The sequence below is a fragment of the Thalassophryne amazonica genome, chromosome 10 (genome assembly GCF_902500255.1).
Source record: "Thalassophryne amazonica chromosome 10, fThaAma1.1, whole genome shotgun sequence".
In the NCBI taxonomy this organism is placed as follows: Eukaryota; Metazoa; Chordata; class Actinopteri; order Batrachoidiformes; family Batrachoididae; genus Thalassophryne; species Thalassophryne amazonica.
The window spans coordinates 85,495,372-85,639,550 of record NC_047112.1 but is presented as its reverse complement, the minus strand read 5'-3'; the positions used below and the strand labels follow the sequence as shown (position 1 = coordinate 85,639,550).

The following is a 144,179-nucleotide window of genomic DNA, read 5'->3' as shown; positions in this document are numbered from 1 at the left end:
TTTGGACAGTTTATCACTTTGGAACATTAAATCACCTCAGTTTTTTGCAACTACCCTCTGTCTCATTGCTCCCTGCAAATTGAGTTCCTTCAGCCTTTGTCAAAACCATAATAGGTGGATTGCTGCAGAGACGGTTGTCCTTCTGGAAGGTTATCTCTCTCCACAGAGGAATGCTGGAGCTCTGACAGAGTGACCATTGGGTTCTTTGTCACCTCCCTGACTAAGGTTCTTCTCCCCTGATCTCTCAGTTTAGGCGGGCAGCCAGCTCTAGGAAGAGTCCTGGTGGATCTGAACTTCTTCTATTTACAGATGATGGAGGCCACTGTGCTCATTTGGACCTTCAAAGCAGCAGAAATGTTTCTGTACCCTTCCCCGAATTGTTGCCTCGAGACAATCCTGTCTCGGAGGTCTGCAGTCAATTCCTTTGACTTCATGCTTGGTTTTTGCTCAGACATGCACTGTCAACTGTGGGACCTTATATGCAAACAGGTGTGTGTCTTTTCAAATCACGTCAAATCAACTGAGTTTACTGCAGGTGGACTCCAATTAAGCTGTTGAAACATCTCAAGGGTGATCAGTGGATCACGTACCTGAGCTCAACGCAAATACTGTGTATATGTGATTGCTCCGGGGTTTTGTTTCGTTTTTTGGAAAAATCTCAGACTTTTTTACATTGTCATTATGGGGTATTGTGAGGAAAAAAATGAATTTCATCCATTTTGGAATAAGGCTGTAACATAAAATGTGGAAAAAAGTGAAGCACTGTGAAAACTTTCTAGATCCAGTGTGTGTGTGTATAAAAGCATTTATAACGTTATGGTGCGTTTGTTTAAAGGACGTGTCGCACCAAAATCTCAACAGTATAGATTTAGGCTGTGACCATCCGATGATCCACCGGGATTACTTTGTGCACTTCTGTGACCGGTTTCAAAGTATATGGCATTCACAACAAACAGCTACAGAGACGTCCGAAAACAAAGTACTCGTATGTTTCTAACAAGTGACATAGCTACTAGCAGCGTCCCAGTGTGCGCTTCAGTGGAATGTAGCTGCTAATGTTAAGAACTGAGGCACAGATTAATTCCAAACTTTACATAAGTGTGATGTTATGATGACTCGTTTTTAAGTGAAAACTGTTATTTTTTGATGTAGTCACTGTAAAAGCAGCAGCCCTGAGAAAGTTTATGTACACCTGCAGCCATGAGCCATAAACACAGCCACAAAAGGGATCAATTCCTGAACATGCCAGACTCATCGTGTTAGACTGTTTTCCAAACGTAAACTCCCCTTGATCAAAGGAGCACACACGTGTGCACGATCGCCATGGAGATGTCCACAGCTTCAGTAAACCAGCATCGACACAAACAGTGGTGGTATAAGTGTTCAAGAATGCATAACACAAAATGGCTGACACACATCCAAAATGTCCTTGTGTCTGATTTTAACCTAACTGCTTTTCAAAATCACTGATGCACAAAATGTCCTTGTATTTGGTAAAACTATCTGATCTTTTTACAGCTGTCTAATTGATAAAACCATCTGACCTTTTTTATAGACGTTTAATTGATAAAACCAAAGTATTCATGTCTATTTGGAAAAGAATCAGCATGATGGAACAGTTTTTATTGCATGACACTACACTATATTGCAGACATACATGGGTGATTCTTAGACTACGGGCACTTATGTCCTTTGATCATATTGTCTGAAAAACATAAAGGGTAAATTTCACACTTTTATAGTTATCTTTACAATGAAAGTGTGTTAAGAAATTTGTTCTAGTAGTCTATGACTTTTCCAGCATCATTATATGCAAATATTGCCGTTTTGTGCTTGTCCCACACCCAGACTTTTGATCTTCAATGATAAAAATGAATGGTAAAGAAACATTTTTTTCTAATGTTTTAAAATATCAGTAAAATAATCAAAACATAATTGGGGTATTCAATGTCATACAACTGTTGTGTTTTTATTTTTTAAACAAAATGTAGTTGTCCCACACTATTGCTGTAATTTCCACCACAACACTGTAATGTCCCTTTAAACAGTTTGTATGAAAGATTGTTTGGGTAGTTTCTATGGAGATAAACAGTGACATCAGAGCACATGTATATAGCGCCAAATCACAACAAACAGTTGCCCCAAGGTGCTTTATATTGTAAGGCAATGGTGTGGTGGAAATTACATTTACAAGGCCAATAATGCCCGTAGTTAAAGAATCACCCACACACAGACACTAAGATTTTTACATAACGCGAGCAGACACCTGATTTTACCCGCCTACTTCACTTTGCAGCCAATCACATAGCCGCTGATTCACAACAGGCTAAGGACCGCCCATCCACATGGGGCCAGCCTTGACTCAGGAATAAAAGTTAGTGGAGGAGAAAAATCTAGGTTCTTTGTCCCAGTTGTTTGCATGTGATCTGGTAAAAAGATCCCAGCGCTGAGATGACTCTGTATCAGTGTAAGAACTTTTTCAATACAACAGCTAAACTCTGAAGTCCGTTTCCTGTCAAATTCTTTTTAAAATCACTCACTGTAATAAAAGAACCTAACAGTGGGCACAGCTAACCAAAAAGTTAGCTTTGATAACTGCTAAGTGAAAAGTTCTTTTATAATGATGAAATTGTTGGGAAAGTGTAGGAACACGGACCCACAACAGGGGGCGCAAATGAACGGACAATGGAGTAAGTCAAATAACAACGCTTTACTGTTGTGAATGTGCACAACGAATACAACCAATCACAGAAATGGACAACAGTCAATTTACAAAAGTGTCGTGTGGGCAGGCTCGAAGATAGGAGACGCCTCTCCAAGGTAAGACCGGTACCACACGGCTTCCTCCGCCACAGGACCCCGGGTATACTGGAGCCGCCAAGTCCCGAACTCCCAGGTGGCCACTGCCTCCGCGTGTCGGACCTGGTACTGCTGGCGAGGAACAAAAACACAATTAAAGGTGGGCGCGTTTGCACCCAGTAATCCACACGGCAGGAAAGCTACCTCCACCTCTCGTTGGAAAAAAGGTCTGTTATCACTCACAAAAGTCACAAAAGGTTACTGTCAAGCAGTCAGCTGAGAATATTACCTTCCAGGTAGAACGATATCTCGGCAATGAGGTGGAGATGCCGTCCTGCTGATATACCCCACTGATGATTGCCGTCAGCTGTCTCAGGTGATGGGTGACAGCTGTCACCGAGGCTGCTCCCGTGAGGCGGCGGCGCCCTCTGGTGCCTGGAGCCCGCACTCCAGGCAGGGCGCCCTCTGGTGGTGGTGGGCCAGCAGTACCTCCTCTTCAGCGGCCCACACAACAGGACCCCCCCCTCAACGGGCGCCTCCTGGCGCCCGACCGGGCTTGTCCGGGTGGCGACGGTAGAAGTCGGCCAGGAGGGCCGGGTCCAGGATGAAGCTCCTCTTCACCCAGGAGCGTTCTTCAGGGCCGTACCCCTCCCAGTCCACCAGATATTGAAAGCCCCGGCCCATCCGTCGGACGTCCAACAACCGGCGCACTGTCCAAGCCGGCTCTCCATCGATGATCCGGGCAGGAGGTGGCGCCGGACCGGGTGTACAGAGGGGCGAGGTGTGATGGGGCTTGATTTTCGACACATGGAACACTGGATGGATCCGCAGTGAGGCTGGAAGCTGAAGCCTCACTGCGGCGGGATTGATGACCTTGAGGATTTTAAACGGTCCTATGTACCTGTCCTGTAGTTTGGGGGAGGCCACTTGTAGTGGGATGTCCTTTGTGGACAACCACACTTCCTGCCCGGGGCGATACGTAGGGGCCGGGGTCCGCCGCCGGTCTGCATGGGTCTTCGCCCTCATCCGGGCCCTCAACAAAGCAGAACGGGCGGCACGCCACACCCGACGGCACCTCCGCAGGTGGGCCTGGACCGAGGGCACACCGACCTCTCCCTCAACCACCGGGAACAACGGGGGCTGATACCCCAAACACACCTCAAAGGGGGAGAGGCCGGTGGCTGATGACACTTGACTGTTGTGGGCGTACTCGATCCAGGCCAGATGAGTACTCCAGGCCGCCGGGTGCGCGGCTGTCACACAACGCAGTGTTTGCTCCATTTCTTGATTGGCCCGCTCTGCTTGCCCGTTGGTCTGGGGGTGATACCCGGACGAGAGACTGACCGTGGCCCCCAGCTCCCGGCAAAAGCTCCTCCAGACATGCGAGGAGAACTGGGGACCGCGATCGGAGACGATGTCTGATGGTATCCCATGCAGGCGGACGACGTGGTGGACCAGGAGGTCCGCTGTCTCCTGGGCCGTTGGGAGCTTCGGGAGGGCCACGAAGTGGGCCGCCTTGGAGAATCGGTCCACTATCGTGAGGATCACGGTGTTGCCCTGGGACGGCGGGAGGCCCGTGACAAAATCCAGGCCGATGTGGGACCAGGGGCGATGAGGCACGGGCAGCGGCTGTAGCAGTCCCGGAGCCTTGCGATGGTCGGCCTTGCCCCTGGCACAGGTGGTACAGGCCTGGATGTAGTCCCGGACGTCGGCCTCCAGGGACGCCCACCAGAAGCGCTGCCGGACAACTGCCACGGTTCTTCGCACCCCTGGATGACAGGAGAGCTTGGAGCCGTGACAGAAGTCCAGGACTGCAGCCCTAGCCTCTGGTGGGACGTACAGTCTGTTCTTTGGTCCAGTCCCGGGGTCCAGGCTCCGTGCCAGGGCCTCCCGGACGGTTCTCTCTACGTCCCAGGTGAGGGTGGCCACGATAGTGGACTCCGGGATGATGGGTTCCGGTGGATCCGACAACTCCGCTTTGACCTTGTCTTCGTGTACCCGGGACAAGGCATCCGACTTCTGGTTCTTGGTCCCGGGCCGGTAGGTAATGCGGAAGTCAAAACGGCCGAAGAACAGTGACCAGCGGGCTTGCCTGGGATTCAGCCGCTTGCCGGTCCTGATATATTCCAGGTTCCGGTGGTCAGTGAAAACCGTGAACGGCACGGACGTTCCCTCCAACAGGTGTCTCCACTCTTCAAGAGCCTCTTTCACCGCAAGGAGTTCTCGGTTGCCGACGTCATAGTTCCGTTCAGCCGGGGTCAACCTGCGGGAAAAATAGGCACACGGATGAAGGACCTTATCGGTCTTCCCACTCTGGGACAGCACAGCTCCTATCCCTGAGTCCGAGGCGTCCACTTCAACCACTAACTGGCGGCTAGGATCGGGCTGCACCAGAACGGGTGCAGACGAGAAGCGCCGTTTCAACTCCTTGAACGCGGCATCGCAACGATCCGACCAGGTGAAGGGGACTTTTGGTGAGGTCAGGGCTGTCAGGGGGCTAGCAACCTGGCTGTAGCCCTTAATGAACCTCCTGTAGAAATTCGCAAAGCCGAGGAACTGTTGCAGCTTCCTACGGCTTGTGGGTTGGGGCCAGTCTCTCACCGCTGCAACCTTGGCCGGATCAGGAGCGACGGAGTCGGGGGAGATGATGAACCCCAGGAAGGACAAAGAGGTGCGGTGAAACTCACACTTCTCGCCCTTAACAAACAGCCGGTTCTCCAATAACCGCTGCAGGACCTGACGTACATGTCGGACATGGGTCTCAGGATCCGGAGAAAAGATGAGTATGTCGTCTAAATATACGAAGACGAATCGGTGCAGGAAGTCCCGCAAGACATCATTAACCAATGCTTGGAACGTCGCGGGAGCATTTGTAAGACCGAACGGCATGACCAGGTACTCAAAATGACCTAACGGGGTGTTAAATGCCGTCTTCCACTCGTCTCCCTTCCGGATCCGAACCAGGTGATACGCATTCCTAAGATCAAGCTTGGTGAATATCTTGGCTCCATGCAGGGGCGTGAACACCGAATCCAACAAGGGTAAGGGGTATCGGTTACGAACCGTGATTTCGTTCAGCCCCCTGTAATCAATGCATGGACGTAATCCGCCATCCTTTTTTCCCCACAAAAAAGAAACCCGCACCCATCGGGGAGGTGGAATTCCGGATCAACCCGGCAGCCAAAGAGTCCCGGATGTAGGTCTCCATTGATTCGCGTTCAGGTTGTGAGAGATTGTACAGCCTGCTGGACGGGAACTCAACGCCTGGAACCAAATCAATGGCACAATCATACGGGCGGTGCGGGGGAAGGGTGAGTGCCAGATCCTTGCTGAACACCTCCGCAAGGTCATGGTACTGCACCGTCCCTAGATTGGGCGGGGCTCTGACCTCCTCCCTGGCCTGGGAACCGGGAGGAACCGAGGAACCTAAACATACCCGATGGCAGGTCTCGCTCCACTGGACCACTACCCCGGACGGCCAATCGATCCGGGGATTGTGCTTCAACATCCAGGGAAAACCTAAAATCACACGGGAGGTGGCCGGAGTTACAAAAAACTCGATCTCCTCCCGGTGATTCCCCGACACCACCAGAGTTACTGGTGGTGTCTTGTGGGTGATTGGAGGGAGTAGGGAGCCATCTAGTGCCCGTACCTGCACAGGCGAGGTAAGCGCCACCAGAGGGAACCCTATCTCCCTGGCCCATTTGCTATCAAGCAAATTCCCTTCTGAGCCCGTGTCCACCAGTGCTGGGGCCTTCAGGGTTAAATCCTCATAAAGGATTGTAACTGGGAGTCGTGTGGCGATGTGGGTGTGTCCCACGTGAACGTCTCGGCCCTCCCCTAGCCCAGTGTCTAGGGGCGGGCGTTGGTGTTTAACCGTTCGGGGCAGTCTCGTACCTGATGCTCAATCGAGCCACAAACAAAACACGCTCCGCGGGCCAGCCTCCTTTGTGTGACCGGTGCCCTAAATGTTGCCCTACTCGTGTCCATAGCTTCGTCAGCAGGGGGAGCTGTGATCGCACGGAGCGCAGGGGCCGTGGAGCGTGGGGAGGGCGGAACGCGGTCGGAACCGGAAGGGAGAGGGACGACGCGTGCCTGGCCTCGCCCTTCGTCTCGTTCCCGACGGCGCTCATTTAACCGATTGTCTAATCGTATGACAAGCTCGATAAGCCCATCCAAATCCCGCGGTTCGTCCTTAGCCACCAGGTGCTCCTTGAGGACCAACGACAGTCCGTTTACGAAGGCGGCGCGGAGGGCAGTGTTATTCCAGCCGGACCTCGCAGCCGCAATGCGGAAGTCGACTGCATAGGCAGCTGCGCTCCGGCGCCCCTGTCTCATTGACAGCAGCACGGCTGAAGCGGTCTCTCCTCTATTAGGGTGATCGAACACTGTTCTGAGCTCCCTCACAAACCCATCGTATGTCTGAAGGAGCCGTGACTTTTGCTCCCAGAGCGCTGTAGCCCAAGCGCGTGCCTCACCACGAAGCAGATTTATCACATAAGCTACCTTGCTAGCGTCGGTCGCGTACATGACGGGACGCTGTGCGAAGACGAGCGAACACTGCATAAGGAAATCCGCGCACGTCTCCACACAGCCTCCGTACGGCTCTGGGGGGCTTATGTATGCTTCAGAGGATGGTGGGGGGGGTCGTTGGACAACCAGTGGAACGTCGCTATCACGCACAGGGTCTACGGGAGGGAGAGCCGCAGCGGCGCCCGGAGGGCGCGCTTCCACCTGCGCGGCGAGAGCCTCCACCCTGCGGTTCAGGAGGGCGTTCTGCTCGGCCATCGATTCTAACCGAGTCGTGAAAGCGGTGAGGATCCGCTGCAACTCACCGATTACCCCTCCTGCGGACGCCTGTGCGCCTTGTTCTTCCATTGGCCGTTCAACAGCCGGTTGACGCCCCTCGGGATCCATGACGCTGGCCGAGATATCCTGTTGGGAAAGTGTAGGAACACGGACCCACAACAGGGGGCGCAAATGAACGGACAATGGAGTAAGTCAAATAACAACGCTTTACTGTTGTGAATGTGCACAACGAATACAACCAATCACAGAAATGGACAACAGTCAATTTACAAAAGTGTCGTGTGGGCAGGCTCGAAGATAGGAGACGCCTCTCCAAGGTAAGACCGGTACCACACGGCTTCCTCCGCCACAGGACCCCGGGTATACTGGAGCCGCCAAGTCCCGAACTCCCAGGTGGCCACTGCCTCCGCGTGTCGGACCTGGTACTGCTGGCGAGGAACAAAAACACAATTAAAGATGGGCGCGTTTGCACCCAGTAATCCACACGGCAGGAAAGCTACCTCCACCTCTCGTTGGAAAAAAGGTCTGTTATCACTCACAAAAGTCACAAAAAGTTACTGTCAAGCAGTCAGCTGAGAATATTACCTTCCAGGTAGAACGATATCTCGGCAATGAGGTGGAGATGCCGTCCTGCTGATATACCCCACTGATGATTGCCGTCAGCTGTCTCAGGTGATGGGTGACAGCTGTCACCGAGGCTGCTCCCGTGAGGCGGCGGCGCCCTCTGGTGCCTGGAGCCCGCACTCCAGGCAGGGCGCCCTCTGGTGGTGGTGGGCCAGCAGTACCTCCTCTTCAGCGGCCCACACAACAGAAATTGAAAAAAGAAAATAGCAGAAGCTACTGCTAACTTGCCGGTACACTATCAGCTACTGACAAGCCAGTTTTGAGTTTAAGCACCACAGACACTTCTGAATCACAATGAGTCAGAGCTTCTGTCTTTGTTCGCCCTGCCTCCAGACATGTCAAAAGTAATAAAAGGCAAAGAAGGTTTGACACAAACAGCGTGTCGCCACACTTTAGGTTCCAAAATCCAACACTCCGAAAAATTAAGCGTTTCAGGGTGAAGCGTGTCGTCTCCTGTAATCATCTGTAAATCCAAGCCATCACTTTCGAATTAAAGCTCAGACGTTTCATTTTTGGACGGAGCAGGTTCGTTTCCCTCTTTCTGTCAGTCATCAGGATGTTTCTGCTCATTCTAAATTGCCAAAAAAATGCAGAGAATTGGCAAGTGAGATGTTTTTCAACAGAAAAAAAAAAAAAATCAGAGCCAGCCTGACCTCCATCCGGGACTTATGACCGTCCAGGACCAGGAAGCAAGCTGATAACATCTCCGCAGAGCTCTCACACCCTGGACACTCACTATTTAAACTCCTCCCCTCTGGTCAACGTTACAGAGCTCTGTACGTCAAAACAACCCGACACAGGAACAGTTTCTTTCCACAGACCATCACACTGGTGTTCAACTTAACCCGCCAAAAAAACTCACTAATTCATATGCCTCATACAATTTCAATCTGTTTGTCTGTTTCTCCTTTACACACTTTTTTCCTCCAAATTCATTTGCACATTGATAATTGTGATTTGATTGTGAATTATATACTGTTTAGTGTATATTTATACATGCTCATACAAAGAGTACAGTTCAAATCAAAGACAAATTCCCTCTATTCTTGTAGACACTTGGTGAATCAAGGCAATTCTGATCTGCTGCTCCAAGGCACACACACGAACAAGCATTGCTTGAGCCTTAAATAGTACCATAGAATACAAATAATGTTTGAGTATATTCCATTCGGTGAAAGATGGAACATTCCATCAATAATATCTATATCCAATTATAAATATTGATTATAATTGGCAATGCAGATACCAAATGCTGAAATTTTGTCCTGATCTGAATGACTGACTTATGATCCTCATTCCTGACATTTTATGCTGCTTCCTCAGTGTAGATAACTGCTGAATGTCTATCTTGATCTTATTCCAAAATGGATAAAAAAATTTTTTCCTCAATTCTACACACAATACCCCATAATGACAATGTGAAAGTTTTTTTTTTATGTTTCTGTAAATTCATTAAAAAGAGAAAAAATTAAGAAATCACATGGAGCTCAGGTGCATCTTGTTTCCACTGATCATCCTTGAGCTGTTTCTGGAAGCTGGAGCAGCCAGAGGGAACCCATGCAAAATCCACAAAATAAGGAACAGGTCAGAAGCGAATCTGGGACCTTCTCACTGTGAGGCAACAATGCTAACCACTAAACCACTGTGCTGCCTAAATGTAAAGCCATATGACAAATTTATATTTAAATGTGAGAAACATTGCTTACTCCACATTGTGCATTATGAGCGGCTTTGGCAGTGTGATTACAATCATAATTGCACTCTATATACTCTAACTGTGATCAAGGAGATTTCTAAAGTGATCTACAAAGGTAGATATGGTGTAACTATAAGGAAAGTTTTGAGTTCTCTTCATATTTTAAATGCTGCAATGTGTTCAGACAGTCTGAGGGAGGAAGCGGTCCATCAGGGTCCGGATGGCAGTTGGGTTGTGCACATAGATGTAGTAAACAACAGCTCCTCCAACCATGATGGTCAAAGTCAACTTTATGCGGCGGCCAATGATGGAAGTCTTTTCTTGTACTGATGGCTAAAAATGACAGGAAGCGCATAGAATGTATAGAATAATGCCAATGGTTAAACAGTTACATATTTAATATTTTCAAATAACAGGCAAATGGATGCGCAGTACAGTTTATTAAATCTGTATTGCAAGCCTGCAAAACACAAAGTAGAAGAGAGTTATTACACACCTGTCTTGTTTTCAGAGGCTGGTAAATTCGGCTTAACTGGGTGAGGATTGCCCTACGGGCTCCATCCCATTTTCCTGGTCCCACCAAGCGATACTGATAGGCTGTGAGTGGCCCCCACACGATTTGCTTAAACAGTGGAAAGTCTGTGAGGAAGAGCCAGAGAAGACTTGGCCGTGCTCCAATGGCTCCAGCCAAGTCATCCATGTAACCAGCAAAGTCGACTTGGAGGGGTGACAGCTTTGACACCACAAAGCTAAAGGGGATGACAGAGGAGATTGCAGGAGATAGTTAGTCCATTTTAATCAAAATGTGATTTATATAGCAGTGTCTAGGGTTTTCTAATAACAATATGTTCAAAATGATGATGATTATTACAGTGATCTGGAAGTGGTCTTATATAAATAGACACTGACATCAGCGTCCATTGCACAGCACATCTTGTTCATGTCACAGTAGATCATCTGACTCCATCTCAACCTGCTCTCTGCATCTTGTCACATCAACCCCCTGCATGTCCTCCCTCACCATGTTCATAATCCTCCACTTTGGCCTGCCTCTTCCCTTCCTGCTTGGTGGCTCCATCCTCAGCATCCTTCTCTCTATATAACCTCCTCTGGACATGTCCAAACCATCTCAATGCCAGGGATGTGGGTAACACGTTACTTAATAATGCGTTACTCTAATCTGACCGCTTTTTTTCAGTAACGAGACACCATCTACTCAATGCAAGAGGTTCTACTCCATAAAAGTTGATTTTACACTATGAGTTGATTTAGCCCAGTGGTAGAGTATATTTAGACTGGGACCAAATGTTATCCCAGTAGAGTAAAGTTTACTCAGCAAAATTTACTGTGTATATGTTTGTCATATTATGTAAAAGGTAGCGAGAAATGAGCACTTTTAAACTGAAAATGCTGTTTTTGGAACCTAGTAACACCCATGAACTTATTTACAACATTTCTTTGTTCTTCTTTCTTTGTCCTTGTCATCTTCCTCTTTCTCTGGGTGTTAACGCCTGCATGATTGCAGATTTGAGAAAATGTCTTACCTGAGCTCTATTTGTAGTGCCAACGGTCAGACTGATTGGTGGTGATTTTTCTGTGATTGTTTTCAGATGTTTGCATAAGTATTTCCAATTGCCAGGTGTGTTCTGTATTTTTATTAAGTGTTTTCCCAATGACAACAAGGTATTTTATTTTTGAATTCAGTGCCAAATGTAGGAAACTGTGTGTAATGTTCTGCAACAACTATGTTGAGGAATTGCAAGCAAAGTGCAAAGCAGAAAATGTGTTTAAGGTATTGTCACATTGTGTTTTAGTTATTGTTACAAGAAATTTTGGATTTGAAGTTTTATTCTAAGAATTCACTTTTTGGGTGTAAGCAGTTGGCAAAAACTGTAAAAAAAAAAAAAAAAAAAAGACAAATTATAAAAACACAATGCTAATAGGGCCAAGGGTTTGTGTTTTTTTTTTTTTTTTTTTTTTAAGCATTGCGTTATATTTATAACCCAACATGCCAGGTTGAATAACAGCAGCTTTACCTTTTCTCCATCCCCTTGGTGTCTCTCTCAATTTCTTTCATCATGGCCTTCTTTGAGGGTAGCTTTAAACGTCCTGAAGATGAAAAGACATCAATTACTCCTCAGTTTCAAACTAGAGAACCACTGTGACTGATGCTGCCATAACCCAACTTCACCTTTGAAGACTTGTGTCACCCAGCGGGCCTGCATCTCAGACATAACCATGATGGCACCAAGTGCATGGATGAAACCCACAACAGCCAGAGTAGGATGCTCCAGGTTGGCTGGAAAAACGTGCTTGTACAAACCAATGCGGTAGCCAGTTTTGTACAGAACATCATTTGGCAAGTAAGGAAAATCATAGTTGTATCCTGTGGCAAAGACAATAGTATCCACCTGGAACACCAATGATAGAACTGGGCTTTAATATAGTTGCAATTTTTAATATATGGGTTGATTTTGGTAGCTTTGGAAAGACAGTCTAACCTTTTCCACCACAGTGCCATCTTCAAATACCACTGTGGAACCATGAATCTCCTTCACATTTGGTTTCACAGTGACAGCCCCAGTCAACAGCTTTAAAGGCAGTTCATCGTTGACTATTGGAATCTGACTGAAGAACCTGACAGAGGGGTATAGATTAGATTGGTGGAATTAAAGACAGGGTTTAGAAGTGTTCTATAAAATGTATTCTTACATTTGGCCTTGTCCATCTAATTACACAAACAGACATTCACAATTAAATACCATAATTATACAAGAGCATGTTTTTCTGTTTTGCTACATGTAATTTTTTTTAAAGAAATATGGTCACTGAGAATTAACAATAATAAGGGCCTTTATTGCCAATGTACATATTTGTCCACTGCATCTTAGAGTTAGACACAATCCAACCACAAGGAGAAGTGGGCAGCCACAAGGAACCAACTCCAGATGTAGAGGCGTCAGGGATAGAGAAAGGAGCAGACCCTAGGTAAACATATTTTTGATTGTGGGAGGGAACCGGAGAAAACCCACGTACAACCCCAATTCCAATGAAGTTGAGATGTTGTGTAAAATGTAAATAAAAACAGAATACAATGATTTGCAAATCCTCTTCAACCTATATTCAATTGAATACACCACAAAGACAAGATATTTAATGTTCAAACTGATAAACTTTGTTGTTTTATTTTATATTATATTTATATTTGCTCATTTTGAAATGGATGCCTGCAACACATTTCAAAAAAGTTGGGATGGGGCAACAAAAGCCTGAGAAAGTTGATGGATGCTCAAAGAACACCTAATTGGAAACACGTGAGTGTCATGATTGGGTATAAAAGGAGCATCCCAAAAAAATCTGTTATTCACAAGCAAAGATGGGGTGAGGATCACCACTTTGTGAACTGCACGAAAAAAAAAAATAGTCCAACAGTTTAAGAACAATGTTTCTCAGTGTTCAATTGCAAGGAATTTAGGGATTCCATCATCTACAGTCCATAATATAATCAGACGATTCAGAGAATCTGGAGAAATTTCTACACGTAAGCGGCAAGGCCAAAAACCAACATTGAATGTCCGTGACCTTCGATCCCTCAGGCGGCACTGGATTAAAAACCAACATCATTGTGTAAAGGATCTTACCGCGTGGGCTCAAGAACACTTCAGAAAACCATTGTCAGTTAACACAGTTCATGGCTACATCTACAAGTGCAAGTTAAAACTCTACCTTGCAAAGTGAAAGCCATACATCAACAACATGCAGAAACGCCGCCACCTTCTCTGGGCCTGAGCTCATTTAAAATGGACAGACGCAAAGTGGAAAAGTGTGCTGTGGTCTGAGTCCACATTTCAAATTGTTTTTGGAAATCATGGACGCCGTGTCCTCTGGACAAGAGGGAAAAGACCATCCAGATTGTTACCAGCGCAAAGTTCAAAAGTAAGCATCTGTGATGGTATGGGGGTGTAGAATAAACAGTTTATCAATTTGAACATAGGTTGAAGAGGTTTTGCAAATCATTATATTGTTTTTATTTACATTTTTCACAACATCCCAACTTCACTGGAATTAGGGTTGTAGACATGAGAACAGGCAAACTGCACACAGAAAAGCCAAGGCGGGAAGCGATCCCACCACCTTTTTGTGAGACAATAGTGCTAACCACTATTCCACTGTGTTGTGCATTAGACCTACACTGCTAGGACCCAGTGTGAGACTACTTTTTCCAGTGTTTGGTTCACATTAATATAGCAACTCAGCCACAAGGGGTATGCAGCCAGTATATTCAGTGTGCCAGTCTCAAGCCCAGATAAATGAGAAGGGTAGAAGGACACAGGGCATTCACCAAAAATTTAGTCAGATCTCAGCCACACGGGGTGTACAGCCAGTAAATTTTGAGTGCCGATCCCAAGCCCGGATATATGACTATGGTTGTGTCAGGAAGGGCATCTGGCATAAATCTTGCCACGTAAAACAAACTGAATTTCCATACCACTTCATTTGAGGCCCAGGAAAGCGTTCTTGTTCAAAAGAGTGCCTGTGGAAATTGGGCTACTGTTTGGAAAAGATAAAGAACAGGTGGAGAGGAGGAAAGCTGAGTGGAAGTGAGAGCCGAGACTTTGAAAGTTGGCAGTATGACTGGAAAAGGGACAGAACTGGCTGATATGATGGAGAAGACAAAGGGAGGCATACTGTGTTTTCAAGACCTCACAGCAGCCTTTGACACTGTGGACTACACAGTACTTGTTTCTTGGTTAGAACATCTTGTTGGCATTCCTAGGTCAAAATATAAACTTTGGGGTGATCGTGCTTTTGCAGTAGCTGGTGTCATAGGTATGTTAGTTTTGTGATGGAACAACTGTCATGCAATCTTACAAAAGCTTTTAGTAAGTGCTATGATAAAAATAAAAGAATGAAGCCAGAGTGCTGCCATCATCCGTCCAGCATGGCGTGCATGTGGAGTGTGCGATGACCAGGAGCGGGCATCCATCAGTCAGGCCTGTATGGTAGAGTGGACAGATGGAAACCACTCCTTAGTAAAAGGCACATGGCAGCCTGATGAGAAAAAGACTGAACTGTTTGCAGTGAGTGCCAGGCCTCATGTTTGGAGCTAACCAGGCACCATCCCTACAATGGAGCATGGTGGTGGCAGGAACTGGGAGACTAGTCAGGATTGAGGGAAAGATGAATGTAGCAATGTACAGAGACATCGTGGATGAAAACCTGCTCCAGAGTGCTCTTGACTTCAGACTGGGGTGATTGTTCACCTTTCAATAGGATAATGACCCTAAACACAAGATATCAAAGGATTGGTTTCACGACAGCTCTCTGAATGTCCTTGAGTGGCCCAGCCAGAGTACAGACCTGAATCGGATCGAACATCTCTGGACACATCTGAAAATGGCTGTGCACCAACACTCCACATCCAACCTGATGGAGCTTGAGAGGTGCTGGAAAGAGGAATGGGCAAAACTGCCCAAAGATAGGTGCACCAAGCTTGTGGCATCATATTCAAGAAGTAGAATTTTGAGGAAAAATAATTAAGGCTGTAACATAACAAAATGTGGAAAAAGTGAATCGCTGTGAATACTTTGTGGATAAAAATAAAGGATTTTTTTTCAAACTTATGATTACGTAACTGTATCATGTATTTATTTACTCTCCAATCCTCATATAAATGACATAATTTACGACTGAAAGAGATTGAATTTAACTTCCACAAACTCATTCAAATGGTTTCACACTGTAATGCTTCAACACATGGTTTGTGGCTTCTATATTGTAATAGTCAAGTGGCCTATGTGTGAACATATGCATGTGTGTATGGCTTCAATCATGGAGAAACTGGGAGGAGCTGACATTTGCAATTTCGTATGCTTATGTATTTTGGGTCAAGGATGAATGCAGTGAAAATGGACAGTTAGTGATAGTAGCTTACAACAGTGAACAATGGACGTTGTGCTGCAATGCACCACGGGAGTTCAGGGTTTTCTGGCTTAAATATTGCTGTTGTGGTTCATGGTAGATTAACAGCGTTGTTAATGTTATTGATTTATTGTGTTTTGTAGTTCAATTGGTTTAGTCAGTTAAGTGCCATGTTGTTGTCACCATGAGTGACAAGTGTAGTGCGTTTGTCTTCCATTGCCATCTCTGTTTGTGGGTGTGTAAAAATAAAAGCACCTGCTTGTGGCAGAAAAGCTCTGCTCTGGCTCGGTTTTCATTCTTCTGCGCAGCTCTCTAAAGTATATTAAAAGAGAAGTGGCGTCTGTGTACATGCATGGCTGCGTGTGTATAACTTGGATCACAGACAAGCTGGGGAGAAACTACCGATGTTAGCTAACAACACTGAACAATAGACATTGATAATTACATTCTGGATTCACAGGGCATTCCAGCAGGGGGTGGTAAATCATCTATAAAAAGTGTGTGTGACTTTTATTTAGTGAGTTCAATGTAAGTACATAATACGAGGTCTGTCCATAAAGTATCGTACCCACAATGGCGCTCGGTGTGCAGCACTCTGAGCCGCGACGACAGGCACGAACCACCGGATTATTTCTAAACGGATGGCTGTGTGGAGCTGGGACCGTCGTGTGCACTTTCTCTGGTTATCACAAGAGCTGGACATCAACCATTTTCCGGCAGATTTCACTTTTAACAAGAGATTTTGTCGTGTAAAGCCGCGCGGCATCACGACCGATTCGCTGTTCGAGCGAGACAAAGAGGACGAGTTCAGGCATGCCCAGCTCCCCACAATTTCTCTTATAACTCACTTGACTGGTAAGCATTGAAAGCCGAGATAGATAGGCATGTCCCAACTTGTCCTCTGACACGCCGAAACGGAGGCGTTCTTTGTCTCGCTTGAACAGCGTATCGGTCGTGACGCACAAAGCCTCCGCGACTTTCCACGACAAAATCTCTTGTTAAAAGTGAAATCTGCCGGAAAATGGTTGATGTCCAGCTCTTGTGATAACCAGAGAACGTGCACACGACGGCCCCAGCTCCACACAGCCATCCGTTTAGAAATAATCCGGTGGTTTGTGCCTGTCGTTGCGGCGCGCCGAGCGCCATTGTGGGCCGTCCTTAAAGCTGTAGTTACAGTCCTTATTCTCTGTGAAGCCCGTAAAATTTTCACCGAAAGCCAGATAAATTTTTCGAATGGCCTCTAACAGCTTCTGAAAAAATTCTGATGGGGAAAAAAACCCCAAATCATTCTGCCATTTTCAGACAATGAAAATCCGACGACAGGGCGGGACCACTCCTTCCACAAGGTGTGCTCACAGGCGAATGACGTCACCGACAGGCGTGGAAAAACTCACGCATGCGCACGAGGTTCCAAGCTTGTGTGACGTGAAAACATATGAATCGAATCCATATAGTTTAAAAATAAAAAGGTACGATACTTTATGGACAGACCTCGTATAATTGTATAAAAATACATGGATGATACAAGAAAGTGAAAACGCTTATTTCTATTGTGGTCCATTTAAAAATTAAATGACAAAATAGAAATAATGACAATAACAATAGTGTATATATGATAACAAGAATCTAAACAATTTATAAATACATTAAAACAGTAAATTAACACAATTACACAATTAACAGGAAATAAAAGGTTGAGTTCTTCCCCTAAAAACTGTTGAGGTCTAAGGTTTTAAAAACATTCTGGACTCACATGCCTTTCCAACTCATTATAGAAACTTTGCATAATTATTACCACCCTTGAAAAATGTCAGCTGCCTATTTTATAAATACTACCCCATCTAGAGCCCGTGGATCCCCACGGGCAACACGCTAGTTCAACATTAACTGCGTATGGCAGTCATCCTGGTAAGTTGGTGACTGAGTATAGAAAGTTGAATTGTGAAGGTTGGATAACAGTAATATGTAATGTCTGTGTGGTGAGAGAATTAGAATTTAGAAGTATCTTACCTGTGTTTGGGTGTGAGGCCGTACATGTTGTGGTCAAACACACCATTGATTTGGTTCTCTGCAATGCGGTTAACCCAGTCTGCTGGCAGCAGCTGGAACAGGATGTGTATGAAGCGTGTGATGTAATGGACATCAAATGGCAGACCATAGTGAGACACCCGACTGACGACCCACCCGCCACTGCGACTGCTCACATATACCTGCAGAGCACAAACAGTGGGTATCAAGAAATGGTGAATGAATTATCTTGAACCACAGACTGAAATCAGTGTTCAAAAGGTTAATAAAAACGACTTCCTAACCTTCTCTGCAACTCTGCTGCACTCCACAGCAATGTCACCCCCTGAGTTACCGATGCCAATGACCACCACCCTCTTTCCGATCATGTTCTCAGGGCCCTTGTACTCCCAGCTGTGAAAGTACTCTCCATCAAAAGTCTCAATTCCTGCCAAATAAAAGGGTCACATTTTTACTTATTTTTTTTATTTTTTCTTTATCAGTTTTATGTTGTTGGATCATATATATGCTTTGGAACATCTACTTTACCTGGGAAATCTTTCAGCGGTATGTTGGGGTAGGTGTAGTGACCAGAGCAGCAGATAACTGCATCAAAGACATGTTTCTCCTCTTCTCCATCTTTATTCTCTGTCACCACTTCCCATTGGCCAGTGCGAGAAAAGTCTGGTCTCTGTTTGACGCTCTTAACTCTCATCTAAAATATATTCCACATAAAATGTTTAGAGGAGTTGGCAAGCTGATACACATGCTTGAAATGTTGCATTCTATTATCCGATTTCATTGATCATTTTCTTCAGGGTCTTCAAATTCACAGGAAACATTCTTGGGACACAGACCTTGTACAAGTTCAAAGATGGCTAGCCTTGACCTATTTTATGGGGTCATATAGTCACATGTTTCCTATTTTTTTGCTCATACAGCTGAGGGTATTTTAGCATTACAATTTTTTTTTTTTTTTTTTTTTTTTACAGAATGTACAAACATCACGAAATACGAGGGCTGTCAATAAAGTAAGGGTCCTTTTTATTTTTTTCAAAAACTATATGGATTTCATTCATATGTTTTTACGTCAGACATGCTTGAACCCTCGTGCGCATGCGTGAGTTTTTCCACGCCTGTCGGTGACGTCATTCGCCTGTGAGCACTCCTTGTGGGAGGAGTTGTCCAGCCCCTCGTCGGAATTCCTTTGTCTGAGAAGTTGCTGAGAGACTGGCGCGTTGTTTGATCAAAATTTTTTCTAAACCTGTGAGACACATCGAAGTGGACACGGTTCGAAAAATTAAGCTGGTTTTCAGTGAAAATTTTAACGGCTGATGAGAGATTTTGAGGTGAGACTGTCGCTTTAAGGACTTTTCACGGTGCGAGACGTCGCGCAGCGCTCTCAGGCGGCGTCATCAGCCTGTTCAAGCTGAAAACCTCCATTTCAGGCTCTATTGATCCAGGACGTCGTGAGAGAATGCTTGTGGCGTCCCACAGGGGTCAGTATTGGGTCCAAAACTGTTTCTAATTTATATAAATGATATTGTCAATGTTTCCAAAATATTAAAATTAGTATTATTTGCAGATGACACAAGCATTTTTTGTTCAGGGGGGGATTTGCAGGAGTTACTGAGGAGGATCAGTATAGAAATGGGAAAATTGAAAATATGGTTTGACAGAAACAAATTATCATTAAACTTAAGTAAAACAAAATACATGTTGTTTGGCTATTGTAATACAGACATACAGGTTCAGTTACAAGTCGAGGGGGTAGATATTGAAAGGGTACATGAAAATAAGTTTCTGGGGGTGATAATAGATGATAAGATAAACTGGAAGACATATAAAACATATACAAAGTAAACTGTCAAGAAGCATTTCAGTTCTAAACAAAGCGAAACATATTCTGGACCACAACTCACTCCGCATTCTTTACTGCTCACTGGTTTTACCATATTTACAGTACTGTGCAGAGGTATGGGGTAATACTTATAAAGGTACAACACAATCACTATCAGTAATGCAGAAAAGAGCTATAAGAATTATTCATAATACTGGCTATAGAGATCATACAAATCCACTATTTTTACAATCCAAATTCTTAAAATTCACAGACTTGGTTCATTTTCAAACAGTACAAATTGTGTATAAAGCAATAAACAATTTACTTCCAGCAAATATTAAAAATATGTTTTTTAACAGATCAGGGGATTACAGTCTGAGGGGGAAATTTAATTTAAAGCATCAGTGGGCACAAACAACATTAAAAGGTTTCTGTATTTCTGTCTGTGGGGTGAGGATGTGGAACAGATTGGGAGTGGGGCTCAAGCAATGTCCAAGCATGAACCAGTTCAAACAGCGGTACAAAAATATGGTTTTTTCTGGGTATAGGAAGGAGGAAGGGTAATGAGGGTTAGGGTGTTTTTTGCTTCGGCTTGTAAATATATAGTATTTTGTATGTAAGTAGGTATGTGTAGGTGTATATTTATGTGTGTGTGTGTGTGTATATATATATATATATATATATATATATATAAAATCGGTTTAGGTGTGTAGGAATCTGTGTATATGTGGCAAAGGGTATTACTGGTTGTGGGGAAGAAGGGGTAGGGATAAATAAGCTGATGCTTCACCCTACCCCTTTTCGGACATGTTGGGTACACAGTAGGAACTTTTTTGTTGTTGTCTTTACTGATCTATCTTGTAATTGTTGTTGTATCAAATGTTCGAAATAAACAGTTTTCATTCATTCATTCAGAGAACAGAGAAGTTTCAGAAGAAGTCGGTTTCAGCATTTTATCCGGATATTCCACTGTTAAAGGAGATTTTTTTAATGAAAGACGTGCGGACGGATCCGCGCGTCGGGACGCAGCCGCCGCGACGCTCCGCCACAGGAAAAACACCCCTGTTGAAAGCCTTAAGGACAAGTTGGAACATGTCCTGCCTGTTAAACAATTTCTCATATACTCACTCCACTGAAAGCCATCAAAAGCCGCCTGGATTTTACAAATGGTTATCAACACGGAGGTGTTTTTCCTGTGCCGCCGCACCGCGTCGGCTGCGTCCCGACGCGCGGATCCGTCCGCACGTCTTTCATTAAAAAATCTCCTTTAACAGTGGAATATCCGGATAAAATGCTGAAACCGACTTCTTCTGAAACTTCTCTGTTCTCTCACGACGTCCTGGATCAATAGAGCCTGAAATGTGGAGGTTTTAAGCTTGAAACAGGCTGATGACGCCGCCTGAGAGCGCTGAGCGATGTCTCGCACCGTGAAAAGTCCTTAAAGCGACAGAATCACCTCAAAATCTCTCATCAGCCGTTAAAATTTTCACTGAAAACCAGCTTAATTTTTCGAACCGTGTCCACTTCGATGGGTCTCACAGGTTTAGAAAAAATTTTGATCAAACAACGCGCCAGTCTCTCAGCAACTTCTCAGACAAAGGAATTCCGACGAGGGGCTGGACGACTCCTCCCACAAGGAGTGCTCACAGGCGAATGACGTCACCGACAGGCGTGGAAAAAACTCACGCATGCGCACGAGGGTTCAAGCATGTCTGACGTAAAAACATATGAATGAAATCCATATAGTTTTTTGAAAAAAATAAAAAGGACCGTTACTTTATTGACAGCCCTCGTAAATAAATACACTTGCTAAGCTATGTGGTAAGCTGCACAGGCAAGGGTATGTAGAAAATGGTTTGTGAAAAAGGAATTGGGATAGTTAGAGATGAAAATAGATATGACAAATTTGACATGAGGTGAAGAGAATTGGCAAAGGCTAAGGAAAGATCTGTACATGAAGGTGGACACTAAGGGTGAATCTCAATTCGGCCCTACCCCTTCCCCTCCGTTTTGCCCGGCCACGAGAGACAGAGGGGTGTCTCAATTCTCTTTTTGGAGCGAGGCGGAGGGGAAGGCGAAGGGCGTCAAATCCCTCAGTTTGGAGTGAATCTGGATGCACACTCCATTTAGAGGGGTAGGAGGAGCTTACCGCTGTCTCAGAAAAAACAAACATGGCGCCGAAAGAGCCGCACAAATTATGCTGTTTAGAAAGTTGTAACTTGCCAAAAAAACTTTACAGGCAGTTGTCTATGACAACAACATGTATGCTGCTGGATGCATGTTGCGTATGTTGTCGTTCTGAAGAATATCGTAACTTCGCTTGTGTGCTATGGCGCTATAATGCACATACACACGAACGCTATGATAAGACACTTTTATATCTCACAATGGAGAAAATCATGATAAAGTATAAGCATGTTAATTTGTTCATAAATCTTTGGATAATAGTGATCCCTGCTGTTGGATTCCAAGGTCTGTGACGTGTGTATTTTGTAAACAAACAGGGAGCGCTGAACACACTTGACTCCTAATAAGAAAATGAGGCAGAAAATGATTCATCAATGGGAATAAGTTCAAAAATATATACACACACATGTATATGTGTAACACATAACCTGACGTCCTAATAGACTGCTATTATTTGTCAAGGAAATAGGGCTGGATGCGAAAAAAATGTGAGAATTTGAAAAAGAACTATAAGGTTAACAGAACTAGAGGCAGCCCATAAACATACATACAGGTGCTGGTCATATAATTAGAATATCATGAAAAAGTTGATTTTATTTCTTTTATTTCTGAAACTTGTATAATGCATACATTCATTGCACACAGACTGATATATTTCAAGTGTTTATTTTAATTACTAATCAATCAATGATTAATCAAACAATATTACTATTGATTGATTTTTTATTAGTATTATTATTATAAATGACAAATTAATTAAATTAACATGACATGATTGCAATGCGTCAAAGAAATCTGTGGCTTCTTCTATTTCTTTGCATTCACGCAGAAAAGCGAGAAAATAAAAAAGAGCAAACAGGCTACTGCAACAAGTTGCGTTTTGGTTGCCATGTTAACAAACAGTGAAGACGGCAGTTTGACACGGGCAGGTTTTTTTCTCCTAAGGCAGAGGGGTGTCTCAATTCATAGGGCTAGAGGTATACCCCTTCCCCATACCCCTTGTTTTAAAGGGGTAGGGCCAAGGGGAAGGGGTACAAAAGGTAATTGAGATTGGGGGTAAAAGTATCTCAATGGGCTGCGACTGTTGATGTGCAGTTGGAGACACAAATTTGTGACAAAACACAGATTAGCGATAGTTTTCACTCCGAATAACACTGAAATGATGGCACGTTTGTGAACAAACTGCTCTGATGGCTGTGGGCTCCTATTATATTGTAAATGGGCTGCATTTACATACAGCGCATCTGACAAATATTCACAGCGTTCCACATTTTGTTGTTACAGATTTATTCCAAAATGGAGTAAATTATTTTATTCCCTTTAAAATTTTACTCAACACCCCATAATGACACCATGATTTTTTTTTTAATTTTGCAAATTTATAAAAAAAAAAACCCCTCAGAAATCACATGTACATAAATACTGTATTCACACCCTTTGCTCAATACTTTGATGCACCTTTGGCAGCAATTACAGCCTCAAGTCTTCTTATATATGATGCCACAAGCTTAGTGGACCTATCTTTGGGCAGTTTTTCCTCTTTGCAGCACCTCAAGCTCCATCAGGTTGGATGGGGAGTGTCAGTGCACGGCCATTTTCAGATCTCTCCAGGGATGTTCAATCAGATTCAGGTCTGGGCTCTGGCTGGGTCACTCAAGGACATTCAGAGTTGTCCTGAAGCCACTCCTTTGATATCTTGGCTGTGTGCTTAGGGTCACTGTCCTGCTGAAAGACGAAACGTTGGTCCAGTCTGAGATCAAGAGTGCTTTAGGGCAGGTTTTCATCCAGGATGTCTCTGTACATTGCTGCATTCATCTTTTCCTCAATCCTGACTAGTGGCCCAGTTCCTGCTGCTGATAAACATGCCCACAGCATGATGCTGCCACCACCATGCTTCATTGTAGTGATGATGCCTGATTTCCTTCAAACATCATGCCTGGCATTTGTCTCATCAGTCCAGAGAATTTAGTTACTCATGGTTTGAAAGTCCTTCAGGTGGTAGATTTCTTTGGCAATAACATAAATGTACATAAAATAAACAATACCATATATAGTAAAACTGCTGAGGATAACACAACATAACCTTAAACTTATTTCCATTGTGATCGCCAGTTCAAAGAGAAATGAATAAACCTGGCCTCATCATCCTCCTCTGCATAGGATTTTTCAAGCCACCTGCCCGCGCCTGCATGCCGGGTTGTAGTCAGGACAGCAGCAGAGTCACTTGGCTGGAGGCTACTGGACTTGCTGGGCCATGACTGCACTGCTTTCAGAAGCACTGTTACTCTCTGATAATATAAAAGGAAAAGTGTGTCACCAACCCTTCACAAGTTGTCTCATACGTTGCACACTTTCTGACTCATGGAAACTAAATTGAGACGCCCACAATGACTCTGAATATTTTGAGAGAAAATGTGTTGTGCAAATATTTTGGTCATGATCAAAATTCAAGAGACATGAACGTGCCACCCTGCAACTCTTGTGGGGAGATTATGAACCCCTGCAAAATTTCAGGAACTCCCTCACAAATGCTGTTTGTCTCACTCTTGTGAGATACAACCCTTAGTTTGGACGAAGTGCACATTTAGTGTGCATGATGCAGGAATTGTGTGCAAACCGTGTAATGTCATCTCTGCCTCCAACACCTCGTACACCTGTTGCTACAACTATCTGCACACACAAACGCCTGAAAGACAGTGTGTGCTGTGCGAACCCAGCACACCGTTTCACGCAGGTGCCAGCCAAATTCCAGATGACATGCACGAACACCTAACACCACTCGCATGGCACTTAGGAAATGTGTGGCCAGTCGCACTCTTGGTACGACAACAGACTGCAGACAATCACTGTCATACTGCTGTTAAATTTATCTAAGTTCCCCATGAGTGTGACTTTGCAAACACACACACTAACACGTGGGTGTGTGCACTCCACTCACGGGAAGTGTGGCTTCCGACAGTAGCAACTGTGGTGATCTATCATTCTGGACATTCCAGCTACACAACACGCACTGTTTGGACAGTCATCAACAAACAACTGTCCACTGTGAAGCGCGTGTGTCTGACTGCTGTATTTACGTGGACATAAAAACATATCACTGTGGTGGCGACAAGCTGCAGCAAGCGAGCACGTGTACGGAGCGGACACTGACAGCCCCCCCAGGTGAAACGGACTGTCAGATCAGAACACACAGCAGGCAATCTGACGTCACATCACCCACGTGAGCTCTGTTCCACATGACGCAGTGTCTGTGCTGCGGCGCGCCATCCACAAGACGTGTGTCAGGCAGAACATGCGCACGGCCGACTGGACACACCTGTCCAGTAGATGTGGACATCAGAGCACACTGCTTCTCATTCATGTCATTTCATGACTGTATGTCTGTGACCATGGGTCATCACCAGAGGAACAGACGGATCATATTTGTATTGTTCGTTTGATAAATGCGGTGTTTTTCTATGGTGTGTGATTTTAATTGTTTTTTTTTATTCTGTTTTTTTTCTCTCTGTTTAAGATGCAGCTCCATCCAGAGATGGGAGGTGTATTTGTCTTGGCAACCCTCCTGTCCTGTGCACCAATAGCATTTCTTGTATATTCGTCTGTGAATTGTTCTGTAATTTATGTTTGTAGCATGGCCCAAGCAGAGGGTCACCCCTTTGAGTCTGGTCTGCTTGAGGTTTCTTCCTCAGAGGGTGTTTTTCCTTACCTTACCTGTGTGAAGTGCCTTGAGGCAACTCTGTTGTGATTTGGCGCTATATAAATGAAAATAAATTGAAAATTTGTAATACTTCCATGTCCTTCCTTAAATGAAGCAGCTTCCCACAGCTTTCAAAGAACAGCTCAATAGCTCAGTGTTAAAGTCTCTGACTGGTAACCCAGAGCTCTTGAAAGGCATGAGTTCGCGTCCAGTGGGCGGTGTGTTTTTCTCCTTTAAAAAAACAAAACAAGAAAAAAACATTCCACATAAGCGGTGCGATGTGGTTCCACAGGCACTAGCTAGTTTTTATTTTTTTATTTATACCACATAAGTGGCGCCATGTTCTGCACCTGGCACTGTTCCTTCTCTAAAGACACCAGAGCGTGCACAAACTCTCGCACCAGGTTCGTGCATGCCTGCCCGTCGGCGTTGTTTTGTGTGCTAATCTCAAACTGTTTTGTCCAAACGCTGTCAAAACTTCACATTATGTGTGAAGGGGCCATTAGGAAGGAGAAAAGGACTTGTACCGATTGGTCAGACAAAGGAATTAAGCTGAAATAGATGTGCAGCAGGTTGGGGTGATAAAGGATACATATGATAATGTGCTAACAATGAAAGTGTGTTGAGAAGGTAGAGGGAGTATTTTGAGGAGCTACTGAATGAAGAAAATGACAGAGTGAAGGATGGATGATGTGGGATGAGTAAATCAGGAAGTGCAACAGATTAGTAAAGATGAAGTGAGGGCAGCTATGAAGAGGATGAAGAGTGGAAAGGCAGTTGGTCTAGATCACATTCCAATGGAGGCATGGAAATGTTCAGGAGAGATGGCAGTCACGTATTCAACCAGAATGTTTAATAAAAATCTTGGAAAGCGAGAGAATGCCTAAGGAGTGGAGTAGAAGTGTACTGGACATTTTTTAGTACAAGAGTTATGTGCAGAGGGACAGGAACCACAGAGGCATAAATTTATGATCAAGAGTAGTGAAAGCTAGGTTTAGAAAAGTGAAGATCTGCAAGCAGAAATATGGTTTATGCTGAGAAAGCACTACAGATGCCATGTTTGCTCTGACAGTATTGCCAGAGAAGTATAGAGAAGGCCAGAAAGACTGGTATTGTGTTTTTGTGGACTTAGATAAAGCTTATGAAGGGGTGTCAAGAGAAGAGTTGTGGTATTGTATCAGGAAATCTGCGTTGACAGAGAAGTATGTGATGGTGGTGCAGGATATGTACATGCCCAGTGTGATAGCGGTGAGACACGCAGTCGGAATGATAGATGCATTCAAGATGAGATTACATCGAGGATAGACTCTGAGCCTTTTGTTGTTTGCAACTGTGATGGACAGGTTGACGGACAAGTTCAGAGACGACTCTCCATGGGCTATGACATTTGCAAATGACATTGTGATCTTCAGGGAGAATGTAGCACAGACTGAGACTACCATGGAGAAGTGGAAACAAGCTCTAGTGGGAAGGGGAATGAAAGTCAGTTGGAGCAAGAGGAACGAGGTGTGTGTGTGAGGGGGATGATGGAATAGTGAGGTAGCAAGTTGAGGTAATGAAGCTTGGTGAGTTTAAATATTTGGGGTCAACTATCTAAAGTAATGGAGAGAAGTGGTGGTTGTTGGTACTTTTTAAGAGGGTGCACCTTCACTTCTTCATCAAGGGGGATTTGCTGCACAGCTACATTACTTTTCACTGGGTGTTTGTAAAAAACGCAACTGAATGCTTATTTGTATCTAATGCTTTGAGATCCCAACCCAACAGTCTGCAGCCACACCATCCCAGCTTCCAGCCCCATATCACTGACTGTGGAAGCATGCTTTTCATTAACTACAGCCCTTAAATAGCATCATCCTCGACATCTTGTTCAGCAAACTTGTCGGACCCGGGACTCCCACACTTATCTGCTCCTGGATTAAGGATTTTCTCAAACTGGCCCCAGACAGTGAAACTCTGACCCCATCTCTCCTCTACCCGAACAGTCAGCATGGGCTTCCCACAGGGGTGCGTGCTGAGCCCTCTACTATACACTTGCTGCCCTGACAATACTAGCAACACCATAGTGATGTTTACTGACGACACGTTGGTGGGGCTGATCTCAGGTGTAGACCAGTTAGCTTACAGGGATGATATCCTGAAATTGTCTGCGTGGTGCTCAGCAAGCAATCTGGCTCTGAACACCACAAAGACAAAGGAGATCATGCTGGACTTCAGGAAGCACAGGGCAGCTCCCCCCGTGCTAACTGCATGGAGAGGGTTCACACCTTCATTTTCCTGGGCACCATGATATCTGCCAACCTCTTGTGGTCTGCAAACACTATGGCTGCCATCAAGAAGGCACAGCAATGTCTGCATTTCTTGAGTGCTCAAGAAGAACAACATCAGTGAATCACTTCACTGAGAGCATCTTGACGTATTGTATCTCGGTGTGGTTCTCCCAATGCAGTGAGATAGACTGGAGGAGGCTCCAGAGAGCAGTCAAGACAGCACAGAAGATCATTGGATGCCCCCTCCCTTCCTTGAAAGACATTTATACATCCCCCTCAGCAGAACTGAGAAAATCACCACTGACAAACAATAGTTAATGTATTTAAGAACATGGTGTAGAACCACTATAAACTAATCAGCTGGCCAGAGTGTGTTATTAGGTCATACAGAAGGATCTCTCATATAGTTAAACCATGGAAATGCTTTAAAACTCACTATTTGATGAAGCTGTTGAAGACTGGTGAAGCTGTTTGGCAGCACACTACTAAACACCAGCCTCTTGTTTTAATTTTAGCCCATGAGACTAGCTTTGAATGCTCCAGTGTTTTGACTGAAATCTTTGCTTCAAATTATGTGATATCCTACCCTGATATCTCATGTAACCAATCAATAACATATCTGTATTGTTGCTTAGTAAGTCCACAGTTGGCCTCTTGTTTTGAATTCAGCCTGGGAAACATTTTGAGTCAAAGCTTTGAAGTGCTCTTTAAGGTTCCAAAGACTGCCTTGTGGTGATCTTTGCTTTGAATGATGCTGTGTGACGATCACAAAAGCACACAAGTAAAAGACAAACGTACTTGGAAGTTGGACTTGGAGCACAAAGGCCGTGGCAATCATCGGCGTACCAATGATTTGGCGGGTGAGTGAAACTCCTATGCTGGACGTGATTTGTCCATTATCCAATAACATTAGATCAATAAACATGAAAAACAATACCAGTTGGTCTGTGATACACAGAGCTGTGTCCCTAAGGGAAAGTTATGTTCAAATTTGAATTCAGCCTCAGGTCACATGATTGCAAATAATTTACAACCTACCATAGACTTTCATTTGATCGGGGACCCAACCAGGAAGTGGGCTTAACTCTCACTAACTGAAATTATATTAAGAGAAAAGAAAATGATGTGCTGAAACACATTTAAATGCATACTGACACTGACAGGCACTTGCATACTCTGGCTATAAGCAAACCATACTTATTTCTTAATTATTAATTATGTTGTAGTATATTACCTTTTTATCAATATTTTTAGGGGATGGCACCTGAGTGCCCTCTAGTGACCAGCTACCCCTGATGGAGAGTGTGGTAGAGAGGATAAGAAAGTGCAGGCAAGGGTGGAGTGGGTAGAGAAAAGTGGCAGAAGTGATTTGTGTAACACTTTACTTGAAGGTATCATCATAATAGTGACATGACACTGTCATAGCTGTTACATGACAGTCATGAATGTGTCACAAACATTATGCCAATGTCATAAATGTTTATGACTGCTGTCATTAAGTATCATTTGGTTTTTGTAATGACAAGCTGACAAGTTGGCATACAAGTGAAGACCAAAAAGGCCAAAGATAACTTCTGGTTATGTCGCTTTGATTAATATCAAGTTGTTATAATCAAGACAACCCAAAAAATATCAACTTGTCATTACAAAACTCAAATGACACTTAATGACAGCAGTCATAAACATTTATGACATTGACATGTTTATGACACGTTCATGACTGTCATGTATTACTTATGACAGTGTTATGCCACTATGATGATGATACCTTCAAGTAAAGCGTAAACATGATTTGCGATAGAAGTGCCTCAGTCACTCTCATTTTTCTCTTATGGATTTACCTACACCACCAAAATTGGATCAAGGTTCCAATTTTATGCATGTTTGTCTGTCTTCCAGTTATCAGTTGGAAACCAAATGACAAAAACAATGACAGATTGTGGACAGCAGAGATGACCAATGTTCTGTGAAAATCATCTGAAAAAGAATTCAGAAACTGAAAAGTTGGGGGAAAAAACCTGACAACACAAAAGTGCATGAAACAAATACATACTCCTGACATTTGATCACATCTAATTTAGCTTAAGAAAATCCACTTCTAAGAAGACTTTGACCTTAAATTCTTTCCGATGTAAAATTTTGTGGAATTTGAAACTAGTGTTGGCAGAGGTTTGCGCTCTACGAGCGCGGTGCTCTAGTTTTGATATGATTTCCCACTGTGGATGTGGGTGATGCTCCAAGAAATGTAATGAAATTCTGAAACAAGAATTAAATATTAAGTTTATTTTAATATACCACGGGTGAGATGGAGATGATGTGCTGTGACGACCCCTAAGGATGGCTTAAATGCAGAGGACAGATTTTGTCATATCTATGTATATACGTATGTACAATGACAATAGACTCTATTCTATTAAGCGCAGCAGCAGAAAGAAGCTGAGTGAAGTGGTAATGGGTGTTCCGCAGAGTATATGATGATGATAAGTAAGCTTAAGTAACACCGTAGACTGTTCTTTTTGTGTTTTATTACCTGGAAGCGAATGTGTGGCATCAGGTTGAAGTGTTCAGCATACATTTTGTAGTAACTGAGGATTTTTGAGTGATGCATATAGTTGGGAAAATCAACAGGAGCCGGGAAATCGCTGTAGGACATCATCTCCTTGGAAACATTTATGGACAGGGACCGGTAGATACTGGCTCTGCTGGGCTCTGGCATTTCCTGCAGGAGAGCATTTCAAAGAACAGATGTTGTTAATAGAGCAGGGTTAAAAACACAAAGATCCTGGGGAGATGAAGAATCCCATTATTAAATTCTCGGATGAAGTTGGAGGTCAATCCCTGATTTGGACAAAAAAGTGAAATGGCTCAAGTTTGTCTCTTTCTGCTGTTATTTGGAATGAAGCAAAAGAAATTACACTGACAAGAAGTCAAAGTCAACTGCTTGTTCGATTGGGGCAGCCATCAACATGAATACAGTAATTTTTTGGGGGGGGATTTCTCAAATCCACACAGGGTCAAAATTATACATACAGGCTCAGATATATACATACACCCCCATGAATATTTTGATTTGTGGGGGCCATTTCAAACTGTGCCTCAATCAGCCATTTGTGGAAGCCATCAGCAAGCTTCTGGCATAAATCCGGCTGGATAGTATTTGAACACTCTTATTGGCAGAGTTAATTTAAATGGGATGGTTTCCTGGCATGGACCTATTTTTAGTAGGGGTGGTTGCCAAGTGATTAGTGCACTTTGTTTCAGTGCAGAAGGTTCCCGTGTCGCCGACCGAACGGTCCCCCTAAACATCGGTCCCCCCGATGTCGTGGTTCACGGATTAACATCTCATTCCTGCTTCAAACTGCACTCTAGTCATCATCTATCTCAGCGACAGATACCTGAAGTTTTTGTACAACAATCATTTCCACATAAATTCAGCATTATTGCATCATAAAAGGCGATGTAAACGATTAGAGCGCCGTGGCTAAACAAGCTGCTAGCTGATGCGTTCACTGCACATCGGCCATTTCTAAGTGTCTCGGAATTTCGCCAAGCTTCTGCTTAAAATGGCCTCATTTCTGTTTAAAACTGACTTTAGAATGATTTAAGAGATTTTACCTTTATCATCTGATGGTTAATAATCGCATTAATCCATTTGATTGCTTTGGGTGAAGAGACTCTGGCTCAGACGTGCTGCTGTGGTCTGAAATGATGCATGCACAGATGCAAAAGGCAGACTGATTTTTAGGGGCGGACCGTTCAGTCTGTGACACCAGTTCAAACCCCACCCCTGCCACATTTCTCCATGTAATGTTGAGTTGTGTCAGGAAGGGCATCCAGTATAAAAGTTCTGCCAAATCAGCATGGAGGCCCACCTTGGACCTGCTGTGGTGACCCTGAGTGGAAAACAAGGTTGCACTCTTGTTATAGCTCTGTTTTTTCTGTAATTACACTTTTTTGTTGGTCCTTTTTCTGATATGTTTAAATAAATTCTCATTATTAACCATATCCACTGAGTGACTGTGTACACAAACTTGCAAATCTATGCCAGTACCAACATTAACAGAGCAGTTTGACATTGTTTTATTGCGTAATGCCTTGCCTTGAACTTCCATACGCCACCAAGGTCATCAATAGCTTCAAAGCAGGTTGGCAACATTCCTTCATCCAGGCAGATCTTTGTGGCAGCCAGACCAGCAGAGCCAGCGCCAATCACTGCTACTTTGTGCACCATGATGGAACTGTATTAAGAAGGGGAAAGCAGTAGCAGGAACATTTTAGATGAATAACTTATAGATTAATGACAATATTGACGGCCCAATCTCCCACTTCATGCAAAGGAACGTAAAATGCAAGTATCATTTGTAGTTTTTACCCAGTGCAGTTTTGCTTTTCACACCCACTGCCACATCCTTTAAATTACAAATAGATTTGCAGTCATTGGTGTACCCATATTTATATTTGCATAAAAATAAGGTGTCCATCCATTTTCTTCCGCTTTATCCGGGGGCAGCAGCTCAAGCAAAGCCGCCCAGACCTCCCGATCCATACACACCTCCTCCAGGGGAACCCCAAGGCCTTCCCAAGCCAGCCGAGAGATGTAGTCTCTCCACCGTGTCCTGGGTCTTCCCCGGGGCCTCCTCCCAGTGGGACGTGCCCGGAACACCTCTCCAGCGAGGCATCCGGAAAAGATGCCCAAGCCACCTCAACTGACTCCTTTTGACATGGAGGAGCAGCGGCTCGACTCCGAGTTCCTCCCGAGTGACTGAGCTCCTCACCCTATCTCTAAGAGAGCGCCCAGCCACCCTGCGGAGGAAACTCATCTCGGCCGCTTGTACTCGCGATCTCATTCTTTCGGTCATGAGCCAAATCTCGTGACCATAGGTGAGGATCGGAACGTAGATCGATCGGTAAATCGAGAGCTTTGCCCCCCACTCAGCTCTCTCTTCACCACGACGGTCTGATACAGCGACCGCATCACTGCAGATGCTGCACCGATCTGTCTATCGATCTCACGCTCCATCCGTCCCTCACTCGTGAACAAGACCCTGAGATACTTAAACTCCTCCACTTGAGGCAAGGACACTACACCGACCTGAAGAGGGCAAAGCACCTTTTTCCGGTCGAGAACCATGGCCTCGGATTTGGAGGTGCTGATTTTCATCCCGGATGCTTCACACTCGGCTGCAAACCGCCCCAGTGCACGCTGAAGGTCCTGATTTGACGAAGCCAACAGAACCACATCGTCCGCAAACAGCAGACGAGATTCATGTCGTTCCCAAACCAGACCCCCTCTACACCCTGGCTGCGCCTAGAATTTCTGTCCATAAAAATAATGAACAGAACTGGTGACAAAGGACAGCCCTGGCGGAGGCCAACGTGCACTGAAAACAGGTTTGACTTACTACCGGCAATGCGAACCAAGCTCCTGCTGCAGTCGTACAGGGACCGGATAGCCCTTAGCAAAGGACCCTGGACCCCGTACTCCCAGAGCACTCCGCACAGGGTGAGCTGAGGGACACGGTCAAATGCCTTCTCCAGATCCACAAAACACATGTGGACTGGTTGGCAAACTCCCATGAACCCTCGAGCACCCGATGGAGCGTGTAGAGCTGTTCCAGTGTGCCGCGACCAGGACTAAAACCACACTGCTCCTCCTGAATCCGAGGTTCGACCATCGGTCGAATTCTCCTCTCCAGTACTCTAGAATAGACCTTACCGGGGAGGCTGAGGAGTGTGATCCCCCTATAGTTGGAACACACCCTCCGGTCCCCCTTCTTAAACAGAGGGACCACCACCCCGGTCTGCCAATCCAGAGGCACTGTCCCCGATCGCCACACGATGTTGCAGAGGCGTGTCAGCCAAGACAGCCCCACAACATCCAGAGACTTAAGGTACTCAGGACGGATTTCATCCAACCCAGGAGCCTTGCCACCTAGGAGCTTTCTAACCACCTCGGTGACTTCGGCCTGGGTAATGGATGAGTCTGCCTCCGAGTCCCCACTCTCTGCTTCCTCTTCGGAAGACGTGATGATGGGATTGAGGATGATTGAGGGATCAATCCCTCAAAAATAAGGTGTTCTTATGTACTAAGAAAGTGTTTGAACCATCAATCGGCAAAAAAAAGCTGATCTAAAGTAGAGTGCACAGTACAAGCTGCATTGAAAAAGTATCCAACCTTTGGCCACAAAAAATACAATTACTCACCTCCGTTCTGAAATCCTAATACCCTTCGAAGTAGTGTCCATGGGAGTGCACACACTTCTCCCTGTGGTTCTGCCATTGTTGGATGCATTTCTGAAAGGCCTCTTTTGGAAAGGTGTCCAGTTGGGATATCGTGTTCCACATGATGTCTTATAGCAGAGGTCTCAAACTCATTCCAGAAAGGGCTGAGAGGGTGCAGGCTTTCTTTACAACCACTCACTCCACCAGGTGATTTCACTGATTAACTGATTCCATCTGCTCAAAGTGATGTTATGACTGAAATTTGGTTTCTGGGTCGTACCTTTAAACCCATGTCTCATCATCAGTGATAACAGTGTTCAGGAAGTCGGGTCAGTGTTTGCACATTCCAGCATGTCCTGTGAGACTTCCAGATGCAGTTCCTGCTGCTCAGACATTAGTAGTTTTGGCACAAACTTCATTGACAAGTTCCACATGCACAAATCCTCCATCAAAATGGAATGCACAGAACCTGTGCTTATCCCCACCTCGTCGGCAAGTTGTTGGATGGTTACACGACAGTCATCCATGACCAAAGTCTATATTCTGTGAATCACTCATTTCAGGCCTACCAGAATGTTTCACTTTCCAGTAATGTGTGCCCATTTCGAAGCAGTTATACCACGCTTATTTGCATTATGGGTGTCAAAATCCAATACTTTGCCCGTGTTGTGACACCTGGGTAATGGATGAAGTAGGGAATTTGCCTGTTGGAGTGACATATGGTGGAAACCTTGTGTGCCATGTGGATGCTACGGTAATCATAAAGGCCCAACAGGACAAGGCAACTAACAGGGCTCTGGAGAAACAAGAGGTCCTCAGGCGGTTCAGGCAGAGGAGGTGATCGGTTATAACCAAATGGCTGTGAAGGTGGATGAAGGCTGCAGCAGCTCCTCAGACCCCAATTTTCTGTGATTTTTTTTTTCTTTTTCTAGCCATCAAATCAGGCTAAGGCTCTGTCAAGGACCCAATGCAAACAAACCCATGCAAAGGTGTCTCTGGATCAACCCTGGATGTAGATATCTCATCTGGGAATCAATCAAGAGTTAATCTTCTTCACCACCAAGGGATTGCCACGATGGAGTCATGGCATCATCACCAAAAGCTTGCTGAATTTTGTAAATGGTTTCAGCTTGGTTATCAACACAAGCTTTAAAACATTCTTATAAACATAAAACATTCTTAACGCTACTGTTACTGTATAAAAACATTCAGCTGGTCGAGGCTTTAGTTATTGATTCGTTCAATACATCGGACTTGTGAGGTTGAACGGAGTGCAAACAAAGTCGAACGAAATGCTAATGTTACAAAAACTAAGCAAACGATAAGAAACCGCCAAGAACAGCAAAACGAAATCCGGACAAATTGAAGTTTTCGCTGGCATTCGTTCAAATTTTTCGACAAAGCACCAGCTGCAGGAACGAAGCTGAGTGAAGGTTAAATGATGCCAGTGAAAGTCCAGATTTCTTGTTTCGTTTGGGCTTTGTTGCCCTTCATTAGTGCTGTGTGACTGGGGCTTAAACCAATAGAAAAGTGTATTGTGTTCAGATAAATCAGTATTGCAGATCTTTGGAAGAAATGAATGCTGCACACTCTCTGGACCACAGACAAAATAGACCCACCAGATTGTAATCAGCAACTAGTCCAAAAGCCAGGGTCTGTCATGGTATGGAGTCGTGTCTGTGCCCTTGGCAAAGGTATTTTACACTTCTGTGATGGCAGCATTAGTGCAGAAAAGGGAATTGAGATTTTAGACCAACATTTTTTCCAATGACGTCCATGTATTTTTTAGCATGACACTACAAAACCACCTTCTGTACACATTACAAAGGCATGGCTACAGAAGAAGCGAATTCAGACACTGGACTAGCCGCCTGCAGTCCTGATCTGTCCCCAATTGACGATGTGTGGAGAATTTTGAAGTGAAAATTACAACAGTAAAATGCTTCATCACTTGTGTCTGATCAAGGGTCACGCTGGGGCTCGAGCCTAACCCAGTAGTCATACGACGTGTGGCGGGGTACACCCTGGACAGGACGCCAGTCTGTCACAGGGCTGGATGTATATTAACAAATGAAATGAAGGTAACCAAACAAAACATGAACCCTATGTTAATACTGTATGCAGTGAAACAGAAGTCAGCATTGGAATCACTATTTTGTTTATTTTTAATTCACATTTTCCATACCGTCCCAACCTTTTCTGATTTGGACTTGGAAACAAAGCTCACTGATTCTTATCGTTCAGTGGAGCAGTAAAATGTTTTTTTTTTTTTTTTTAAACACTCTGGCAGGACAAAAAGGCTCTGAACATTCTGTGTCAGTGACCAGGGGTGAAAGTAGTTTTAATTTCCAGTAATGCCAGACACTTTAATACAGTTCAAAACAATACATAGACTTCATTATTCAAAAGTAAAGATTCATAATATTTTTTTTTTTTTTAATGCCTCACCAACGTGTGATTTGATGCAAAGCTCTTCCATGCCTTTTTTTTACCTGCCTTAAAGTTGCCACCTATTGGTCGGACGTGTTCAACACATTGTCAAGAATTTTTAATACTACGCTGTCACCTCAAACTTTATTAATCATTCTGGGCACATCTCAGATATCTAAAAAATTTACTCCAGCATAAACACAAACACATCCTTGGACAGGTCTAGCCCACGATCTTCCTTAATTTCAATGAAAATGTCCCAGATGTTTTCTACATTCATGAGTCAATATAGACTTGTAGATCCCTAGCGTCTTTCGTATCCCTGTGCAAAACAATATTCCTTCTTCATGCGCACCGGTCATTCTCTAGAATAGATTATTTTTATAACATAAAAAACTAAGTCCAACAATTCCATCGGTACTTACCCATAACAGTGTCAGACCATGGTACAGTAATTTTAGACCTTCACTTTAGTATGAAGCCAAAGAAATTTAGACACTGGAGGCTTCATCCTCTTTTGCTGGCTGATGTCATCTTCTGTAAAAACATTACTGATTCAATTTTTTTCTATGAGACTAACAGAAAGGAGGAGACCTCCCTGTCTTTATGATGGGACACCCTCAAAGCTTATATTAGGGGTAAAATAATTTCTTTCACTTCTTTTGCAAATAAAACATGGAGTTAGACAGAGGGAACTGGAGGACACCATTACAAATCTAGATAACACTCTCTCATCCACATATACACCAGATTTATATAAAGAAAGGACTGGACCTTCTTTTAACACCTGAGGGTGAACAGCTTCTTCTACACGCTCGGGGTCTGGTGTACAAGCATGGAGATAAATCTGGACCCCTCTTAGCTCATCAGCTGAAGGCAAAGGCAGCATCAAACCAAATTACTCAGATAACAGACGAATCAGGCTCAATTTCTCAGGACCCAGAAAAGATAAATAACAAATTTAGGTCCTTTTTCTCCCACACTCTTTTAGTCAGTTATCTGGATATAAATTAAACATTGCAAAAAGCAAATACTTCCCAATTATCCAATTAGCCATTGACCTGCAGTCATCTGCTATAGCTTTGAATATAACTAAAAATGGATTTAAATACTGTGGCATCAATATTTCTCGATCCCTAAGAACAATATGTACAAAATATCACTTCACTAACAGCAGTGGTCATGTCTGACTTACAAAGATGGAATTACTTGCCATTATCCCTAGCGGGTAGGATACAAATGATAAAAATGAATGTGTTACCAAGATACTTGTATGTTTTTCAATGCCTTCCTGTCTTCCTTCCCAAATCTTTTTTTTCTACTTTAAATGACATTATGTCCTCTTTCATCTGTGTTGGCAAAAGGCCCAGGGCTAACCATGCTCTTCTATGCAGGGACAAATCAGCTGGGGGACTTGGACTTCCCAACCTATCCAGATACTACTGGGCTGCCAGTGTGCACAAAATAATATCCTGGTTTCTTTCCCCCACGTCCAGCTGGTGCTGTTGTGAGTCAGCCTCCTACTCTTCTTCACTACTGGCTTTGACCTATAGCACTCCACCCTTTTCCCCACTGAGCTTTACTACTAACACTGAAAATTTGGGCACAAATAAGATGGCACTTTGGATGGCTCACTCTCCCCTTAGCCTCTTCCATTTGCAATAACCACTTATTTATCCCAGGAAAAATAGACCCACAGTATTCAACACTAAACTGCAAGGGACTTCATAATTTAGGAGACCTGTATATTGATGGTGTATTTGCGAGCTTCAACCAATTAATCTCCATATTTAATTAATTTAAGCCTGACTGTTTTCATTACTTTCAACTTTGAGACTTTGCAAAAAAGCACACCATGTCATTCCCTTATGTACCAACACCCAGTGGACTAGACCTGGCTCTCCAGGCTAAAACTTTAAAGAAGGGCCACATTACTTACCTCTACAATTTGCTCACACCAAATGAGGACACAATTTAGGCAAAATTAAGGCGAATTCGGAATGAGAACTCCAACTTGTTTTCTCTGAGGCCTATTGGGAGAGAGCTATGGGGGCAGTTAACTCTTCATCCAGTTGTGCCAGACTTTCACTAATTCAGTTCGAAGTAATGCACTGACTACATTACAGTAAAGAAAAACTCTCTAAACTCTTCCCAGACAAAGTAGATGATAAGTGTAATAGATGTCAAAAGACTCCATGCAACCTCACACACGTTTTGGGCGTGCCCCAAGCTATCTAATTTTTGGCGGGAGTTTTTTAAAAATCATTTCAGGGTTATTACACATGAACCTAATCCCAACACCACCTACTGTAATTTTTGGTAAACCTCCAGACAACCTTCGTACTACGACCTTTCAAAATAATGTTATAGCATTTGTCTCTCTCAATGCACGTAAGAATATCATGGACCTTTTAAAACTGGAGAAGACTGAATTCTCGCTTAGAGACTCATCAAAAAAAGTTTTATACACACTGGAGACCTTTGCTGTTTACTTTAATGGGCTACCAGCTCAGGAAGTCTCTCTGTGAACAGATATAAGATTGTCTTGGTGGGTGCATTTGAACTTCTTCACCTGAGCCCATTTGCCGGCGGCAAATAACCCCCCCCAACAATATAGTGAATTTAGTGGTCTTAAACACTACAACATGCTGCTTTACTACACCAGCGAGCAGCTACAGTAATAATAGTTATGCAAGTGGAGACTTTACTTTCAGCACTTTAAATAAATGGGGCTTGTATTTAATTTTAATTTTTTGTATTTTAGTTTAGTTAGATTTGTAATTTCTGGCATGCCGAGAAGTTTGTGTGTTATGGTTTTGACTTCTGGCTGTCACTTGTTTTAGATTCTATTTTGATTTATTCATACAGATTAGAAGATCCTGGGTGGGGGAGGAGGGAGGGAGTCAAGGGTAATTATGGGGTTTTGTTTTTGTTATGGGGGGGTACTAAATTTTATTTTGTACCTTACAACTGTGACTTGCATATGATATATAAATGTCCACGTGATGACAGCAAACAGACACACATGCGTCACTGTGGGCAGTTGTTAGTCCATGTCTGTCCAAACACAGTACATGTTGTCCAGCTGGGATGTCCAGAATGACAGATCACCACAGCCGCTTCAGTGGGCTGACACACCTCATGTCAGTTCAGCGCAAACACCAAAGCCACACTCATGGGGAACTTAGACAAATTTCACTGCTAGCACGACAGTGATTGTCTGCAAACTGTTGTCGTGCCAAGAGTGCGACTGGCCACACATTTTCTAAGTGCCATTTTTTTTTTTTTTTTTTTTTTTAAACAAAATGTAGTTGTCCCACACTATTGCCGTAATTTCCACCACAACACTGTAATGTCCCTTTAAACAGTTTGTATGAAAGATTGTTTGGGTAGTTTCTATGGAGATAAACAGTGACATCAAAGCACATGTATATAGCGCCAAATCACAACAAACAGTTGCCCCAAGGCGCTTTATATTGTAAGGCAATGGTGTGGTGGAAATTACATTTACAAGGCCAATAGTGCCCGTAGTTAAAGAATCGCCCTTAAGGGCATGACACATACCACTGACTCACTGCAGCTTTTTGGACAGACAGTGCAGCTTTTGCAGGGTTGCATGACAATTGTTCCAAAACAGAACAATCATACCTATGACACATCAGCACAGCTGTCAGGCCTAAAGTTGAGAATGTAAAAACCTTTCACAGACTGCTACAATGCATTTTTAAGTTGACTCAACTTTTTTATTTTTTTACAGTTTGAAATTTTCTCCCTTCACTTTTTTTTCCCGATTGACATCTAAAAATAGTCAGTTAGGCTGTCTAATATAACACATGACAGCATGTAAACCAACTACAAAAATGTTTAGAGTTTTGTAGGAATCTTATTTGCCCCCGGCACAAACACCACTAAAAGCCCACGGCCTGCCATTTGATGGCGAGAAAATCGAGTGCACACTTTTCAGATCACCCTTGATTTTCACAGAGGCGCATTCAGCAGTGCACATTTAAGGGCCCCTTCACACATAACACGAGAGATGCAGAAACCGGAAGAAAATCCGCAAACCAACCATGAAATGGGGAACCAAGAACCATCATGCGCGTGCATGAACACAGTGTGAGCAGCTGTAACATGTTACACCACGCCGCTGATGTGGAAAAAAGTAAAATAAAACCAGCTGTATAATTAGTGAATACCACTGGGTTGATATAAATAATAAATAAAAGGGGACACAAGACAGAACCCTGCGGTTAAATAACCCTGGTTAAAAAAAAATAATAATAAATGCCACTCATGGGATTCAAACCTGCAATTTACAAAAGCCCCAATTACCAAATGGGAACTTTACCACTGCGTTACAATCACTGCTTAATAACAGGAGTGTAAAATGGCTAAAATCAACAAGGAGATAACTTAAAAAAAGGAGACAAAACAGCACCGTAATAATTGACAAAATGGCGTTTGTTATGGCATATGATTGGTGATACATGACTGAAAGTGGCGTATTTGTGGCACTGTTGGCTTGTCAGAATGTTACAGTTCTGCAGCACAAATATTCTGCCAGACACGTGTGGCGGGCCGGACATGCGTGACATACAGATCGCCTGCTGCATGATCTGACGGTTCGTTTCACATGGAGCAGCCTGCCAATGTGCGCTGTGTGTGGCTGCTGCAGCGCTCTGAGCACTGTGTGCGCTCAGACGTGGCTGTCTGGCCCCCATGTGACCATGTCTGTAAATACATATAATCAGCATGTCATGCAAGTGTGCTCTCCCCCTGCACACCACGTACGTGTGTGTGTGTGTGGGGGGGGGGGTGACACATGCGCGATACACATTCATGGCACGTGTGTTGCTTTCACGCCACACACATGCGCGATACACATTCATGGCACATGTGTGTTGCTTTCACACCACACTCGTGGGGGCACTTAGACAAATTTCACATCTGGCTCAAAAGTGATCGTCTGCCGACTGTTTTTATGCTAACAGCGTGAATGGCCAGTGTCAGCGAATGGTGTTGGATCTTCGTGTGTGTCACCTGAATTTGGCTGACACCTGCCACGAGAGGGATCAAATGGGCTCTCATAGGGCACACTCTGTCTTCCAGCCGCTGATGTGCACAAATAATTGTAGTGACAGGTGTACAAGATGTTGGAAGCAGCTCCAATTTTTTACAAATGGCATGCAATTCCTCCTTTGTGCACTACTCGGCTTCAATCGTGTTATGTGTGAAGGAGCCCTAAGTCACGTCAATCATCTCCCGGCAGAAAATGTCTGTTCTGTGATGCTGAAATAAAAATACACAATACCGTAGGGTGACCAAATGTCCTGTTTTCACATCCTGTCCTGGCCATCCTGGGTTTTGTTTAGACAGTGATAAAAATGTCCTGGTTTTCATTGTTCATCTTTAGCCATCTTTGAGTCTTGATCTCATTGCCGGGACAAGTGTCCTGCTTTTTGGTAATCAAAATGTGGCCACCATACAATACTGGGTGAAAGAGCCACGCATTTTATCTGGGAGATTTTTTGACACCAAATGTTCTCCTGCCAAACTCTGACAGTGAGCGTGAATAACAGTCAGGTGTTAACATCTGGGCGACACAGTGGCTTAGTGGTTAGCATTGTTGCCTCACAGCGAGAAGGTCATGGGATCGATTCCCACCTGTGGCCTTTCTGTGTAGCATTTGTATGTTCTCCCTGTGTTTGCATGGGTTCTCTCCGGGTGCTCCGGCTCCGTCCCACATCCTAAGACATGCAGGTTAGGTGGAGTGGAAACTTTAAATTGTGCGTGCGGGTGTGAATGCATTTGTTTGTCTATATGTGGCCCTTTGACAGAGAGACAAGTGTCCTGTCCAGGGTGTACTCCGCCTCACGCCCTATGACTGCTGGGATAGGCTCCAGCCCCCCGTCACCCGACCTTCGATAAGTGGTTGAATAAGAGTGTGTGTGTTCTGACATGTAGAGATAACCACTGCATGGACACTTCAAAGGGATTTCAGGACAACTTACATGCATTCGGTGAAGAGAATAACAAGTGTTTCAGATAGTTGTAGATATGTTTATGCTGAAACTGCCATCCTGATAGGTTTTGAATGTGCATTTTTGGCAGACAGCAGCCATCTGGTCTTACCACAACGATGCACTGGCTCTCAATGTTTAACAGCACTTTCACCTCCGTCAGTGACCTTGCAGATATTGAACACATTCTTTGAAAAGAATAAGATACCTTCCCAATGCTATCACATTTTGAAAGAATTTGTTTGCTGTATATGTTCTACTGACACTTTCTGCTTTTGAAGCATAATAGTTTAGGAAGCCAGAGCACTTTAAAAAAAAAAGCAAATTAAAAGAAAGCGAGAGAGAAACATTTTGGTATGTAATGAGTGCAGAATTAATCAAATTTTCATTTTCTGAAATAACAGATGAAAAATATTGACGTTTTGAACAATATTCAAAGTTGCTGAGCTTCACCTGTGCATACATACTCATAGTATTATGCATTAAATGTGTTGTATCCAACGACCTCCACAACTGCACAAAAATGCATTTACTGTGACTCAACTATATCCGAAACTACTAAACAACTGCTTATCTTTCTTACCTTGATCTTCTGTTTGTTTTGTGTGAACCAGGGAAGAACTCAACTTACCCTGGGATTTTATAGTGACCTATGACTGGCAAAGCACATTTTTTTTTTTAAAATCCCACCCACAAAATCCAACTCAGATGTTTGGTATCTTATTACAGTTCAAATCACTGCAGTAAAATTCTGGCTTGGTTTTATGATGTGTGGTTCATTCTCTCTCCATTGCTATATACTGCATGAGGCAGTACCATATTTGTCTTCCATTATTATTAAAAATAAAATTTATATGACTACTTTGTATACATAAGTGCAGTTGCTGGCTGCAAAGTAATATGAGGTGATGGTCTCGGGGTGATGGTATAGTGGTTAAGGCGTTGGGCTTGTGACCAGAAGATCCTGGTCCACGTGCCAGTTTGTCAGTAGTGTAGTAGTAATACTCTTGTGCTCAGCGCGTGGCAGAAAGTTTTTTTCATCCTGCAGAAAACTGAGCAATACGGTAGACACAGGCCCTAATGGCCCAATTTCATAGCCTTAAGAGTGTGCATATCATGAATGCTTGGTCTTGTTGGATTTGTGAGAATCTACTGAATCTACTGGTACCTTGTTTCCCATGTAACAATAAGAAATATACTCAAAACCTGGATTAATCTTTTTAGTCACATAGCACTACTATTATTCTGAACACTAATGTAAGACTAGTCTGGCTTTTGTTCCATTTTTGACTGTTATATTATAAGGTGTGGTGTTTTTTTATTTGAATTTTCTTTTAAGACGTTATACACTACCATCCTTATATTCTATATCCTTTAAGCCTGGGTCCCACCGAATAATGAAGGATGAAGAAGAAGCCACGCATGGGTGTGTCACAATTATTCGAAGAAGGACCCACCTTTTCATCTATCACGTATCCACTATGAAGGTGCCTCTATGTTCCTCTCTGTACCCCGCATGTGCCGCGTAGCAGCCTCTAGTGAGCCACGGCCGACCTGTCATTACATCCTCGAATGGCTCGCATCAGCCACACTAAGCCACGTAGTGCCATGATAGCGCCAAGATAACGCCATGTTGGCGCATGTTTAGGCATGAGTTTGGTCCAAACCTCCAGCCCTCCCACTCCTGGTCACTTTAAAGTGTGGGTTTTCAATTTAGTTTCACAGCAGCATTTAAAGATGTCCCTTTTTTTTAATTTTTTAAACGCAGTCCAAAAATAGACACTCCAGCACAGTTCCACAGTTGTGCGCTGTGTGCCAGGCTGCTGTCCACCTGTAATGCACCAGACCAGCTACACCCGAACCACAGGTTCCTGGAGAGCCGCCTCTGTGCTCCTCGCTGGCTCTCTGGCTTTTCTTCTGCTGCTTTAAACACACAAAACTTTGTTTGTCCATTTATGCCTCTACTGGTGGTTGGCTCTCACTGCGGTATTGTATCACTTCCTGTTCCGGAGCACAGCGGTGTTTTTCTGTATCTGTTAGCTGTTTAATCTGCGCAGTTAGATTGATCTAGTTATCTAGATTACGATTTGTTTCCCATTGTAATCTTTACGTGCCTTAACTAAAGCACTCATTCTGCTGAATCACCTCTAAATTATTTACACATTATTCACTTTGCGTGTTTTTAGGAATCCGCTAGCTTAGCGTAGCTACTAGCTCTTAGCCGATTTAGCATGGCGGCTTCTCCTGTCTCTCCCGCACTTTTCTGCTCTGGGTGTGAAATGTTTAGTTATTCCTCGGCCTCCTTTAGCAGTAATGGTACTTGTAATAAGTGTAGCTTATTCGTAGCTTTGGAGGCCAGGCTGGGCGAATTGGAGACTCGGCTCCGCACCGTGGAAAATTCTACAGCTAGCCAGGCCCCTGTAGTCGGTGCGGACCAAGGTAGCTTAGCCGCCGTTAGTTCCCCTCTGGCAGATCCCGAGCAGCCGGGAAAGCAGGCTGACTGGGTGACTGTGAGGAGGAAGCGTAGCCCTAAACAGAAGCCCCGTGTACACCGCCAACCCGTTCACATTTCTAACCGTTTTTCCCCACTCGACGACACACCCGCCGAGGATCAAACTCTGGTTATTGGCGACTCTGTTTTGAGAAATGTGAAGTTAGCGACACCAGCAACCATAGTCAATTGTCTTCCGGGGGCCAGAGCAGGCGACATTGAAGGAAATTTGAAACTGCTGGTTAAGGCTAAGCGTAAATTTGGTAAGATTGTAATTCACGTCGGCAGTAATGACACCCGGTTACGCCAATCGGAGGTCACTAAAATTAACATTAAATCGGTGTGTAACTTTGCAAAAACAATGTCGGACTCTGTAGTTTTCTCTGGGCCCCTCCCCAATCAGACCGGGAGTGACATGTTTAGCCGCATGTTCTCCTTGAATTGCTGGCTGTCTGAGTGGTGTCCAAAAAATGAGGTGGGCTTCATAGATAATTGGCAAAGCTTCTGGGGAAAACCTGGTCTTGTTAGGAGAGACGGCATCCATCCCACTTTGGATGGAGCAGCTCTCATTTCTAGAAATCTGGCTAATTTTCTTAAATCCTCCAAACCGTGACTATCCAGGGTTGGGACCAGGAAGCAGAGTTGTAGTCTTACACACCTCTCTGCAGCTTCTCTCCCCCTGCCATCCCCTCATTACCCCATCCCCGTAGAGACGGTGCCTGCTCCCAGACTACCAATAACCAGCAAAAATCTATTTAAGCATAAAAATTCAAAAGAAAAAATAATATAGCACCTTCTACTGCACCACAGACTAAAACAGTTAAATGTGGTCTATTAAACATTAGGTCTCTCTCTTCTAAGTCCCTGTTGGTAAATGATATAATAATTGATCAACATATTGATTTATTCTGCCTAACAGAAACCTGGTTACAGCAGGATGAATATGTTAGTTTAAATGAGTCAACACCCCCGAGTCACACTAACTGTCAGAATGCTCGTAGCACGGGCCGGGGCGGTGGATTAGCAGCAATCTTCCATTCCAGCTTATTAATTAATCAAAAACCCAGACAGAGCTTTAATTCATTTGAAAGCTTGTCTCTTAGTCTTGTCCATCCAAATTGGAAGTCCCAAAAACCAGTTTTATTTGTTATTATCTATCGTCCACCTGGTCGTTACTGTGAGTTTCTCTGTGAATTTTCAGACCTTTTGTCTGACTTAGTGCTTAGCTCAGATAAGATAATTATAGTGGGCGATTTTAACATCCACACAGATGCTGAGAATGACAGCCTCAACACTGCATTTAATCTATTATTAGACTCTATTGGCTTTGCTCAAAAAGTAAATGAGTCCACCCACCACTTTAATCATATCTTAGATCTTGTTCTGACTTATGGTATGGAAATAGAAGACTTAACAGTATTCCCTGAAAACTCCCTTCTGTCTGATCATTTTTTAATAACATTTACATTTACTCTGATGGACTACCCAGCAGTAGGGAATAAGTTTCATTACACTAGAAGTCTTTCAGAAAGCGCTGTAACTAGGTTTAAGGATATGATTCCTTCTTTATGTTCTCTAATGCCATATAACAACACAGTGCAGAGTAGCTACCTAAACTCTGTAAGGGAGATAGAGTATCTCGTCAATAGTTTTACATCCTCATTGAAGACAACTTTGGATGCTGTAGCTCCTCTGAAAAAGAGAGCTTTAAATCAGAAGTGTCTGACTCCATGGTATAACTCTCAAACTCGTAGCTTAAAGCAGATAACCCGTAAGTTGGAGAGGAAATGGCGTCTCACTAATTTAGAAGATCTTCACTTAGCCTGGAAAAAGTCTGTTGCTCTATAAAAAAGCCCTCCGTAAAGCTAGGACATCTTTCTACTCATCACTAATTGAAGAAAATAAGAACAACCCCAGGTTTCTTTTCAGCACTGTAGCCAGGCTGACAAAGAGTCAGAGCTCTATTGAGCTGAGTATTCCATTATCTTTAACTAGTAATGAGTTCATGACTTTCTTTGCTAACAAAATTTTAACTATTAGAGAAAAAATTACTCATAACCATCCCAAAGACGTATCGTTATCTTTGGCTGCTTTCAGTGATGCCGGTATTTGGTTAGACTCTTTCTCTCCGATTGTTCTGTCTGAGTTATTTTCATTAGTTACTTCATCCAAACCATCAACATGTTTATTAGACCCCATTCCTACCAGGCTGCTCAAGGAAGCCCTACCATTATTTAATGCTTTGATCTTAAATATGATCAATCTATCTTTGTTAGTTGGCTATGTACCACAGGCTTTTAAGGTGGCAGTAATTAAACCATTACTTAAAAAGCCATCACTTGACCCAGCTATCTTAGCTAATTATAGGCCAATCTCCAACCTTCCTTTTCTCTCAAAAATTCTTGAAAGGGTAGTTGTAAAACAGCTAACTGATCATCTGCAGAGGAATGGTCTATTTGAAGAGTTTCAGTCAGGTTTTAGAATTCATCATAGTACAGAAACAGCATTAGTGAAGGTTACAAATGATCTTCTTATGGCCTCGGACAGTGGACTCATCTCTGTGCTTGTTCTGTTAGACCTCAGTGCTGCTTTTGATACTGTTGACCATAAAATTTTATTAGAGATTAGAGCATGCCATAGGTATTAAAGGCACTGCGCTGCGGTGGTTTGAATCATATTTGTCTAATAGATTGCAATTTGTTCATGTAAATGGGGAATCTTCTTCACAGACTAAAGTTAATTATGGAGTTCCACAAGGTTCTGTGCTAGGACCAATTTTATTCACTTTATATATGCTTCCCTTAGGCAGTATTATTAGACGGTATTGCTTAAATTTTCATTGTTACGCAGATGATACCCAGCTTTATCTATCCATGAAGCCAGAGGACACACACCAATTAGCTAAACTGCAGGATTGTCTTACAGACATAAAGACATGGATGACCTCTAATTTCCTGCTTTTAAACTCAGATAAAACTGAAGTTATTGTTCTTGGCCCCACAAATCTTAGAAACATGGTGTCTAACCAGATCCTTACTCTGGATGGCATTACCCTGACCTCTAGTAATACTGTGAGAAATCTTGGAGTCATTTTTGATCAGGATATGTCATTCAAAGCGCATATTAAACAAATATGTAGGACTGCTTTTTTGCATTTACGCAATATCTCTAAAATCAGAAAGGTCTTGTCTCAGAGTGATGCTGAAAAACTAATTCATGCATTTATTTCCTCTAGGCTGGACTATTGTAATTCATTATTATCAGGTTGTCCTAAAAGTTCCCTAAAAAGCCTTCAGTTAATTCAAAATGCTGCAGCTAGAGTGCTGACGGGGACTAGAAGGAGAGAGCATATCTCACCCATATTGGCCTCTCTTCATTGGCTTCCTGTTAATTCTAGAATAGAATTTAAAATTCTTCTTCTTACTTATAAGGTTTTGAATAATCAGGTCCCATCTTATCTTAGGGACCTCATAGTACCATATCACCCCAATAGAGCGCTTCGCTCTCAGACTGCAGGCTTACTTGTAGTTCCTAGGGTTTGTAAGAGTAGAATGGGAGGCAGAGCCTTCAGCTTTCAGGCTCCTCTCCTGTGGAACCAGCTCCCAATTCAGATCAGGGAGACAGACACCCTCTCTACTTTTAAGATTAGGCTTAAAACTTTCCTTTTTGCTAAAGCTTATAGTTAGGGCTGGATCAGGTGACCCTGAACCATCCCTTAGTTATGCTGCTATAGACGTAGACTGCTGGGGGGTTCCCATGATGCACTGTTTCTTTCTCTTTTTGCTCTGTATGCACCACTCTGCATTTAATCATTAGTGATCGATCTCTGCTCCCCTCCACAGCATGTCTTTTTCCTGGTTCTCTCCCTCAGCCCCAACCAGTCCCAGCAGAAGACTGCCCCTCCCTGAGCCTGGTTCTGCTGGAGGTTTCTTCCTGTTAAAAGGGAGTTTTTCCTTCCCACTGTAGCCAAGTGCTTGCTCACAGGGGGTCGTTTTGACCGTTGGGGTTTTACATCATTATTGTATGGCCTTGCCTTACAATATAAAGCGCCTTGGGGCAACTGTTTGTTGTGATTTGGCGCTATATAAAAAAAAAATAGATTGATTGATTGATTTATTTCTGCAAAACCGCTCTTTTGCGTGCGCGCTGCTGTTCTCCTTTCATGGAGAGCCGCCTCTGTGCTCTTTCCATCCGTGGCTGGCTTTAAACAGTCATTTTTATATAATTTATATATACGAGGTCTGTTAGAAAACTATCTGACCTTTTAATTTTTTTGCAAAAACCATATGGATTTGAATCACGTGTGATTGCATCAGCCAAGCTTGAACCTTCGTGCGCATGCCTGAGTTTTGTCACACCTGTCGGTTGCGTCATTCGCCTGAGCAGGCTTTGAGTGAGCACTGGTCCACTGGTCGGATTTTTATTGCGAGTAAAATGTCTGATTTGGAGCTTTGCTGCATCAATTTTTCCAGAAACTATGAGAGACAGCCAGGTGGACACCATTCGGAAAATTTAGATGGCTTTCAGGGACGATTTTATGGGGATCACACAGATTAAGGAGTGTTACAGCCGGTTTAAAGACCGCCCACAGCGGCTGAGAGCGCGCCGCACTCAAGCACTTCAAGCGGCGATCGACAGGCTGAAACGACCAGATCATTTCCAAAGTGAAGGCTGTGTTGATCCAGGATATCGTGTGACTGCCACAGAAATGGCAGAAGACGTGGACATCAGCACTTTTTTTTGGCACATTCCACTGTTAAGAGTTTTTGTCATGGAAAGAGGAGTGGAGGAATGTGCCACAGATCCGCGAATGGCGCGGGACAAAAGCACCTCCGTGTTGGTCTCGCAGGATGGCTTTCAGATGGCTTTCAATTTTCCGAATGGTGGCCACTTGGCTGTTTCTCACAGTTTCTGGAAAAATTTGATGCAGCAAAGCTCCAAATCGTTCAGACATTTTACTCGCAATAAAAATCCGACGGGGGGCTGGCCCAGTGCTCACACAAAGCCTGCTCACAGGCGAATGACACAACCGACAGCTTGAAACTCACGCATGCGCAGGAAGGTTCAAGCTTGGCTGATGCAATCACACGTGATTCAAATCCATATGGTTTTTGCAAAAAATAAAAAGGTTGGATAGTTTTCTAACAGACCTCGTGTGTGTGTGTGTGTATTTTATTTTTTATTTATTTCTTCTGCAGCTTACAAGTCAGCATGATACAACTTTTAACTTTGTGTTATGTCTTCAGAATTGGTCTTTTGCACGCTCTCCTTCTGTATTGCCGCACACTTCTGCTCTTAGCTGCTCCACTGGAGTTATCTTCCATGGCTTTAAACACACATCCACTTTCATGCAGTCACCCAAATTTTAACTGAAAAAAAAATTTTGACTGAAAAATCACTCTTTTGTGAGCTGGCGTTGTGCCTAAATGCTCCTTTGAAACGTGATTATGAGTCACTGCCTAAGTGCGTCATTGTGCACACACAGCGGAGCTCATGTGATCCATTAATTCCAGAAGTGATTAGAGGTGTTTTCAGCATCCAAGGTTTGACAGAAAATGATTAATCTGCCACAAAACAATTATTTTATATAGAGTCCAGCCCACAAAGCAGGTGGAATTGTGTGTGCAAGAGGAGAGCCGCTCCAAAAATAGCCTCTCAGGTCCTGCGAAGGTGCCAGGCGCACAGATAATGGGCTTTTAGCAGACTCGTAAGCACCACGCAAATGCCTCTAAGTCGTCGCAGTAACTCATATACAAACTGCGCCACGCTGTTGTTGCTAAATTTTGAACTTCTTGAAATTAGCGCCATGCTCAGAGGAGCCTCGTTAACTGAAAATAATGCCTCTAAGAGCCACTCAGAGCCATGAAACCCTCTCGTAGTAAAGAAAACATGCTGCGTGGCTCATTATTCATCCTTCATTATTCGGTGGGACCCAGGCTTTACACTACACACTTTTTATTTATTTTTGAAAAATAGTGTGTGGAAACCTAAATCCTGGAACCATATAAGGACATAACAAAAGATGATCACTTCATTTAAGATGCATGTGGTGTGTGCAAGTCAACATTTGGTACAAAAGTAAATACACATCTACAACCCCAAATCCAATGACGTTGGGATGTTGTGTGAAATGTAAATAAAAACAGAATACAATGATTTGCAAATCCTCTTCAACCTATATTCAATTGAATACACCACAAAGACAAGATATTTAATGTTCAAACTGATAAACTTTATTGTTTTTGTGCAAATATTTGTTCATTTTGAAATGGATGCCTGCAACACGTTTCAAAAAAGCTGGGACAGTGGTATGTTTACCACTGTGTTACATCACCTTTCCTTCTAACACTCAAACGTTTGGGAACTGAGGACAATAATTGTGAGTGTTATGACTGGGTATAAAAGGAGCATCCCCAAAAGGCTCAGCCATTCACAAGCAAAGATGGGGCGAGGAACACCACTTTGTGAACAACTGCATGAAAAAAAAAATAGTACAACAGTATAAGAACAATGTTTCTCAACATTCAATTGCAAGGAATTTAGGGATTCCATCATCTACAGTCCATAATGTAATAAGAAGATTCAGAGAATCTGGAGAACTTTCTACACGTAAGGCGGCAAGGCCGAAAACCAACACTGAATGCCCGTGACCTTCGATCCCTCAGGCGGCACTGCATTAAATACTGACATCATTGTGTAAAGGATCTCACCGCGTGGGCTCAGGAACACTTCAGAAAACCTTTGTCAGTTAACACAGTTCGTCACTACATCTACAAGTGCAAATTAAAACTCAACCATGCAAAGCAAAAGCCATACATCAACAACATCCAGAAACGCCGCCGCCTTCTCTGGGCTCGAGCTCATTTGAAAGGACAGGCAAAATGGAAAAGTATCCTGCGGTCTGAGTCCACATTTCAAAATGTTTTTGGAAATCATGGACGTCGTGTCGTCCACCCAATGAGGAAAAAGACCATCCAGATTGTTACCAGCGCAAAGTTCAAAAGCCAGCATCTGTGATGGTATGGGGGTGTGTTAGTGCCCATGGCATGTGCAACTTACACATCTGTGATGGCACCATCAATGCTGAAAGGTACATTGAGGTTTTGGAGCAACACATGCTGCCATCCAAGCAACGTCTTTTTCAGGGACGTCCCTGCTTATTTCAGCAAGACAATGCCAAGCCACATTCTGCACGTGTTACAACAGTGTGGCTTCGTAGTAAAAGAGTGCAGGTACTAGACTGGCCTGCCTGCAGTCCAGACCTGTTGCCCATTGAAAGTGTGTGTGTGGTGCATTATGAAGGGAAGAATACGACAACGGAGACCTCGGACTGTTGAACAGCTGAAGTCGTACATCAAGCAAGAATGGGAAAGAATTCCACGTACAAAGCTTCAACGATTAGTGTCCTCAGTTCCCAAACACTTATTGAGTGTTGTTAGAAGGAAAGGTGATGTAACACAGAGGTAAACATACCACTGTCCCAGTTTTTTTGAAACATGTTGCAGGCATCCATTTCAAAATGAGCAAATATTTGCAAAAAACAATGTTTATCAGTTTGAACGTTAAATATCTTGTCTTTGTGGTGTATTCAATTGAATATAGGTTCAAGAGGATTTGTAAATCATTGTATTCTGTTTTGATTTCCATTTTACACATTGTCCCTACTACATTCGAATTGGGGTTGTATATTGCAACATCCCGATTCCTAGTTAAGATTAATGTTTTACCTGACCTATTCATTTAAACCACAGACTTGTGTGCACACAACCAGAACAGTCATTGGGTCAAAGTATACATGTGGATTAATTATCAAACATAGCTGAGTGAAATGTCAAGTACCTCAGCACAGTATGGTGTTCAAATCTTTGCAAACATGATAGCCAGTTAGTCAGCAGGAATACTAAAGACACACCTCCAGATGTACGTTATGTTAGAGGCTGATTCATCGGCCAAATCTGTGCCAAAACGTTACAATTCAAGTCTGGTAATATTGTCTCAAAAAATTTGGTAATGTTGCAGTAATGTGATGAGTAGTCACCCGTTTGCAACTTGCAGTGTTAATATGATAGCAGGTTTATTCATCACATTAAATTGATAGAAACAATATGGTGTCTGTGGTCAGATGGTGTGGTAAGATACCCAATTGACCTGGAAGGCCTAAACGTGTTGTGAGGGTTTTCTTGGAACATTTGGTGAAAGAGTCTATCCAGATGTTCTTCAACTCTCACCTCTCTGATTAAACCTCTCCTATATCCCAAGAAAAGTCAGGGAAATGTGTCTGGTTGGCACAGAGGTCTCCAGAATCAGTGCATAGTTACTGGCAGGCCAAAGAGACTGCAGCTTCAGTGGGTGCTGAGTAAAAACTTGGATACAGGAGGAGTTTAGAGACACCATCAAGAATGAGTTTGGCTTAGCGTCAAAGCAGTTCTGGCAAACTGTCAGGAGACTCTTGAAAGGGAGGAAGAACTGAGTTCAGGCTGTGCAGAGCAAGTATGGAGGTTTGTGAAACTGGACAGAGAATATTGTCAGGTGGTGGAAGGAACACTTTGAGGGACTCTTCAACTCTACTGATTCAACCCTACTGACATGCCTTCCTTTGAGGATGCAGGGATGGAAAACTGAGGGAGATCTGTTACCCTAGCAGATACAAAGATAGTAAAAAAAAAAAACCACCTCGGTGGCAAATCACTGGGAGTGAACAAGTCTCATTCTGAGATGCTGAAGTTAGATGTTGTTGGGATGTCATGGCTGACATGCCGGTACAATGTTGCATGGAAGTTAGGCACAGTACCTCTAGATTGGAAAACTGGGTGCTGTTCCCCATCTTAAAAAAGGGGGACCTGAGAGTATGTTCCAATTATAGAGAAAAGACTTCTCAACTTCCCTGGGAAAGCTTAGGCCAGGGTATTAGAGAGGAGATTTAGACTTAGTCGAACCTCAGATACAGGAGGAGCCATGTGGATTCCACTCTGGGGTTATGGAATGGTGGACCAGCTATTTATCCTCACAAGGATATTAGAAGGGGCTTGAGAGTATTACCGACCAGTCTATATGTGTTTTGTGGATTTGGATAAGGCACATAACCAGGTTCTTTGAAGTGTCCTATGTGGGGCCCCAGAACCGCTGCAATGAGCAATCCAGTCTTTATGTGACAAAGTAGGCGCTATGTCCGCTTTCTATTAACATTAGACCAATTGGGTGTTGGACTCTGCCATGGCTGGCACCACTCCTGTTCATGATGTTCAAGGGCAGGCTTTCCAAGGACACAGTGACTCGAGGCTGTCCAGTTTCATGACCTCAGACTTACAGCTCTCCTTTTTGCAGATGATGTTCTTCTGTTGTCTTCATCATGCAGTGACCTCTGCTGTGCACTGGGCAGGTTTGAGGCCAAATGTGAAGTGACTGAGATGACGATCAGCACATTCAAATCTGAGAACATGGTCCTTGTTATGCTTGGTAGTGCACTGAATTTAGACTCTGAGATGTTCTTCGTGGGTTTCTCTGGACGTTTACTCACGCTATTTTCTGTTGTCCTGCTCCCACCCCATAGCAGGGGTGGTGTGCTGCTGGTGGTGAAATGTAGTTAACGCACAACAAGACCATCATGTCTTCTCCCTTTAAGGAAAACTACATCTCTGTTTTTACAACTCATAATAATTTTTCTTTATGTACAACATATCAGTCTTTGAGGAGGTCAAACATGTCTCTTTGGTCTGCCAGGCGTCTTCACAGGTGTTTTTGCTGGACTGTTATGGCCTGGCATAACAGAATCTGACGGATGGCTTTGTTGTGGTTCTTCAGCCAGGTCATCTGTGGTGTCCACGCTTTCAAGCCCACTGCCGCGCTGTTGCACAGAACACTGGCTTGACACTTGTGGCATGACATCAACATGGTTTCTTCTCAGCAATGTTCCATTGTCTGTCTGGTTCTGATAGGAACGTGGTGCTGTTTCTCTATCCACTGATCCTTGAATGTTCCAGATGCCAGTCACATGATCTTGAATTCTGACAGGTTCTCCTGCCTTTAAGTTGTGCAGTTGTTTAGCTCTCCTGTTATGTTACTGTTTTTGTTTCTGTTTTTCCCAGATTTGACTTTGTGTACTCCTTTTGGTGTCAACAAGTGCTCCCGTCTTGGCAAGTTTGTGCGCATGCATTGTCCCATCAGTATCTGGGCTGGTGATAGGTCATTCTGCAGTGGTGCACTTCGATAGATCAAACTCTGATGAAAGTCTGCCTTTCTGTCATGTGCTTTCTTCATGAGACCTTTAACAACCTTCACTGAGCTCTCTGTGAGGCCATTTGATCTGGGATAATGTGGGCTGAATGTTGTATGATGGAACCCCCATTCACCGGCAAAGTCAAACTCTCTATTTGCAAACTGTGGACCATTGTCCGATACCAGCTTACTTGGCACACCATGTCTTGCAAAGACCATTTGCAGTTATGAAATGGCCACTTTGCTAGATGTTGCCTGGAGTGTTGCAACTTCAGGATAATCTTGCGTGATTTTTGCATTTTTCTTCTTCCAAGTGCCCTTCGTGTATTTTTTTTTTAAGCATGTCTTTGCGCATTGAGGTTGGAATAAGAAATCTGTTGTCTTTAAACACAAGGTCATCATCAACAACTGACAGCTCTGTTTTGCATGTCCAATAGTCTTGCACTTGTAGCGGACATTCACGTTTGTGTTCAGACCATCCTTTTTGAGCTCTCTGTGAGAGAACGTGCTAACCACCAAGTCACTGTGCTGCTTGGATCACATCTTCATCAACATTACTTGACCTTAAACACCCAGTCCACATAAGCTTTGAACAATTAGGAGCCATAATGCATTCTTGACAAACGCTACAATACTCTGATAAAGTCAGACTACAGTCTTTTCCAGACCTCTGGAACGCACAGATCAGAATCCTGGGAGCACCGTGTACGAGCAAACACGTCTGGTAAGTACAGTAGGGCTAAACTATTAACAGTTTTGTAAGTAAGAAGGAGCACTTTAAAATCTGCTCTAACCCGAACTGGGAGCCAATGAAGAGAGGCCAGCAATGGAGTGATGTGTTCAAATTTGCCAGCTCTGGTCAGGATACAAACTGCTGCATTTAGAACAATTTGGAGACCTTTTTGGCAGACCAGATAAAAGGGCGTTACAATAATCCAATCGTGAAGTCACAAAAGAATGCATTAAAATCCTTAAGACGAGGCAGGTCTAACCATAGCAATGTTTCTCAAATGAAAAAGTGATTCTAGTGACCTCCTTAAGATGAGAACCAGAGGAAAGTGTGTTGTCAAAAAACACACCAAGATTTAAAACTAATTTTAAATGATATAGACATAAAACTGATTTTCAAAGTAACCTTAAACAAAGTAAAACTCACCCTTCCTGTGACCCAGTTACTCAGTAGTACTTTGAATCATACTCATCTTTTCATCTGAATGTAACCAGAAGAGTTTTGGTGCCACGACTTCTACTGCTACCACAGCTCAAAATACTGGGAAAATTCTTTACATTGCATATCAAAGAAAAAGAAAATTGCAAACAAGGAAGCACACACAAATACTGGAGGCGTTGACTGAGAGAAAAAAAAAAGTAAATAAGACCAAAGTACCTGTACAAAACACACACAGCTTCGATGTTAAAAAAAAAAAAGTATTTAATGCATAATCCCCACCACTGGCTTGACTCAAGGTCTTCCTCAGGGCATTGAAACATTGTTTATGCATTACACACATTTTTTTGTAGCAAAGCTTAATACTATATATATATGCACCATTGTAGAATACAGAATATAGTTCATTCTGTCTTTTCATCTACACTCAACAAAAAACACAAAATGAGCCTTTCATATATATATAATTATTATTTTTTTTTTTTTCTGAAGTGACAATATACACTCAACAAAAATATAAACGCAACACTTCAGAGTGGCCTTTTATTGTGGACAGTCTAAGGCACACCTGTGCACTAATTATGGTGTCTAATCAGCATCTTGATATGGCACACCTGTGACGTGGGATGGATTATCTCAGCAAAGGAGAAGTGCTCACTATCACAGATTTAGACTGGTTTGTGAACAATATTTGAGGGAAATGGTGATATTGTGTATGTGGAAAAAGTTTTAGATCTTTGAGTTCATCTCATACAAAATGGGAGCAAAACCAAAAGTGTTGTTTATATTTTTGTTGAGTATATATGTATTACAGGAGGCAGAGTCATATTTGGTTTCTATTTTTTAATTTAAAAAATTATCACATTGACAGGAAGGAAATCTGTTAACAGTGAACAGAAATGCATGCTGGTACTTTTAACATTACACTGTAATAACAATTATACAGCCATAGGGTTACAAATGTTAATATAATTACTATGTACATCAACACAATACAACATATACTTTACAGCAGATGAAACAAGTGCAATGACCTGGTTTTAAGTTTGACAATAAATACAGTATCACAGAATTAAAACCTGTTAACATTCTGACAGTGGAGTTGTTCATGGTGCAGGCTTTGTGAAGTTATGAACACAAATCAATTGTACAAATCCTTTGGTTACAATGTTTTACTTACCAGCATATTTAGATAGGATTAGACAAGAGTTCTAAAATAAAAATACTGACAGTACTCACTTATACTAAGATCATTAGTCAATTATTGCAACCAAGTTGACTGCAGCATGGGTGAGGTTCAGTAAAATCAAATGGCACCAGTGTGGAAGAGAACAGTCTGTGGAATGGTCATGTGATGTGGCTCGCAGCGAGATATTTTCATAGGTTTCAAAATAGTAATATTTGGAAAAACTGCACAGACAAGTTTTTTTTCTCTGCTTCTTCTTAAAAATTCTCCTTTTGAGTGATCTGCTGCTGGCCATGGAAAGTGAAAGTATTTTTAGAATAACACTACATGGTGCAAATTAATCCATCTGGAGCATGCCCGGGTGTACATTGTAATCTTGATGGCACATATTTTGAGTGCAAACCTGAGGGCTGGGTGCAAAAACGGCATTATCCAAGTGCGTGGTATGGGCATTTTGAAGGCTTATCAACTAAAGTGTCACCTGTAATCTACTTAGTGTGTGAACAATGCACAGCATTGGAGAACACTGAAGAGGCAAGGGAATGCTGTGTAAAGGGTTTCTTGTGAGGAAACATCTGTGCCAGCAAGCAAGTGTGCAGAATCAGATGGCCAAAAAAAAAAGTGCTAGATGTTGGTGTAACAGTTTGATAAACACCTATGGGAACATTGTGTCTTAACACCTGTTGCACTACTGTATGAAGAGCATTCACTGACTGACCATAAGGAATGTACTTAATCTGTGAGTGTTTCAGCTGGACTTTGAGACGTACCTTACCCATGCAAATGGACCTGATGTGTATACAGTAAAACTCGCCTAAACTGTCATTGTATAAACCGGATATTTGCATTCACTGGAAAAAAGCAAAATTCCCAATGCTTTTGTATGGTTTTACATGTAAAAAACACTGTATATACCGGATTTTGTATCACGGATTTTCACTCTCATCGGACAAAACGTCCCAGCCCATCGTAATGCATTCCATTAAAAACCCCTCGCAAGTACAGGACAGAGCATTCTGGACTTTCCCAGCAACAGAAGTATGAAAGGAAGTTCAGCACTGGCACTCGCCAACACAGCCCGGCCATTAATTTTTTCAAACCATGCTCAGACACGGGACTTGAATGAGGCAAGGTGTAATTCAAGGCTAGCAATTATTCACAAAATGCTGCTTGTTGCCTGCACTGTCATATGGCGTTATGTTTCACACATATCCCTGGGTGTGATGAACCAAACCGATTTTGATCAGAGCCCTCTGCGTGGCTGCAAACCCTTTTTGGAGCCTGATGCGCACCTGCTAAACGATGGATGCTGCAAAGTACTCTGATTTCTCACTTTTTCAGTTTCACTCCTTCCTCTCCCGTCATATTTTAGAAGATTTTGCAGTGTGCACGCCAATTACATTTCAATTATTGATCAAATATGTTTGACAGAAAACTCCGCAAATATGACCAACTCCACAAGGAGTCAAAAGAGGCTTAAATGACCTGCAATTCATGGAGGGCCATTGCAGGTACTGATACCGTTGGTTTGGAGGCTGATGATTGTATAAACAAGTGGAGCTCATTGAGGGATAAATTAATCCAGAAAAAGCCACTTTTCCTACGGAAAATTACATAAAGACACGACAGAGAACTCTAAAAGGGTCAAGAGTACGTCAGTCATTGCATGGCCACAGAGTTACAGAGTTGTAGAAGCATAAATCAGGCTTTAGGATTTTAAGGTACCACTCCGCAGTAGACTTAGAAAAAGAGTGACTCAACCAAATGTAATCTTTTTAATGCACATAATGTCTGGCGTTGATTTAAGGCAGGCCTTTATTTGATTCAGACAAAGTTTTGACTTGGACATTAAATGAGGCAGGTCCCTATTCAAGATCAGGCATCTAATCATGGAACTATGTAAGCTTAATTGGAGCTGGTGATTCCCCAGAGATTGCTCGGCACCTCCTGGCTGTAACTAATCTGTTACATACATACAACAGATTTCGATTATAATGGACAAAATTAGCTGGTCCACCTGAATCTATTATATGTGAGTTTTACTGTATTACTTTTAAAGGTACACAAGAGCACTTTGATCTCTATTACACAAAAGTTGATTTTCTTTGATCTCTTGGCCATTATTTCAGTGAGGAGGAATGGAACCAATTAAAAACAAAACAAAAAAAACCCTGACTTTGCATTGGGAGCACTGCACATTCTATTACAAATTAAAAAAATTAAGAAAAATTTATCAGCTTTGTTATTACTTTACAGAAAATGAAGAAAAGGGTATTAGACTGTTCAAAAAAAAAAAAAAAAATGCATTTCTGCATTTTTCCTTTTGAACACAGCTGTACATGAGCATGTTCTAGAACATGATTTACCAACAACTGATACTGGTGGATGGATGGACTAACAGCGTCCAGTTTTTTTTTAGTGTACCTATACACATACTAAATTTTGTTCAGAAGACAGCAATTACAACCTTTTCCACATACACACTCTGATAAGTGAGGGCTCTGAATCGTGCGTGGCCACGTCAGGTGTCACCTAGTTATTGAAAACGATTAGTTTTCTGTCCAGTCTGAAGCATGACCCGTAATTCTTTGAACATTCCTACACAGTACACAATGACACTACGAGATGTTGTATCAATGTAAGCATGCCCCATCCACGTAATGCAGCAGGAGCGCATTACAGAACATAACATACACGTACGGTGTATGTCTCCATCCGTGCAGTGGAGGAGGAACTGGAGCTGTGCCTGCATTGCAATGATTGTCCCATCTGTGGGCGACACAGAGCTTGTAAGAGAGAAATAAATGTTACGGGGCTGCGCTTTAATGAGCGCTCAAAATACTGCTGTGTGCACAAAAGCTGTAATTACTTGCCACATTTGGTTGGTTAGTGTGGACATGATAAGCATCTGCACTGCACCAGTTTAACAAGAACAGAACTAATATAGAAAGTAACACGCTGGGTGAGAGACATTATTGGGTGTTTATGTGCCTAATCAATACACATACATTTACTGAGCAAAAACAGATTTTGTTTGGTCAGAGAGAGACAGAAATGTAAATGTCAGCCAATACTTCCATTCTCTTGGCTGCATGTGCTGCCAAAATTCTTTAAGTAAATTTATGACCAGAGCATGGGTTACTGTTGTCAAATATTGGGAACCATTTGTTCATCAGATGCAGCAGGAACATTTCTTAGCCGTCTAAAGTCGAGGGCTTCACGTGTGCACGTGGCACACTACGTGAACTGACAGATGATATACATACAGCACACCAATGCATTCAAAGCACAGTTTCAACAGCAGAATCATCTCCACCTCACACAAAATTATTTTCAATTGCACTCCAGTGGAGTGAGTATCATTCACAGAGACGTATCGGAGTACTAGAGACCGCAGTCGCAATGCTGCCTACTTAACGCAAATGTTCCTTCATGGAAAATGAGCCACCATTTTCAAACCGGGCCAAATAGTGACTAACTGCCCAGATGTGAAATGTTTTCATGTGCATTTTCTATGCGTAAGTAAATACACGGGTGAACACACACGGAAAAAAGCTTGCAAAATAAATGGTAAAATGGACTGCATTTATATAGCGCTTTTCCATCTGCATCAGACGCTCAAAGCGCGTTACAATAATGCCTCACATTCACTCTGACACGGTGCTGCCATACAAGGCGCTCACTACACACAGGGAGCAACTAGGGGATTAAGGACCTTGCCCAAGGGCCCTTATTGATTTTCTAGTCAGACTGAGATTTGAACAGAGGGTTCTCTGGTCTCAAGACCAACGCTTAACCACTAGACCATCACCTCCCCAAGATACGTGTTAAAATACCGTTCTTACCTGGATATGGAAAGTTTTTACAGATCCAATCTGTTCCAGCTTCAATCAATTCCTTTGCAGATGATCATTCATGAGTCACATTGTATTCCAGGCACTGCCAAGCAATATCAAGGTACAGAAGTTGAACATGCCATAATCTGAAGAAGTTAGTGCTGAAAGTTTACACAGATCCGATATGTTCCAGCTTTCAAATTCTGCAGACGGAACAAGGCACAATATCATGATACACACAATCCCGACTGGACACACAGGCAGCATTAATTAATTCCACATGGTAAATCCATTTTTGTGTCATACTGAATTAATTCAGCTTAGCAGCAGTAAAATTCCATTCCAGGTTGTTTCTAAATCTGTCGTACAGTAGTGTTCAGAGTAATAGTACTATGTGACTAAAAAGATTAATCCAGGTTTTGAGTATATTTCTTATTGTTACAACCCCTGGCAATAATTATGGAATCACCGGCCTCGGAGGATGTTCAGTTTAATTTTGTAGAATAACAGCAGATCACAGACATGACACAAAACTAGTCATTTCAAATGGCAATTTTCTGGCTTTAAGAAACACTATAAAATCAAGAAATAAAAAAACTGTGGCAGTCAGTAATGGTTACTTTTAGACTAAGCAGAGGGAAAAAAATATGGACTCACTCAATTCTGAGGAATAAATTATGGCATCACCTGTAAATTTTCATCCCCAAAACTAACACCTGCATCAAATCAGATCTGCTCGTTAGTCTGCATCTGAAAAGGAGTGATCACACCTTGGAGAACTGTTGCACCAAGTGGACTGACATGAATCATGGCTCCAACACGAAAGATGTCAATTGAAACAAAGGAGAGGATTATCAAACTCTTAAGAGGGTAAATCATCACGCAATGTTGCAAAAGATGTTGGATGTTCACAGTCAGCTGTGTCTAAACTCTGGACCAAATACAAACACGGGAAGGTTGTTAAAGGCAAACATACTGGTAGACCAAGGAAGACATCAAAGTGTCAAGACAGAAAACTTAATATGTCTCAAAAATCGAAAATGCACAACAAAACAAATGAGGAATGAATGGGAGGAAACTGGAGTCAACGTCTGTGACCGAACTGTAAGAAACCACCTAAAGGAAATGGGATTTACATACAGAAAAGCTAAACGAAAGCTATCATTAACACCTAAACAGAAAAAAAACAAGGTTAAAATGGGCTAAGGAAAAGCAATCGTGGACTGTGGATGACTGGATGAAAGTCATATTCAGTGATGAATCTCGAATCTGCATTGGGCAAGGTGCTGATGCTGGAACTTTTGTTTGGTGCCGTTCCAATGAGATTCATAAAGAAGAAGAGAACATGTTCTCTTCTGCCTGAAGAGAACATGTAAATTTCCACAGTCATTGATGATATGGGGCTGCATGTCAGGTAAAGGCACTGGGGAGATGGCTGTCATTACATCATCAATAAATGCACAAGTTTACGTTGATATTTTGGACACTTTTCTTATCCCATCAATTAAAAGGATGTTTGGGGATGATGAAATCATTTTTCAAGATGATAATGCATCTTGCCATGAAGCAAAAACTGTGAAAACATTCCTTGCAAAAAGACACATAGGGTCAATGTCATGGCCTGCAAATAGTCCGGATCTTAATCCAATTGAAAATCTTTGGAAGTTGAAGAAAATGGTCCATGACAAGGCTCCAACCTGCAAAGCTGATCTGGCAACAGCAATCAGAGAAAGTTGGAGCCAGATTGATGAAGAGTACTGTTTGTCACTCATTAAGTCCATGCCTCAGAGACTGCAAGCTGTTATAAAAGCCAGAGGTGGTGCAACAAAATACTAGTGATGTGTTGGAGCGTTCTTTTGTTTTTCATGATTCCATAATTTTTTCCCTCTGCTAGGTCTGCTTGGACTGCCACAATTTTTTTTTCCTGATTTCTTAAAGCCAGAAAGTTGCCATTTGAAATGACTTTAGTTTTGTGTCATGTCTGTGATCTGCTTTTTTTTTTTCTACAAAATTAAACAACTGAATGAACATCCTCCGAGGCCGGTGATTCCAGAATTTTTGCCAGGGGTTGTACATGGGGAAACAAGGTACCAGTAGATTCAGTAGATTCTCACAAATCCAACAAGACCAAGCATTCATGATATGCACATTCTTAAGGCTATGAAATTGGGCTATTAGTAAAAAAAAAAAAAAAAAAAAAAGTAGAAAAGGGGGCGTTCACAATAGTAGCATCTGCTGTTGACGCTACAAACTCAAAACTATTATGTTGAAACTGCTTTTTTAGCAATCCTGTGCATCACTAAACTAGTATTTAGTTGCATAACCACAGTTTTTCATGATTTCTTCACATCTGCGAGGCATTAATTTTGTTGGTTTGGAACCAAGATTTTGCTCGTTTACTAGTGTGCTTGGTGTCATTGTCTTGTAGATGAACAGCCGATAATTTTTTGCACCTGCGTATAAGTCTTCCCCTCTCCAATCAACTTTTTAATCAAACTACGCTGTTCTTCTGAACAATGTCTTGAACGTCCCATTTTCCTCAGGCTTTCAAAGAGAAAAGCATGTTCAACAGGTGCTGGCTTCATCCTTAAATAGGGGACAACTGATTCACACCTGTTTGTTCCAGAAAACTGACGAACTCACTGACTGAATGCCACACTACTATTATTGTGAACACCCCCTTTTCTACTTTTTTTCCTAATAGCCCAATTTCATAGCCTTAAGAGTGTGCATATCATGAATGCTTGATCGTGTTGGATTTGTGAGAATCTACTGAATCTACTGGTGTAGATCAACAATAAGAAATATACCTGGATTAATCTTTTTAGTCACATAGCACTACTATTATTCTGAACACTGCTGTATATACATGGTATACAACTTCATATTCATGCATTGCACAGGCATGACACTCTGCAAGATACACCAGTTTATCACCCAAAAGCCATGGAAAATGTAACAAGAATAACCAAGACTACTTAGTTAGGGAAGGAAATGTTGTCTCCCTTCTTCCTCTAGTTCTGTTATTTTCCAGCTGTTTCTTTACAAGAACTGAGTTGTCCGGTTTGAAAATGGTGATCACACCTCCTTGCTGGCATGCATCTCTGTGCAAGTGCGGTTTCTCGTACTGATATATGGCTCTCTGGTGTCATTACATCTCTCAGCATGCGCGGCTGTTATGTCCCTCTCTGCTTGTTATAACATCTATATAACCCCACATAATCCATGTTATGATGGAATACAGCTAGGGATGAGACTGATCTGATCCCGGATCAGTATCGGGTTCTAATACCGATATAATTCACGTATCAGAAAATACCGATCCAACTCGCAACATTTTGTTTACTGCCGAGCAGGAGGAGAGGGGGAAGGTTGCTGAAGCCGAGCTGTTTGAGAGAGCTTTCTTCCGCAGTGTTCTCGCTGCAGTTAGCTGCAAATTTCTGCCCGGCTCTCAGGTTGAAATTGTCTGTTCGTTGAACACAGATTTTCCAAAAAACTAACTGAATTGTTGCTGAAAATGTATGCTAAAACGTTAGCTGCTTCACTGTCCTGAGGCTGTGAAATGCCAGCTCAGCGTGCAGCCGAGGAGGACAACGAACAGAGATTCTGTCCACTGAAAGGGAAAGTCTACATTTATTTTACAGTTGAAAGAAGTTTGCGCAGCACGAAAACAGCAAGAAAGAAAAAGAGAGATGGAGGGAGAGAGAAAAGGCGAGAGACAGAGAGAGGGAGAGAAACAGACAGAGTGTGCTGTCTTTTCTCGTCGATTCTATAAAAATAAGGCTATAAAAAAATAAAAGTACTGAATTCTTTCTCCAAAACATCAAATCTATGCTTTCATCTGAGATACACCTTCTGACAAATTGTAGCTCAACTTTCAGATCTCCTTTTTAAGAAAATCCGCATACAATAATGATAATAATAATGATATTAAAGCAAACAGAGCTCTGGTATCGGATCGGAAAAGTATCGGTATATATCCAAATTCAGGTATTGGGATCGGATCGGAAGTGAAAAACTGTGGATCGATGCATCCTTAAATACAGCACCAGCATCGTTACACAAGCTTTAAACATGCTTGAACTGCCGTGATCTCACCAACATGCACATTTGTAATAAAAATGTTGTGCTTTTCTCTGTGAGCCTAGTGTGAAGCACATTCATATCATTATCATGCAGTGTGGCCGGATTAACTTTCATTTCAAAGTGCAATCCAGTCTTAAACCTAAGAGGCGCTCATGCTCCAGAATGGTGTATCCTGCATGTAATGTGCATGCCATTTGTATGTGTGTAAAACCGGGAATTTACGTAAAAACAACATGAACAAGATCACCTGACATCAACTCCACAGCATGTCTATGGCAGGAATTCTTAATAGCGCATATAGGAAAATTTGATCCAGAATGTACAGAGTCATCAGCATCCATTTTTGAAAACAAACAAAAAAAGCAGATCAATGCACTTATGGTAGCAGTGATGATTTTCGGTTAACAGTACCTGGCTAATGTGTTGTATTTTGTAGTTATTTTAGTCTTTGTTTACTATTACTTTCACATGCATTATCTCCAGGTATGTCGTCATGGAGAACTGCGAAAATTTCAGGAATATGACTGTCTTGCCGCTTAAAAAAAAAAAAAAAAAAGAAAAATTCTTGCTGTAAGGGTAGCATATAGCCTGCAGTACAAAACTACATCGGGAATCGACAAGTTTATCCGATTTTGGAGAAGTGTGACCACGAAGAGTCTGAGAGAAAGTAACCCGGGGATGGGGGTGGGGATTAACGACTGCAGATGGCTATGTTCGCGATGTCAAAGAGAAAGCCGTGACATGGACACAGGATTTGAAACTGCGACCAGTCATTCATGTTAGTGATGTTATCTGCTTACCGACTGTGGATGGACAAATGAAAATATAACGCAATGCTAAAATACCCTCGGCCGTATGTGCATAAAAATAGTAAACACACTGTGACCTTTGGACCTCTTAAAATAGGTCAAGGTTAACCATCTTTGAGCTTGTTCAAGGTCTGTGTCCCAAGAATGTTCCCTGTGAACTTGAAGACCCTGGTAGTAATAGGACTGGACGTATGCTGAGCACAGACAGACGGACGGATGGACACAAGGCCTGCACAATACCTAATGGCCATATTTTGGCCCCCTGGGGGAAGGGAGGGGAATCAAGCAACACAAACGTTACAACTGCTATTGGATGTTTACGGATGTTTCATGTGGAACTCACAACATGGAAATAACAACTTTGCTTACATAGGAAGACGTCTGAAAACAGAACACCGCCAGACAGCAGAATGATATTCTACATGGCTGCTGTGTGCGAAGAACAAAGGATACAGCTGTTTCAAAGTATGTATTGATTACTACTTGGTGGCTTTGCATTTGATTTTTTTTTTTTTTTTTTTTTTTTTCCTGAATATACTGGAGGATAGAAAGAAGCTTGAAATATGTTGGGTTAGCCAACTTCAGAAAAATCTGACAAAAACAAATAGTGCATACTTTAAGTACCAATATGCAGTTTGGAGAATTGTGCACCAGAAGCCAAATACACTACATAATGTCAATAACACACTGTGGTGCAACACCTCAAGCCTTTTACATTTGTCTATGTCTTGCCACCTACAAGTTTACATTTGTGCCGATTGCTGAATGTGTTCACACTGATCGTGACTGATTACAGATGTGATAAAACTGTTCCTAAATTACTGTGTTTATACGAGGTTGGAAATTTCCATCGCAATAAATAAAAAGCTTTTCAGGTATTTTGTTTTCATTGCCAAGCAGCACATTTTTTGGATCTAGGACTGGACTGATAGCAGCAGCTGCTGCTGCTTAACCTTGTAAAAGGGGAAGAGGATGATCATTTCAAATAAAGTGCATCCTGATGGCTTGTGTACTAGTCAACAACTTCTGATTAAAAGCAAACAAATATTTACCAGAAAGCATCTTACCCTTGGCAACAATTCAAGTTTTAACCTTGTTTGACCTGAGCTTTTCATTTCAACCACACAGTTGTGTACGTACCGCTGGCACAGTCAGCAGGTCAATGCGCATGTATGGATCTAACAAATTGAAACGCACCACAGCCTTCAGATCTTTGCAGACATGACAGTCAATAGGTCAGAGTGGAAAAGGACTCATCTACACACATACTACATTCGAGGCATGACAGAGGCTGCTTCACAGGCTGCATCTGTTACTCAAGAATGAAACAAGATGAGGTCAAAGTGTTACCATTAAAAAAAAAAAAAACTTATTTTATAATATTACAACAAAGGCCTCATAATGATTTTCAGTAAATCAAAACTTGGCTCATTATCATTGTCAAGACTGTTGTCACAGTGACGTTTCAACCCAATATTAAAGATTCACTATGGAAATCTCAACAATCTCACCTCTAGTTCTGCTTCAGAGCATTATTTTAGATACAGTACCTTGTGCAATATCACCAAAGAGCAATGAATACATGAAGCAATCTAAAAATATACCAAACGTGCAATGTCAACTGTTAAATGTTTTTCATGACACATTGTGCCAGTTACAAAACCTTCCACATCTTATTATAATGGCTATTTATATAGAACTTTCCCAGGAATCAAGGCACTAAACAAAATAAACTCCAATAATAAAAGAATAAATGAGTGACAAAAAAAATACACCACAATAATGCACAAAAATCCCAAATTAAAGAGCTCATGACAAAGAAAAAAGGTTAGACTTGCACTCCGATGTGACTTGTTTTTTCTCCTCTTCAAGAGGCATTTTTTTGACACGTGCGACTTATACTCTGGAAAATACGGTAATTCTGTGCCAGGATATTTTGGAATGGCTGCACAGCGGTTTTTAATCAATCTGCTATATTAAAATAAATGTACTTATAGAGTGTCCTCACAGTGTTAATTTAAGATCCACATTTTTTTTCCTGCAAAACTGTTTAATTATAATATCACATCTAACTCCTGTACCCTGTAATTGTCAACATGTTACTAACTGCTGAAGAGCAATTGTCAATTTTAACCCCCCCCCAAACAAGCAAACAAACAAAAACTCATAATTCTGGGTTATGGAAGTGAAAGTGTGAACACTTGGGGGTCCCAGTGTTAAGCCGACTGTCCCAGCAGCTCTTGCAGGGTTTGAGGCGAGAGCCAGAGCATCTCCACCAGGTTATATTGGCAATATCCCATCCAGAATCCAAACACCACATCAGTCACATTGTGTCTGCCCAGCAGCACCCGGCTTAGCCCCACCATGCCGGTCCACAGCAGGACGAGGACTCGCAGAGGGGCAGCCAGAACTAGATGTGCCAGCAGGAACCGCCCACACATGGCAGCACGAGTGGCATGGCCCGAAGGGAAGGAATAGCGATCCACGGAAAAGGTTGCAAACATGTCCATACGGTTGTACACTGGTCGACGCCGCCGTACCACTGCCTTAACAATGGCAACAAGAACAAGATCCAACAGCAGGCCTGGAAGAGGTGAAGGACAAAGAGGGAGGTGTGTCATGCTGTGAGCAACAGGAATTTAGTCACCTCGATTAAAACACACACACACACACACACACACACACACACACACACACACACTGCAGCTTCAACGTCACAGCAGTAAAACAGAAATATATTGTTCCCCGGTTTAGAAAAGTGGTATTATTAGCTAACCGCTAATAATCAAAGCTAATGTTTTCATTAGCGGATTAGGTTTTCAAAGTTATCTGAAAAGGGCAATTTGAAAACTGAAAATTCTGTTTAAGTGATTCATCATCACTTCAAATGGCCCTTTTTTTAACAAATGAAAAACATATTTACAAATACCGACCAAGCAACCACTAGTCAGGAAACTAATGTTCCCATAATGCACTGCGGCATGTGTATCTAAATGCCAAAACCTTCCAAATTAGTGCCTTACTTTAAAACTAAAAACATATAGCTGATATTTTCACTTTGTAAGATGACAGACGTGACGTTAATTCCAACAACTTGTCTGGAATTTGTTTGTTTAAAATTTAAACCAAAGGCAAAACTGCCTGCCTGTGCATGACTCCAGTAATACACTGGCAGGTCTGTATGGTGTGGAAAATAAATAATTTTTTTCCTCCCGTTTCCTTTCCCTCTGGTCACCAGGTCTTTTTTACTGAGAGAAGGCTGATCTGAGATAGAAGCGCTGACTCGTTGTTGTGTTAGTAGCTGCTAGTGTACTGAAGTCAATACTGAAAGTTACCGGTTTAGCTTTTATCTGTAACAAGCAAAAATTGTTTTAGGGGTTTATCGTTTTAGCTTTATAAAAGTTAACTTTTCCGTTAGTGGATTAACTTTTATCGAAGCTAACTTTTTGGATAGCTGTGCCCTCTACAGCATATACGTGGTGTCCATAAAGTAATGGTCCTTTTTATTTTTTCAAAAACTATATGGATTTCATTCATATGTTTTTACGTCAGACATGCTTGAACCCTTGTGCGCATGCGTGAGTTTTTCCATGCCTGTCGGTGACGTCATTCGCCTGTGAGCACGCCTTGTGGAAGGAGTGGTCCCGCCCCCTCGTCGGATTTTCATTTTCTGGAAATGGCGGAATGAAAAGGACTTTTTTTTTTCAATCAGAATTTTTTCAGAAGCTGTTAGAGACTGGCACCTGGAAACCATTCAAAAAATTTATCTGGCTTTCTGTGAAAAATTTTACGGGCTTCACAGAGAATAAGGACTTTAACTACAGCTTTAAGGACCCCTTTAAGGACGGTCGGTGCGCCGCACTCTGAGCTGCGACGTCGCGGCACAAACCACTGGATCATTTCTAAGCTGATGGCTCTGTGGATACGAGACCGTCGTGTGCTCTTTCTCTGGTTATCACAAGAGCTGGACATCAGCCATTTTCCGGCAGATTTCACTTTTAACAAGAGATTTTGTCATGGAAAGCCACGTGGAGGCTTTGCGCGTCACGACCGATTCGCTGATGAAGCGAGACAAAGGAACACCTCCATTTGAGTATTAGAGGACAAGTTGGGACATGTCCAGCTCTCCACAAGTTCTCTTATACTCACTCGACTGGTAAGCACTGAAAGCCGAGACAGGCATGTCTAAATGGAAACTATTTTTTCAGGACGCATTTTGGAATTGGATTACAGCTCTTATCATTCATGTTAGATGAATTTACTACGCAGCGTGTTAGTACTTTTTTGGTGTGTGTGTGTTGCGCTAGACTGCCTTGTTTGTTTGATTTGCGCAAATGACAAAAACTTATAAAAACTTCACTCTGTACAGATATTTAAACATCATATGCAGTGTAGTTATTTGTCTGCCATCCCATCCACGAAATCTTACATCAATTCATGTAAAATGTCAACTTCTGAAATAGGTTTGCCTAAACTTGCATGCAACATGGGCTGATTTCATATGGAGAAAGTCAATGAACACAAATGTGGAATTACACACACACACTCAACAAAAATATAAATGCAACACTTTTGGTTTTGCTCCCATTTTGTATGAGATGAACTCAAAGATCTAAAACTTTTTTCACATACACAATATCACCATTTCCCTCAAATATTGTTCACAAACCAGTCTAAATCTGTGATAGTGAGCACTTCTCCTTTGCTGAGATAATCCATCCCACCTCACAGGTGTGCCATACCAAGATGCTGATTAGACACCATGATTAGTGCACAGGTGTGCCTTAGACTGTCCACAATAAAAGGCCACTCTGAAAGGTGCAGTTTTGTTTTATTGGGGGGGATACCAGTCAGTATCTGGTGTGACCACCATTTGCCTCATGCAGTGCAACACGTCTCCTTCGCATAGAGTTGATCAGGTTGTCAATTGTGGCCTAACATGCTCAATGGGTGACATGTCCGGTGAGTATGCCGGCCATGCAAGAACTGGGACATTTTCAGCTTCCAAGAACTGTGTACAGATCCTTGCAACATGGGGCCATGCATTATCCTGCTGCAACATGAGGTGATGTTCTTGGATGTAAGGCACAACAATGGGCCTCAGGATCTCGTCACGGTATCTCTGTGCATTCAAAATGCCATCAATAAAATGCACCTGTGTTCTTCGACCATAACAGACACCTGCCCATACCATAACCCCACTGCCACCATGGGCCACTCGATCCACAACATTGACATCAGAAAACCGCTCACCCACACGACGCCACACACGCCGTCTGCCATCTGCCCTGGACAGTGTGAACCGGGATTCATCTGTGAAGAGAACACCTCTCCAATGTGCCAAACGCCAGCGAACGTGAGCATTTGCCCACTCAAGTCGGTTACGACAACGAACTGGAGTCAGGTCAAGACTCCGATGAGGACGACGAGCATGCAGATGAGCTTCCCTGAGAAGGTTTCTGACAGTTTGTGCAGAAATTCTTTGGTTATGCAAACAGATTGTTTCAGCAGCTGTCCGAGTGGCTGGTCTCAGACGATCTTGGAGGTGAACATGCTGGATGTGGAGGTCCTGAGCTGGTGTGGTTACACGTGGTCTGCGGTTGTGAGGCTGGTTGGATGTACTGCAAAATTCTCTGAAACGCCTTTGGAGACGGCTTATGGTAGAGAAATGAACATTCAATACACGAGCAACAGCTCTGGTTGACATTCCTGCTGTCAGCATGCCAATTGCACGCTCCCTCAAATCTTGCGACATTTGTGGCATTGTGCTGTGATATTGTGTATGTGGAAAAAGTTTTAGATCTTTGAGTTCATCATACAAAATGGGAGCAAAACCAAAAGTGTTGCGTTTATATTTTTGTTGTATATATATATATATATATATATATATATATATATATATATATATATATATATATATATATATATATATATATATACACACACACACACACACACGAGGTCTGTCAAAGAATAGGTCCTTTTTATTTTTTTCAAAAACTATATGGATTTCATTCATGTTATTACGTCAGACATGCTTGAACCCTCGTGTGCATGCGTGAGTCTTTCCACGCCTGTCGGTGACGTCATTCGCCTGTGAGCACTCCTTGTGGGAGGAGTCGTCCAGCCCCTCGTCGGAATTCCTTTGTCTGAGAAGCTGCTGAGAGACTGGCGCTTTGTTTGATCAAAATTTTTTCAAAACCTGTGAGGCACATTGAAGTGGACACGGTTCGAAAAATTCAGCTGGTTTTTGGTAAAAATTTTAACGGCTGAGAGATTTTGAGGTGATACTGTCGCTTTAAGGACATCCCACGGAGCGGGACGTCGCACAGCGCTCCCAGGCGCCGTCGTCAGCCTGTTTCAAGCTGAAAACCTCTATTGATCCAGGACGTCGTGAGAGAACAGAGAAGTTTCAGAAGAAGTCGGTTTCAGCATTTTATCCGGATATTCCACTGTTAAAGGAGATTTTTTTAATGAAAGACGTGTGGATGGATTGCAGCGTCAGCTCGCAGCCGCCGCGACGCTCCGCCACAGGAAAAACACCTCCGTGTTAACCATTTGTAAAATCCAGGCGGCTTTTGATGGCTTTCAGTGGAGTGAGCATCTGAGAAATTGTTTAACAGCTGGGCATGTTCCAACTTGTCCTTAAGACTTCCAACAGAGGTGTTTTTCCAGTGGCGGAGCGTCGCGGCGGCTGCAAGCCGATGCTGCAATCCGTCCGCACGTCTTTCATTAACAAAAAATCTCTAACAGTGGAATATCCGGATAAAATGCTGAAACCGACTAATTCTGAAACTTCTCTGTTCTCTCACGACGTCCTGGATCAATAGAGCCTGAAATGTGGAGGTTTTCAGCTTGAAACAGGCTGACGACGGCGCCTGGGAGCCCTGCGCGACGTCCCGCTCTGTGGGAAGTCCTTAAAGCGACAGAATCACCTCAAAATCTTACATCAACCGTTAAAATTTTCACCGAAAACCAGCTGAATTTTTCGAACCGTGTCCACTTCGATGTGCCTCACAGGTTTTGAAAAACTTTGATCAAACAAAGCGCCAGTCTCTCAGCAACTTCTCAGACAAAGGAATTCCGACGAGGGGGCTGGACCACACCTCCCACAAGGCGTGCTCACAGGCGAATGACGTCACCGACAGGCGTGGAAAAACTCACGCATGCGCACGAGGGTTCAAGCATGTCTGACGTAAAAACATATGAATGAAATCCATATAGTTTTTGAAAAAAATAAAAAGGACCTATACTTTATTGACATACCTCGTGTGTGTGTGTGTGTGTGTATATATATATATATATATATATATATATATATATGGCGTCTCACTAATTTAGAAGATCTTCACTTAGCCTGGAAAAAGAGTCTTTTGCTCTATAAAAAAGCCCTCCGTAAAGCTAGGACATCTTTCTACTCATCACTAATTGAAGAAAATAAGAACAACCCCAGGTTTCTTTTCAGCACTGTAGCCAGGCTGACAAAGAGTCAGAGCTCTATTGAGCTGAGTATTCCATTAACTTTAACTAGTAATGACTTCATGACTTTCTTTGCTAACAAAATTTTAACTATTAGAGAAAAAATTACTCATAACCATTCCAAAGACGTATCGTTATCTTTGGCTGCTTTCAGTGATGCCGGTATTTGGTTAGACTCTTTCTCTCCAATTGTTCTGTCTGAGTTATTTTCATTAGTTACTTCATCCAAACCATCAACATGTTTATTAGACCCCATTCCTACCAGGCTGCTCAAGGAAGCCCTACCATTATTTAATGCTTCGATCTTAAATATGATCAATCTATCTTTGTTAGTTGGCTATGTACCACAGGCTTTTAAGGTGACAGTAATTAAACCATTACTTAAAAAGCCATCACTTGACCCAGCTATCTTAGCTAATTATAGGCCAATCTCCAACCTTCCTTTTCTCTCAAAAATTCTTGAAAGGGTAGTTGTAAAACAGCTAACTGATCATCTGCAGAGGAATGATCTATTTGAAGAGTTTCAGTCAGGTTTTAGAATTCATCATAGTACAGAAACAGCATTAGTGAAGGTTACAAATGATCTTCTTATGGCCTCAGACAGTGGACTCATCTCTGTGCTTGTTCTGTTAGACCTCAGTGCTGCTTTTGATACTGTTGACCATAAAATTTTATTACAGAGATTAGAGCATGCCATAGGTATTAAAGGCACTGCGCTGCGGTGGTTTGAATCATATTTGTCTAATAGATTACAATTTGTTCATGTAAATGGGGAATCTTCTTCACAGACTAAATTTAATTATGGAGTTCCACAAGGTTCTGTGCTAGGACCAATTTTATTCACTTTATACATGCTTCCCTTAGGTAGTATTATTAGACGGTATTGCTTAAATTTTCATTGTTATGCAGATGATACCCAGCTTTATCTATCCATGAAGCCAGAGGACACACACCAATTAGCTAAACTGCAGGATTGTCTTACAGACATAAAGACATGGATGACCTCTAATTTCCTGATTTTAAACTCAGATAAAACTGAAGTTATTGTACTTGGCCCCACAAATCTTAGAAACATGGTGTCTAACCAGATCCTTACTCTGGATGGCATTACCCTGACCTCTAGTAATACTGTGAGAAATCTTGGAGTCATTTTTGATCAGGATATGTCATTCAAAGCGCATATTAAACAAATATGTAGGACTGCTTTTTTGCATTTACGCAATATCTCTAAAATCAGAAAGGTCTTGTCTCAGAGTGATGCTGAAAAACTAATTCATGCATTTATTTCCTCTAGGCTGGACTACTGTAATTCATTATTATCAGGTTGTCCTAAAAGTTCCCTAAAAAGCCTTCAGTTAATTCAAAATGCTGCAGCTAGAGTACTGACGGGGACTAGAAGGAGAGAGCATATCTCACCCATATTGGCCTCTCTTCATTGGCTTCCTGTTAATTCTAGAATAGAATTTAAAATTCTTCTTCTTACTTATAAGGTTTTGAATAATCAGGTCCCATCTTATCTTAGGGACCTCGTAGTACCATATCACCCCAATAGAGCGCTTCGCTCTCAGACTGCAGGCTTACTTGTATTTCCTAGGGTTTGTAAGAGTAGAATGGGAGGCAGAGCCTTCAGCTTTCAGGCTCCTCTCCTCTGGAACCAGCTCCCAATTCAGATCAGGGAGACAGACACCCTCTCTACTTTTAAGATTAGGCTTAAAACTTTCCTTTTTGCTAAAGCTTATAGTTAGGGCTGGATCAGGTGACCCTGAACCATCCCTTAGTTATGCTGCTATAGACGTAGACTGCTGGGGGGTTCCCATGATGCACTGTTTCTTTCTCTTTTTGCTCTGTATGCACCACTCTGCATTTAATCATTAGTGATCGATCTCTGCTCCCCTCCACAGCATGTCTTTTTCCTGGTTCTCTCCCTCAGCCCCAACCAGTCCCAGCAGAAGACTGCCCCTCCCTGAGCCTGGTTCTGCTGGAGGTTTCTTCCTGTTAAAAGGGAGTTTTTCCTTCCCACTGTAGCCAAGTGCTTGCTCACAGGGGGTTGTTTTGACCGTTGGGGTTTTACATAATTATTGTATGGCCTTGCCTTACAATATAAAGCACCTTGGGGCAACTGTTTGTTGTGATTTGGCGCTATATAAAAAAAATTGATTGATTGATATATATATATATATATATATATATATATATATATATATATATATATATATATATATATATATGTGTGTGTATGTGTGTATACACATATATGTGTATGTGTGTATGTGTATACACATATATGTGTATATGTGTATACACATATATGTGTATGTGTATATATGTATACACACAGTAGCTGGGGTACCCGGTGCTGCCCGGGTTAACATGTTTTAGACATAAGTCAAATGCCAATCATTTTAATCAAAACAATTGCCCAACATTTGTTTTTGTAATGCTGATGTCTTAGAAATATAATAGTTAATGGGCTAAAGTCTGTCCAGCAGAACTATAAGAGGTGGACTCCCCAAACTAAGTCATGCAGACTTTGTTTTGCAATCAAATTTATAACAAAAATTACACACAAAAGGTAGGAAGAGTAAATGTAAATATCAATTCATCAAAATTGAGGTAGTGGTGTATTTCACTGTTTTTACATTGCAATTTTACAAACATAAAATGAATGTATTCAGGCAGGAAGGCAAACTGGGTTGTACAGGACAGTCAGGTGCTTAACAGTTGAGAACATACGTAAAACAGCTGAAGGAAGGGATTAAATAAACAGAGATGGCCAACACATATACAGGGCTGGAAATTTGAATCTGCCTGGACCTACCCACAGCCGGCTATTTTGGGGGTAATTTACAATTCAACTTTAAAAACAAAATGGTACCAGTTTGTTCCCCATGTCATGAGGATTCAGAATATACAACCCCTGGCAAAAATTATGGAATCATCGGCCTCAGAGGATGTTCATTCAGTTGTTTAATTTTGTAGAAAAAAGCAGATCACAGACATGACACAAAACTAAAGTAATTTCAAATGGCAACTTTCTGGCTTTAAGAAACACTACAAGAAATCAGGAAAAAAAATTGTGGCAGTCAGTAACGGTTACTTTTTTAGACCAAGCAGAGGGAAAAAAATATGGACTCACTCAATTCTGAGGAATAAATTATGGAATCACCCTGTACATTTTCATCCCCAAAACTAACACCTGCATCAAATCAGATCTGCTCATTAGTCTGCATCTAAAAAGGAGTGATCACACCTTGGAGAGCTGTTGCACCAAGTGGACTGACATGAATCATGGCTCCAACACGATTGAAACAAAGGATGTTGTGTGGGCCGCTGAAGAGGAGGTACTGCTGGCCCACCACCACCAGATGGCGCCCTGCTTGGAGTGCGGGCTTCAAGCACAAGAGGGCGCCAGAGCCACTGGGAGTGACAGCTGTCACTCATCCTCAACACCAGCTGTCACTCATTCATCTCATCACCATCACCATAAAGGCCGGACGGCAACTCCGCCTCCTCGCCGAGAAATCTTCTACGACTAGAGGTAACCTTCTCTGCTGTGATTACTGTTAATCTAATATTGTTCTGTGTGCAGTCGCATGCCCGTGAAGACCCAGGAGAGGGACAAACGGGAGCTGCACGAGTAAAGACGTTCCTGGAGGTGGAGGTTATCCCTCCCGGAGGAATTACTTATAAAGGTTGCTGGGTGTGAGGACTCACACTCACCACCTTCTGTTTCTGTCTGCCAGCAGTACCAGGGCCGACAACGGAGGACAGAGACCACCTGGGGACTCAGGGCTTGGCAGCTTCGGTGTTCTTCAGGCCGTTGGTGGTAGAAGCGGTGTGGGCCCCGGCTCTTCGTTCATCCGAGGTCTCCTATCTTCAAGCCTGCCCGCAGTCCTCCTGTGTATGATTGGCATCATTATTCTTGTTTATATTCCGTTGTGTTCTTTCGCAACATTAAATTGTTACTCCTTTTCTTATCCATTGTCCGTTCATTTGCGCCCCCTGTTGTGGGTCCGTGTTACGACACCTTCCCAACAAAGGAGAGGATTATCAAACTCTTAAGAGGGTAAATCATCACGCAATGTTGCAAAAGATGTTGGTTGTTCACAGTCAGGTGTGTCTAAACTCTGGACCAAATACAAACAACATGGGAAGGTTATTAAAGGCAAACATACTGGTAGACCAAGGAAGACATCAAAGCGTCAAGACAGAAAACTTAATGCAATATGTCTCAAAAATCGAAAATCCACAACAAAACAAATGAGGAACGAATGGGAGGAAACTGGAGTCAACGTCTGTGACCGAACTGTAAGAAAAGCTAAACGAAAGCCATCATTAACACCTAAACAGAAAAAAACAAGGTTACAATGGGCTAAGGAAAAGCAATCGTGGACTGTGGATGACTGGATGAAAGTTATATTCAGTGATGAATCTCGAATCTGCGTTGGGCATGGTGATGATGCTGGAACTTTTGTTTTGTGCCGTTCCAATGAGATTTATAAAGATGACTGCCTGAAGAGAACATGTAAATTTCCACAGTCATTGATGATATGGGGCTGCATGTCAGGTAAAGGCACTGGGGAGATGGCTGTCATTACATCATCAATAAATGCACAAGTTTACGTTGATATATTGGACATTTTTCTTATCCCATCAATTGAAAGGATGTTTGGGGATGATGAAATCATTTCTCAAGATGATAATGCATCTTGCCATTCAACATTCCTTGCAAAAAGACACACAGGGTCAATGTCATGGCCTGCAAATAGTCCGGATCTTAATCCAATTGAAAATCTTTGGAAGTTGAAGAAAATGGTCCATGACAAGACTCCAACCTGCAAAGCTGACCTGGCAACAGCAATCAGAGAAAGTTGGAGCCAGATTAATGAAGAGTACTGTTTGTCACTCATTAAGTCCATGCCTCAGAGACTGCAAGCTGTTATAAAAGCCAGAGGTGGTGCAACAAAATACTAGTGATGTGTTGGAGCGTTCTTTTGTTTTTCATGATTCCATAATTTTTTCCTCAGAATTGAGTGATTCCATATTTTTTTCCTTCTGCTTGGTCTAAAAAAGTAACCGTTACTTATTGAGAAATAATTGCCAGGGTTTGTAGTTTGGGAGTTTATCCCGGACAGACAGACGTAGCCCTTTATATATAAATAACATATACGAGGTCTGTGAGAAAACTATCTGACCTTTTTTTTTTTTTTTCAAAAACTATATGGATTTGAATTGTGCGCTTGCATCAGACAAGCTTGAACCTTCTTGCGCATGCGTGAGTTTTTTCACGCCTGTCGGTTGCGTCATTCACCTGTGGGCAGGCTTTGAGTGAGCACTGGTCCACCCCCCTCGTCGGATTTTTATTGTCTGGGAAATGGCTGAGAGGCTGCCGCTTTGCTCCATGAAATTTTTTTCCGAAACTGTTAGAGACAGCCAGTTGGAAACCATTCGAAAGATTCAGATGGATTTCGGTGAAGATTCTGTCGGCGTCACACTTTTTATATATATAAAAAGGTAAGAAGTCAACCATTTCTATTTATTCTTATACACTTTCTGGATGGAATAACACAATCACTTCAGTTTAACTGGCTGGCTCGCTATTGCATGAGCGCCTTGCACACACTACGGCTAACCCAGCCTCCTGCAGAGATCACGAGATGAGGGACATAAGCAGTGTGACTTGCTGAAATTTTGGTGATTTTACGGAAACAAACATGCATGGAAAGAGCGATATATCGAGGCCAAAAAAATGACAGTGTTCATCTTTATGTATCAAACGATAAGTCGGCACAGTAATTATCGAGCCAGGCCTTACATGCAGCCAGAGATATGAATGGAAGGCATCAGATGTCACATTCAAACATCTCCTTGACAAATTTAGGCTTCTCTTGATGTAACAAAAGTCAGAGATTACCTTCCACCTCTTCCCTATTGGAATATACCCCACTCTCTCATCAGAGGGCCCAGGGTTCTCCACGCGAAATTATGCCTGAAGAGGGGGTGCTCTGATGCACAAGCATGGCCAACATCATGTACATTAGAATGCCAATTTCAATAAAATGTCTAATTTGATCACAAATTACTCACCTGGTTGTGTCCATTTTTTTCCCTCTCATTCATTACATGCATATTATGCATTTTAATTTAATTTCAGGTGGGCATTTAGGTGACTTTCTTCCAAAAGAGGGGGTGAGCTGATGCTTGGCCTTGGGCCCTCCAACAGGCAAATATGGGTATGTTCGCTGCAGATGTCTTTTTCATGAAAGACTCCCTCATATGTTTTCCTGATAAGTTGCCTTTAATACTCCTCAGTGATGCCTGATTCACACCAGATGGTTGCATTTCTGAAGGCAAAGTGCCATTAAAAAAAGGGTAAAAAAATTTTGTGATCCTTTAATGGGGTTCAAGTGATGGTCTTGTCATGACAGACAGATAAACAGCATGTGAAGTCAGATGCTGTGCAGGGCGTAAATCAGGGCTGCCAGTTTGCAGCCGTTTGGCCCGACCTCCTTTTGTTTGGACCAAGCTGCCTGGAGTAAAATTTTGAATAAATAAAGTGGGTGCACATGCACTCTAAGATCTGCCAGTGATGACTGGGTGAATTCTGACAATAAATATGCAGATTGAAGTTTGTTTATATGCAAATATATTGTTTGCACCCATGCAGCTGGCAGCGGTGGTTAGTAATGCTAAAATCATTTTAGTCACTGGGTAGTATTTAATATGCCCATGGGATTTTTTTCATTGTAATATACCCACTGTATTTCTGTGATACATTTCACAGAAATACATGTATTTTTTGGTGAAAGGTGTCATTCACTGTGAGAAGGTTCTTTGATCACTACCCACCTGGGGCATCATGTCCAAAGACTTGCATGGCATGGATTTCCTACTGAAATATGACGTACGCCAAAACCCAGAAACTGGCGTAAGAAAAAAAAAAAAAAAAAAAAAAAAAGCAAAACAGATGTATCAGAGTGTGTGTATGCATGGATCCAAGCACGTTCCTTTTGTACATCCCAATCAACGTGGAATTGAGCGCACATGCAGAAGTACCAAACACCTCCCTGTCCATGCCTCTATCTGAACATGAAATTTATTTAAACAGTTTGGTTGTGTTATTTGTGGTTACCATAAATGTGGAGTGGCATGTGTTTGACTTGTGTGTCTGTGTTGTTATGTGTAAAACTTAAAGCACTTGTAGAGACAGCGTGCACAAACAATGAAAGCTATGGCTCGGTTGCCGAATGCTAAATACGCCAATGCTCAAATACACTCAATCGTATGAGCATTGTCTTCGTTATAATTTGCAGTTGTTTAATTGGTATCCCAGTGCAAAGTAAAAAATCAAAATAAATTTTATACATACACATATTGCCAATTAAAAACATGTTAAAAGTCCATTAGAATGCCAACTTTATTCCCATAAGTGCTTTTGTGCAAGACTAAGAAATTGATTTCATTGTTTATTCATTACATAATTTCTTTCTGTGAATTCAAAGTTTATACACTATGTATATTGGTAAAGTTGAATTGGTTAGTGCAGCCTCCCACAAGCCTCAAGATTTTCGTGGAATGTTTTGGCTCAGTCTTCTTAAAAGAACTGCTGTGTAAATCTGTCAAGATTGGACGACTCCTTACAAAGACATGTTTATCAGTTCAGTCCACAAATCTTTTATGGTATGCAGGTCAGGTTTTTGGATGGCCCCTCTAACACAAAACAGTGTTTGTACCAACTTTATTAGTCATTAATAACACATTTGTGATTAGATTCACAGATGTGAAACTGCACACCCTGAGCTTACTTTTAATGTAAGGAAATGTAAACTCAACAACATGTTTGCTACACCTCATCTTGAGATATGTAAGAATATGTGGTAAAAATATGAAATTTACCCTCATTGCTATCTGGAGTCCAGAAAATGGGCATATTTTGAAGTTCGTTCAAAATTAGCGTATTTCTAACTATAGATTTTGCTCCAAAGAACTGGATTTATAATTTGACTGTATAGATATTCTCTAACACATCATACATCATGGTGCAAAGAATTAGAGTGCTATAGCCAGTGTATTTCTTTGATTTTTGAGCCATCAGAGATATGAACAGTATCTCTAATTTTGGACTTGCTACCATTTTCAGGCCTTCATGAAAAGCAGATCACACTAGAGTGACCAAAACTGACTCAGTTTTCCCACTCTACATCAAATGTTAGCTCTAATTAGGCAGTTTCACATCTGAAAATTTGCCTGCACTGTAATATGGCGTTACGTTTCACACATATCCCGGGGTAAGGTGAACCAAAGACAATCACTTTACATCTGTCATGTAACATCTAGCTAGACGTTCTCAATTCCTTATAGGAAGATGGTAAGAAATCAGTGCATTGCTAAATCAAAACCCTACCAGTGGGCCACCTGACATTGTTTCTCTACAATTGACACCCTGACATGCTGTATCATCATCAAAATTTTAAGGTAACACTCCGCAGCGGTCTTAGAAAAAATTAATTGTAAACTGTACCTACCTTGTTGTTGTTTTTTGGCAAATGCAATAGCTTGCAGCTTTGTCTCAATGGTGGTGGAATTGTACTTCCTTTTCCTAACATCACTAAGAGAAGGACTTGCTCCCTCAGGAGTCAAATTACCAGTATAGTGTACATCAGCATATACACTGGAGCAGGAGGCCACCATTTGGACACGTCACATATCCATGTATTGACCCGCAACTGCGCACATGGAGAATCAGCCAGGCAGAGACATCTGGTGGCTAACTTGAAGGACCCGGCCTTTAAACAACACATCATAAATTATGGTGCAAACAATTAGACTGACATAGCTAGTGTAGTTCTTTGATTTTTCAGCAATCGGTAAGATGAACAACATATCAAATTGTGGTCTTGCTACCATTTTCAGGTCTTTGTAGAAACCAGATCATAAAATACAGACCAGAATGTACGCAATCTTCCCACTCTACACCAAATGTTAGCCCAGGGTGAGGGGTTGCTGTAACTTCAAAACCTTTCAAGATACAGACATAATATTTGGCATTTCATCCAAACTTTGGAATGTGAGTGACAAATCAAATTGACAGAACAAGGCTGAGGAGTGATCTGGGAAATATTTTTAAAAAGTGGGTGATTTGAAATGGAACCAACCCATATCAGAATCCAAATGACAGTTAATCCTAGAAGTCCTGCACTTCACCATTACACAACAATGATTTATTGTAAAGGGTCTCATGTATGGCGTCTGAAGTACACATGGGCAGCAAATGTTTCACTCAACGTTCAAGCATCTGTGAAACATGTCTTAACCCTATCTAGACCGGGGGGGAGCCAGAGCCAACTTTCACGTTGTATCAAAAGCTTAAGCCCAAAGCGGTTGAAGATGAGTGAGTGAGTCCATCATCTTTGCTGTTTCCATGGCAATGGTTTTCTGACAGGTAATGTCTTACCCAAAATCACCGATCTAAGGTTCATTAATGTACTTTCCATATTTTCTACTTAACATATACTTATTCCACTATATTAACATAACTTTGTATAAGGTTATCCTATAATGACCGCTTTAGTCAATAAAATAGAATGTGATGTCATTATGATGTCATAATTAGTAATAATAACACCAATATATTTGTAGTGACTACGTGTTTATATATCATGCCCTGAAAATTTGGTAGTAATATATCATGTCGTTAAGGACTTACCGTTTACTGTCATGTTCTGAGAAATTGAAGCCACTTTAACATATCTATGATGTCATTTCGATATTTTTGTAGTTGCCATTTGCAGCAGAAATCATTGTGAACATTTAAGTGTTCTAAGGCACATGATCAGTAAAACTGAGATGCATAACCTACATTTGTAGAAATATGTAAATTTGTAAAATATGACATTTTGGGCAATACAATCAGATTATGATGTCATAATGACATCATATTACATTATAATGATACCAAAATGATGCTAATGATTAAGTTTCACGTGTAGATCAGAGCCGAAAGAGCCTCCCCCACCCCACCCCAGGAATCCCCCCCAAAAAAGGTTGTGTAGATAGGGTTAGAGCTAGACGGAAGGTTGCATGATTAACTGCTGCATGTTGAGAGTGAGCATGTTGCACACACCTAGGCAATTTTACGGCCCGTGGGCCGCATCTGGCCCTTTGGCTGACTTGGACCGGCGCGCAAATACCTGAAAATTAAAGAAAAAAATATTTACTATTCTGTCAAGTTAGTGTTACGGGTGACCTTCATCCACCTCCCAAGCTGTTTGTGGCTGCGTGTGTGTGTCCTCCAAAGTATAGCAGAGCCTGACATGGAGAGATCGCCCCACGCCACACAGCCTGGTACTGCACCACTGTGTAATGCATGCCACACAGACGCACAGCCTGGCATGGTGCCATTGCATAATGGCAAAGCCTGGCACAGAGCAATCACCACGTGCCACACAGCCTGGCACGGCTCCATCACATCCGCCACACAGCCGCACAGTGCCATCACATTGCCACACAGCCTGGCATGGCGCCATCGTGTAATGGCAAAACCTGGCAAGGAGCAATCAACCCGCCTCACACAGCCTGGCGCGGCAGCATCACACCCGTCACACAGCATTAACGTGATCCATGTGGGGACAGCAACGGAGATAAAGTATGGAGCCATGGAACAGCGGCTGGAGACCGTTTGGTTTTATCCCCACTTCTGGTCCTGTGATTGACTGTTTTGTTTTCACACTCACGCATTTTTGGTGCGCAAGCTTTTCGGTGATGGGAAAGATGGCGATCATTCGTCCACCCTTTCCCGACTTTTTGACTTTTTCTCCTTCGTTCAGCTGTCCTCCTGTCATCGTGTGACCGGGGGCCTTTATGCCTGAACTAAAACCGCATTGCTTTTATTTTGAAGCCTGTTTTTTTTTTTCTCAGAAATGATTAATCCAATCAATGCACACCACTCCTCAAAAATATCCGCTCATGCCAAAAAGAGAGAGGTGGATTTGATGAACTTTAATAAATCCAGGTACAGGTCCTCTCTCACTGACAATCATCTGTCAGCTGTGCTTCACATTTGATACACTTGTTAAAGATCAACAGAGACTAGATTTCTCTCACTGAATAAGAAAAAATAACTGAAAAACACAAAAATGTAAAAAGCGGTGGAAAATACAAATGTAGTTATGCACTGACATGATAAGAACTAGTGCACTGGGACACGTTTCTCTTTTTTCTGCAGAGTTCAGTGACAATGATATTGTGACTTGTCTTTAATATCTGGTTTACAATGACAGTTGATGTGGCGTCTTTAGAAAACAAACCTTGTTCCAACAGTAAGTTTCAGTTTCAAAAGTATATTAAACTCAAAATGCGTTTTGGAGTCAATGTGACTGAAAATGGTCACAAATGTAAATGAGTCAGAAATGTTTCACATTTTGTTCACTATTGTCTTGGAAAATTTGAATAAATTACATTTTTGTAAGGTAACCTCTTTTTTTCATTGTCTAATCAGAACATCTAGTTTGTCAAAACAATGCTATTTACTGATTTTTATACAGGAATGAAATTATTATTGTGCAGACTTGAGACTGTTTGTCATTTGGCCTGTTGCAAAAAATAACTGTCCACCCCTGGCGTTGCAGAATTACTTCCACGTTTGACTTGCTATTGGCCCATTGTTTCCAGCCCAACAACTGGCAACGATGTACACCCACTACCTGCAAGCATTTCAAAAATTGAACATCAATGACATTCATTGGATTTGCAGGACAACACAAGTTCCCACCAGCAAATTACATAAAGGATTTAAATTATAGTTTACCATATATACAACTACAAAGATAAGAAAACAATTAACTAAGTGTCATTAACTATCATCAAATGCTGGCTTTCAGTCACCGTTCTATGTGCTTCATCAAGTTAAACTCCACATCAAAAAAACCTCTGGTTTTATTAATGAGCTCCTCTCCTAAACTTATGACTTGCCCACACGGAAATGAAATTTTTCCCTATTCAGTCTTTTGCTTTCTCGTTTTCAAAAAGTGTTCCATAAACACGGCAAAGCTTCAAGGAAAAGCTGCATACACATGAAACCACTGAAAATGCGAGTGTGCGCGCACACACACACTCACACACAGCATCTGGAAAGTATTCACAGCGCTTCACTTCTGCTTTTTTGATGTTACAGCTTTATTCCAAAGTGGATGAAATTCTTTTTTCCCTGCAAAATTCCACACATAATACCCCATAATGACAATGTGAAAAGTTTTTTTTTTTTTTTTTTTAGATTTTTGCCAATTTATTAAAACAACAACAACAAAACAAGAAATCACATGTTCACAGCCTTTGCCATAAAGCTCAAAATTGAGCTCAGGTGCATCCTGTTTCCACAGATTATCCTTGAGATGTTTCTACAGCTTATTTGGAGTCCCCCTGGGGTAAATTCAGTTGACTGGACATGATTTGGAAAGACACACACCTGTCTACATATAAGGTCCCACAGTTGACAGTTCATGTCAGAGCACAAACCAAGCATGAAGTCAAAGGAATTGTCTGTAGACGTCTGAAACAGAATTGTCTCAAGGCACAAATCTGGGGAAGGGTACAGAAACATTTCTGCTGCTTTGAAAGTACCAAATGAGCACAGTGGCCTCCATCATCTATAAATAGAATAAGTTTGGATCCACCAGGACGCTTCTTTGAGCTGGCCACCAGTCTAAACTGAACAATCGTGGGAGAACAGCCTTAGTCAGGGAGGTGACCAAGAACTCAATGGTTACTCTGTCAGAGCTCCAGCATTCCTCTGTGGAGAGGAGAACCTTCCAGGAGGACAACCATCTCTGCAGCAATCCAGGCCCGGTGCCAGAAAAAAAAATATTAAGGGGGCGATGAGTTTATCACAGGGGGCGGGGTTGCCCCCCCAAAAAAAAGTGCGCCCCGGAGGGTACCTGCCTCTGAGCGTGCGTAATGAATTGGGTGCGCTCCTAGAAAGCTCGTGTATTTAGGCTACACCGTTGTAAGAGACTGACTATGAGTAAAGAGTGATGACAGTATTTTTGAATTATTATTTGAACGTATAGACCCTCGGTCAAGTGATCTCCTGCATACCACAGAACCAAACCAACAACTGATCTGAGAAACGACAAGACAGTAGATTAACCCCACATACAGTAAGTAAGTAAGTAAGCTTTATTTATAAAGCGCCTTTCACAGACCAGGGTCACAAAGCGCTGCACATGGCATACAAAAATAATCTAAAAATAACATACGAAAACAATAAAATACAATATTAGGCTAAAAAGCTAACTTAAAGAAATGCGTCTTTAGTTGCCTTCTAAAAGTATCTATACGATCCAGGGAACGAAGGGCACAGGGAAGCTCATTCCAGAGGCTAGGCGCCACCGCTTTAAAAGATGTGTCCCCGCGAGTTTTAAAACGGGTCCGAGGAACCATCAACAGGTTCTGATTGGACGACCTGAGGCTCCTGGAGGAAGCATAAGGCTGGATCAGGTCCCTGATGTACTCCGGTGCCTGTCCATGCAGAGCTCTAAAAGTCAATACCAGGATTTTGTAATGAATCCTGTAGGAGACAGGCAGCCAATGCAAAGTATTAAGAATAGGAGTAATATGGTCCCTCCTGCGGGTGCGGGTAAGCAGGCGCGCAGCAGAATTTTGCACAACCTGCAGGCGGGCCAACTCCTTCTTATTCAGAGAGGTGAAGAGACTGTTACAATAATCCAAACGCGATGAGACGAACGCATGAACAATCATCTCAAGCTCTTTTAAAGTCACCATCTTATGGAGCTTAGAGATGTTCCGAATTTGGAAAAAACAGTTCTTAACCAGGTAATTTGTGTGCTGCTCCAAAGACATTCCTCCATCCAAAATGACACCCAGGTTACGCAGGCTGCTTTTGACCGTACAGCTTAGGCTACCGAGATGCTGCTTAATTCCAGGTACAGCACTATCTGGTGCTACAATGAGAGTCTCAGTCTTATTGGAATTTAACTGCAGACTGTTCTCAGTGAGCCATTCCTTAATTTTGGCCAAACAATTTGTGAGAGAGCAGAGTTTCTGTGGCTCAGTTGTCTTAAAAGAGCAGTACAGCTGCAGATCATCAGCATACAAATGATAGGACACATCACTGAACTGCTGGATCAGCTTGCTGAGAGGAAGGAGATACAACGAGAACAAAACAGGTCCCAAGACCGATCCCTGTGGCACACCCCACAGAAGATCTGCAGATTCCGACACTGCATTGCCCACCATCACACTAAAAGTTCTACCAGTCAGGTAAGAGGTAAACCACTCTAAAACACAACCTGACATTCCAACCAAATCCCGCAATCTGTTTATCAGATTGCCATGGTCAACGGTATCAAACGCCTTAGACAGATCAAACAGAACCAGCACAGAACATTTGCCAGTGTCAGCTGCCATCATCATGTCATTAGACACCTTCAACAGGGCTGTTTCAGTAGAATGAAACTCAAGGTACCCAGATTGAAAAGTGTCATGGATGTTGTTAGCCTGCAAAAACGATCTCAATTGAGCACAGACTACCTTTTCCAAGACTTTGGCCAAGAAAGGGGTTTTAGATATTGGCCTAAAGTTCTTGAGCTCTGTAGAATCTAATCCAGCTTTCTTTAACTGTGGTTCCACAATGGCATGTTTAAAATAACAGGGAAACACACCACTCGACAAAGATATATTAAACATTTTAGCAATGTAGGGCCCGATGGAGTCAAATACATTCACAAACAGTTTAAACGGAAGAACATCCAAAATACCAGAGGATGGCTTCACTTTATTCATGATGGTTGAGATGTCCTCTACAGTAACAGGCTCAAATGAGGCCCAGCACTGAGTGAGAGGTTCCCAGTGCTGGGGACCATGGCATGGAGGCAGGTTGTACTTTATACCTCTAACCTTATCAAAGAAATCCAGGAACTCCTCACAACTAGTTTTAGAGATAACAGGAGTGACGGCAGCAGGTGACACAAGAGAGCTGATTGTGTCAAAAAGCACTTTAGGATTTCTTTTATTGGAGGCAATCAGGCGATTAAAATAACTCGTCCTGGCCTCCTCTATCGTCTTATTTAAGGAAGATATTAAGTCTCTTAAATGTAGCCTGTGAACCTCCAGTTTTGTTGACTTCCATAGGCGTTCAATCTGGCGACATGTTCTCCTTAGAGTTATAATCCCATCATTTATCCAAGGACAGAAACTTTCACGAGGAGCTTTATTAGCCTTAAGTGGTGCCACTTGATCCAAGATAGTGGCACAGTGGCTATTAAAGCTATTCATAAAACAATCAGTTTCAGTGAGATTACTAAAAAGTAAAGGGTTGAATTTATCACAGAAAAGCGTAGCTGTTGTCTCTGTGATAATTCTCCTTTCTGCCTTAGTAGAAACAGGTCGAGGCTCAGAAGGCACCATCAAATCAAAGAAAACACAACAATGATCACTCAGAAGAACATCCTCCACACATACATTGGTAATTTCCAGGCCCAGTGCAAAAACCAGATCCAACGTGTGACCCTTGTGAGTGGGACCTGACACATACTGTTTAAAATTAAAAGCCTCTGTCATAGTTATAAGCTCTCTTGCTGAAGTAGAAGAATCAACATCAATCTGGAAATTAAAATCACCCAAAATTAAGACCTTTTCCAATCTAATTATAGACGATAAAAAGTCAGTAAAAGCCTTAAGAAAAGTCCCAGCAGGGCCAGGAGGTCGATAGATCAAAATACTATAAAATTTATGTGAGGAACCAACTTCCATCATGAGCACCTCAAAAGAGGGGCATGGCTCGTATCCTACAGTCTGCATGTGTACCGGTCCCGGTACACAGCAGCCAGTCCTCCCCCCGCACGACAGGGGCGGGGCTTACCCACCGCTAAGCAACCCGCAGGACAGAGCTCATTTAAATGGATGCATTCATTTTCCCTCTGCCATGTTTCTGTGAGGAAAAAGTCCAAGTTTTTCCTGACAAAAAGCTCATTAATTGAGAACGCTTTATTTGAAATAGAGCGCGCATTCAATAATCCAATCCGACTCAACAATGAGGCGGTAGTCGAGTCCGCTGAACACAGCAGGATAGGCTGCAGACATCTCCCACGGTCACGTGAGGCACCACTGTACCGGCGAAACCCACGCTGCTCCCGAGATGTAAACACGGAAAACAGGAACGGACCCGGGACCCAAGCGACTCGTCCATCGGAGACCCAGTGATGTCCAGGCTGAGTCCTGCAACACAGAGGAGTGGCGGGATGCATGAACAGAGCCGCACCGCCAGCCGTATGGCCCTGCAAGAGTGGAACTGGACGAAGCCACCTGTAGCTTCGGTATCCACGAGCCGCACGCCACACTCCTCCTCTGATCCGAACCTGGACACCCGCTCTGCAGCCTCTTCTCCTCTTTTTCGGACTACCTGGACGTCGCCACAACATCAGGTATTCCCGGGAGGAGGGGGAACACACAAACGGAGGTGGGAAAGTTTGCTTGTAGCTATCCCAGTCATGAAAGAGGCATTCCACTGTCTCTTTAATTTTAAAAAGAGTCGCGATCATAAATTTGTATTGCACTCACGCAATCGCTATCCGTCAAAGCTGATATGACAGCACACACAATCAGGAAAATAACAGAAATACGATATGGTAACAGGCAAGCAGCAGCCGGAACACACACACGCGCCATCTTGTCTTCGCACTAAACTAAACTAAACTAAAGCACTCCCTCTGCTGAATCACCGCTGAATACAGCCCTCCATCACAAGCGCAAACACAGCACAATTGGGTCAAAGATAAAACGGGTCAAAGATAAACCTTTCATGTAGATGTATAGTGGTCCCTCGTTTATCGCGGGAGTTACATTCTAAAAACAGTCCGCAGTAGGCGAAATCCGTGAAGTAGTCAGCGTTATTTTTTACAATTATTATAGACGTTTTAAGGCTGTAAAACCCCTCACTACACGCTATACACTTTTCTCAAACAGGCATTAACATTTTCTCACTTTTCTCTCGTGTGTAAACACTCTCAAAGTTCAAAACCTTAGTAGAAAAATAAGACCAACCTGTTTTCAGGCCCAAACATTTGTTTGAGAAATAAAAATAGAACGTTTTCCTATAAATAATTAAGATGGCTTTTAGAACTAACAAATTTAATTTTAACGATCAACCTACGAGGTTGGACACATAAGAAATTATTAATATTGACTGACCAGTATTTCACTGTTCCTCTGATCGCGCCTCTTCGTCCTGGCGCCTTTTTCCACTCACACCTCGCTGCAGGTGTCTTTTTCCAAGTGAAGAACGCAGTTATGGGTAGTTGTTGGCGCTCTTTTTTCTTCTGGGCGAGAAGATTCTTATAAACAGACACGCAGAACACAATGCACGTACTCTCCCTTCGTGGTGCCGCAACAGGTGTCCCGTCATCTCGACAGAACACCGGCCTGCTTGATGAGGACGCAGAGCACAATGCGCTGTTAAAAAAAAAAAAAAAAAAAAAAAAAAAAAAAAAAGCATGCAAAATTGGATTAAAAAAATCTGCGAAACTGCGAGGTGCTATATTTTCCAGTATTTCTTTTCTTTCTTTTTTATTTTTGATAACTCTCACATCCGAGGGGGCGAGGTTGATGACGTGAGGGGGCGTCGCCCCCAAACACCCCCTCGTGGCGCCGGGTCCGCAGCAATCCATCAATCAATGGCCACTCTACCATAGTCCAACCACTCTTTAGTAAAAGGCACACAGCAGCCTGTCTGGAGTTTGCCAAAAGGCACCTGAAAGACTCTCAGACCATGAGAAACAAAATTCTCTGGTCTGATGAGACAAAGATTGAACTCTTTGGCGTGAATGCCAGGTGTCATATTTGGAGGAATCAGGCACCATCCCTACAAGTGAAACATGGTGGGGGCAGCATTATGCTGTGGGGATGTTTTTCAGTGGCAGGAACTGGGAGACTGGTCAGGATTGAGGGAAAGATGAATGTACCAATTTACAGAGACATCCTGGATGAAAACCTGCTCCAAAGGGCTTTTGACCTCAGAATTGGGGTGACCGTTTATCTTTCAGCAGGACAATGACCCTAAGCACACAGCCAAGATATGAAAGGAGTGGCTTCAGGACAACTCTGTGAATGTCCTTGAGTGATCCAGCCAGAGCCCAGACCTGAATCTGATTGAACATCTCTGGAGAAATCTGAAAATAGCTGTGCACCGAAGCTCCTCATACAATGCATGAGGAGTGCAATAATTGAAGTATACACAACATGGGAGCTGGGCATGAAAACCACAGCTGCAGAAGTTGTACATTAACAACTACAATTACGTTGGCTGTGTAATCCTTTGTGCCATGTGGAAGACAGGGCGCAATATTTTCAATTACTCTACTTAAACATCACTTGCCTTAGGAAGGTTAATAGCCAAAGAAGCAGTCTTGTGACACCCAACCAGGTGGAACAAATTGTTTGGTGGGGAAGGTGAAAGAACAGCATTGGCTTCACCCTCATTAACACCATTCTGGTGCCACTGAGCAAACTCCAAGCTGCTTCTGGAATGAAGCTGAGGGCTTTGCACAGCAGCTCCTCACAGCCTGCGAGTGGCACAGCCATGAACAAGGCTGTACTACAAAAGCATTCACAAACCACAAACTAATCCCCATCCCAGTAATCCTGTATTACTCTTTCCACAACAGATTGCTTAAAAACATTAAAATCTCTCTCAGCCCCTTGTCAGCATGTGCATTTATGGCCTATTAGAAAGTATCATACAGTCAGACTCAGATTATTAACAGCAAGCATCAACAACCAAGACTGACTAGACATCGCCCTCTGCTGGCAGAGAAAAGCATCGACACAAGAATCAGGATCCAGGGTGAAAGATCAAGCATATTCCAATGTCAACTTTCAATTGCACAATGAATGAGATGTAACAGCCAGACTACACAACAGCAAACACAAACCAGGCCTACATCTGGTAAATGTCAATGTATTTGGTGAACTGAAAGGTTTTTGACTTGTTGGTACTAAACAGAGCAGGAACCCTGAGCCTAGAGTCCTGTTATTTCCTGAGTCCTAATACGATTGGCAGTGGAGGCTCCAGACTATTTTGTAGAACACCACAGGTGATATTCATACATGATGATTTATAGTCACCAATCTGTACAAATTGCTGCCTGTTTGTTAAATAGTTGTTCAACCTGGTTAGTACAATTCCTCTGATGTCATACCTTTCCATTTTTTCGATTAACATACTGTGGTTAATGGTGTCAAATGCTTTTTTTCAAATCTATGAAGATTCCCACGGAGTACATTTTCTTTTCTATGCTGTTGGTGAATTCCTCAATGAGTTCAATCAGTGCAAGTGACATTGAGCTGTTGGTTCTGAGTCCATATTGATTATCTGTGGATAAATCATTATTTTTATTGGTCTTATGAAATATTCTAACACTTTGAGATCCTTGTTAATTTGTATTTTTTGGAGGTACAGGCTATAAATATTAAAATTAAAATTTAGGGGAAGACTGATATGGATTTTTAACAGGCTACATGATCACTGATGATTTGGAGGCTGATACTAACATTTGAGGAGGCTATTTGCCTGCAGTAAAAAGTGTCAAAAAGTTGTCAAAATTTAGTATAACACTCTTAACACAAAACTTTCTTTAAATGTTTTGCAGCATATGTTTAATTTACAGAAACTTTCAATATGACCTTCACACAAAAAGTGCATGTTTTGAAAAACCATTCTCACGCTGTGCTGGGCTGCACTTGTGGTGTTTGTACGAGATGCACTATAAAAACAAAAATGGATTTGGGCAATTTATGGGCGTTGAATCCTACTCTGTTAGTTTTTGTCGATCACATCGTGTTTTTGAGATACGAAAAACATTTCTTGTATCAAACACTGAAGCAAAAACTACAATCGTACACCTCTTCGGCGCCATAAATGACATTAAGGGTCTTGTTCACATTTTGCGAAGCTGGTTTAAAACCTATGTTTTTTAAGATGTTTTTGTGCAGGATTACTGGTGTCACACTTGTGAGTGAATGAGCAACTTTTGCATAATCCATCAATATAGGACATGCAGGTTGCAAAAAACGTGATGTGATAGAGGAGCTCAGATTCAGCACTCTAACCTAAATTAGTTCTCAAAGTCCATGCAAGAAAAAAAAAAGTTAAATCTTTGGAAAAACTGTCCATCTAATAAGCAACACTAGCCATGTAACTACATGCTTGCCAAACACAGATTTTAACCATTTTTGACTGATTCACCGTCAAAGTCAACAAAAAAACACTGATTTCACAATTGGGGGGGGGGGGGGGGGGTTTACATCCCCATTCATTTTAGAAGCAGAACCTGAGATGATGTCACCAAAACTCATATTCCTCCTCACAGCATGAGGTTTCTGAGCGTTTATCAGAGGCAGGTGAAATCATGCTGATTTCCCAATGTCTATGACTTAATTTCTCTCAGCAATTGGCACCAAGACAAAATGAAATACACTGATCAATAATTTCATAATTCTCTTTATTTAGAATAGTCAGCTCATTTCACATTTATTTATTAGCGATACGCACTTTAAAGAACTTGGCGTGAGCTCTCTGACACACATCACCATCTGCAGTTGGGGGGGGTTGCTGTCCTGTAGCTGATTAGCTGACAGCGCACCAAGGTCAAAGTTCAATGAAACTGAACTTTGACCTGTGTGATCTGGTGTGAATGGCCAATAAAAAGAACAGCAGACAAAGATCAAAAAAGGAGGAAAACTGATTTGACTTTATGACTTCAACATCTGTTTTTTTCTACAAGAGATTTGGCACATGTTGATTTGGCACTGGTTTTACACCAAACACACATCCTGACATAACTCCACATTACACTGAGAATAGGGAGGGGTGGCCTTGAACTGGGGACCTTCCGCACTGGAAACAAGCACACTTAATCTCTTGGCCACCACCCTTACCCTGTCAAATGGGAAGGTAACACTAATAATTTGATTTATAATCCTTTCTGGATAAATACTCTCATCCTACCCACAAGCAGACAGTCAAACAGTCGCGAATACTCATTTTTCCAGAGATGTGGACTTTCAGCCAACTTGGCTGTGCACACGCTGCTTCAAGCGCAACACTCAGTTCAGTGAGCTCACGGCTGCACAGGGAAGAGACGACAACTCTTAATGAGAATGGAGATTTCCGTGTTGATAACTATTTGTAAAATCCAGGCGGCTTTTGGTGGCTTTCAGTTGAGTGAGTATCTGAGAAATTGTTTAACAGCAGGGCATGTTCCAACTTGTCCTTAAGGCTTCCAACGGAGGTGTTTTTCCTGTGGTGGGCGCGCCGCGCCCGACGCGCCAATCCGTCCGCACGTCTTTCATTAAAAAAAATCTCCTTTAACAGTGGAATGTCCGGATAAACTGCTGATTCAGACCTCTTCTGAAAGTTCTCTGTTCTCTCACGACGTCCTGGGTCAACAGAGGCTTAAAATTGGAGGTTTTCAGCTTGAAACAGGATGACGACGTCACCTCGAAGCGCTGCGCGACGTCCCGCTCCGTGGGAAGTCCTTACAGCGATAGAAACAATCCAAAATCTCTCATGAGCCGTTAAAATTTTCACCGAAAACCAGCTGAATTTCTCGAATGGTGTCCACTCGGATGTGCCTCACAGTTTTTGAAAAAATTTTGATCAAGCACAGCACCAGTCTCTCAGCAACTTTTCAGACAAAGGAATTCCGACGAGGGGGCTGGACCACTCCTTCCACAAGGCGTGCTCACAGGCGAATGACGTCACCGACAGGCGTGAAAAAACTCTCGCATGCCCACGAGGGTTCAAGCTTGGCTGATGTAATCACATGTGATTCAAATCCATATGGTTTTTAAAAAAATAATAAGGTCAGATACTTTTCTCACAGACCTCGTATTTTAACTAGACATTGGTCTAGCAGTGGAAAATATCAACTAGACATAAGTGAAGAGTTAATGGTCCGTGTCATCGGGCGACACAGGTACGACAGGAGACATACAGCTGTCATCCAAATATCACGGACAAAGCGACAAAAAGAACCAAAACCACTTACTTACGGAAGGAAATATTGTCTCCGTTGTTCCTCCGCTTGTGGCTTTGCCAACATGCGCAGCTTTCCGGCATATTCCACCTGTTTCTTGAACTTCTATGCACGTAAATCACTAACTTGCCCGGAATTAAAATGGCGACCACGCCTCCTTACTGACAGTATTTACTTAATGGTTTTCATTATGCTGCTGTTCTTATTTTGAAAGTTCAATAAGTGGACCGATATGTTAAACATGGTGCAAATTTACTGAACAAGTAGCAGACTTTTTTTTTGTTTTGTATATTGTTCTGCAAGCCACTTAATTACAGATTCATCCGCACACGCCTGAGTTTTATTATCCTTCATTTGTTTGGCATTTTTTGTTGAAAATTTAGCAGGTGAACACTGGGTGTGTTTAAAACAATATTGAGGGTGCTCTTAATTCATAATGTGAAGTAAAACAGAGCATGCCATGTAAAAGAAACAGTTTTATTTTTGCTTAATAAACCGTACTATGTAGTCAAGACTATTTCTATTTAGTTTCTTTTGTCTGTATTAGCATATTTGATATTGAAGTAATCCAGAAGTAATTTAAAGTAATGAAATTACATTACTTTAATATTATGGTACTTGGATTACGTTACCGATTACATTTTTCAACAGGTAACTAGTAACTGTATCGGAATACATTTACATTTCATACAACCCTGTTGTGTGTATATATATATATATATATATATATATATATATATATATATATATATATATATATATATATATATATATATATATATATATATATAGGGCCTGGGGGCCGCTATAGGCCCCCAGGAGCCAATGGTTTCTAAATAAGCTCAGAAGCATTCTGAGCATCCAGAACAGTAATTTTAATGTTTTGAGAAGACCATAAAGTGGACACCATTTGACTGATGCAATCTGAAACTGTGGATATAAGTACTTTATTCTGAGAATAGCCAGCATTGATTTTATTAACATCCTGGTGTAAATAAGGTATCACCATATGTGTAGAACTCAAAAAGAATGATAGGTTGAGTTTTCATTAAAAAAAACAACTGTAATGTGGTAAAATCTATTCGTAAATATGAAAGAACAGGCTCTTAATAATTAACTATTGCATACTGTATTTTTTTCTCAAGATTTGTTTTTGCATAAGTTTGAAAAAACAACAGATCGTAAGTTTAGGATAAATTACTTATCATGAATTTAATTTTCGAAGTGGCACCAATGACAACACTCATACTGAACATAATTTCGCTTGTATAGACTGATTTTTTTTTAGATCAAGCAATAACTACAGATGCAGGGGTGGTGGCCAAGTGGTTAATGTGCTTGGTTTCAGTGCAGAAGGTTCCGGGTTCAAATCCCACCCCTGCCACGTTTCTCCATGTAATGTGGAGTTGCATCAGGAAGGGCATCCGGCGTAAAACCTGTGACAATTCAACATGCAGATCCACCTTGGATTTGCTGTGGCGACCCCAAGTGCAAACTAGAGAGCAGCCGAAGGGACTTACTTTAAGCAATAATTGCAGATGGGCTTTCTGAGGTCCCAGATAGCTTTTCTGATTTCCTTTTCTAACTTTCAGAATTTAGTAAATTAGCATATGGTCCATTGATACTTATGTGTAGACACTAGTCCCTAGAGGCAACTATTTTTGGTTTCAAATCTAAGCAAATGCAGTCCCAGAAAATTCCGAATGTGACAAACAAGAAACAGGTGTTGTAAACAAGTCAATGCTGCTAAAAATACAAACTTGCAGAAACAAAGATACTATTCTGACATGGTTTTGCAGATAAGACTGACATGGTTTGCACATAAGACTGGCATAGCATGTTTTAAAGTACACACATATATGTCAGAAGGTGGGGGGGACATACCATATTCTGTCCCCCCAGGCCCCCAGGTTGAAAAGGTGGGGGGAACATGTCCCCCCATCCCCCACCAAATTGCGCCCATGACTGGTTGTATGACTGCTGGGATAGGCTCCAGCCCCCCATGACCCGTTCTTGGATAAGCGGTTGAAGATGAGTGAGTGAGTGAGTGAGTGAGAGGTACCAGACTAATTTTCTGGCTATGCTTGTGCCTGAGAACACCTGGGAAACAGCCTGAATGTGTTTTACAAAGGCTTTCTGTATGACATAAACAGCAGAAAGTATTTTTACTTGAGCCCAACTGATATCAGTTAATATCAGCCAAAATGAGCCTTTCATATATATATATATATATATATATATATATATATATAAATTTTTTTTTCTGAAGTGACAATATACACTCAACAAAAATATAAACGCAACACTTTTGGTTTTGCTCCCATTTTGTATGAGATGAACTCAAAGATCTAAAACTTTTTTCACATACACAATATCACCATTTCCCTCAAATATTGTTCACAAACCAGTCTAAATCTGTGATAGTGAGCACTTCTCCTTTGCTGAGATAATCCATCCCACCTCACAGGTGTGCCATATCAAGATGCTGATTAGACACCATGATTAGTGCACAGGTGTGCCTTAGACTGTCCACAATAAAAGGCCACTCTGAAAGGTGCAGTTTTGTTTTATTGGGGGGGATACCAGTCAGTATCTGGTGTGACCACCATTTGCCTCATGCAGTGCAACACATCTCCTTCGCATAGAGTTGATCAGGTTGTCAACTGTGGCCTGTGGAATGTTGGTCCACTCCTCTTCAATGGCTGTGTGAAGTTGCTGGATATTGGCAGGAACTGGTACACGCTGTTGTATACGCCGGTCCAGAGCATCCCAAACATGCTCAATGGGTGACATGTCCGGCGAGTATGCCGGCCATGCAAGAACTGGGACATTTTCAGCTTCCAAGAATTGTGTACAGATCCTTGCAACATGGGGCCGTGCATTATCCTGCTGCAACATGAGGTGATGTTCTTGGATGTATGGCACAACAGTGGGCCTCAGGATCTCGTCACGGTATCTCTGTGCATTCAAAATGCCATCAATAAAATGCACCTGTGTTCTTCGTCCATAACAGATGCCTGCCCATACCATAACCCCACCGCCACCATGGGCCACTCGATCCACAACATTGACATCAGAAAACCGCTCACCCACACGACGCCACACACGCTGTCTGCCATCTGCCCTGAACAGTGTGAACCGGGATTCATACGTGAAGAGAACACCTCTCCAACGTGCCAAATGGCAGCGAATGTGAGCATTTGCCCACTCAAGTCGGTTACGACGATGAACTGGAGTCAGGTCGAGACCCCAATGAGGATGATGAGCATGCAGATGAGCTTCCCTGAGACAGCTTCTGACAGTTTGTGCAGAAATTCATTGGTTATGCAAACCGATTGTTTCAGCAGCTGTCCGAGTGGCTGGTCTCAGACGATCTTGGAGGTGAACATGCTGGATGTGGAGGTCCTGGGCTGGTGTGGTTACACGTGGTCTGTGGTTGTGAGGCTGGTTGGATGTACTGCCAAATTTTCTGAAATGCCTTTGTAGATGGCTTATGGTAGAGAAATGAACATTCAATACACGAGCAACAGCTCTGGTTGACATTCCTGCTGTCAGCATGCCAATTGCACGCTCCCTCAAATCTTGCGACATCTGTGGCATTGTGCTGTGTGATAAAACTGCACCTTTCAGAGTGGCCTTTTATTGTGGGCAGTCTAAGGCACACCTGTGCACTAATCATGGTGTGTAATCAGCATCTTGATATGGCACACCTGTGAGGTGGGATGGATTATCTCAGCAAATGAGAAGTGCTCACTATCACAGATTTAGACTGGTTTGTGAACAATATTTGAGGGAAATGGTGATATTGTGTACGTGGAAAAAGTTTTAGATCTTTGAGTTCATCTCATACAAAATGGGAGCAAAACCAAAAGTGTTGCGTTTATATTTTTGTTGAGTGTATTTTACCAAATAAACAATACAGAAAAACACTTTGGGAATTGTCACTGTGTAGATTGCACACAGGTGGCCCGACAGCACTCTCCACAATGCCTTCAATCACGGCTAAGACCACATTCAAGAGACAGGCAAACTGACCCGCTCATTTCTGATCACGGTACAGTCACAATAGCAGAAAGCGAGAGCGGCAATGCGGCAACTTTCTATTAATTTTCAATCAGAGTGGGCATTTTGCAGCAGCAAGAGACGACAGACGCTCTGCTGTCAGTTGGTTTGGTTGCTTGATGGGCGTTCCTGGGGTACACACACTTCATCTTCATAAGATGTCTTGTAAATAACTTCAGAGGTGTTATCTGGTTACAATAATGTAGTTTTTAGATTTAGAAGTGCTTATTTCTATCTAACTTTTGCAAAATATATGAAAAACTGATTTATACAGAAATGCAGCTGTTTTGGAGTGTTTTCTGCCACCTTGGATAAATTCATTCGAGCTAACATCACTCTGCCTAGTCACTCGGATTGGCAGTCACCGTGTCACTCAGTATTTGCATTAAATAGACTTCAAGTCTATTTTACCCCTGCCTAGCTAGCGGCAGAGCAACCGCTGTCTCTTACTGCTGCAAAACGCCCACTCTCACTGAAAATGAATGGCAAGTTGCTGCTTTTCCTCTGTGGCTTGAAGCTAATGTGAGCACACCAGGAGACAAGTGGTCGCAATTGCAATGCCACCAACTAGGTGGGGCCAAAATAAACAATAAGTCTACTTTGGGCAGCACGGTGAATTAGTGGTTAGCACTGTTGCCTCACAGCAAGAAGGTCATGGGATCGATTCCCACCTGTGGCCTTCGGAGTTTGCATGTTCTCCCCATGTTTGGGTTCTCCCCGGGTGCTCCGTCTTCTTCCCACATCTAAAGACATGCAGGTTAGGTGGAGTGGAAACTTCGTAATTGTCCAGGTCTCCCTTGTAAAAGAGATCTTGATCTCAATTGCACTAAAGATTAAATTAATGCAAACACTAAACGAAGCAACACAAAGACTGCAGATCCAAGTAAAGGCAGTGTGATATACATTGCTTGGTTGTTTGTTATATTTACCGTTTTTTATAACGAAGTTCATTTTTAGCATGCAAAACATCAAGCTTCAAATACATTTTTTTTGTCATAAGGTTTTGATAACAAAATGTTATAAATCACGGTCATTGTGTGGGAACGCGTCTGAATCTGTGGCTTATTGTGTTTTTACCCATCAGCAGATTGAGCATGACTTCCTGTCCGGTGGCGCTGTCACTCTTGCACAGGCAGTAGACGGTCCCAGCCAGCCACGGGATGCCGTGTCCCGACACCTCGATCAGTTTCATTAAGGGTCGAACGCTGCCCCACGACGAGTCCTCGCAGGCGCACACTCCCAGCCGCTTGGACAACCACAGGTCCACGGCCAGCAGCGAGCTCAGCGCCACAGCGAAAAAGGACGGGTTCAGCCGGATCCCGTCCTCTTCCTGTCCCACCTGGCCCGTCGAGCCCGTGGAGGAGCTGGAGCCGCGGCGCGGGGTCGGGCTGTCTGAGGCGCGGAGCCGGGCGGCGGTGGGGTCGGAGCCCTGGCGCTGCCGGAGGTGCGGAGAAGGAGACCTGTTCAGCGGTTTGGTCAATGACTTGAACTCGTAGCGGTCGTTGGAGCTCCCGAGCACCGGGCTGCCTCCACTGCGAGCGGCAGATTTGGACTTTGGCGAAGGCATTCTGTCGCGAACCGTTGGTGTTATAAGAGTTATCTTGCAGTACCTTTTAGCGTTTGTTTTGAGAATTCATAACACGTTCGCAAGCACTCGCCACAAACGCCATCTTTGCCGCAAAGCTACCTGGGAAATGAAGTCTTACAATTATATATATATATATATATATATATATATATATATATATATATATATATATATATATATATATATATATATATATATATATATATATATATATATATAATTTTAAATACACAAAACCAGACTGCGCCTGTTTCAAATTCGGAGTGGGGGCGGGGGGGGGGGGGGAACGACTGTAATATAATTCAATTAAATTTCAATTTATTTCATTTGCCACGCTTGTACAGTGCAACCATCCTCCAAGTTTCCAATTCCACAAATTTTTACCTTGGAAAAAATTTTCAAGGTCAAAGTCCTGTTAGATATTATGGAAGCCCGTTTGCGCCACTTGAAAAAAAGTTTTTTTTGATTAACTGCGAGATAGTATCTCACAATTCTGACTTATTATCTCGCAATTCTGAGTTACTATTACATGGAATGATAACCATTGTTTTGTGTACATTTTTATAATCATAATAATAATAATAATTCTGATGATGATTAGGATACTCTGAATAAATTAATATATATACAGACATAATACATATACAGACAATAGGAATGGACGCTAATTTCAACAGGGTCCTCAAACGTTCCACAGTGATTCAAGCTGCATATTCATTTATAAGGTCAATGAATTAAATTAAAATCATTTAAACAAATAAACACTAAAACAAACACCATCGTGTGATGAAACGTCATAAAATAAACATGATAATATCGGACCCTTCGTTCCTACTGAACAAAACCAGCCAATTAGTGCTCGTAAATATGAACATATTCTGTTCACTCCCACATATCTGGAGACAACGTGAGAAAGAATAAGGATCATATTGATTTGTGTACGTTTTTGTTGCGCAAACTGTGTATCTGTGCTGTTAAATGTGAGTTTAAAGGCGACGAGGTTCAAATGCGCGTTCCCGTGAAGGGGGTGCTTTTCACGGCAGGGGTGCTGAATCCGGCACAACACGTCTCAAGCGATGCCTTGCTCGTAAATCTACGCCACCACCATCCATGAGTCTTAACAACAGACGGACAGTTTCGCTCCTCATGTAATAGCGTCCGAATCTCACTGTTTGTGAAACCACACCGAAAATAGCTTTCAATGATCGAATGGAATGACCATAGGGGGCAATGCATTTCGTAACATAAAGTATCTCAGAATTGCGAGATAGTAACTCAGAATTGTGAGATAAGTCAAAATTGTGAGATACTATCTCGCAATTAATCAAAAAAACTTTTTTCAAGTGGCGCAAACGGGCTTCCATAAGATGTGGCTTTTCAAAAGCTAAAATATAATACAAAATACAGATCAAAAGGCTTTTCAATGTTAAAATCAAATATCTGCTAATTCCGCAATACAGATCAGATGAGGATCAAACTTAGTCTATTCATTAAGAGTGCCAATTTGCACCTCATTGTCACAATTGAGAGTGATTGAGGCACTTTTGATTGAGATATAATGCAAGATGTACACCAAATACACTCAACAAAAATATAAACGCAACACTTTTGGTTTTGCTCCCATTTTGTATGAGATGAACTCAAAGATCTAAAACTTTTTCCACATATACAATATTACCATTTCTCTCAAATATTGTTCACAAACCAGTCTAAATCTGTGATAGTGAGCACTTCTCCTTTGTTGAGATAATCCATCCCACCTCACAGGTGTGCCATACCAAAATGCTGATTAGACACCATGATTAGTGCACAGGTGTGCCTTAGACTGCCCACAATAAAAGGCCACTCTGAAAGGTGCAGTTTTGTTTTATTGGGGGGGGGGGGGGGATACCAGTCAGTATCTGGTGTAACCACCATTTGCCTCATGCAGTGCAACACATCTCCTTCGCATCATCCGTGAAGAGAACACCTCTCCAATGTGGCAAGATATGTGGCACACCTGTGAGGTGGGATGGATTATCTCAGCAAAGGAGAAGTGCTCACTATCACAGATTTAGACTGGTTTGTGAACAATATTTGAGGGAAATGGTAATATTGTGTATGTGGAAAAAGTTTTAGATCGTTGAGTTAATCTCATACAAAATGGGAGCAAAACCAAAAGTGTTGCGTTTATATTTTTGTTGAGTATAAGATGTTCAGTATTAAATTCATATGTCCACAAAATCCACAATCAAGATCAGAACCAGATCAAACTTTGTGAGGTGATAGTGAGTGCCAGTCTGCACCCTACCTTTCAAATATGGGAGTAATTGGGGCACATTTGATTAAGATATAATGTAAAATATATATTAAATGGGGTTTTCAATGCCAAATTTAAATCGCCACAAAATCTCTAATCTGGATCAAACTTTGTCAGTCGATAAAAGATAGTCCTATATAATGCTATCACATATGAAAGAAATTTGATAGAAATTTTAGAATCTTCATTCATTGTTAAAGGATAGGGATTTTCCAATATTTTTCCTGACTTGAAAATTGAATTAGTTCTTGACTTCATGATATGAACCCTCTGTAAAAATGTAATAACAATATATGAAAAATTGTAGGTTCTAGGCTGTTCACAAATAAACAAACAGGAGTGAAAACATTGGCAGAGGTAAAAAGTCAAGCTGGAAATAAAGAATTGATATAATATTGCTGGGGCTGATAACAAGATTGTCATCTGTGCTGGAAATTAGTGGTTGGTGGCTCTAAATACTCTATATCAATTTTCTGAATCCTTTGCAACACCCATGTTTCAAAAAATTGTTACAAAACTCACATGCTGAACTGCTGAATGGCTCAAAACTATGCATCCATATCAAATTATGAATTTCATATTTAGAGGCTACAAAAAGTGTAGGGTCTGTATATGCCCTAGCACATATGGTGTTTGTGAAATTATGCACATTTGAAGTAATTGTTTAGTCAGTATACTATACCACAACTTTAGCATGAAATTTCAAATGCCTTAGACAACACAAAATGAAATAGCATATTTTGAAAAAGCAAACCTCACTGGCATATTTATTAATTCAGGGTTTTCAGAAATGGAGATTTAAATTTTAACAGTAACACTAATATATGATAAATTGATCATACAAATGTTATACATGCGCGCGAGTGTGTGTGTGTGTGTGTGTGTGTGGGGGGGGGGGGGCATTTAGGATATATTTGTTCAGGTTTCTTTGATCTATGAACATTTAAATAATTGTCTATTTACACATGTAAATACTTGTTCGTATAACCTCATTTTGACAGAAATGCACTTCTGTAAGTAGCTTTTAAACACATTTTACACATTTAATATGCAAGTACACAAATGATGTGAGATCAGATAAAATCCAAAAATACTCAAAATACTCCAAATTACGAGTACGCAACATATAATACTACTGACTTGGAGATTACAGAACATACCAGTTTATGCTTCTGTGATATTCATGAGTTTGAAGCATTTGGGTGAATTTAAACAAATAAAAAAGCAAAATACTTATTAATCCTACCTGTTGCTCCCCACAATAATTTGGCACCTCAAGCAATGAAGCCACCCCTTAATTCTTCACAAATGAATCAGTTTTAGGATGGTCATTGAAGAGGCAAGTGGTGAATGCACTTGGTTTCAGTGCGGAAAGTTCCCGGTTCGAATTCCACCCCTACCACATTTCTCCATGTAATGTGGAGTTGCGTCAGGAACGGCATCCGGCGTAAAATTTGTGCCAATTCAACATGCAGATCCACCTTGGATTTACTGTGGCGACCCTGAGTACAAAACAAGGGAGCAGCGAAGGGACTTACTATTGCAGATGGCTGCCCCACTGTGCCTGGTCTGCTTGAGGTTTATTCCTATGAAATTTGAAAAAGGAGTATTTTCCTTATCTTACTCATGTATAGCACTTTGAGATGGCTTATGTTTGATTAGGTTCTACATATTTATAACAAAACTAAATTGAACTGGCGAGGTGGTGCCTCGGATGACGAGTTAATTCTCCACATTCTTCTAAGTTTTTTTTCTCAGATGTCGACAGACTGTTGTTCTAGAATTATTGAAAGTGTTTGAAAAAACAGTTCGACAAACTGATCTTCAGAATAGTTTGAGAAACAGCTGAATATATCCGGGAAAGCAGGCGCATTTGTACCTTTTCAATATGGCAGCAACGTTGACGCATTCGTCACCGATGAACTAAATGGGGCGCTACGTGAATGCTTTTCTGTAATTGGTCGATGATGCAGTTCGCCACGCCCCTTTTCCGGTTTATCCGCGTTTTATCACACTTCGGTTGTTTCCTTCGACGTGGTTTTTTTTTTCCGTAGCCGAGAAGACGCCATGCCTGGACTTCTGCTGGGAGACGAGTTTCCAAACTTCGAGGTCAATACAACCAACGGCCGGATTAAATTTCATGATTTCCTGGGTGCCTCGTAAGTGCGCCACTTTTACGTGCAGCAATTTTTGTACTAACTCGTTTTGAGTTTTGGAATATATGGTTATTTTCTTGTTTTTGATGGCACCTATTTATCCGGCCCGAGATTAATGAGTATGAAAGCTGAACTGCCTTTAAAAAAAAAAATATATATATATATATATATATATATATATATATATAACCACTGAGTCCAGATTGTTTGCTGTAGCGACACCTGATGGCTGGTGTAGTTATAGCAACATATGTCAGGCGCGTTCATTTTTTTTTTTCGCTACTCGATCAATTAAAAACGTGCGTAATGTAGCTAACTCTAGTCTAAAATCCACGACTGACTTATGTAGGAACGTTGAGGGTCGTTTTCTCTGAGCAGTTTGTGCACTGACACGCACAGAGGTTTTACACCTGTGCGTGATTGACCTTCAACCCGTTTTATTGACTATCTTGTGTGTGTATAGGCTGTTGTACTGAAAACCGTGCAGAGGTGGAAAACCCCGGCTTCAGTGAGTGAAAGTCCTACCACATATCTGTTCCACCCTCCTACTAAACCAGATGACTCTAATTAGTTCAACTATTCAGGCACGTAGCTGTGTTAATCAAAGGAATCACCAGTATACAAATAATGAATATTTGAGTGAACAATGGAAGAATATTTCATAATTTTAAATGGAAGTCCAGTCCAAAATTGTTCTCAGTCAACTTGCAAAAACAGTCAGTTCAAAAACAGTCCTAATGATGTAGCCCGTACCTGATGCCGTGCATCGTGTACAGACTGCCGTCTGCTTTTCTAAGTCCAGTGAAAAATCATGACAGAAATGTGTCGAGCTCTTCATTCAGCTATTCCACTTCACCTCAAGATGTCCCAGCAAATACTGCAAATGCCTCTAGATGGCTTATGATGTACTAGGTTTGTTTTTGTGCGTGTGTGTGCGCGCGCGCGGGTGTGTTATAAGAATGAGCAGTTCCCACCCTGTTTGTTTTTAAGCTAAGCGCCGTTGCTGCTCGTGTGAGCGTGCGTGATGGTCATGGCGTGCAATAGCACCAATCATATAGTACCAAAATTGCACAGTAAAGAGCACTATTGCACGGTAAGTAGAACACAGTGGCAAATGGTATGAATAATCCATGTCACGTGACCTACAAACTACCAATGAAATGACAAGGATCTATTCAGGCGTTATATTAGCTAAAACAATTATGGACCAACTCCTAAACCCAAAATGATTACAAAATCAGAATTTTTACTTAAATTTCACTTATGAATAAGAGTTGTGGGTGTGGGGTGTCTTTTTGAATCACTTATTAAAAGTGTCATACTTGACATTTTAAGTTGATGAGTAGTCTTAGGGCAGTGCCCTAGACATTTGGATGAACTTTATTATAATGACTTATTTGTTTTTCAGCTGATATAGCTGTTGGGCATAGGTGTGTGTGAGAGACACGGCATCTGTCAAAACTGTCAAAAGGAAGTGTTTGGAGGTAGGGGGAGTCTGTGTGTTGGTTAAAGACAGGTGTGCCAAGCTTGTGGCATCATATTCAAGAAGACCTGAGGCTGTAATTGCTGCCAAAGGTGCATCAACAAGTTATTAGCAACGGGTGTGAATACTTAAATATGTGAGTTCTTTTAGTTTTTTTTGGTTTGTTTGTTTGTTTTTAAATTGCATAAATTTCAGAAACTTTTCTGAGTAGAATTTTGAGGGGAAAAATTAGTTTACTTTATTTTGGAATAAAAATGTAACATAATGTGGAGAAAGTCATGCGTCATGAATACTTTCTGAATACACGGTATGTAGTGAGAAGTTCTGTCTTTGGATTCTACTTGTGGGTGATTCTTAGACTACGGGCACTTATGTCCTTTGATCATATTGTATGAAAAACAGAAAAAGGGGAAATTTCACACTTTTATAGTTATCTTTACAATGAAAGTATGTTAAGAAATTTGTTCTAGTAGTCAATGATGACTTTTTCACCTTTTTTCAGCATCATTATATGCAAATATTGCCGTTTTGTGCTTGTCCCACACCCAGACTTTTGATCTTCAATGATAAAAGGGTGATTATTTAACTACGGGCACTATTGGCCTTGTAAATGTAATTTCCACCACACCACTGTCTTACAATATAAAGCGCCTTGGGGCAACTGTTTGTTGTAATTTGGCGCTATATACATGTGCTCTGATGTCACTGTTTATCTCCATAGAAACTACCCAAACAATCTTTCATACAAACTGTTTAGGGACATTACAGTGTTGTGGTGGAAATTACGGCAATAGTGTGGGACAACTACATTTTGTTTAAAAAAAAAATCATAACAGTTGTATGACATTGAATACCCCAATTATGTTTTGATTATTTTACTGATATTTTAAAACATTAGAAAAAACGTTTCTTTACCATTCATTTTTGGGTGATTCTTAGACTACGGGCACTTTTGATCTTCAATGATAAAATTGAATGGTAAAGAAATGTTTTTTCTAATGTTTTAAAATATCTCTGAATAAAATATCAGTAAAATAATCAAAACATAATTGGGGTATTCAATGTCATACAACTGTTTGATTTTTTTTTTTTAAACAAAATGTAGTTGTCCCACACTATTGCCGTAGTTTCCACCACAACACTGTAATGTCCCTTTAAACAGTTTGTATGAAAGATTGTCTGGGTAGTTTCTATGGAGATAAACAGTGACATCGAAGCACATGTATATAGCGCCAAATCACAAACAGTTGCCCCAAGGAACTTTATATTGTAAGGCAATGGTGTGGTGGAAATTACATTTACAAGGCCAATAGTGTCTGTAGTTAAAGAATCACCCATGTATGAAATCTGCATCCTCTTTATTTATTTATTTATTTAAATGATTGCAGTGTTGCTGTTCCCTAAATGTAGGATACTGCTACTTAAATTGCAAAGGCAGATTTGAATGTCTCCGAAAAATATATTAACACTTTAAAATACACAACAGCTTTTCATACTGCTGAGACTCTTTTGTTGAGTCTGCATCATGTGATGCTAAACTGTAACACAGTGGAGTCACACAAATCATGTGGTGCAGGAATTCAGAGATGGTCTGAACTTTCCCACTGGTGTCTTACTGAGAAAGGGAAAATAAACACCCATCAGTCTCTACAGCTGAGATTGAAGTTCTAGAGCTATGATTCTGTAACTGGTTTTGATTTCATTTAATTACTTTTTTCAGTTGGGTGGGGGGGTTTAACAAGGCACTCTTGTTACCACAACAGATATGAGAACACTTAATGGTCTTTAAAGCAATGGCAGGAAATTTGGCCATGAAATGGCTTAACTTTCTCTTCTGTTAGAGTTTTAGTCAGTCTTTCACCATGATGCATGGCTTGTCTACTATGACCTGATCATTGATAGCAGACTGTGACCCATTTACAACTTGCAAAGTAAAAAGTAAGTCCCTTCGGCTTCTCCCTTGTTTGCACTCGGGGTCGCCACAGCAAATCCAAGGTGGATCTGCATGTTGAATTGGCACAAGTTTTACGCCGGATGCCCTTCCTGACGCAACTCCACATTACATGGAGAAATGTGGCAGGGGTGGGATTTGAACCCAGAACCTTCTGAACTGAAACCAAGCGCATTAACCACTTGGCCACCACCCCCTTTACAACTTGCAAAGTACACTTCTCTAAATTAAAGACTCTGGCATTACAGTTCAGTGATCAGATATGTCGGTTCTTTAACGCAAACATCACTGCCTTGTTTCTGCTGTAGATGGGGTATACTTTTCTCCCACCCAAAAGACTTCACTCCAGTCTGCACTACTGAGCTGGCCTGTGCTGCTAATATCAGCAATGAGTTCAAGAAACGAGATGTGAAGATGATCGCCTTGTCCATTGACAGTGTTGAGGACCATCTGAGTTGGAGCAAGGTATGGCCCTCTTTCAGGTTCCTCTTGTGTTTATCTAAAGACACAAACTAGTTACATGGCTGTGGGTGGGGCAGTGCTTTATTGATGGGTTTCTGCTCCTGCGCATTTCCCACGACCCTTTGTGCTAGCCGTCATGTTGTGTGTCAACCAAATTTTACAGGTCACTGATTCAGTCTGTTAACAAGAGACTCCGGCACATATTGTCCCAAGCGACACTATACTAACAGTCAAGGCACATATTGTCGCTGGTCATCAGAGCAAGAAGTAAAACTTGATGTTTAACTGGGAATTTTTTTTGTTTTGTCCACCCCCCCCCCCCCCCCCCCCCCCCCCCCACACACACACACACACACACTTGCTCTCATTACATCCACCAAGAACGTAATAAAATCGACATTTATTTAATATGCTGCTTAAATTCAGCGGGTCTCGTGATCTGAGGTCATAGCCCAAAGGTGTTTTTTGCGACCATCGCGCATTCGCCTTTTAACCTACGACATGGGCAGGCGGCACACGGAGGTCAAAAAAGTAGGCTTCCCGTGGATGCACACCAGTTCTGTTCTGGTGTTTTATCGCTGAGAATGCATGAAAATTGTCACATTTATTTTTTTGCAAGCCTTCTCGACAGCGCCAGGACTTTTTGCAACCAGTGTGCACAAAACAGAGGAAGACGGTTTGATCCATCCTGTACTAACTGGCGAGCTAGAGGCGGGAAGGTAATGACTGGGTGCGCTTCCTTGTCCAAGCACTGTTCTTTTTTTTCTCGATCGTGTATGGGTTCTTATTGTAAATTTCAGCAATTTTCTGTAAATACTTCGCTTTGCAATTTGGATTCAGTGTCACAATATATTGGTTTTTCCGTCTTGCTATTTTTATCTGGCTTATTGTGGCGATGTCACTGATTATCTGTGTAATAGATCAGTGACAAAGAAAGTTGACTCGGAACATGGCGGACTATGGGATTGTGGGAAATCCGTGATGTCATCAGATATCTATCTATTGATGAGGATGGCAGTTAGCACTTCAACACTTCTGCTGCACAACTAGAATTTCAAGCTTGCAAGTAGCTTATAAAGTTGAACATTTGGTAGTCTGACTTTGAGATGCTGTGTGTGGTAACCTCATTAGACTGCACCCATCTTTTGCCTTACTGACATTTATAAAGCAGTTAAGGAGCAGCTTTGATTGAAGGACGGTGCCCGCCCCCATCCAATGCATGGCAGAGCTCTAAAATTGTCACAACTGTACATTGGATTGGGTGTAATGTTCTCTAAGTACATCTAGGAAGATACTGAGTAGTAACTGACGGATTGGGACATCCCTATTAGCAATCAGACATCTCAGTGCTGTTACCAGCTTTAAATGTTGGTGTGTGTGGGTTTTTTTTTTGTTGTTTTTTTTTTAATCTGTTTTAGAAAGGAATTGGGGCATCTGGTCCTAATTGATCTCAGAAGCTAAGTCAGTCCTGATTAGTACTTGGGTGGAAGACTGGGACTGTCAGTTTCTTCATATATAAAACTGAAGTTGTCATGAAGGGCATCCTGTGTAAAATGTGTGCAGCTCTGTGCTGGATCCGCTGTGATGATCCTGAATAAATGGGAGCAGCTGAAAGTCACTTTCTTGCTTATATTAACCTTTTTAAACAGTTTTCAAAGTTGGATCTGGTAAACTTAACCACAGATGTGTCTCACAGTAAATGATTCATATAGAAGCTTAATGTGTCGGGTAATAAATGTTGTAAAGAGAAAGAAAAAAACGTGTGCCTGGCCCAGTAGAATTTTGGTAGGGCCAGTAACTTCTCAAAGCTACTGGCCCTATAGGCCAGTTGCATTAAGTGGTCAATGTCTAGCCCTGCGTCAGACAATTGGGCAGCGCAGTTTCGTTTGACGGTGGGCGCTAAACAGTTAAAAATGATGCAATAATTGTACATGTGGGGACAGCCCTCATATGTCCCCATCAGAAACATGGCGCTTTCTGAGTTTTTAGGCAAATTATATGGCAAACAGAGTGAAAATGCAAAGAAAAACTGAAGCTGTGGTGGAAAGTGGACATGTGTTGCGGTTTTGTTTATGACCCAGAGCTCAAACATGTCAAGTCGGTTGTGCAGGTGAGAGAACACAGCTACTCTGGCTAGGCGTGTAAGCTAAATCTTACCGACACGACTGCTCCCATTTGCCTTGTCTTCCCTTCTCCACTGGGAACCGAAAAGAAAAAAAACCTGCACTTTTTGCGACAAAACGGTACACCATTTTCTGTGTGAGGTTATGCTGTGTTTATGTTGCGCAATGGCAGGCTGTCCCCGGAAGTAGTAAAATCTGGCAATATCACGCAGGTGTTCAAACGAGACTGTGCTGCCCGATTGACATTAACTGATCAAATACTGTCATCAAATACTTGCGTCTTTAACTGTTGTTAGACACAAATATTTGAAATTCATTTAAGATACATTGCCTCAAGTTGTGGCTCTTGCAGTAGATTACAAAACATAAGTCTTACTTTAAATTTGTTCTGCTTCACATAGACCAGTTAAAGTCTGAGAAATACCCATCATATGGTGTAAATTGCCCCTTACGTCTGTCACTGGGGAACTGTTAACACCTCATTTCTGCTTAAAACTGCACTTCAGTCATCATCTATCTCAGCGACAGATATCTGAAGCTTTTGTACAACAATCATTTCCACATAAATTCAGCATTTTTTCATCATAAAAGATGGATGAAGTGATCAGAGCGCAACGGCTACATGAGCTGCTAGCCGATGCGTTCACTGCACCTCAGTCATTTCAAAGTGTCAGAGTTTTGCAGAGTTTTCTGCTTAAAATGGCCTTGTTTTTGCATAAAACCTACTTTAGAATTATTTAAGAGGTTTTACCTTGTCATCTGATGGTTAATAATTCCATTAATCCATTTGATTGCTTTGGGTGAAGAGACTCCATCTCAGATGAGCTGCTGTGGTCCAAAATGATGCATGCAAGCTGAAGGCAAGTGGACTGATTTTTAGGCGGGGATCTTTCGGTCTGCGACACCGGCATAGAAGAAGGTAGCAGTGTGCAGGCTGGAGCTGTCGGTTGTATTTATTTGATCAACTTCATAGTGATGTTTATAACTCATTGCAGTTTTTGTGTGAAGGTCATGTTGAAATGGTCTATCAATTAAACGTATGTTAGAATAATTTTGTGTTAAGAGTGTGTTATACTAAACTTAAGAGGTTTTTACTGCAAACAAATATTGGCATCTGCCTCCAAAGCTTGTCGATAAACTGTCAGTCAGCTCCTAATTTTAAAGTTCAGAAAAAGTTGGTGTGAGTTCACATAGCGCTCTGCTGCTGGTGCCTTTTTTTTTTTTTTTTTTTTAAATAAATACACATGCTTATCTTTTCCAACTATTTTATTAGAGCGTTCCATTTATTAGAAGACACGGTGAGCCGTCAAGCCTCTGTCTTAAAGCTAGGGTAGGTAACTCTGTTCAGAAACACTTTTTGTTATATTGGGTGAAATGGTCCGTGTATCTTAACAGTAGTCAATACATTATGTATTCAGAAAAAGGAATGAAAAAAATTAGATGTCTGTAGCAGCTGTAGGATCGATAAAACTTCGACTAGTATAAGCCCCGCAGTCCGTTCTCAAAACCAGTCAGATGCCTTCATGTCTTCTTCCTGCTCACGTCACCAGGCTCAACGGCCCCCTCTGTCCCTCCCTCCTCCGCGTGTGCACACTCATTTCACTGAAGAAGTTTGGTACAGTGGCAGAGGGAATACAGCCGAAACTACCACTTTCACCAGATTGTACCATGTTGGATTAATCATTTTCTCTGCAAACTGGCCGTTGAAAACAGTTGTAATCACTTCCTGAATCACACAGGACCACTCCAGCTCAGCCATAACAAGCTGCTGAAAGCATTTTGAGCCATCTAAAAAGGTAATTATTTGTCAGGTTTACATTGTCATGGCTTGATAAAACAGTTGTGTTCTTTCCATGTGTGCAGCTGTTAAAGTATGTTTATAACAGATTTAACTTCTTGTTATAATCATTCAGACAAGCTGTGCTCTGATGCGATCTGCTGACATCACCACTCGCTCTGTTCACTTCTTTACTCCACTTGAGAAGCTGAAATGTTCAAAAAAAATTTTTCTCACACATGTCGTGCTACATGGTGCGATCTAATCACCAACATGATGTGCAGCCCCTTTCACACCGGGCCTGCTTCGAGTTGCTTCATGTGGCGTCATGACAACGCAGGAATATCTGTCAGGTGCACGGAGGAGGGGGGCAGAGAGGAGGTGAGGATGCAGAGGAGGAGCTGCTGCAGCTGATTTCTCCTAGTTTATATTTGTTCTTGTGCTGAGCTGCAGGTCTGCTCTCCGATTTGTGTTATAGTTTATCTTTCTTTCTTTGACTTCGAGCTGCGTTCGCTCATGTGAACGAACCGTCTGAGAGTAAATGTGGAATTTGTGGAATAATCACTATCCTTGATACAGAATTGGATCTATTGTCTGGGTTTTTGTTGAGTTGCTTCATCCTCGAAAAGGCCCTTCAGTCTTCCAAGGAGGAATAGAGTTGAACTTACTGGGCTGGTTCTCTTTAGACAAAAATGTCCCCTCTTTAAAAGGTAGGTGTGTGTGTGTGTGTGTGTACACACGCCACACTCAACTGTCACTACGTTATGGCTTTGGAGGGTCGGGAGATGATCACGTCTTGCAACAGTGACTCTTAAAGGTGAACAAAATCTTTAACATCCTGACTTCCTTGCTTCTGTATAGGATGTGATGGCATTTGGTGGACAGCCTGGTGATCTGCCCTTCCCCATAATCGCTGACGATAAGAGTGCGTGAGTAAATGTGGAGATGTCTGGAGTTATACTTGATATGGCCATGTCCTGTCTCTAGCAGTCAGTCTGTGAGCAGGACTTATGTCCTTTTTTTCTTTATTTAGCATAGTTATGAGAGAGTTTGAGGGGAGAGTGACAAACTGCCTGCAGCCAGACCGTTTTTTTCTGCTTTTAATTGTTCACATGTGCGCGTGCGAACAAACCCTCCGTGAGTAGATGTGGAGATGTCCGGAGTTATACTTGATGTGGACATGTCCTGTCTGTGAGCAGGACCTATGTCCTTTATTTAACAGTTACTAGAGTGTTTGAGGGGAGAGCGAGGAACTGCCTGCAGCCAGACATTTTTTTTTTTTTCTTTTTAATTGTTCACATGTGCGCCTGTGAACGAATCGTCAGTGAGTGGACTGGAGATGTCCGGACTTTTTACTGGATGTGGCCATGTCCTGTCTCTGGCAATCAGTCTGTGAGCAGGACTTTTATGGACTTTATTTAAACACAGCTGTGAGAGAATTTAAGGGAGGAGCTGCAGCAGCAGCCAGGATGAGCGTTTTTTTTCTGTGCTCTTTGAGTGCATTGTGTACACGGTATAAAAACCAATCCTGCGTGACTTATATTTCGGGAACAATGGAACACAGCAGGAATCATAAATTGGTATGGGGTAACGTATTATGAGGGTGTGGCCTCAAGTCATGTTGAGTACTGTTGCTTTGCTTTGACTTGCATTGAAACCACTTCCTTTCTGCATCCTGTGCTCGACGCAGGAAAAAATTAAACGTTTAATTTTTGACGTCCGATTTGCTTTGTCCTTTGCGTCCGTCATGGTGTTGTGGCGTCGAGCTATATCCGCTCAGCACTAGCTTATATCCTCGTCGTGTCGTCATGATGCAACTGAAAGTGGGCCCAGTGTGAAAGGGGCTTGATGAGTCCCACATTCAGATACATGTTCAAGTTTGTGGGGGTGGCTTTGGATGGTGCACTGACGAGGAGGAATCTAGAGGAGGTACTACTTTCAAATCTTCCTAGCTCTCTTGCTAGCTCTCCAGAACTACCAACTCTAGATTTAAGTGTTTTAATAGCCTTGTAGGAAAGTGAAATGTATATTCAGGTGACTCTCTTTTTAGTTTGCAGAACAGCAAACTAAAAGAGAGCTCCAGGGTTAAAGGGCACATCTCCCTCCATGCAACACTATCTTTTTTTAAAAATGATATGCTAGGGTATTAGTCATAACTTCCAATTCTTTAACCTCTGTAGGCCCTGATGTAGCGGACTTAAGAAAAACTGAAGACTGAATTATCATACTGTGAAAATGGTCTCTCGGATCTCACTCCTGCTGTGATCATACAGAGCCATGTAGAATTTTTGTTCCACTGGGTGGCGCTGTCTTTATCCCACAAAAGAACAGCCAACTCTGTCAAAGATCCAATTTCTTTCATATGCTGAACAAAAACACTTGTTTTTGCTCCCATTTTTCATGAGCTGACCTCAGATCTAAGACATTTTCTTTATACACAAAGACCCATTTCTCTCAAATATTGTTCACAAATCTGTGTTAGTGAGCACTTCTCCTTTGTCGAGATAATCCATCCCACCTCACAGGTGTGGCATTAAGATGCTGATTAGACAACATGAATATTGCACAGGTGTACCTTAGGCTGGCCACAATAAAAGGCCACTCTGAAATGTGTAGTTTTATCAAACAGTATAAATCAGACTTTAGGCTTTTTAAGGTACGGATTTAGAAAAGAGTGACTCTGCCAAATGTAATCTACGCTTGTATAAGGCAGGTGTGTGTGTTTGGGTTTTTTCTCCCCCTGTTTAAGGCCAGGTGTCTGTTTGAGGAAATATGGTAGCCAGCTCATTTGACATTTTTATTTGCTCATGTACTTTAAACGTTGGGGGGCTTTTATCCATTACAGTTGGTAAATCATAAGGTTTCCCTTGCCAGGTTTTTGAAAGGTGGGTCTGACATCTTGACATGCATGCTCTCTTGAAATGCAAAAGAAATGGCATCAGTATTTCTAATAAAATTTCAAATCAGAATCGCAACTTTGGGAATTGCCATCTCATGTTTGTCAATGCGGGTTTTCACATAAGTACTCAATGTGGAAGTAATTGAAAGTGTACCTTTACTGCATGAAGTGAGGCAAGTTGACCTCTGATTTCAACCTGTCACTACATTGTAAAACATGCTTAAATACTTTCTCTGCTCCTTACCGGACCGATACAACATGGAGGGTGGTGCAGTCCACCTTTTTTTTGGGGGGGGTTTTTTTTTTTTTAATATATTGTAGAATCTATGAATTGATCCTAATTCCTCTGGTCAAAATAAAAGTATTTACTCATTTATATGTGCTTGAATTTGTGGAATAATCAGTATCCTTGATACAGAATTGGATCTATTGTCTGGGTTTTTGTTGAGTTGCTTCATCCTCAAAAAGGCCCCTCAGTCGTCCAAGGAGGAGTAGAGTTGAACTTACTGGGCTGGTTCTCTTTAGACAAAAATGTCCCCTCTTTAACAGGTGGGTGGGTGTGTGTGTGTGTGTACACACACGCCACACTCAACTGTCACTACGTTATGGCTTTGGAGGGTCGGGAGATGATCACGTCTTACAACAGTGGCTCTTAAAGCTTAACAAAATCTTTAACATCCTGACTTCCTTGCTTCTGTATAGGATGTGATGGCATTTGGTGGACAGCCTGGTGATCTGCCCTTCCCCATAATCGCCGACGATAAGAGAGAGCTGGCCACACAGCTGGGCATGCTGGACCCGGATGAGAGGGACAAGGATGGAATCCCCCTCACTGCTCGCTGTGTAAGTCCACCCATTCAGATTCAAATTATTTTGGTGGCACAAACACTTTAACTTGTTACTACTTTTGATCCCTGGGTGTATTGTGGAATTTGAGCTACTATATTACTTCATCTCAACATTGGTAGGGGGGATGAGTTTCCAGATGTCTTCAATCCTCCTCACTCGGATTCACTCAGCGTGCTGACCTCATTTTCTGCACTGTGATTAAATATTCCCCAGACTTTGAGAAGTCCTGGCCCTGAGAAGTTATCTTATTTTAATAAGTGATGGCCAATTTTAATGGCAAAATAAATAAACCAAGAATCAAGTTTTTGTGGTTCTAAATATTTTTTTAAGGTGGTTTTACTCACTTTTTTGCCTCTCCCACAATGTTTTTGTTTTCAGAACTTTATTTAAAAAGATATATTAACAAACATTAAGCAAACAGTTAAGGCCACAGTAACATTCACAGTATTATTAGGAATCGAAAGAGATAGAAAATAAAATAAATTATATAAAAGGGATTCTTTAATATTAATTCTCTTAAATTCCTTATAGAGTGTGACAGTTTTGGACAAGTTCATTTTTCTGGCAAGAAATATGAAGGTTGAATAAAATTGAACAGGGCTTCATGCTGGAACCATTGTGCTGCGTTTTACTTGTGGAAAGGTTTTAAAAGCTGTTTACTAGGAATTTTTTTTAAATAATATTTCATACATTTGTTGTTAATTTGAGAACATTTTATTTAACTTATTACCAGGCAGCACTTTGCAATTATTTTATTTTCCTGTTTGTATAATGTTACAATAAATTGTTTGTTTAAACAACAAGCAAATGTAGGTTTTACATTTTGTTCCCAAACTGTACCGAAAATTAACCGAACTGTGACCTCAAAACCGAGGTACGTATGGAACCGTGATTTTTGTGTATCATTACACCCCTAACTTATAATAAAAACAAAATATCAAATGTGTTGCATATTAAAATAAAATAATTTATTGTTGTATTAAATTACAGTATGAAAAACATCAATTTAATAAGTGGCCATTTCAAAATCATGAAAAGTAATTAAAGAAGCAGATCCAAACACCGTCTTAAAGGTATAGTGCCACTGGGGTGTGTGTGTATTTTTATTTATTTATTTTTTAAAGATTTAAGTCATAAAAATAACTTTCTTTGGCACCACTAATTTTATTCCTTAGCATTTAGATAAGGGATTCATAATGATTTAGTCAATATGATCAAAATTCATGCTGTGTGGAAACAATTTAGAATTTCAACCCCTGAGGGGAGGAAATTCAAGCAGTCAGATGCTGACCAACATTTGGAAGTGATTTACAAGTAATCTTACAGATAACGCAAGATGGGTTACAAGTAATGTCAAAACATCATGCACGTGCTTCATCGTGTAGTTTGTCTGCATGATGGCGATGAAGGGAAAGGCAATATTCACAGTGGAATTCTCTCCCCCAGATGAATGTCCCCTTCATTAAAATGAGCTGTAATTTTTCAGCATGTTACAAAATAAATCCACATTATTATTATGATTGGATTTTGGCAGAAACTAAATTTTTCTTTTTTTAATTTGAATGGTACTGTAGCTTTTAGTTAAACGTTTATAATCCTTGTGGGTTAAATGCATTCATCATACCCACTGATGCATTCATCAGTGGGTACGATAGGCTGCTCCATGCTTGTGAAACACTTGCAGGCGAGTCTTGTTGCAGCTTAACTCGGAATGAATGATTGTGTTCTCGCACTTGTAAAGGATTTTAGTTGGGTCCATCGTGCATACTGCTTGTTTATGACTGCTGGTGCTTTTCAGATATACCCACCAAATGTGAGAAATCATATTTTTACACGTGTGTGCCTGTTGTACACACACTTTCAAATAAATGTGTTCAGCCCATAAACTATAACGAACTCTGCTCTGCAAAACACTTTGAGAGTGAACGTGCCCCCGGCCTCTCTCATTCACACCCCCTCCATAACCCAGGTTTTGATGTATAAAAACTATAATATTAGCAACATTCTTCTGGCAGATATTTGGCAACAAAATTGTGTTCATGGTCTTTAACATGATACTCATTTGGGGTTTGAAATGTCATTAAATAGTAACAGTCTTTTCATATGAAAAATGTGCAAGAATCCTGTTTGTAATCAAACATAACAGCATCATGATAAACAAGTGGCGCTGGATTAACAATACTGACCAGAAACAAGAGGTGTGGGAGATGTATATATTATAGCCCTGACAAGTCTTGAAAGGTGTAACTTTTGAAAAAGTAAACTCTGGTGTTTCCTTGATTGGCTGAGTTTAGATGTACATTAACATTACAGTAAATGGCTTATGTGGACTTTTCCCGTCGGTCCTGTCTTCAGGTTTTTGTGATTGGACCAGACAAGAAGATGAAGTTGTCCATCCTCTACCCTGCAACGACTGGAAGGAACTTTGATGAGCTGATTAGAGTAATCGACTCTCTGCAGCTCACTGCTAAGAAGAAGGTTGCGACTCCTGTCAACTGGAAGGTACAGGGTTGAACATTTTCATAAACCTGTGATGTTTATCAGTTAGAGTTTATATATATATATATATATATATATATATATATATATATATATATATATATATATATATATATAATTAGATGGATAATCGAGCATATAGACTTAGATTTGCAAACAAAGCAATTTTAGCTCCCATTAAGAACAGGGTGAGATTGGCAATTCAGCTAGGCTGCTTATTTGCTGGCATAGGAGGCACAGATGTGAGGGTTTTTTGTTGTTGTTAAATATGTGGGGTTTGCTGTTTGTTTAATCATTTCATGTAGACCAGCAAATTTTGTCAGTTATCTAAATTTGCTATATGTATAAAACGGACAAAATTCGTTATATGCATGTAACAGATTAGTTATCGCTTACATACATATATTTCCTTGATGAAACACCTGACCTTGAATAGGGACCTGCTTTGTCTGAAAAATATACACAGCTACCTTAAATAAGCTCTGAGCATTGTGTGCATTAAAAGGATTATGTGCATTAAATCTGTAGCTGCGGCAGTTTAGAAAAACCAGCTGTACTTGAAGTAACACTCCGGAGGAAAAAGAGCGTGGCCATTTTCAGGCTGTTCGTCCCAGATAGAGATTTTGGCACGTATCGCAAGTTGCTCATTGGGGTCATATTAGTCTAGAACAGTTGAGTTATTCTCTCCTAAATGATGTGCATACATGTTTCAGCTAGGTCCTCTACTAATGCACCTTTGGCAGCAATTACAGCCTCAGGTCTTCTTGAATATGATGCCACAAGCTTGGTGCACCTATCTTTGGACACTTTTGTCCATTCCTCTTTGCAGCACCTCTCAAGCTCCATCAGGCTGGATGGGGAGCATCGGTGCACAAACATTTTCAGATCTCTCCGGAGATGTTCAATCAGATTCAGGTCTGGGCTCTGGCTGGGCCACTCAAGGACATTCATAGAGTTGTCCTGAAGCCACTCCTTTGACATCTTGGCTGTGTGCTTAAAGTCATTGTCCTGCTGAAAGATGAACCATTACTCCAGGGGAGGTGATGGTCGAGTGGTTAAGCATTGGGCTTGAGACCAGAGGATTCTCTGTTCGAATCCCAGCCTGACTGGAAAAAATCACTGAGGGCACTTTGGGCAAGGTCTTTAATCCGCTAGTTGCTCCTGGTGTGTAGTGGGTGCCTTGAATGGCAGCAGTCTAACTTTGGGGTGAATAGGAGGCATTGATTTGGAAAGCGCTTAGTGTCTGCAGATAGAAAAGTACTATATAAATGGAGTTCATTTACCCCAGTCTGAGGTCAAGAGTGCTTTGGAGCAGGTTTTTGTCCAGGATGTCTCTGTACATTGCTGCCTTCATCTTTCCTTCAATCCTCATTAATGTCCCAGTTCCTGCCACTGAAAAACATCCCCACAGCATGATGCCACCACCACCATGTTTCACTGTAGGGATGGTGCCTGGTTTCCTCCAAACATGACACCTGGCATTCACACCAAAGAGTTCAATGTTTGTCTCTTCAGTCCAGAGAGTTTTGTTTCTCATGGACTGAGTCCTTCAGGTGCTTTTTGGCAAACTCCAGGTGGGCTGCCATGTGCCTTTTACTAAGGAGTAGCTTCCGTCTGGCCACTGTACCACACAGGCCTGATTGGTGGATTGCTGCAGAGATGCTTGTCCTTCTGGAAGGTTCTTTTTTCTCCACAGAGGAATGCTGGAGCTCTAACAGAGTGACCATCAGGTTCTTGGTCACCTCCCTGACTAAGGCTATTCTCCCCCGATTGCTCAGTTTAGATGGACGGCCAGCTCTAAGAAGAGTTCTGGTGGATCCGAATGGTTTCATTTATGGATGATGGCAGCCACTGCGCTCATTGAGACCTCCAAAGCAGCAGAAATGCCCTTCACCAGATTTGTGCCTCTAGACAATCCTGTCTGAGGTCTACAGACAATTCCTTTGGCTTCATGCTTGGTTTGTGCTCTGACATACACTGTCAACTGTAGGACCTTATATGTAGACAGGTGTGCGCTTTTCCAAATCATGTCCAGTCAACTACATTTACCCCAGGTGGACTCCAGTTAAGCTGTAGAAACATCTCAAAGATGATCAGTGGAAACAGGAGGCACCTGAGCTCAGTTTTGAGCTTCATGGCAAAGGCTGTGAATACTTATGTACATGAAATTTCTTTGTTTTTTTATTTTTAATCAAAGTGCAAAATTCTCCCCCTCCAAAAAAATCAGTCATTATGGGGTTTGTGTGTAGAATTTTGAGGAACAAAGTGAATTTCATCCATTTTGGAATAATGCTGTAACATAAAATGTGGAAAAGTGAAGTGGTGTGAATACTTTCCAGATAATACGTATTAGTGTTATGCACACCCTTACTAGGGATCTGTCATAGGTTACTCTTTTATGGAAGCAATGGTATGTTTGTTATAGCCCATATTTTCACCATATCTGTGCCAGATGTGGTGTGCAGTTAGTCTGCTGTTCTGTCCAGTAGCTCTGAGTAATTCAAGTTGAAATACTTCGTCACATAAGCGCAGGCAGGGGCGGTCCTGGAGGCGGGCCAACCGGGCAGGCGCCCGGGGCAGCATCGCGGGGGGGAAATAAAAGGTCCAAAAAAAAAAAATGGGATGGGGGGGGTTGTCCTGACGGGGGGGGTTTGTGGTTACAACGCGCTCAACTTTTGTTCAGAATCAGCTTCTTATCACTGGTAACGACGCGGCTTTCCCCTCACTCATTCCCACAGCTTCACAGTGCTTTAAACGGTCCACAGAGTTCAATAGCGACACAAAGCATGCAGCGAAACGAGACGAGTCATTGGATAAATGCTGGGCTTTGTCCCGCCCATCGGACGCTCAGCGTGTCTGGGGGTCTATGGGGCAGTGGGCTGGCCTCGGCTGACCCAGACGCTCAGCTTCTGCATTATGATTAGATGATCTGTCTGAGGCTGAATCCCTTTTTGATTGACAGCGAAATGAGCAAATCAGCGATCTTTTGGTGTAAACATCCGTGGGAGCATTTTCATTCTGTTCTGAGTTGAACCGGAGACTTTCCGAATCTTCTTAGCGGCATTTTCTTTGTTAAAAATGACTAGCGACAAATCAAGCTTCTATTTCTGGTGTTTTTTTGTTTGTTTTTTTTTGTAGCTGCTTGTGTTTGGAGACTGACTTCTATCACTCTTTCTGACTTCTATCGCAGTTTCTGTCCCTACTGAGCAGCGGGTGCTGCTGAGCTCCTCCACCGTCACAAAGCACTCACAGGCGGACAAACTTCACACTAGCCTCGCGCCAGTCCCAGCTAGCGGGCTAGCTAGGTAGCAAGCTGCACATAATGGCAGACAATTTGAATGTTGTGGACCGGATTTTGGCGAAGCCATTTGATAGTCTTCCTTACGAAGAAGCCATGGCTGCTGTCATGGCTTCAGCTCTCAATGGTTTGCAGGCCAAAGTTAAAGCAATAGCCCCCAGTGCAATGTTTGTGCATTGCTATGCACACAGACTGAATCTGGTTCTGTCTCAGGGGGCTAAATGGTTATGAGTGCAGAATATTTTTTGCATCACTCTCTGGGTTTGCCACATTTTTCTCAAAATCCACAAAGAGGATGTCTTTTCTTGAGTCTGCAGGCTGCTCAAGGTTGCCCAGAAATGCTCCTACTCGATGGAATTTCACATCACGGATAGTGAGCACTGTGGCAAACAGTTATGATGCCCTCCTGCAAACGTTTGAGATGATCATTGCAGATAAGTCCATGGATGATGACACATTAGACTGTGCCAATTTCTTTGTGTTTGTTATTGTAGTAGTCATTCAAACCGGAAATTTGTTCTTGAAAATAGCCGAGTTAATTTGTAGGATTGTGGGTGTTCTGGACAAAGTTAGTGTTTTCATGGGTGGTGGGGCGGAGGTGGTGGCCATGTTAGTGTGCGCGCGGGGGGGGTGGTGCATGCAGGGGGTTTCGCCCGGGGAGTAAATCACTCTAGGACCGCCACTGAGCGCAGGAGCAATGCAAGGGCAGTGCACCGGTGGTGACTTTTGGAAACTTGTTTATGCTTGCATTTCTTTCAAATGCACATATCTGTGCACCCCATCTGGCTGTTAACGGGGCGCTGACGCAGTAGCATAACACAACCGCAACACACCTGATCCCTTTCTGAGGTGACGAAGTGTAATGAAAACCTGCATCATCTCAGCTCTTCACACTCATACCTATGATTCAGTAGATTCTCACAACTCCAACAAGACCAAGCATTCATGATATACACACTCTTAAGGCTATAAAATTGGGCTATTAGTAAAAAAAAAGTAGAAAAGGGGGTGTTCACAATAATAGTAGTGTGGCATTCAGTCAGTGAGTTCGTCAGTTTTGTGGAACAAACAGGTGTGAATCAGGTGTCCCCTATTTAAGGATGAAGCCAGCACCTGTTGAACATGCTTTTCTCTTTGAAAGCCTGAGGAAAATGGGACGTTCAAGACATTGTTCAGAAGAACAGCGTAGATTGATTAAAACATTGATTGGAGAGGAGAAAACCTGTACGCAGGTGCAAAAAATTATAGGCTGTTCATCTACAATGATCTCCAGTGATTTAAAATGGACAAAAAAACCAGAGACGTGTGGAAGAAAACAAACCATCAAAATTGATAGAATAACAACCAGAATGGCAAAGGCTCACCCATTGATCAGCTCCAGGATGATCAAAGACAGTCTGGAGTTACCTGTAAGTGCTGTGACAGACACCTGTGTGAAGCTAATTTATTTGCAAGAATCCCCCGCAAAGTCCCTCTGTTAAATAAAAGACGTGCAGAAGAGGTTACAATTTGCCAAAGAACACATCAGCTGGCTTAAAGAGAAATGGAGGAATATTTTGTGGACTGATGAGTAAAATTGTTCTTTTTGGGTCCAAGGGCCGCAGACAGTTTGTGAGACGACCCCCAAACTCTGAATTCAAGCCACAGTTCAGTGAAGCATGGTGGTGCAAGCATCATGATATGGGCATATGTCACATACCAGGTATCATTGATCAGTTTGGATATTTCAAAATACTTGAAGAGGTCATGTTGCCTTATGCTGAAGAGGACATGCCCTTGAAATGGGTGTTTCAACAAGACAATGACTCCAAGCACACTAGTAAATGAGCAAAATCATTGTTCCAAACCAACAAAATGAATGTGAAGAAATCATGAAACGGTGGTTATACAACTAAATACTAGTTTAGTGATTCACAGGATTGCTAAAAAAGCAGTTTGAACATAACAGTTTTGAGTTTGTAGCGTCAACAGCAGATGCTGCTATTATTGTGAACACCCCCTTTTCTACTTTTTTTTTTTTTTTTTTTTTTTTTTTTAAACTAATAACCCGATTTCATACCCTTAAGAGTGTGCATATTATGAATGCTTGATCTTGTTGGATTTGTGAGAATCTACTGAATCTACTGGTACCTTGTTTCTCATGTAACAATAAGAAATATACTCAAAACCTGGATTAATCTTTTTAGTCACATAGCACTACTATTATTCTGAACACTACTGTATGTGTGAGGGTGGTTTTGTGTGTTTTTTTTTTTCTTCTTCTTCTTTTAAATGTACTCATTTGTCTTCTAGGCTGGTGAAGAGGTCATGGTCATTCCCTCGTTGTCGGAGGCTGAAGCCGCTGTCCTCTTTCCTGCAGGTGTGACAACTAAAGAAATGCCATCTGGAAAAAAATATTTGCGCTACACTCAGCCCTGAGGGGACTGACGCTGTCCTGAAGGGGTCACCAGGGACCACATCCTGCTTTAGATATGGCAAACTACAACCATTTATGTGTAAGTGTCCAAAAGCATGGTTGTGCTCCTCTGATGGCTGTCTTCCATTCCTGAATATTGTAGTTGTCGTGGACAGCAGAAGTATTCTTGACGTCTGTGCAGAGTGCCTTGTTTAGGTCCCGTCAAACCCAAGTGAAAACAGCTGGGACATGTTTGTTATTCCTCAATAAAACTGACATCTGAATTGTTCAGTCCTCATTTGTCATTTCTTCCTGGCAGAACCTGTTAACTCTCGTCTCAGCCAGTTAGATTATCAGGCAGTTGGAACTATGGTGAAATCTGTACTTTGCGGTTTTTATGATGGTTCATTGAGTTTAAACTGTAATAGGGAGGGCTGTGTGTGCGTGTGTGTAATAGGGGTACAAAAGACATGCTTTGAGTCAGATGTTACATTTAGGTGAAAAATGTAAACATTTTTTTATTTATTTATTTTTTTTTGCGATTTAAGTCTGAATTGATTCTTATGCAAAATTTTCTCAAGATCTTGAAACTTAAGTCAAATGCAAAATGTTTTACAGTTTAAAGCTACAGTACTTTTTGAGTTTACAAGTAAGATCAAACTCTGTCTTGACACAAATGATAGTGTCTTGTCAAGATTCAGTTGGAAAAGCAAACATTATATTTAATCCCTAAGTCAGCAAGTGCAAGTTTTTATGCAAGATGGATTTTTTTTTTTTTTTTTTTTTTTTTTGCTGCTCTGGGAGCATCGGTTTTGTTCGCAGCCAGGACATCAATATTAACATTTTATTCTGCTGAACCTGGCCTCAGTATACCACATAACTACAACTGAATCATGAACAGGTTCTTCTGAAGTTTGCACATCACAACTACTAGAAACCGTCTTGGCAGTCTACCATATTTGGCCCATACCACATCATTCCTCAACAAGAAAGAAAACTTTGCAGTTACCTCTGTTATTTCACTGCAAACATTCACCATTTCAGATGCCTTTGTAAAACACTCATCAAGTTTGGCAATCCCCCTTTTGGAATGCACATTTCACAATGGCGCCAGTTACTGTCCGAAATATTTTTGCCATTTAAGGGAGGTCGTCTCCTCAGGCTGTTCTGTGGAAGGTGTTTGTGCAACAGAAGCTCCAAACTTGAGGTCTTCAGACTTTTTTGCCTTGCCTCTGGAAACCTATATATATAAATGTGTATGTATGTTAAGTATTTGCATTTTGAAAACCCAGTTGAAACCTATTCCTGTCACTTCAGCTGACTGGAACAAATGTAAATACACGCATTGCCTTACAGTCATGTTAAAATGAAAAATGCAAAGTTTTTTTTTTTGTTCAAAAACCTCCATCTTTTTTGTGATCAAATATTATGTTTAAACAATATAAACTTGTCCTCGAGTTTGATTATATCATGAAAATTTTAGAATTATTTTTTTGCACATCTGAGATTTGAGGGATTGGTGTGAGCAAATTAATTTCTAAGGTAATTGCTCTTTTCTGGATGTCATTCCAATCTGCATTCTGTTACTCTTAAGATCACTACCACAGCAAAAAAGGACAAAGTAAACTTCTTACAGTAAGATTTTTTTTATTATTATTCAAACAATTGTCACAAGAAGCTGGAACGTTGTCTCAGTCACAGAAATTTGAGATGAAACTGTTAATATAAATAGAACACAATACAAACAAAGGTGATTTGAAAGACTGCACATTTTTCAAGTTACAGCTGATTACATGTGAAAGAAATTTGTCACAAAAAAGTGTTTTTGCATGTTTTGGAGCACAAAACTCTGTAAAGGACTAATTTCAGACTATTTTAGAGGCTTTCATTTTAAAGTAAACTATTTTTGCCATAGGAAAAGTACAATCCGTCACAAGATTTGTGCATATGGAAGCTACAGGATTTTATTTTTCACACAAATGTCACATTTTCTGACCCAGACCTCAAAGTTTGAGTTTATTTCTTTCCTCAAACAGTTTCCTGTATCATATTTAGATGAGTTTTTATGCATAAGTAACTGAAGTGAACTCACTTTTGAGCTAACTAGAAAACTTCACCCATGAACTCGTGTTTGCACTCTTGTTCGAAACCTGTTTGAATCTGGCTGAGGTACAGAACTCTTCTTTCAGTAAATTCTCAGCATTTGTAAGGCTTCAGTGGTGATTAAATTGTTTTGCTGAGTCATCATGCTTTTTACTTTTTTATTTTTGGAAATTGACCCAAATGCAACAGAGCAGAAAAGTTTAAAAGTTATGGGTGAACTTTTTGATCAAATGCAGCAATGGGTTCAATGGCAAAGTTGTAATGAGATCGACTTGCCGCTAGATGTCCCTATCGGTTTACTCTGCTGTGGCTGCAGTACCATTGTCTTTCAGTAGGGGTCACTGCAGGCGCACTCAGTTATATCTTGTAGCAGGTTGTGGTGAGTTACATTTTCATAAAACTAGTCGGTTATTAAAGCTGTGAGTTGGGCTTTTTCAAAGTGCAGTTTAGTCATATTGACTTGGTGTTATTGATTAACGTTCAAGCTGATTGTAAATGTAATGTAAAATATGTTTATACACACGCACAAATACAAGTAACAGTTTGGAGCCCAAGATGAAAGCACTGGGTTCGTCCGCTCTGAAGGTACACAGGTGCATGCAAGTTTGGCACTTTCAGATTATAGTATAATTATATTTTTTAATACATATGGTCTTACCGTATGTCTTACCAGACGATAATATAACAGCCACTGTGGGGAAGGGCAAATGAGAAAACTAGGGATGCATAGTTATATTAGTACTTAAAAGGGTATATTTTGTTATTCATCGTGACCAAATTTAGACATCGAGGTAGAATTACTTCAGTGTTGCTTTCAGCCTCCATGTGAGTTTATTTGTAAGGGGAAGTGTGTCGCTTAGGTGCTTATACCCGGATATCACAGCATGAAGTAGATGGGTTTTGTATGACTCCCTTGGACAGGGGACCAAGGCTGGTGTCGCCGACCGAAGTGGTTCACCCATTTATGGAATGCTTTATTAAATGGTTGTACACACAGATTTGTGCTGAAACTGTGCGGAAGAATAATTCTATGCAAATTATGGAATTTAGCAACTTATACTTTGTAATGTGTGTAAATATACGCACACCTCTGAGAGGGGAAACTGCAACTAGAACGCATTGCTGCCATCATACCATGCAACCTCAACAAACATTTACTCAAATTAATACACAAACACTAATTATGACAGCTTAGAAACAGACATGTAGCCTCACTGTGTCAAAACTTATGCAAGACACCTGTGTGGACTACATTTGCTGTTTGGTATGCTTATGTATTTTGGGTCAAGGATGAATGCTGCGAAAGTTGATGGGACAAATATTTTTGGAGAAATTAGCAATTTTAGCTAACCAATAAACAATGGATGCTGTGATGCAATGCACCATGGGAAGTTGGGCTTTTCAGGTTTTAAATGTGGTGTTTTATGTTTTGTAGCACAATTAGTTTAGTCAGTTTAGGTAAGTCTCATGTTGCTATTACCATGAGTGACTTATGTTTCATGTTGGTACCATGAGTGAAATCTTTAGTGGTTTTAATGTCTACAGCCACTGTGTCAAATTAATACCACCTGCTTACAGCAGCTGTGCATGTGTGCGTGCTGCTAACTACAGTTGTATGCAAAAGTTTGGGCACCCGTGATAATTTTCATGATTTTCGTTTATAAATCATTGGTTGTCTGGATCAGGAATTTCTGTTAAATATATCGCACAGCTGATGAACACACTGATATTTGAGAAGTAAAATGAAGTTTCTAGTATTTACATAAAGTGCAATAATTATTTAAACAAAATTAGGTGGGCGCATAAATTTGGGCACCCTTATCATTTTATTGATTTGAATACATTTAGCTCTAATTATTTGAACACAAAATTGGTTTGGTAAACTAATTGACCCTTGACCTCCTTACACAGGTGAATCCAATCATGAGAAAGGGTATTTAAAGTGGCCATTTGCAAATGTTTCCCCTCTTCGCATCTCTTCTAATGAGTGGCAACATGGGAGCCTAAACAACTCTCAAATCACCTGAAAACAAAGATTGTTCAACATCATGGTTTAGGGGAAGGATACAAAAAGCTAGCTCAGAGATTTCAGCTGTCAGTTGCCACTGTGAGGAACATGAGGAACTGGAAGACCGCAGGCACAGTACTAGTTAAGGCCTGAAGTGACAGGCCAAGAAAAATCTCAGATAAGCTGATGCGAAGGATGGTGAGAACAGTCATAGTCAACCCACAGACCTGCTCCAAAGACCTACGACATGATCTTGCTGCAGATAGTGTTTCTGTGCATCGTTCAACTATACAGCGCACTTTGCACAAAGAGATGCTGGATGATGCTGTAATGCAGAGGAAGCCTTTTCTGCGTACACACCAGTCACTTGAGGTATGCTAAAGCACATTTGGACAAGCCAGCTTCATTTTGGAATAAGGTGCTGTGTGGACTGATGAAACTAAAATTCAGTTATTTGGACATAACAAGGGGCGGTATGCATGGCTGAAAAAGAACACAGCCTTCCAAGAAAAACGCTTGCTACCTACAGTAAAATTTGGATGTGGTTCCATCATGCTGTGTGGCCAATGCAGGTATTGGGAATCTTGTTAAAGTTGAGGGTCACATGGATTCCAGTAAATATCAGCAGATTCTTGAGAATAATGTTCAAGAATCAGTGACAAAGCTGACGTTGCACCAGGGCTGGATCTTTCAACAAGACAACGACCCTAAACACTGCTCACAATCGACTAAGGCATTCATGCAGAGGAACAAGTACAACGTTCTGGAATGGCCATCTCAGTCCCCAGACCTGAATATTATTGAAAATCTGTGGTGTGATTTTAAGTGGTCTGTCCATCCTCGGAAACCAACAAACCTGAGATGTTTTGTAAAGAAGAATGGTCCAAAATACCTTCAATCAGAATCCAGACTCTCATTGGAAGCTACAGGACGCATTAAGAGGCTGTTATTTCTGCATAAGGAGGATCTACTAAATATTGATGTATTTTTTTCTGTTGGGGTGCCCAAATTTATGCACCTATCTAATTTTGTTTAAAGAATTATTGCACACTTTCTGTAAATCCTATAAACTTAATTTCACTTCTCAAATATCACTGTGTTTGTCTGCTATGTTACGTTTAACTGAAATTGCTGATCCAAACAACCAATGATTTATTTATAAAGGAAAATCATGGAAATCATCAGGTGTGCCCAAACCTTTACATGCAACTGTACTTTCTGGACTCACGCCATTCCAGCAGGGGGCAGTAAGTCATCTTTATATTAAAAGTGTGGTGAGTGATTTTAAGTTCAATGTAAGTACATAATATAATTGTAAATGCGTTAAAAATACATGGATGACACAAGAGAGTGAGAACACCTATTTCCATTGTGGTCCATTTAAAAATCAAATGACAAAATAGAAGTAGAAATACAATAATAGCGTAAATGATAACAAGAACCTAAATAATACATTATAAATACATTAAGACAGTAAATTATTTGAGTATATGCCCATACAGAGTCCACGGTGATACTTGTATTTCCCCTCAATATTGCACTTGCACAGAACACAGTACAAGCACATTACAATCAAACCATTGTGCATGCTTGACAAGTTAACAGCTCTGCTATGCATTCAGAAAAAATCAAGTTCAACAAAAGCTCTTCATTTCTGTTTTTTTTGTTTGTTTTTTAAGTAATCAGATTTTTTTGGCATCGCACCTCAGTCCCACTAGACAGAGCTGTAGGATTAAAACTATGATGGAGTAATATTGATTGAATGTTTTAGTTGTTAAAAATGTTCATCATCATTATTATTATTATTATTATTATTATTTCTTATCGTAGTAGTAGTGGGCAGTTTGTTGGAAAAGTGGTTGCTTCCAAAGCAGAAGGTTACCATTTCAATGACACCTTTGCCCCTTCTCCATGTAATGTGGTATTGCATCAGGAAGGGCATTTTGTGGGAAAAAACTGCCTATACATCACACTCTGTGAGCAGGAAGAAATCACATGTGGCTAAACTTGTTGACTTATGTGTAAAGTGCTGCAGTAAGACGTTTCCATCACTTGTGCCATCCAAGAGAGACACACATGGTGTATATCTGAAGGAAAGGCGAGTGAAATATGTATATATTTTTAAAGCATTAACTGCAGGTGCACTGCCTACTATTTTTGCAACAGCACTGTGCTATGAAACAGCGACACTCACACACACTGTTCACTGTGTGTGATTAAAATAGAGGTCTTACATGCTTATTGCAAATCAGTCTTTTCATGTACATTTAAAACATGCAGTAGCAGTCAAAAGACAAACAACAGCTCCATGTTGAATGCAGCCTGCTCCCTCCAATGACATCGCACATATGAGACAAGGTGAGGGGAAGGGTGCACAGATTTAGAAAACTGGGTGTCATTCATCCTAAATTGATCAACCAAAACAAAACAACAAAAATCTTCAAGAACATCATTGACACAGATGTCCTTCTAAATAGGCCTGAAAATTAATTTGCCATGTCGGGCAAGAGAGAGCCATGGAGCCTGAGTCTGATAGCATTGTTCACTTACTATTCCATTGCTATGGAAACTTGAAGAGATTAAATTTTAAGAGGGGATCACAGATTACTATTTTGATGAACTGATTAAATCTTCATAATTTTCTAATATGAAGCCATATGAGGTATTTCATATTTGATTGCATGCATGACCTTTGACCTTGTGCAACCTTGAAAGGTCAAACTCAAGCACATAACTGCTTTTCTGAAGCATTTTGGAGCTCACGGGGATTAAGCGTGTTGGGAGGGTTGTATGTTTGTTTCATTTTTTTGGGCAGAAGTAACAAAATGTTCAGCACACACAGCCATATATATTATATGGCTGTATGTGCATGTGTGATATTATGGTATCACTGAATCATAAAGAATGAATTTGTATGACTCAGTGTCAAACATGTACGGTGCAGGTTTTCACACTGATTGTCCTTTCTTTTTTCTTTCTCTCATTGACCTGAGCTGTAGGTGAGACTCTGCAGCCTCCTTGGTGGTGTCCATTTCTCTTTTGATTTATTCAATCCTCAGGAGTGCACGGCCGAGGCTCGTATTAATTACTGATGAGCACTGGTCTCACGCACACTCGTGCTCTGTCCTTGCATTCCCTCTGAGGAATGTTGAGGTCAAAGAGAAAAGTTGGGATTCCCTTTGAGTGTGGAGGGAGGTGGGGTGTGAGCACAGCCAGATAAAATATCTCTGGGCAAACCCCCTATTCACTCCTGCTATCAGCTCAGTGAGAACTGGAATCTTACTCTTTTTCTTTTTAGTTAGTCACTCATGCACTTCACAGAATGCTTCCCACAAAAATCTAACTTTGTTGCTGGACTGTGTTTACTGGTTCGGCGTAACACATACGTACTCAGAAATCAAGACCTGCAGTGGAGGGAAATTAACATATTCATCGGGTAGCCGTTACCCTGCTCCTCAGCTGTAGTGTTCTCTCTTTCCCTTCTCTGGTGGCTGTTGTGTCCTCAGGAGTCATCCAAAATAACACCCGCACACAAACACCGCAGTGATCAAATGCATGACTCGGATTCCAGACTACAATAGCCTCTGCCAGAGCACGAGAAGAGCTTTGGGTGTCAGACGTTGGCTTAATTGCCCAGCACCCCACCCCACCCATTCCCCCACCACCCCGGGTTCCTCACTCCCAGCCGATCAAGCCAGCTCACCCCCCCCACATGCCTCAGCCCCGCCAGTACATGTAACCTAACACCAGCCTGTTCCAGGCCTCACAAGGCAAAGCACAATACCAGCTGCTGCTCTCGCACATGTACATCATATTGCTGATCAAAGACAGAAATATGGCTCTGAAAGCTGTGACCTCCCACCATGCTTATCTCAGAGAAGAAAGTGACTTCCCTGTCTGCCGTGCCTGTCTCCAGTTCTTCTGACCAGGCCAAGATGTTCACCAGCTGTTAACAGTTGCCTTAGTGTGAAAATTCAAACTTAACATTTGTTGACACTGTCAAGCACCTTTAGATGGAAAGAATGGGGGTGGGCACCAAGACTGGCTTGGCTTTCTGATTGCTGTCCTATGATCCTTTTCTTTGATCCTAATTGCTTGCCTTTCATCTTGATTGATTGCTGACCATCATTCAGCTTTACTGGTAATCTTTTATCCTTTTCACCAAGGTTTTGATCCTGTAAGCAGGATGAAAGAAATCAGAGATCAAATCTGAAAGATCAAAGTCAAGATCATGGTCAAGTGAAATTGAGATCACATTTTAAAATTCAAAAATAAAAGGCAGAAGCTACCCCATGATCCTGATAATTTTATGGGTTCTTCATGAATTCCCCAGGCGTCCCATATAGGAGGAATCATCCAGTTCAAACTACAGTATCTAGGGATAAGCACCGGCACCAATGGTCCTCATGGACCTGTATAGAACTCATGTCTTCTTCCTTTCTTGACCTAAGCCTATCTCTCCAACATGTTTCATTGAAATATGTTCATGTCCTTTTGAAATATCCTGCTGACGAACACATAGATAAGTGGCAACAAAAACATAACCTTGTTGATAGACGTAAATATGGCTGTTGAGTTTCTCTTCATTCCACATCTAGATGTGACAGCACATGCCTGATTCCCCCTTTTCACCATTACAAAGTCAATGAGATCTGGAAACATGGATCAAGTTTTAAGCCTTGACAGTGGAATATTTTTGGTGCACTGAAAAAAGAGAATGTTTGAACCAACTTAAAAAAGTGTTACAATTTGTTAAAACCCTGAATGAATTAAATTGTTTGAACTTAAGTTTGAAAGTTAAATCAACTCTTACAAACTTAAGTTCAAACAATTTAATTCATTCAGGTTTTTACAATTTGTAACACTTTTTAAGTTGGTTCAAACATTCTCTTTTTTCAGTGTGTAAAGTAAAAGAACTATTGTAGAACACTGTGTGCAGTCTGAAAAATAAAAAAATGTTCAGTGTTTCATGAATGTAAAAATAAACAAATAAATAAATTGCAATGTCGGCACACATTGCAATCCACAAAATAACAATGTAATTTGTGCAGATGGGGGGTAATATTTAGCAAAGGTCAGTGCATGGGAGGAGAGTGAGTCTCTATTGGGTAGCGCAGTCTTGTTTGAGGGTGGGCGCTAAAGAGTTAAAATATGACGCATATGACACAATAATCCTACATCCGGGACAGCCTTCATCTGTTCCTATCAGAAACACAGCACTATTTCTGAGTTTTTGGGCAAATTACACAGCAAACAAAGTGAAAATGCAAAGAAAAAAGTTACGATACGGGGGAATGTGGACGTGTTGCGGTTTGTTTACGACCCGGAGCTCAAACATGTTGAGGTGTTTGTGCAGGTGAGAGAACACAGCTACTCTGGTTAGCTGTGTAGGCTAAAACCTACCGACACGACCGCTCCCATTTGCCTCGTCTTCCCTTCTCCACTGGGGGGTAAAAAAACCCTGCACTTTTCACAACGGCTTCGGTGATTGCGACCGAAAACAAAACAGTACACCATTTTTCTGTCTGAAGTGATGCTGCGTTTATATCGCGCAATGACAGGTTGTCCCCAGAAGTGGTCAAATCCCGCACCATCATGCAGGGGTTCAAACGAGACTGCGCTGCCCTATTGGTGTCAAAAACCAGCAATGGGAAACTGAATTTAGGGAACCTAGAAGACGACACTGTTGTTGCAAGTGGAAGATCATGCATGAATCGATTCAAGTCAACAGAAATGGCAAAAAAAAAAACAACAACAAAACTCCAAAACAGGGGTGCCAGTGACTGCCATGTTGAAGAATGAGCAGCACTTTGTGTAACTGTGTGGCTGAGATTTTCCCAACTGAATGGCCTTTGATCCACATGACGGATTCAAACGTTGTATGCCAGTCTGAATATATATATATATATATATATATATATATAGTACTGTATTTGCAGTTCCAGCATAGTTTAATCATGGGCATGTGTGCACAGTTTGGAGGAGGCGGTTGTTCCCATGCTGTGTGCTGGGCATTGACTTCATCACCTGAAGCTGCCTGTGACCTGCAGGTTAACAAGCTTGAGACCAGAGAAGTCATGCATACACATTCACATATTCTGGGCTTTGGCTTGATGCTTTCCAGATGCACCCTCGCTCTCTCTCTGTCTCTCCTCATTGCCCGCCACTCTCACCCTCCCGACTATTTTTTGTCCCACATTGCCCACGGTGAGCCCGGCACCTCCTTCCACCATACCCATCACGCTTTTATTACAGCTCTTTTCTCTTTAACAAAACACTGTCCAGACTTTGGCTTTTAATAACACTGCAGAGTGGTTACAACGTGACCCTGCAGACATTTCTGTGTTGGCACTGAACATGACAAAGACAACCACAGATGAATCGTCTGAAGGTCAGACACACGGGCGAAGACTTGCTCGTTGACCTCAGGATTTGGCTAAACTTTAAGGAGCATCAACTATCTCGCTTGAAAACTCACCCCTGAGCTTTTGCCACTCCTGCTTGAGTATGGGTCACGGTGCTTTTCGGCAATGATACACACACTCCTGCACACACAGGCGAAGGCATAATGATGAACGTGTGTGATGCAAGTGCTTAGATAAATGCCATTGTTTAGATGGCACCCCATAAATACCGCGTCCAGACAGGCTATTACTGTAGTCACATTCCCGCAGCAGGTTAGAGGCCGTTAGCGCTCTGCGAACACAGTGATGAATGTGAAGGTAAGAGTGCAAATGCTTTCTGTGCTTATCTTTATCTCTCTCTATCAATATCACTGCCTTTCCCTCCTATCGCTGCTCCCTCCATCGTCTCTATTAGAGACACATTGATCACCACATGGTGGCACATCACCTGAGTAATGACTAAGGGTGTCTGGGCTTTAAGACAACCTCAGTAAAGTGCCAAGAGCTCTATCACAGTGACAAGTCAAATGGCTGCTCACAATAAAGTGTGGGTGTGTGCGATCATAACGCAAGAAGAGTTTGCCATTAAAAGGAGACATCAAACACAAGCCAATAAGAAGCAGAGACTGCCAACAAGGCCTCAAACTGACTGAGCCGTTTTAGTGTTTTCAGCATGAATGGCTTACTGAGGCTCCACTACCAATATATTCATCTAAAATGGACTTTTTAATGGTCTCATGGGTTTGAATATATTAAAAGGAGACTGAAGCCATCAAACCAAAGCTTCCAGTGGGCTTGTGCTTGCTGCCATTGTAGTTTGTGTGCGTCTGTTAATGCAAATGATCACTGTGAGTAAGACCCTATGGCTGCTCTCTTGTTTTAATTCAGGGTTGCCACAGCAAATCCGAGGTGGATCTGCATGTTGAATTGGCACAAGTTTTACGCCGGATGCCCTTCCTGACACAATTCCACATTACATGGAGAAAAGTGACAGAGGTGGGGTTTGAACCAGGAACCTTCCGCATTGAAACCAAGCACACAAACCATTTGGTCACCACCCCTGCATTACATAATGCAGGGGTGGTGACCAAATGGTGAAAATAATCCTAAAATATATAAATATATAAAAACTTTGCAATACCTGGCAGTATGGTCAAGTTAAAGAGAATAAAGAGAATAATAAAAACAGTTTATCATCCTTGACGTCAGAAAAAAGTGGTGAGGGCAGGTGGATTTTTTTTCTTCTTAGAAACAGGTACATCCAATGTCATTTTAAACCAGAAAAATGAAAAACCTGTATACCAAGTGAGGAACTGAAAATATCAGATACAGTAGTGTTCAGAATAATAGTAGTGCTATGTGACTAAAAAGATTAATCCAGGTTTTGAGTATATTTCTTATTGTTACATGGGAAACAAGGTACCAGTAGATTCAGTAGATTCTCACAAATCCAACAAGACCAAGCATTCACGATATGCACACTCTTAAGGCTATGAAATTGGGCTATTGTTAAAAAAAAAAAGTAGAAAAGGGGGTGTTCACAATAATAGTAGCATCTGCTGTTGACGCTACAAACTCAAAACTATTATGTTCAAACTGCTTTTTTGGCAATCCTGTGAATCACTAAACTAGTATTTAGTTGTATAACCACAGTTTTTCATGATTTCTTTACATCTGCGAGGCATTAATTTTTTTGGCTTGGAACCAAGATTTTGCTTGTTTACTAGTGTGCTTGGGGTTATTGTCTTGTTGAAACACCCATTTCAAGGGCATTGACAGAGGTCCGCGACTCTGTCCAAGTAACAATGACCTTGCCTAGCTGGAGTTTCTGGTCATGGTTTACATCAGGAAGTTGGTGGCAACTTCTACTACGAGCTTTGACCCCTCTATTGATCATTGTTGCAGTTTTTGCACTCTTATTTTGCTGCGTAGTGCCTTGCCTCTGTTCCATGATTGTAAAATTAGTCTCCAACGCCTTTGTCCAATGTAATGTCGTACAGCGAGTCCTCCATCGAGAAACTACCCACTTCCAACCATGGTCAACCGATGATATTGAGCAGGAACCAGAGTATGATGTCCGCTAATCGCTATATGCAGATGCCCAGCATCTCAACCACCTGATTACGAGGTCGATATTCCTGAGCGTTTTGACACCGCCCTGGAAACAATCAAAGACACCACATAAACGATTTAAATTCTTTATCATTGGTTCACTGTCATTTTGTCTTCCTGTTTTTGGTTATATTACAACTGAAAATGTTCTTAACAAGTGGTTTAGATGTAATAAACGATAAAACAGGAAGGAGATGTTAGATAAATTATACTGTAAAAACATGTTTATCATTTGTCATCTATTACATCTGCTCATTTTAAATTGTTCTTTCTGTATCTTAAAATCTGCAAACTGTTTCTCTCAGATATTCACAGCTGCAGCCTGTTTACAGTTTGACATTTAGCAAGCTTCAGCAAAATCGCTCACTCTGTACCTAAGATTGGAATGATTCAGTTGTCACTCTGTACAAGATTGGAATGATTCAGTTGTTTGCAAACGTATCTGCACATGACTAACAAGCACATGTTACAACCGTGGACTCATGTAGCCACACTTATCTTTTAGTTTTCCTTATACAATAAAAGGGCCCCACCAGGAGGTCACAGTCAGAGAAACTGCACGAAGCTGCCAGCCTCTGCTGTTTCTCTCCTTTGCAAAGCTCACTAAAGACATCTCAACTCTCTGTCTGGTTCTTTCTTGTATGTCTAGCCGAGGTCAAACCTGACAGGCATGTCCTCTTCAGCATAAGGCAACATGACCTCTTCAAGTATTCTGACATATCCAAACTGATCCATGATACCTGGTATGCGATATATAGGCCCAACACCATAGTAGGAGAAACATGCCCATATCATGATGCTTGCACCACCATGTTTCACTGTCTTCACTGTGAACTGTGGCTTGAATTCAGAGTTTGCGGGTCATCTCACAAACTGTCTGTGGCCCTTGGACCCAAAAATAACAATATATTCTCTTTAGAGAAATGGAGGAATATTTTGTGGACTGATGAGATTATTATTATTACTACTCTTTATTATTAATTACACTTTTGCACAAAAAATAAATTGTAATTTTGGTATTTTGGTAATAATTTATGTTATAATGTTATAATAACAATAATGGTATGTTGCAAATTTGCGACAACAGACATACTGGTCAATTGGGTATGTTGCATATTTGAGTCAAATATTGTAACATATATGTGACAATAGACGTTAAGGGGTTAATTGAGTCCACGAATTAATAAAACATGCTCTCAAATTAATAAAACGTGCACATGTTTTCCTGGCCGTGATAATTCGTGCGCACGTTTTAATGGCTGTGATAATTCGTGCCCATGTTTTCCTTTAATTGAGCCCTTGAATTAATAAAATGTGCGCACATTTTCCTTTCATTTAAAATGAATTCCATAATATGACCTAAATTGTCATCCTCACGACGGGGAGACGCTTTGCTCTCAGCATCCTTTTTAATGTGCTTAAACTCTAGATGATGCGATGGTGGGTAGTCAGAGTTCTCTGTATGTCCTTGTGCGCCCAAACCATGATGATATAACCTGACCACAGCCATTTCTAATGGGGAAATGTATTACACTGTCTCCTGATTCGTTGACTAATAGCCAACATTTATGTGTCAAGACAATATTGAGTGCACGTTTTACAAATTGTGGCCACGTTTAAGTAGATTGTGCCCTTGTTTTACTCAAACGATGCTTAAAACATGCACACAATATCATAAAATGAGCACACAATAACATAAAACGAGCGCATAATATAATAAAACGTGCGCACATTCTCTCCACATGCAAAACATTTTGCGATGACACTTCCAGGGCTCCGTAGGTCAGTTCTTGAATGGTCTCCTTTTGCACACCAGATTTGAAGTGAATTCAACTTTCAACCCTTTGTTCTTACTGAAACTCAATTTTTTTTCATGGATTTTAAGGTGGTGGGAGGAGCTTGATGGAAATGGTTTGGGAAATACAACGCAGTGCTAATTCACAATTATAACAGCCTACATACTGTCAAACTGTGGACGGGTATTAAAAGGAGTAAGGGAGGTAACAACTAAATGTTGTGGGAAACAAGAGATGGAATCAAATAAAGAAAAAAGGAAGGAAACGACCGAGAACAATTCCAATGCTTGTTACTGTTTTTTAAACCCCATGTGTTCTTTTCCACTGGTTTATTTTCCTTTAAGCAGAGGGCAGGCGGTGTGAGAGGGCAGAGGCACTGAAACTCTACCGCTGGGGGATGAGGGGGAGAGCGAGTGCCACGTTTGTGTGTGTGTGTGTGTGTGTGTGGGTGCGCTTTGGTGTGCGTGGCACTTTGTGTTGAGTGTGATGTGGTGGGGCGGGGGCCGGAGGAGGGGAGAAAGAAAGGGTGGAGGTGAAGAATGAGAAAAAAATAGGCAGACAGAGAGCAAACAGGGTGAGGGACGCTGAAGGAGGAGAGCTGACACGGGGTTGCCATAGTAGCTGTTTACAGTTTGGATGAATTTTCCTGACCATAATGGGTGAGTTTGGGACCATAATGAAACCAGTCTGGTGTTCCTGGCTCTCACACACAGACACTTAGAGAGTAACACATGTTTTACTTTAGTACTTGTTTATGTTCATCCAACAGTGGGAGAGGAGAACCACAGTTAACTATCAATTAAAGCGATAATCATAAAACAAGAGACTGTAAATAAACAGTGCAGCCTTAAAGAGAGAGGGAAGAAAAGACAAAGCATAATGCACCATCATTGTAATACAACAACAGTCACATACTTTATTAGATACAAGGCGGCCCCTGAACAAATCAGAAGGAACTTTCTGTAGTGGTCTTAGTGAGCAAATGGCATCCTTATTTCATGTTCTATGCATTAAATTAGGCTCTTTTATTATTATTATTTTAAATACTGATGTTGGATTCTAAAGATTTATCTGAATTACCATATCTGACAGCCCAGGGCCGAATATCAACCCACCCCCTTTTTTGAAGAAAGTTGGTTAACTCTCTGGGGTCCGAGGGCATTTTTTGGACAGTTGACTCACCTGGCATAAATGTCTTATTATTGCTGTTAACAGCTCTCCCTGCATCCCACAATCAAGTTTTATGTCTCTTTTTTTTCAGGACAACCTGTACTTTGAAAATATACAGTGAGGAAAATAAGTATTTGAACACCCTGCGATTTTTGCAAGTTCTCCCACTTAGAAATCATGGAGGGTTCTGAAATTTTCATCTTAAGTGCATGTCCACTGTGAGAGACATAATCTAAAAAAAAAAAAAAAAAATCCAGAAATCACAATGTATGATTTTTTTTAAATACTTTATTTGTATGTTACTGCTGCAAATAAGTATTTCAACACCTGTGAAAATCAATGTTAATATTTGGTACAGTAGCCTTTGTTTGCAACTACAGAGGTGAAACATTTCCTGTAGTTTTTCACCAGGTTTGCACACACTGCAGCAGGGATTTTGGCCCATTCCTCCACACAGATCTTCTCTAGATCAGCCAAGTTACTGGGCTGTCACTGAGAAACACGGAGTTTGAGCTCCCTCCAAAGATTTTCTATTGGGTTTATGTCTGGAGACTGGCTAGGCCACTCCAGAACCTTGATATGCTTCTTACGGAGCCACTCCTTGGTTATCCTGGCAGTGTGCTTCGGGTCATTGTCATGTTGGAAGACCCATCCGCGACCCATCTTCAATGGTCTAACTGAGGGAAGGAGGTTGTTCCCCAAAATCTTGCAATACATGACCCTGGTTATCCTCTCCTTAATACAGTGCAGTCGTCCATGTGCAGAAAAACACCCCCAAAGCATGATGCTTCCACCCCCATGCTTCACAGTAGGGATGGTGTTTTTGGGATGGTACTCAGCATCTTCTTCCTCCAAACACGGCGAGTGGAATTAAGACCAAAAAGTTCTATTTTGGTCTCATCTGACCACATAACTTTCTCCCATGACTCCTCTGGATGATCCAAATGGTCATGGGCAAACTTAAGACGGGCTTCGACGTGTGCTGATTTAAGCAGGGGAGCCTTTCGTGCCATACATGATTTTAACCCGTGACGTCTTAGTGTATTACCCACAGTAACCAGGGAAACAGTGGTGCCAGCTCTTTTCAGGTCATTGACCAGCTCCTCCCGTGCAGTTCTGGGCTGATTCCTCACCTTTCTTTGGATCACTGATACGCCACGAGGTGGGATCTTGCATGGAGCCCCAGTCCGAGGGAGATTGACAGTCATGTTTAGCTTCTTCTATTTTCTAATAATTGCTCCAACAGTTGATCTTTTTTCACCAAGCTGCTTGGTAATTGCCCCGTAGCCTTTCCAGCCTTGTGGAGGTCTCTGGTGTGTTTGGACAGCTCTTTGGTCTTAGCCATGTTAGTAGTTGGAGTCTTACTGATTGTGTAGGGTGGACAGGTGTCTTTATGCAGCTAACGACCTCAAATAGGAGCTTCTAATTTGGAATAATGAGTGGAGTGGAGGTGGACTTTTTAGAGGTGGACTAACAGGTCTTTGAGGGCCAGAATTTTTGCTGATTGGCAGGTGTTGAAATACTTATTTGCAGCAGTAACATGCAAATAAATTATTTTAAAAAAATCATACATTGTGATTTCCGGAGTTTTTTTTTTTTTTAGATTGTCTCTCACAGTGGACATGCACCTAAGATGACAATTTCAGACCCCTCCATGATTTCTAAGTGGAAGAACGTGCAAAATTGCACGGTGTTCAAATACTTATTTTCCTCACTGTATATGCTTTTGTTGTGTTTTATAAGTGTAATAAAGGTTTACAATCAAAAATAAGAAAGGACAAAGTAAAGCGGAAAATAATTTTCCACAAACATTTATTCAAAACACACAGCAAACTATAATAAACTGTTGTGTGGGCCGCTGAAGAGGAGGTACTGCTGGCCCACCATCACCAGAGGGCGCCCTGCCTGGAGTGCGGGCTCCAGGCACCAGAGTGCGCCGCCGCCTCACGGGAGCAGCCTCGGTGACAGCTGTCACCCATCACCTGAGACAGCTGACGGCAATCATCAGTGGGGTATATCAGCAGGACGGCATCTCCACCTCATTGCCGAGATATCGTTTCTACCAGAGAGGTAACATATCAAAGCCTACTGAGTACACAGTTTTGACTGAGCTAGTTATTGGTTTACTGTTCCAACGAGAGGTGGAGGTACCTTTCCTGCCGTTCGGAGTTCTGGGTGCAAACGCGCCCCCATCTAACTGTTCTTTTTCCCTCGCCAGCAGTACCAGGTCCGACACGCGGAGGCAGTGGCCACCTGGGAGGTCGGGACTTGGCGGCTCCAGTATTCCCGGGGTCCTGTGGCGGAGGAAGCCGTGTGGTTCCGGTCTTACCTTGGAGAGGCGTCTCCTATCTTCGAGCCTGCCCACACGACACCTTTGTGTATTGACTTTTGTCCATTTCTGTAATTGGTTGTATTCGTTGTGCACATTCACAACAGTAAAGCGTTGTTATTTTGACTTACTCCATTGTCCGTTCATTTGCGCCCCCTGTTGTGGGTCCGTGTTCCTACACTTTCCCAACAGGATATCTCGGCCAGCGTCATGGATCCCGAGGGGCGTCAACCGGCTGTTGAACGGCCAATGGAAGAACAAGGCGCACAGGCGTCCACAGGAGGGGTAATCGGTGAGTTGCAGCGGATCCTCACCGCTTTCACGACTCGGTTAGACTTGATGGCCGAGCAGAACGCCCTCCTGAACCGCAGGGTGGAGGCTCTCGCCGCGCAGGTGGAAGCGCGCCCTCCGGGCGCCGCTGCGGCTCTCCCTCCCGTAGACCCTGTGCGTGACAGCGACGTTCCACTGGTTGTCCAACGACCCCCCCCACCATCCCCTGAAGCATACATAAGCCCCCCGGAGCCGTACGGAGGCTGTGTGGAGACGTGCGCGGATTTCCTTATGCAGTGTTCGC

General features: G+C 41.9%; 3 protein-coding genes and 1 long non-coding RNA gene across 4 annotated transcripts; 1 reads left to right on the top strand and 3 right to left on the bottom strand.

The window, feature by feature from the left end:
• Positions 1 to 9,733: 9,733 nt before the first annotated feature.
• LOC117519110 (dimethylaniline monooxygenase [N-oxide-forming] 5-like) lies at positions 9,734 to 43,192 on the bottom strand. Its single transcript, XM_034180409.1, has 11 exons — positions 43,107 to 43,192; positions 31,951 to 32,089; positions 30,382 to 30,570; positions 18,407 to 18,572; positions 18,163 to 18,305; positions 17,861 to 18,060; positions 12,430 to 12,565; positions 12,120 to 12,339; positions 11,965 to 12,037; positions 10,425 to 10,677; positions 9,734 to 10,261 (listed from the first exon to the last, which is right to left on the bottom strand). Exons 2-11 carry the CDS (start codon positions 32,080 to 32,082, stop codon positions 10,109 to 10,111), a joined length of 1,665 nt encoding a protein of 554 aa, XP_034036300.1. The 5' UTR covers positions 32,083 to 32,089; positions 43,107 to 43,192; the 3' UTR covers positions 9,734 to 10,108.
• Positions 43,193 to 47,283: 4,091 nt separating this feature from the next.
• LOC117519108 lies at positions 47,284 to 61,836 on the bottom strand. Its single transcript, XR_004563178.1, has 3 exons — positions 60,957 to 61,836; positions 56,471 to 56,472; positions 47,284 to 47,294 (listed from the first exon to the last, which is right to left on the bottom strand). It is a non-coding gene; the product is annotated as an uncharacterized LOC117519108 (long non-coding RNA).
• A 4,740-nt stretch (positions 61,837 to 66,576) lies between these two features.
• plpp6 (phospholipid phosphatase 6) lies at positions 66,577 to 101,579 on the bottom strand. The gene is made up of 2 exons (XM_034180407.1): positions 100,982 to 101,579; positions 66,577 to 68,898 (listed from the first exon to the last, which is right to left on the bottom strand). The coding sequence occupies exons 1-2, from the start codon at positions 101,469 to 101,471 to the stop codon at positions 68,531 to 68,533; spliced, it is 858 nt and encodes a 285-aa protein (XP_034036298.1). The 5' UTR covers positions 101,472 to 101,579; the 3' UTR covers positions 66,577 to 68,530.
• A 4,213-nt stretch (positions 101,580 to 105,792) lies between these two features.
• On the top strand, positions 105,793 to 125,970 carry prdx6 (peroxiredoxin 6). The gene is made up of 5 exons (XM_034180406.1): positions 105,793 to 105,950; positions 109,690 to 109,846; positions 117,345 to 117,485; positions 119,847 to 119,993; positions 125,581 to 125,970. Exons 1-5 carry the CDS (start codon positions 105,859 to 105,861, stop codon positions 125,704 to 125,706), a joined length of 663 nt encoding a protein of 220 aa, XP_034036297.1. The 5' UTR covers positions 105,793 to 105,858; the 3' UTR covers positions 125,707 to 125,970.
• The last annotated feature ends 18,209 nt before the right edge of the window (positions 125,971 to 144,179 follow it).

Coding starts and splice junctions, on each gene's coding strand:
- LOC117519110 (XM_034180409.1), bottom strand. CDS start 32,082: ATGGTGCACAAAGTAGCAGTGATTGGCGCTGGCTCTGCTGGTCTGGCT. Junction 30,571..31,950: donor GTGGCGTATGGAAGTTCAAG/GCAAGGCATTAC, acceptor GCTCTCCTGCAG/GAAATGCCAGAGCCCAGCAG. Junction 12,340..12,429: donor ATGGCACTGTGGTGGAAAAG/GTTAGACTGTCT, acceptor TTGGTGTTCCAG/GTGGATACTATTGTCTTTGC.
- plpp6 (XM_034180407.1), bottom strand. CDS start 101,471: ATGCCTTCGCCAAAGTCCAAATCTGCCGCTCGCAGTGGAGGCAGCCCG. Junction 68,899..100,981: donor CATGCTCAATCTGCTGATGG/GTAAAAACACAA, acceptor CACCTCTTCCAG/GCCTGCTGTTGGATCTTGTT.
- prdx6 (XM_034180406.1), top strand. CDS start 105,859: ATGCCTGGACTTCTGCTGGGAGACGAGTTTCCAAACTTCGAGGTCAAT. Junction 105,951..109,689: donor CATGATTTCCTGGGTGCCTC/GTAAGTGCGCCA, acceptor TTTCTGCTGTAG/ATGGGGTATACTTTTCTCCC. Junction 119,994..125,580: donor CGACTCCTGTCAACTGGAAG/GTACAGGGTTGA, acceptor TTTGTCTTCTAG/GCTGGTGAAGAGGTCATGGT.